Genomic DNA, 144,179 nt, shown 5'->3' with positions numbered 1-144,179 from the left:
CAGGTCAGACAGCATCCAGGGAACAGGAGAATCGACATTTCGGGCACAAGCCCTTCTTCAGGAATGGGGAAAGTTTGTCCAGCAGGCTAAGATAAAAGGTAGGGAGGAGGGACTTGGGGGAGGGGCGTCAGAAATGTGATAGGTGGAAAGAGGTCAAGGTGAGGGTGATAGGTCAGACTGGGGTGGGGGCGGAGAGGTCGGGAAGAAGATCTCAGGTTAGGAAGGCGGTGCTGAATTTGATGGATTTGACTGAGACAGGGTGGGGGGAGGGGAAATGAGGAAACTGGTGAAATCCGAGTTCATCCCTTGTGGTTGGAGGGTTCCTAGCCGGAAGATGAGGCGTTCTTCCTCCAACCGTCGTTTTGTTGTGGTCTGACGATGGAGGAGTCCAAAGACCTGCATATCCTTGGTGGAGTGGGAGGGGGAATTGAAATGTTGAGCTACAGGGTGGTTGGGTTGGTTGGTCCGGGTGTCCCAGAGGTGTTCTCTGAAACGCTCCGCAAGTAGCCGGCCTGTCTCCCCAATATAGAGGAGGCCACATCGGGTGCAGGTGCAGGTGAATCTGTGGCGGATATGGAAGTTTCCTTTGGGGCCTTGGAGGGAGGTGAGGGGGGAGGTGTGGGCGCAAGTCTTGCACCTCCTGCGGTTGCAGGGGAAGGTGCCGGGAGTGGAGGTTGGGTTGGTGGGGGGTGTGGATCTGACGAGGAAGTCACGGAGGGAGTGGTCTTTACGGAATGCTGATAGGGGAGGGGAGGGAAATATATCCTTGGTGGTGGGGTCCGTTTGGAGGTAGCGGAAATGACGGCGGATGATGCGCTGTACATGGAGATTGGTGGGGTGGTAGGTGAGGACCAGTGGGGTTCTGTCCTGGTGGCGGTTGGAGGGGCGGGGTTCAAGGGCGGAGGAGCGGGAAGTGGAAGAGATGCGGTGGAGGGCATCGTCGACCACGTCGGGGGGGAAACTGCGGTCCTTGAAGAAGGAGGCCATCTGGGTTGTGCGTTTTTGGAACTGGTCCTCCTGGGAGCAGATGCGGCGGAGTCGAAGGAATTGGGAGAATGGGATGGTGTTTTTACAGGGGGCAGGGTGGGAGGAGGTGTAGTCCAGGTAGCTGTGGGAGTCGGTCGGTTTGTAGTAGATGTCCGTGTTGATTCGGTCGCCTGAGATAGAAATAGAAAGGTCGAGGAAGGAGAGGGAGGAATCTGAGACTGTCCAGGTGAATTTGAGGTCGGGGTGGAAGGTGTTGGTGAAGTGGATGAACTGTTCAACTTCCTCATACTTGCAAATGTCCACCTGTGTCTATCAGCTCATTTGTCTTCTTCATTAGACTTCATTGCATTGAAAAATATATCACTAATCACTTGTTGACATCTTCACTGCCTATTTTCTTTTCATAATTAATTCTCTGCCTTTCATTTACTGCTTTGTCTCTCTGCAGCTTGAAGCTAAGCTCAGGCTGCCAATCCTCTGCTCAGCTAGTTTCACACCACCATCACCCTTAGCAAATTTATATGTTACTTCCCCACTGACCAGCTAAAATGTCAATCCACTTACAGATGCCTCTGACCAGCACAGGTCTCAATTCTGCCAAAACATATCAAAATACCTCAAGAATCTAAATATTTTTACAAGTTTCTGCCTTTTGATGATGTTCATATCAAACAATAAGCAATGATAACACCATACATGCAGTATTATTTTAAAACAATTTCTGGAAAAGAAAATACATATTGACAGACATCTAGACAGAGACAAGTTCTATCTAGTATAGAAAACATTTTTCCTGTGCTCATTTTCTATACTTTGTTACAGGATCATTTTCTGAGATTGAAACTCTCCTTCAGCACGTTTTAACTTTAAAAATAAAAGATGTCTTTGCTCTTTTGTAAATTGTCTGTTTTAAAAGAGAGTGTGAGGTTGAAGATTCATTATGCTTCGGCATACATTTGCAGTCTTTACTTTTGTATGTTTGATTTTTCCCTTGTTTGTAGTTGTAATATCAGCTCTGAACTCAAACAGTTTATTGAATGACGGTTAGGAAAAAGACTTCAAAATTGCTATGCTGTTGCAAATATTTATCGTTTCAGCCTTCAGAGTCTACTTTCACTAAATAGCTGCCATGATTAGCTTTTCATTTCTACGTACTGCCACCATAATGAAGTTTGTGTTACTCCGCATCACATATATCACAGAGAGTCATATTTTTGTTTAGACAGGCTTTCATTTATAATGCTAACCATTTAACAAAGCTAAAATATTACAGATTTACATGCATAGTCTGGGTTCTATACTTAGTGATGTCATTGCACATTACAGACAAGCAACTGAAGATGAGGCAAATATATAGTACATACATCAGAGCATCATGCAATGTGATATCATTTAACTGTCTTAAAGGTCTGGTCTGTATTCAGAATCGAAGAGTGTGGTGCTGGAAAAGCATAGCCAGTCAGACAGCATTCAAGGAGCAGGAGAGTTAATGTTTCGAGCATAAGCTCTTCATCAAGAATGAGGGGATGGCCCAAGGGAGCTGAGAGATAAATGGGAAGGGGGGTGGGGCTGGGAAGAAGGTAGTTGGGAATGCAGTAGGTAGATGAAGATGAGGGTGAATCTGATAGGTCAGAGAGGAGGGTGGAGCAGAAAGGTGGGAAGGAAAATGGACAGGTATGATAGTTCAAGAGGGCAGTGCCAAGTTGGAAAGTTGGGTCTGATATAAGTTTGGGGGAGGGGAGATAAGGAAACTGGTGAAATCCACATTGAACCCATGTGGTTGAAAGATCCCAAGGCGAAACCCGTGTGGTTGGAGGGCCCCACCTTCACACTCTTTGATTCTGATCTCCAGCATCTGCAGTCCTCACTTTCTCCTAGTCTGGAGTCAGTCTAGAATGCAGATCAAGGGTATTCTTTGGATGGAGTGGACAGTCTGACCAGCTGAATATAAGATTCTAATCTCATGGGAGCAGATAAACTTGGCTATCCCAAGGGCAAGAATTCCTGTTACCAACTCCTAAGTATTGCCATTTGTGAAGTTTTTTTAATCCAATGTTGTCCCCAAATTGATTGAGCTATCAGCATTGCTGAGGCTGGGAAATCTGGCCAGTTAAGTTATAATATTTAGATGTTATGGTTTTCTCCTGGGTTTGGACTGTGACATCCCATCAGGTCCCAACCCACCCATTTTTGAGGAATTTAGAATTCAAACCTATTACTGATATTGACCTTCAAAATCTGGAGAATCCAGGAGTATAGGAAGAAGCAGATTAAGCTTCAGATTCTTTTGTACATTGTCTCCCAATTGCCTTTGTAGTTGTGCTGCTCATTTTGTCGTTCTTCTACTTTTTCTCAGCTGCAGCCATGGCAACAGATGAGTGAGCTCTAACCAGCTAAGAAATGAATGTAAGCTGCCTGACAATAATTTTATGTCCAATTTTCTCTTCAGTGCAGTGAAGCAGTTGCTTGCAGCTTTCTCAAAACAACACAGATGGGGTCAAGAACTTAGCAATGTGGAAAATCAACCGAGGGCAACGTTACTATGTCATTTCTTGTTAGTGCTCCAGAACGGTGTACTCTGTCATCCAAAATAATTATGACAAATACACACAGGTGATAATATATTAAAGATGGCAATATCCAAGCATTCTGTCTATACTCCCTGCTTGTGAAGAATCACCTACATAAGTGCCATTTTATTTATCACTCATACCTTTCACCAACTGCGAGCAGAGTTTTAACATTAAATCAATCGACTAAAAATTCAAGAATTAAAATAAATTGGAAATTACTAACTTGATTGTTAACCCATTTTTTAACTAAAACCAGCTGAGGCTGACTGTCTCATTCCAGTTCAGATCAAATCTAGACTGCAATTAATAGAGCTCAGAAGGAGAGGGCAATGGTATAACTGTGCAAGCTCAGAAAAGTGGAACATTGGCCAATTTTAGTGATTATCCCTATGGATTCACAGTTTAACTCGGCCAGATTATGGATGACTGATGACTAGTGGGAATGAATCCCAGATTGCCAGATGGAAGAGTTGGGGAGAATGTTCTAACCATAATTCTAGACGATACCAATCACAGTCAGGGGCTGATGGGGTTTCTGGTTATGAGGGGAGGTGGTTGATTGTAGAAGATGCAGCCCATGGGCAAGGGAGAGCCCCGTTTCCAGGTAGAGTACTACATGTGTTCCTCTTGGTTTCCCATAAAAAATGAAATCAACTTTCTAGTTCACAGACTGCTTCCAACAAGTGCTGGCCTGATGGAAAGTTGGCACTGCAGCCCTTTCAGACTGACAGTTTATACAACTGTTGAGCTTTGAAGGTGTCCTTCGAATCAAATCCACTTGCCCCACTTTATTCCTGCAGGTCCCAACAACATGATTAGATCAAAGGGGTTAAAACTCAGCTAATTTGTGTTTTTAATTGACTTTTGGAAAGTTTAGAAATGTTCTATCTGCCTTTTGCAACTAATAAAGAAGTGCTCTGGCAATTTCTCCAGCATAAAGCTGAAGCCATGTTTCTTATTAAAGTGGGATACTTCAATGTAACTATTCACAAGAGAGGGAACAAGAAAAGCATGTGCCTCTTGGTGGAGTATAACATTGCTTGAAGTTCAATTTATGTATAAATGTAGCATTTAAAACAGTAAATGGACTCAAATGGATTTGTTTTACTGATGGTGATGACAAATATCAGAGATAAATTTCTTGTAGAATTGATGCATAAAAGTAGCCTAGAAATATCTGAAATCAAAAAGACTCAAGTCAATAAAAATAAATACAATATGGAAATTCTTTGAAAATGTGAATTACTGTTAAATCTGAATTACACCAAACACTTAAAAATCAGCAGGCACATTGAAATTGCATTTATTTCCATTTCATTAATGCAATATCAATTATTTCTGAAAGGCACAAATGGCAAATCAAATGTCAAGTCCTTTACTGTCCTTTCATTTAGCGAAGAAGTATAGTTGATCATAGTTTTCACTTTGATTTAATTCAAGATGCTTTGGACGGTCTCACATTGAGCATTTTGCACTGGCATCCACATGTCAGAGAAGTTATTTTCAGAAACTTTGGTGATGTGTCACCTCATTCTGCTTTCCTTTATTATATTTATTCACTGCTTTAGTTGGCACAGGAAAGAATCCATTATCTTTTTAAAGAGATACCGGAAATTTGAAGTCTGCTGCCTCAGTTAACTCTGCAATTGGTCAGTAGATAGTTTTCTTTTTAAATCTGTCAGTTGCAAGAATGTGATTGTGAATTGCAAAATGGGGTAATGACAAATTGACTAACTCAAATAGTGCCATCTCACATACTGGGATTGTTCTACTCCTTTCTTATCACATTAACCTGACACTCACTTGCAGCACTTTCCCAGTCAATGCAGCAACACTAAAAACAAACATTTGATGTAACTTGACTAGTTCTGTTCAATTTCCCTAAGATTGGCAAAATACTACTCCGGCCATAGCAGTTCTTAAAACCAGCAAACCAGTCATTACTAGCACCAAAGGCAGGCACATCAGCAGGAGTTTCAGCTTTTCTCTTTAGATCTTCATAAATTGGTAAGACTTTCTCTTTTATGGTGAGAAAGCTGGTCCTGGAACACTTTTTTGTTTGATCTTCTATCCACATATGTAGAAGCCATTCCATCTCCTCAAGTTCCTTGGGCCACACTCAGGCTTGTTCCAGCAGAAAAGCTTGCTTTAATTTTTTCTGCATTACCTCTAATGGTGCATAACCTAGATTCCTTTATTCTCGCTGCACGAACAATATCACATGTTCTTTCATTACATTCAAAATGTTTTATAAATTACTTCTCTTCAAATGTTATAGTCTTCCTTTTATGCTTGCCACCCACAATTTTGTGACTAGGATGTTTCTTGCAAACATTCTTACTAATTTGTCTTCCCATACTTATAAGTAAACTGCAACATTTACAAAAAAAAAAGAAAAATTACAGGGTGCTCTCAAAAAGCACTTCACAAAAAACCATGCTAGTGAACTGCACATATGATGTCGACGTGGAAACTCTTTTGGTATAAATATTATATTCCTCCGCACACCATGACACTTAAAGTGTTGGGGATGGAATCATGTAATAGCCAACATATACATGTGGAAGTTTTTGTTTACAAACAATGTTCACTCATTTATCAATCACATTATAGCAATTCGCATTAACGAAACATGCATAATGATTAGATTAGATTAGATTCCCGACAGTCTGGAAACAGGTCCTTTGGCCCAACAAGTTCACACCAACCCTCTAAAGAGCACCCCACCCCCCTCTGACTAATGCACCTAACACTATGGACAATTTAACATGGCCAATTCATCTGATCTGCACATCTTTAGATTGTGGGAGGAAACCGGAGCACTCAGAGGAAATCCACGCAGACACGAGGAGAACGTGCAAACTCCACACAAACAGTTGCCCAATGCTGGATTCGAACCTGGGTCCCTGGTGCTGTGAAGAATAATAGCAGAAAGAACTATATAAACTCACATGTGAGCATTTTGCCTGTGTGGCATTTCTACAGCAGTTATACTTAAACATGATTGTGTGCTACTTTTATTCTGCAATATTCCACTGTATACAAATTATGTTGCACATAACTACACAGCTACATTGAATATTGCTTACAAGCCTTTCTCAGTACTTGATGTTTGAACAGTATGACTAATTATTGCGTTTTCTCCAGATGAAGCAAAATACATTATCTGAAATGAAAACAGAAGGTACTGGAAAATTTACTCAGCCGGTCTAGCAGAATGTTAGGAGAAAGAAACAGAGTTAATGGGGCAGGTTTTCAGCTAATAAGGTAGAATGCACGAGTCAGGCGATTTCTTTAGTGCTTCATTTAGTAATGAAGTGTTGTGATCTTTACTTCCATTGATCTTCTGTGTTAGGCCTCCACTGAAAAGATTGGTTCAGAGATTGACAATGGAAACTTTTAAGACCATTAAGTGTTGTTTAAGAAATATCATACATTTTTGACTTGCATCTTAGCTTAAGCATCCAGTTATTTGGATGACCTGTTTTTGGGTCTGTAAGTTGTAAATTATTTCTTCCAAAGGAAATAAGCACATTGGATATGTTGCGTACATTTGGACTGTTTATTGATAATACCCAGCTAAATTTGAATACACATGGCTGTGGAATTAGTTAAAGGGATAAATCTAGAAAAATTGATAGTACATCAGGACGACAGCTCTAACCTGCTGAAATCCAGGTTTTGTTGAGTGTATTGCACTGCATATCACTCTTTTGGAAAGGTAAGTTGACAATTAACATATGCTATTTACTTAAACAGATGATATTAATACTCATCAATGCATTTCCTGAAACTTGTTATTTGTGTGGGTTCCTTCAAGTCCAAGATGATCTAGTATCAATTAAAATATCTATGTTTCTGATCTAACTAGAAGAATTTTGTTGAGCAAATAATTTGAAGTTTACTACATTACGGCACCTATTTATGATTACATGAATATGACCTGTATTATCACAGAGTGTGTTTGCAGCAGATTAGCTGCAACTACATGACCAACAAATTACTTCTTTTCTCTAACCAAGTCCTCACAACATTATCACAGTGAGTATACAGCACTCAATCAAGTATTAATCCTTTCAGAGGAGAAAGTGAGGACTGCAGATGCTGGAGATCAGAACTGAAAAGGTGTTGCTGGAAAAGTGCAGCAGGTCAGGCATCCAAGGAATCCTGAAGAAGGGTTCATGCCCAAAACGTCTATTCTCCTGCTCCTTGGATGCTGCCTGACCTGCTGCGCTTTTCCAGCAACACATTTTCAGCTCTTATCTGTTTCAGACCCATGTCCAACATCTTCATTCAAGTTTTTTTCCCCTCAAGGGCTATACTGTTAGACACTTAATTATATATTTACATTTGCCTATACCCATCTTCCACACCAATTCAGATGATATAGATATTTCACTATTCTCCTGAATGTGCTGTCTTTAGACTTAGAAGAATGATAGTTATTGGCTTGAAGGTATCTGATTCCTGATAATCTGCAGTTTTTGGTTCTGTATTGAATTAGAGGTTTTTTACCTCTTGTATTTCTTTTGAGGAGGACTTTGGTGATGTCTCTTTATTGCTGGAACAGCACAGCAGGTCAGGCAGCATCCAGGGAACAGGAGATTCGACGTTTCGGGCACAGGCCCTTCTTCAGGAATGAGCAGAGAGTGTTCAGCAGGAGAAGATAAAAGGTAGGGAGGAGGGACTTGGAGGAGGGGAGTTGGAAATGTGATAAGTGGAAAGAGGTCAAGGTGAGGGTGATAGGTCGGAGTAGGGTGGAGGCGGAGAGGTCAAGAAGAAGACTGCAGGTCAGGAAGGCGGTGCCGGGCTGGAAGGATCCGGCTGAGACAAGGTGGGGGGAGGGGGGATGAAGAAACTGGTGAAGTCCAAGTTCATCCCCTGCGGTTGGAGGGTTCCCAGTCGGAAGATAAGACGCTCCTCCTCCGACCGTCGGGTTGTTGTGGTTTGGCGGTGGATGAGTCCAATGACCTGCATATCCTCGGTGGAGTGGGAGGGGGAGTTGAAATGCTGTGCCACAGGTTGATTGGGTTGGTTCGTCCGGGTGGCCCAGAGGTGCTCTCTGAATCGCTCCGCAAGTAGGCGGCCTGTCTCCCCAATATAGAGGAGGCCACACCGGCTGCAGCGGATGCAGTAGATGATGTGGGTGGAGGTGCAGGTGAATCTGTGGCGGATATGGAAGTTTCCCTTGGGGCCTTGGAGAGAAGTGAGGGGGGAGGTGTGGGCGCAAGTGTTGCACCTCCTGCGGTTGCAAGGGAAGGTGCCGGGAGTGGTGGTTGGGTCGGTGGGGGGTGTGGATCTGACAAGGGAGTCGCGGAGGGAGTGGTCTCTACGGAAAGCTGATAGGGGAGGGGAGGGAAATATATCCTTGGTGCTGGGGTCTGTTTGGAGGTGGCGGAAGTGACGGCGGATGATGCGCTGTACATGGAGATTGGTGGGGTGGTAGGTGAGGACCAGTGGGGTTCTGTCCTGGTGGCGGTTGGAGGGGCGGGGCTCAAGGCCGGAGGAGCGGGAAGTGGAGGAGATGCGGTGGAGGGCACCGTCGACCACGTCGGGGGGGAAATTGCGGTCCTTGAAGAAGGAGGCCATCTGTGTTGTACGTATTTTGAACTGGTCCTCCTGGGAGCAGATGCGGCGGAGACGAAGGAATTGGGAGAATGGGATGGCGTTTTTACAGGGGGCAGGATGGGAGGAGGTGTAGTCCAGGTAGCTGTGGGAGTCGGTAGGTTTGTAGTAGATGTCCGTGTTGATTCGGTCGCCTGAGATAGAAACAGAAAGGTCTAGGAAGGGGAGGGAGGAGTCCGAGACTGTCCAGGTGAATTTGAGGTCGGGGTGGAAGGTGTTGGTGTAGTGGATGAACTGTTCAACCTCCTCGTGGGAGCACGAGGTAGCGCCGATACAGTCATCAATGTAGCGAAGGAAAAGATGGGGGGTGGGGCCAGTGTAGTTGCGGAAGATGGATTGTTCCACATACCCTACGAAGAGGCAGGCATAGCTGGGGCCCATGCGGGTGCCCATGGCTACTCCTTTTGTTTGGAGAAAGTGGGAGGATTGGAAAGAAAAGTTGTTCAGGGTGAGGACCAGTTCGGTCAGTCGAAGGAGGGTGTCGGTGGAAGGGTACTGGGTGGTACGGCGGGAAAGGAAGAAGCGGAGTGCTTTGAGTCCTTCGTGATGAGGGATGGAGGTGTACAGGGACTGGATGTCCATGGTGAAGATGAGGCGTTGGGGACCGGGGAAGCGGAAATCCTGGAGGAGGTGGAGGGCGTGGGTGGTGTCACGAACGTAGGTGGGGAGTTCTTGGACTAATGGGGACAGGACCGTGTCGAGGTATGCCGAGATGAGTTCGGTTGGGCAGGAGCAGGCTGAGACGATGGGTCGTCTGGGGCAGTCAGGTTTGTGGATTTTGGGCAGGAGGTAGAAACGGGCGGTTCGGGGTTGTGGGACTATGAGGTTGGAGGCGGTGGATGGGAGGTCCCCTGAGGTGATGAGGTTATGGATGGTCTGGGAGATGATGGTTTGGTGGTGGGGGGGTGGGGTCATGGTTAAGGGGACGGTAGGAGGAGGTATCTGCGAGCTGGCGTTTGGCCTCAGCGGTGTAAAGGTCAGTGCGCCAAACTACTACTGCGCCTCCCTTGTCAGCTGGTTTGATGGTGAGGTTGGGGTTGGAACGGAGGGAGTGGAGGGCTGCGCGTTCCGAGGGTGAGAGGTTGGAGTGGGTGGGGGGAGTGTGGGAGTTCAGGTAGCGGTTAATATCGCGGCGGCAGTTTGCTATGAAGAGGTCGAGGGCAGGTAGGAGGCCAGCACAGGGTGTCCAGGTGGACGGGGTGTGTTGGAGGTGGGAGAAGGGGTCGTCAGAGGGTGGGCGAGAGTCTTGATTGAAGAAGAAGGCACGGAGGCGAAGGCGGCGGAAGAATTGTTCGGTGTCACTCCGTGTATTGAATTCATTGACCCGAGAACGTGTGGGAACGAAGGTGAGACCTCTGCTGAGGACTGATCTTTCATCCTCAGAGAGGGGCAAGTCTGGAGGGATGGTGAACACACGGCAGGGCGGGGAGCTAGGACCTGGTGTGGGGCTGGAGCTGGATGTGGGGGCGGGGTTAGGCCTGGGGGCGGGGACAGAGGTCAGCTTGGGGGCGGAGTTGGACATGGTGATAGAGACCGGCGGGGGGGCGGGGTTAGTCGCGGTGACGGAACTCGGCCGGGGGGCGGAGTTAGGCGCGGTGACGGAACGCGGCGTGGGGGCGGGGTTAGGCGCGGTGACGGAACTCGGCCGGGGGGCGGAGTTAGGCGTGGTGGCGGAACGCGGCTTGGGGGCGGGGCTAGGCGCGGTGACGGAACTCGGCCGGGGGGCGGAGTTAGGCGTGGTGGCGGAACGCGGCGGGGGGGCGGGGTTAGGCGTGGTGACGGAACGCGGCGGGGGGGCGGAGACACCGAACAATTCTTCCGCCGCCTTCGCCTCCGTGCCTTCTTCTTCAATCAAGACTCTCGCCCACCCTCTGACGACCCCTTCTCCCACCTCCAACACACCCCATCCACCTGGACACCCCGTGCTGGCCTCCTACCTGCCCTCGACCTCTTCATAGCAAACTGCCGCCGCGATATTAACCGCTACCTGAACTCCCACACTCCCCCCACCCACTCCAACCTCTCACCCTCGGAACGCGCAGCCCTCCACTCCCTCCATTCCAACCCCAACCTCACCATCAAACCAGCTGACAAGGGAGGCGCAGTAGTAGTTTGGCGCACTGACCTTTACACCGCTGAGGCCAAACGCCAGCTCGCAGATACCTCCTCCTACCGTCCCCTTGACCATGACCCCACCCCCCACCACCAAACCATCATCTCCCAGACCATCCATAACCTCATCACCTCAGGGGACCTCCCATCCACCGCCTCCAACCTCATAGTCCCACAACCCCGAACCGCCCGTTTCTACCTCCTGCCCAAAATCCACAAACCTGACTGCCCCAGACGACCCATCGTCTCAGCCTGCTCCTGCCCAACCGAACTCATCTCGGCATACCTCGACACGGTCCTGTCCCCATTAGTCCAAGAACTCCCCACCTACGTTCGTGACACCACCCACGCCCTCCACCTCCTCCAGGATTTCCGCTTCCCCGGTCCCCAATGCCTCATCTTCACCATGGACATCCAGTCCCTGTACACCTCCATCCCCCATCACGAAGGACTCAAAGCACTCCGCTTCTTCCTTTCCCGCCGTACCACCCAGTACCCTTCCACTGACACCCTCCTTCGACTGACCGAACTGGTCCTCACCCTGAACAACTTTTCTTTCCAATCCTCCCACTTTCTCCAAACAAAAGGAGTAGCCATGGGCACCCGCATGGGCCCCAGCTATGCCTGCCTCTTCGTAGGGTATGTGGAACAATCCATCTTCCGCAACTACACTGGCCCCACCCCCCATCTTTTTCTTCGCTACATTGATGACTGTATCGGCGCTACCTCGTGCTCCCACGAGGAGGTTGAACAGTTCATCCACTACACCAACACCTTCCACCCCGACCTCAAATTCACCTGGACAGTCTCGGACTCCTCCCTCCCCTTCCTAGACCTTTCTGTTTCTATCTCAGGCGACCGAATCAACACGGACATCTACTACAAACCTACTGACTCCCACAGCTACCTGGACTACACCTCCTCCCATCCTGCCCCCTGTAAAAACGCCATCCCATTCTCCCAATTCCTTCGTCTCCGCCGCATCTGCTCCCAGGAGGACCAGTTCAAAATACGTACAACACAGATGGCCTCCTTCTTCAAGGACCGCAATTTCCCCCCCGACGTGGTCGACGGTGCCCTCCACCGCATCTCCTCCACTTCCCGCTCCTCCGCCCTTGAGCCCCGCCCCTCCAACCGCCACCAGGACAGAACCCCACTGGTCCTCACCTACCACCCCACCAATCTCCATGTACAGCGCATCATCCGCCGTCACTTCCGCCACCTCCAAACAGACCCCAGCACCAAGGATATATTTCCCTCCCCTCCCCTATCAGCTTTCCGTAGAGACCACTCCCTCCGCGACTCCCTTGTCAGATCCACACCCCCCACCGACCCAACCACCACTCCCGGCACCTTCCCTTGCAACCGCAGGAGGTGCAACACTTGCGCCCACACCTCCCCCCTCACTTCTCTCCAAGGCCCCAAGGGAAACTTCCATATCCGCCACAGATTCACCTGCACCTCCACCCACATCATCTACTGCATCCGCTGCAGCCGGTGTGGCCTCCTCTATATTGGGGAGACAGGCCGCCTACTTGCGGAGCGATTCAGAGAGCACCTCTGGGCCACCCGGACGAACCAACCCAACCAACCTGTGGCACAGCATTTCAACTCCCCCTCCCACTCCACCGAGGATATGCAGGTCATTGGACTCATCCACCGCCAAACCACAACAACCCGACGGTCGGAGGAGGAGCGTCTTATCTTCCGACTGGGAACCCTCCAACCGCAGGGGATGAACTTGGACTTCACCAGTTTCTTCATCCCCCCTCCCCCCACCTTGTCTCAGCCGGATCCTTCCAGCCCGGCACCGCCTTCCTGACCTGCAGTCTTCTTCTTGACCTCTCCGCCTCCACCCTACTCCGACCTATCACCCTCACCTTGACCTCTTTCCACCTATCACATTTCCAACTCCCCTCCTCCAAGTCCCTCCTCCCTACCTTTTATCTTCTCCTGCTGAACACTCTCTGCTCATTCCTGAAGAAGGGCCTGTGCCCGAAACGTCGAATCTCCTGTTCCCTGGATGCTGCCTGACCTGCTGTGCTGTTCCAGCAATAAAGTTTCAACTTTGATCTCCAGCATCTGCAGACCTCACTTTCTCCTTTGGTGATGTCTCTCTATTCTTTATAAATGTCAGTATGATCCCTGTTCTAGTCAGCGTTATTTTTCTTTCTGAAGTATATTCGATCTTTGCACGTTGTTTGTCACTTCTTAGTGATGTCCTTTGTGGAGTCAGATGCATTACGTCTTCAATTTGTATCAGTGGAATTTGCTTGTCACCTTCCATCTTTTGAATGTGATTGCAATGAGTTCAGGCCCTTGCACTCAGGAGGGAAAATTTTCTATTGTGAAGTACACATAGGTTTTCTAGTAATTTGGTGTTACATATGTTGAATATTCAATTGTAGCCTACCTTTAACATTAAGCATTTAGACTATGTAATTAAACTTCTTTCCGATGTATAAAATGTTTAGTCAACCAAGGTTCACTGTTTGACAACGTTGTATCGCTTGCCCCCCTGTCCAACTTGAAATTCATGAGATGTCCATTGACATAATAGTGGATAATCAAAATTGTTTAGTCTAGGTTATTGAATTCCCTTAGGAAAGCTTTGGATTTATTATCTGCTGTAAGAGGTTCCTTTCTTTGGTGTGTTCTTGTTTTGGTATATTTTCTGAAAGTGAACTACCTTTTCTGCAATGAAACTATACGCTCACACGTTTCATGCCTATGAGGTTCCTTTGGTCCACAGTGTCAAATAGGACTTCTGGTTTGGTGCCGATCTGGCCCAAAGCATTTCATGATTATTTTGTGTTTTATATCTTAAAGAATGAATAAGTTCTGCAATGTATTCTGTCAAGTTTGACCTTCTCCCCTTTGGACTGAGCTGTGTTACACCTAAACCTTTGCATCCCTCACTATCTGAATATTCTAGAATTAGAGACTTTCTTTAGAGTTAGGACTGGATATACATCTGACAAAGAGGCCTCGGAAATGCCTTCACTATCTGGTCTGTTATGAAATCTGACCTAAAGTTACCATTGTTGGATCTCTCTCCTATCCCTTAACAATCATTAATGGATGATTGCTATCTCTATGTTTCAAAAATTATTTTGGCCAAAAAAAATGCAGATGTTGGAATCTAAAGTAGAGGCAGGAGGCTGGAAGAACACAGCAACCAGGCAGTATCAGGAGGTAGAGAAGTCAATGTTTTGGGTGGGTAACCCTTCTTCAGGTCAGGAGGTGGGCTTAGGAGGAGCTGCAGATAAAGGGGATAGCAAGGGCAGGGTGGTGAAGTGGGGGTAGATGAAGACAGGTAAAGGGTATGACCTGGTTGGTCAATGGGAGGAATGAATCCTGTTGGTGGCAGGGAGCATTAGGCTCTCCCGGTGTGGTCTTCTCTATATCGGGGACACCAACTGTAAACTTAGGGAACAGTTTGCCGAGCATATCAGCGAGGGCACAGGTGCCGACCATACCACCCAGTCACCGCCCATTTTAATTCCCCAACCAGATTTATCCCTCCCATTGACCAACCAGGGGTACTGGCAGGTGGGACTAGTTTGGGGTGGAACATCTGTACATCTCTATAACTCCATGACTATGACTAAGAAGTAGAGATATTCGCAAGTAGAGATTGTGCAATGTTCAGCACAGATTCAAAACAGTCCATGTTCAAATGTAACAAGATCTGGACAATATCCAGGCTTGTGCACTAGTCGCTGAATGTAAGCATGCAAGTGTAACAGGCGATAAAGAACGCAAATATATGTGGCTTTCATTGCTAGAGGTTTTGAGTAAAGGAGCAGGGCTGTATTGTTACAGTTATACAGGACCTTGGTGAGGCCACACCTAGAATATTGTGTGCAGTTTTGGTCTCCTTTTCTGAGGAAGGATGCTTTTGCTCTTGAGGGAGTGCAGCAAAGGTTTACCAGGCTAATTCTAGGGATGACCAGACTGATGTATGAGGAGAGATTGACTAGGTTAGGATTGTTTTCGCGAGATGTCAGATGAAGGAGGGGGGAATCTCATAGAGACTTATAAAATTCTAACAGGACGAGACAGGGTAGATGCAGGGAGGATATTCCCAATGGTGGGTGCATCCAGAACCAGGGGTCACATACTGAGGATTTGATGTGGACCGGTTAGGATGGAGATGAGAGGACATTTCTTCACCCAAAGAGTTTTGAGCCTATAGAATTCACAACCTCAGGAAGTAGTTGATGCCAAAACATTGAATGTATTCAGGAAGTAGCTAGATGTAGTATTTGAGGTGAATGGAATCAAAGGTATGGGGAGAAAGCAGGATTAAGCTATTAATGATCAGATTCCCTACAGTGTGGAAACATGCCCTTTGGCCCAACCAGTCCACACTGACCCTCCAAAGAGTAACCCACCCAGACCCATTTCCCTCTGACTAATGCACTTAACTCTACAGGCAAATTAGCATGGCCAATTCACCTGACCTGCACATCTTTGGACTGGGAGGAAACTGGAGCACCCAAAGGAAACCCACACAGACATAGGGAGAATGTAAAAAATCCACACAGATAGTTAGGAACTGAACCCAGGACCCTGGTGCTGTGAGGCAGCAGTGCTAACCACTGAGCCACTGTGCCAGCCTATCATGAAGAATGGTGGAGCAGGCTTGAATGGCCGAATGGCCGAATGGCCTCCTACTCCTATCTTCTTTGTTTCGATGTTTAAAGTGGCCACAGCAGTAGATAGGATGGTAAAGAAGGTATGTAGAATGTTTGCTTTTATTGGTCAGAGCATTGAGTAAAGAGTCAGGAAGTGATGTTGCAACTCTATCAAAGTTTGGTTAGGCAGCACTTAGAGCATTACGTTCAATTCTGGTTGATACACTACAGGAAAGATGTGGAGGCTTTAGAGAAGGTACAGAAGAACTTAGGTAAAAACAATGACTGCAGATGCTGGAAACCAGATTCTGGATTAGTGGTGCTGGAAGAGCACAGCAGTTCAGGCAGCATCCGAGGAGCAGTACCAGATTCTGCCTGGATTAAAGTGTATGAGCTAGAAGGAGAGGCTGGACACACAAAGATTGTTTTCTATGGAGTGGAGGACGCTGAAGGGAGACCTGATAGAAGTTTATAAAATTACGAGAAACATAGACAGTGTTGACAGTCACAATCTTTTTACCAGTGTTAAAATGTCTAATCCTGGAGGGCATGCCTGTAAGGTAAGAGGGGGAATGTTCAAAGGAGATGGAGCAAGGTTTTTATACAGAGAATGCTGGGAGGCTGGAACATATTGTCAGGGTTGTGATTGACGTAGATATGATAGGGGTGTTTAAGCGGCTTTTAGGTCAGCACATGAATAAGCAAGAAATGGGGGGATGTGGACCATGGGCAGGCAGAAGGGATTAGTTTAACTTAGCGTCATGTTCCATATAACATTATGGGTTGAAGGGCCTGTTCCTGTGCTGTACTGTTCTATATTCTATGCCAATATGAAATATACCACATGTAACTACTCCTATCTCCTCAATAAAAGCAGACAAGCTGGGGATTCACTGCAGCAAGCATTGTACTTCAAACAATATTTGTTTTGAAAATTGTTGTCTAGACATTCACCTAAAACAAGTTTTGCATTGCCTCAAGATTGAAATTATCAAAACCATCTCAAAATCAGTGCATAGCCCTTAAGCTTTTTAACTATATGTTGCTTGACTGATATTGTAGGATTTTTTTTCATGAATGACTGGGATTATTTTCTTTATGAATTAATGGGGTGTCTACAACTTAACGTTGAAAGTATGATGCTCAGAGTTCCAGCTGTTTACAGGACTCACACAGTTTTATCCCTGCTCCCTTTTGTCTGGTCTTGTACTTCTTAAAGCTCATATTTCTAGCATCTCACACCTGGAAAGGACATTGTATTTCCTGCAATTTAGAAGGTTAAAGCTAAAACTGAGGTTGACAAAGTTTGTTCACAAAAGTGTTAAGTTATGACAGGTAGTTCTGAAGAAATCAAACTAGTTTTCAAAGCGCTTCTCCTTCATCAGACACCTGATGAAGGAGCAGCATTCCAAACACTAGTGCTTCCATAAGCCTGTTGGACTATAACTTGGTGTTGTGTGACTTTTAACATCGTCCACCCCAGTGCAACGCTGGCACTTCCAAATCATACTGGAATCAAAATGCTAACTCTATTTTTCTCTCCAGAGATGCTGCCAGACTTGATAAGTTTCGTCAGCATTCTGTGTGCAGGTATTTGTTTCAGATTTCCAGCATTGGTAGTATTTTGCTTTTATTAGGAAAGGTTGAGTGCGTGGAATTAAATCCTCGGTCAGATGTGATCTCGTTGGATTGTGGAAAAGGCTCAAGGGGATAATGCCTACTCCGGCTCCTATTTTTTAAAGAAGTTTTGAATTTGAAACCCAACCATAATATTCTATTACCCACATTTGGCGTAAACTCAAGTGGGTTGTGGGGGCAAACGATGAACTTAATCCCAAGGGGCAGGCCGGTTACTTGAATACCTTAATAATGTTGTAAGGTTCATATTTTAATCAAAGTTTATAGTTTAGGATGGATAGCCAGGTTTTTCAGCTATCAGGATACCCAGCACTGCTTGTGGGTAAGGAAAAGTGGCAATGTTGTTGTATGCTGTTTGGGAGATCAGGACTCATCACTACAGTACAGACTGATGACAGGTTCCTCAGTTTCATATTATATGATGCTGCAAACACATTTTCAGAGCTTGATCGCGGCAGCATTGTGAGGGCCCAGCAGCACAGACTCATGGTGGTGGCAGCAGCGAAGGCAAGTTTGAGTTCCCAGCGGCATCTGCATCACTGAGGCAGTCCTAATGCCAAATAATGGCAGCTGTTGCAGAGGCAAGTTTGGATTCCCATCAGTGTCTGCTTTCAGTGCAGATTCATGGAGGCAGAAGCGATTCTGGGTAGCATCAGCAGGAGCTGCATCAGTGAGATAGGCCCAATGTAAACTCATGGCTGCGGCAGAGCCGAGATGGGCCGCTTTAGTACCTTGCAGCTTCTGTGGCTTCTGCATTGGTGAGGTCCAGTGAAGAATCAAAATGGTGAAGGCATCAGTGAAGGTGAAATGGCAAAGTAGAGGGGTGGCACGGTGGCTCAGTGGCTATCACTGCTGCCTCACAGTGCCAGGGATCCAGGATGGACTCCACCTTCAGGTGAATCTCTGTTGTGGAGCATGTACATTCTCCCCATGTCTGCATTGGTTGCCTCCAGATGCTTTGGTTTCCTCCCTCAGTCCAAAGATGTGCAGATTAGGAAGTTTGGTCATGCTAAATTGCCTACAGTGTCCATGGATGTATAGCGATGGAAATGTGTTGCTGGAAAAGCGCAGCAGGTCAGGCAGCATCTAGGGAACAGGAGAATCGACGTTTCGGGCATTAGCCCTTCTTCAGGAATGAGGAAAGTTGGTCCAGCAGGCTAAGATAAAAGATAGGGAGGAGGGACTTGGGGGAGGGGCGTCGGAAATGTGATAGGTGGAAAGAGGTCAAGGTGAGGGTGATAGGTCAGACTGGGGTGGGGGCGGAGAGGTCGGGAAGAAGATTGCAGGTTAGGAAGGCGGTGCTGAATTTGATGGATTTGACTGAGACAGGCTGGGGGGAGGGGAAATGAGGAAACTGGTGAAATCCGAGTTCATCCCTTGTGGTTGGAGGGTTCCTAGCCGGAAGATGAGGCGTTCTTCCTCCAACCGTCGTTTCGCTGTGGTCTGACGATGGAGGAGTCCAAAGACCTGCATATCCTTGGTGGAGTGGGAGGGGGATTTGAAATGTTGAGCTACAGGGTGGTTGGGTTGGTTGGTCCGGGTGTCCCAGAGGTGTTCCCTGAAACGCTCCGCAAGTGGGCGGCCCGTCTCCCCAATATAGAGGAGGCCACATCGGGTGCAAAGGATGCAATAGATGATATGTGTGGAGGTACAGGTGAATCTGTGGCGGATATGGAAGTTTCCTTTGGGGCCTTGGAGGGAGGTGAGGGGGGAGGTGTGGGCGCAAGTCTTGCACCTCCTGCGGTTGAAGGGGAAGGTGCTGGGAGTGGAGGTTGGGTTGGTGGGGGGTGTGGATCTGACGAGGGAGTCACGGAGGGAGTGGTCTTTACGGAATGCTGATAGGGGAGGGGAGGGAAATATATCCTTGGTGGTGGGGTCCTGTACCTCCACACATATCATCCACCTGTACCTCCACACATATCATCTATTGCATCCTTTGCACCCGATGTGGCCTCCTAATGCCCGAAACGTCGATTCTCCTGTTCCCTAGATGCTGCCTGACCTGCTGCGCTTTTCCAGCAACACATTTCCATCTCTGATCTCCAGCATCTGCAGACCTCACTTTCTCCCCATGGATGTATATGCTAAGTGGGTTAGCCATGTGAAATGCAGGGTTCCAGGGAAAAGGTAGAAGATTGGATCTAGGTCGGATGGTCTTCAGAAGGTTGGTGTGGACTCAATGTGCCGAATGGCCTGCTTCCACACTGTCAGGATCCTTTAAAGAGTGGCACATTTTGTTCCAGTGGTGGTGGTGCAGAGAATTTCACAGGAAGGATTGTAAAATTAGACAATCTCATTATTTCTGCATTTGTTTGCCTTTATAATCCCGTGTTTTGATTTATTTTTCTGTGTTTTAAGATGGTGCCAAGAGTGGCGACACTATACAACACTTTTCGCTGTTTTTTTAATGAGATACATGTGACAATAAATAAATCAAATAAATCTATGGTGTCTACTTAAACTAGCTGGGTAATTGAAGGTTTCCTATGCAGTGTGGAGCATGATAGACCGTTTCATTCCCAATGTGTTTTTTAAGCAAAGGCTATGTCCAAAAAGCTCCTGCGGCTATCAGGATATGGTGTCTATGTGACTATTTTCTTTTGCCTCGCTATACAGAAGATCCTGATGTTTGATGGTTTTGCACCTTCCTATTTGTCTCCAACCTTTCTTTCTTTGTTCTTTAAGCTTCACCTAAGTCTCTATTTGCTTTGTCCTGTTAAATGTTTCAAATAGGATCTGAGTGACTGGACTCAGCTCAAGTTGAAAATAATATTACACTTAAATCTTCAGATATGAACTTTTCATCAGATTTTATAACTGTCATGTAATATATAGTTTGAGGTAATGCTTTGCTTCAACATTTACATGTAGATTTTCCAATTAGTTATACCAGATTTTTAGTGTGAAATTGGCATGTTCAGTTCTGAAATTTCACACCAGTAAGTAAGATGAAGGGCTGAGAATTGTCTTGTGGATAGTGTAAAGTGAACATGAGGGAATTGCTATTCCAATTGAAAAGGAACATGGATGGATTGAGAGACAGGTTGCAAATACAGACATTATAAAGTGGCAAAATGAAATTTCACCTCTTGTATAATTTTGTCTCCGCATGATTTGGCTCTCAAATGTTGTAATGATTTGAAAAGAATTGATACATACATAATAGCACCATGATGACCTTTACTCAATTTTGCGTCAGTCCCATCTGTAGTATAAGATAATCAGAGGGTTAGATCGGGTGGACAGTGAGACCTTTTTCCACAGATGGTGAAGGCTAACATGAGGGGACGTACTTTAAATTGAGGGGTGATAGATTTAGGACAGATATCGGGGTAGTTTATTTACTCAGAGAGTAGAAGGGCATAGAACAGCCTGCCTGCAGCAGTAGTAGACTCACCGATGTGAAGGGCATTTAAATGGGCATTGGACATACATATGGATAATAATGGAACGGTGTAGGTTAGATGAGCCTCAGATTAATTTCACAGGTCGGCGCAACATCGAGGGCCGAAGGGCCTGTGCTGCGCTGTAACATTCTATGTTCTATGTTCTATCTTTTAATGTTATCTCCTTCACTCCCTCTAAAAGCCAGCTCCTAAAATGTGTGAGTGTTCTTGAGGGGGAGTTAAGCAACACACTACCAGAAGCAAAATAGATGGCTGAAGATAATCAGTACACTGAGACAGGAATGCAATTTTAACTGCGTCTCCGCTTCAGAACGTATCAGGTGCATATAGTGCTTAATGCTTCTTTCTTGCCTGATTTTATACTCTTATTTTGGAGACATTGGTTGATGTATACAAATTGGCCAGGAGAATTAATAAGAGAAAGTGAAGACTGCAGTTGCTGGAGATCAGAGCTGAAAATGTGTTGCTGGAAAAGCGCAGCAGGTCAGGCAGCATCCAAGGAGCAGGAGAATCGACGTTTCGGGCATGAGCCCTTCTTCAGGAATGAGGAAAGTGTACCAAGCAGGCTAAGATAAAAGGTAGGGAGGAGGGACTTGGGGGAGGTGCATTGGAAATGCGATAGGTGGAAGGAGGTTAAAGTGAGGGTGATAGGCCGGAGTGGGGGTGGGGGCGGAGAGGTCAGGAAGAAGATTGCAGGTTAGGAAGGTGGTGCTGAGTTCGAGGGTTGGGACTGAGACAAGGTGGGGGGAGGGGAAATGAGGAAACTGGAGAAATCTGAGTTCATCCCTTGTGGTTGGAGGTTTCCTAGGCGGAAGATGAGGCGCTCTTCCTCCAGCCGTCGTGTTGCTATGGTTTGGCGATGGAGGAGTCCAAGGATCTGCATGTCCTTGGTGGAGTGGGAGGGGGAGTTGAAATGTTGAGCCACGGGGTGGTTGGCTTGGTTGGTGCGGGTGTCCCAGAGGTGTTCTCTGAAATGTTCCGCAAGTAGGTGGCCTGTCTCCCCAAAATAGAGGAGGCCACATCGGGTGCAGCGGATGCAGTAAATGATGTGTGTGGAGGTGCAGGTGAATTTGTGGCGGATATGGAAGTGTCCCTTGGGGCCTTGGAGGGAAGTAAGGGGGGAGGTGTGGGCGCAAGTTTTACATTTCTTGCGGTTGCAGGGGAAGGTGCCGGGAGTGGAGGTTGGGTTGGTGGGGGGTGTGGACCTGACGAGGGAGTAACGGAGGGAGTGGTCTTTTCAGAACACTGATAGGGGAGGGGAGGGAAATATATCCCTGGTGGTGGGGTCCGTTTGGAGGTGGCGGAAATGACGACGGATGATACGATGTATATGGAGGTTGGTGGGATGGTAGGTGAGGACCAGTGGGGTTCTGTCCTGGTGGCGATTGGAGGGGCGGGGCTCAAGAGAACACCTCTGGGACACCCAGACCAACCAACCCAACCACCCCGAGGCTCAACACTTCAACTCCCCCTCCCATTCCACCAAGGACATGCAGGTCCTTGGACTCCTCCATCACCAGACCATAGCAACATGACGGCTGGAGGAAGAGCGCCTCATCTTTCGCCTAGGAATCCTCCAACCACAAGGGATGAACTCAGATTTCTCCAGTTTCTTCATTTTTCCTCCCCCCACCTTGTCTCAGTCCCAACCCTCAAACTCAGCACCACCTTCCTAACCTGCAATCTTCTTCCTGACCTCTCCGCCCCCACCCCCACTCCGGCCGATCACCCTCACCTGATCACCCTCACCTTAACCTCCTTCCGCCTATCGCATTTCCAACGCCCCTCCCCCCAGTCCCTTCTCCCTACCTTTTATCTTAGCCTGCTTGGCACACTTTCCTCATTCCTGAAGAAGGGCTCATGCCCGAAACGTCGATTCTCCTGCTCCTTGGATGCTGCCTGATCTGCTGCGCTTTTCCAGCAATACATTTTCAGCAGGAGAAATAATACCTTGGAATTTTATCTGAGTGGGCACAGCTCTGATTTAATGTATCGTTTGACAGCAGCTTCTCTGGCAGTACAGCACTTCCTCAATACTGCACCATTGTCAGTTTTCATTTTATACTCAGGACACTAAAATAAGTTGGACCAGAATTTACAACCTACTGAAACGGTAGGAAGAATGATACCATTGATCCATACCAGCCTTTGGGAAGCTGTATTCTCTAATTTGGCTACTGCGTTTCCTTTCAACAACAGTTACCACAGTAACCAACCTTCAAGAGGGGCTCAATGTCCATAGAGCGATTTGCCTGGCTCAGTGGTTGTAATACGTGTCACCTAAGTGCAGGTCTTTTTCATTCTTAATGGTTGAACAGGCATTTTATGGTGAACACACAAGATCAGGAGCAGAAAGTGTACGTTCTAGGAACTATTCCAACCTCATTAAATAAAGAATGATTGTGCAGATGTGAAGATTTTCCACAACATTTTCAATCTGTATTCTTCACTTAACAATGGATAGACTTAACTGAGCATTAGCACAATTCTTAATTGTTGGCTGAAAGTGCAAAAACTACCAAATCAGGTCAAGACGTGTCTGAAACAGACAACTTCCCAGGCTAAACAAAACCAGAAATTGCTGGAAAAACTTAACAGGTATGGGAACATCTATGGAGAGAAATCAGAGTTAGCATTGACCCTTCATCAATACCAGCAGTCGCATGGAAAAGGTGGCATACATGCTGAAGACAGGAGTAGGAGTAGAAAATGAGATGCTGCTCTTCTAGCTTGTGCTGAACAGAACTGGAAGACTACAGCAGACCTGAAACAGAGATGTTGCCCATGGAACAAATTGATACAGGCAACTAGAATCTTGGATCCTTTTTGCAGACAAGATGTAGGTGTGCCACGAAGTAGTCACCCAGCCTATGTTTCACATCCCCAAAGGTAAGGAGACTGCATTATGAAAAGCGAATTCAGTAGTCTAGGTTGTGCGAAGTGAGATAAAACACTGCTTCAAATGGAAGGCGTGTCTGGTGCCTTGGATAGTGAGATTGCATGGGAAGGTGCTGTGGGGATGTGGGAATGAGGAGAGGTTTTGGGACTAGAGGAAGAGTGGTCCAGGGAGTCTAAGTCTGAACAGTTCATGCAAATGATTGACAAGGGGTGGGAGGGAAATATGTGAGTGGTGATCGTATTCTGCTGAAGGCAGCAGAAATGGGAGCTAATGATTCTCTGGATGTGGATGCTGGTGAGTGGAAACTGAGGACCAGAGTCCCTATCATTTTTGAAGGTGGGAAGAGAAGGGGTTTAGGCAGAAGTGTGGATAATGAGATGTACATAGCTAAAGGCCCTGACTACTATGGTGTGGTGCGGTCTTGGTGGATATTTCTGAGTACTGTTTCCTTCCACTCCACACTACGGAATGTAACATTTTTACAATAGATGCAGTGGACTTCAGTAAGGCATTTGACATGGTTCTGCATGGTAGATCGGTTGACAAGGTTAGATCACATGGAAACCAAGGATAGCTAGCCAACTGGAAAAACCTTAGGAGGAATGTAGGAGACAGAAGGTGGTAGTACAGGGTTGTTTTTTGGACTGGAGACCTGTGACCATCAGTGTGCTACAAGGATTTGAGCTGGGCCCACTGCTTTTCATCATTATATAAGTGATTTGGATGTGCATATAGAAGGAATAGTGAGAAAGTTTGCAGATAACATTAAACTTGGTGGTGTAATGGACAGTGAAGGAGGATACCTGATAATATAACGGGACTTGATCAGATGGGCCAAGGGACAGAGGAGAGGCAGATGAAGTTTAGTTTTCATAAATGTGAGATGTTGCATATACAAGACTTATTCATTTAATGGTAGGGACCTGGGGTGTATTGCCAAACAAAAAAACTTGAGGTGCAGGTGCATAGTTCCTTGAAACTGAAGTCGTAGGTAGACAGGATGGTGAAGAAGGCTTGTGGCATGCCTGCCTTCATTGGTCAGTGAGATAAGTATATGAGTTGGGATGTCGTGTTGTGGCTGTTCAGGACATTATTGTGGTGATTTTTAGAATACTGTACTCAATTCTCATCTCCCTGCTTTAGGAAAGATGTTGTTAAACTTTAAAGGGTTCAGAAAAGATTTACAAGGATTTTTAAAAAATGTATTCACTTTGTGGGATGTGGGTATCACTGGCATGCTGCCAGGAATGGAGGGTTTGAGCTGTAGGGGGAGGCTGAAAAGGCTGGGGTTATTTTGCCTGAAGCAAGAGCGGCTGAGGGGTTACGTTATAGAAGGTTATAAAATCATGAAGGGCATGGTGAGACTGAATAGCCAAGGTCTTTTCCCAGGGTAGAGGTGTCCATAACTAGAGGACATTGGTTTAAGATGAGAGAGGAAAGATTTAAAAGGGACCTAAGGGGCAACGTTTTCACACAGATGGTGGTGTATGTATGGAACAAGCTGCCAGGAAATGTGGTATAGACAGGTATAGTTACAACATCTAAATGATATTTGAATGGGTATATAGAACATAGAACAACATAGCACAGAACAGGCCCTTTGGCCCTTGATGTTGCGCCGACCTGTGAACTATTCTCAGCTCGTCCCCCTACACTCACACAAAATCATCCATGTGTTTATCTAAGGATTGTTTAAATTTCCATAATGTGGCTGAGTTGACTATATTAGCAGGTAGGGGATTCCATGCCCTTACCACTCTGCATAAAGAACTTTCCTCTGACATCTGTCTTAAATCCATCACCCCTCAATTTGTAGTTATGCCCTCTTGTACAAGCTGATGTCATCATCCTAGGTAAAAGTATTTCACTGTCTACCCTATCTAATCCTCTGATCATCTTGTATGTCTCTATCAAATCCCCCCTTAGCCTTCTTTTTTCCAATGAGAACTGACCCAAGTCTCTCAGCCTTTCCTCATAAGACCTTCCCTCCAGACCAGGCAACATCCTGCACCTCCTCTGCACCTTTTCCAATGCTTCCATATCCTTCCTGCAATGGGGCGACCAGAACTGTACACAATATTCCAAGTGTGGCAGCACCAGAGTTTTGTATAGTTGCAGCATGATATTGCGGTTCCAGAACTCAATCTGTCTACCAATGAAACCTAACACACCGTATGCCTTCTTCACAACACTATCCACCTGGGTGGCAACTTTCAGGGATCTATGTACATGGACTCCAAGATCCCTCTGCACATCCACACTACCAAGAATTTTCCATTGACCCAGTACTCTGCCTTCCTGTTATTCTTCCCAAAGTGCATCACCTCACATTTAGCTGCATTGAACTCCATTTGCCACCTCTCAGCCCAATTCTGAGTTTATCCAAGTCCCCCTGCAACCTGTAACATTCTTCCAAACTGTCCACTACTCCACCGACTTTAGTGTCATCTGCAAATTTACTAATCCATCCACCTATGCTTGCGTCTAAGTCATTTATAAAAATGACAAACAGCAGTAGTCCCAAATAGATCAAAGGCTTTACTGAAGTCTATGTATACCACGTCAACTGCCCTACCCTCATCTACATGCTTGGACACCTTCTCCAAAAACTTAATGAGGCTTGTAAGACACAACATGCCCTTGACGAAACCATGTTGACTATCTGAAATCAAATTGTTGCTTGCTAGATGATTATACATCTTATCTCTTATAATCATTTCCAAAACCTTTCCTACAACAGAAGTAAGGCTCACTGGTCCATAATTACCTGAGTCATCTCGACTGCCTTTCTTGATCAATGGCACAACAATTGCAATCCTCCAGTCCTCAGGTACTAAACCTGTAGATAATGATAGCTCAAATATCAAAGCCAAAGGCTCTGCTATCTCCTCCCTAGCATCCCAGAGAATCCTCGGATAAATCCCATCCACCCCAGGGGACTTGTCTATTTTCACTCCTTCTAGAATTGATAACACCTGTGCGTAACTAACCTCGATCCTTTATAGTCTAATACCTCATGCCTCTTTCTCCTCCTCAACAATATTCTCTTTTTCCTGAATAAACACTGATGAGAAATGTTCATTTAGCATCTCTCCGATCTCTACAAGGTCGACACTTAACTTACCACTTCTGTCTTTGACTGGCTCTATTCCTACCCTAATCATCCTTTTATTCTTCACATGCCTATAGAAAGCTTTAGGGTTCTCCTTTATTCTATTTGCTAAGACTGCTAGTGTCCACTCTTTGCACTTCTTAACTCTCTCTTCAAATCCTTCCTAGCTGAACTGTAACTCTCCATCGCATCATCTGAACCATCTTGCCTCATCAACACATAAGCCTCCTTCTTCTGCTTAACAAGAGATGCAATTTCTGTAGTAAACCACGGTTCCCTTACCTTATCACCTCCTCTCTGCCTGACAGGGACATATCTATCAAGGACACGCAATATCTGTTCCCTAAACCAGCTCCACATTTCGATTGTCTGCATCGCCTGCATTTTGCGACCCCATTCTATGCATCCTAATTCTTGCCTAATCACATTATAATTGCCCTTGCCCCATCAATAACTCTTGATCTGTGGCATATACCTATTCCTTTCCATCGCTAAACGAAACGTAACTAAATTATGGTCACTCTCTCCAAAGTGCTCACCTACAACTAAATCAAACACCTGGCCTGGTTCATTACCAAACACCAGATCTGGTGTGGTCTCCCCTCTTGTCGGCCCTGTGTCAGGAAATCCTCTTGTACACATTGGACAAAAACTGTTCAATCTTATGTATGAGAGCTATAACATTTCCAGTCAATATTGGGGAAGTTAAAGTCCCCCATAATGACCACCCTGTTCCTTTCACTCCTAGGGGAAAGTGAGGTCTGCAGATGCTGGAGATCAGAGCTGAAAATGTGTTGCTGGAACAGCGCAGCCGGTCAGGCAGCATCCAGGGAACAGGAGAATCGAGGTTTCGGGCATAAGCCCAAAACGTTGATTCTCCTGTTCCCTGGATGCTGCCTGACCTGCTGCGCTGTTCCAGCAACACATTTTCAGCTCCTTTCACTCCTACTCAGAATAATTTTTCTAATCCTCTCTTCCCTGGAACTGTGTGGAGGCCTATAAAAAACTCCAAGCAGTGTGATCTCTCCTCTCCTGTTTCTAACCTCAGCCCACACTACTTCAGTAGACGAGTCCTCATCAAAGATTCTCTCAGCCACCGTTATACTATCTTTGACTAATGAAAAATCAAAACCCTGGAACCTGCAACATCCATTCCTCACCCTGCTCTATCCATGTCTCCGAAATGGCCACAACATCGAAATCCCAGATACCTATCTCTGCCGCAAGCTCACCTCCCTTATTTTGGATACTTCTGGCGTTGAAGTAGACACACTTCAAACCAGTTTGCTGTCTGCCAGCACACTCCTGTGACCCTGAAATTTTGTCCCTGTCCTTCCTACTCTCATCCTCCTGTGCACTGCAACTCTGATTCCATCCCCCTGCTGAGCTAGTTTAAACCCATCCAAATAGCACCAGCAAATTTCCCACCCAGGATATTAGTACCCCTCTGGTTCAAGTGAAGACCATCCTGTTTGTACAAGTCCCACCTTTCCCAGAATGAGCCCCAATTATCCAAAAACCTGAAACCCTTCCTCCTGCACCATCCTTGCAGCCACGTGTTCAGCTGATATCTCTCCCTATTTCTTGCCTCGCTATCACGGGGCACGGGTAACAATCCAGAGATAATAACTCTGTTTGTTCTAGATCGCAGCTTCCACCCTAGCTCCCTGAAATCCTGCCTTACATCCCTATCCCTCTTTCTACCTATGTTGTTGGCACCTACATGGACAATGACTTGAAGCTGGTCACCCTCTCCCTTCAGGGCCCCAAAGATACGAGCCGAGACATCACGGACCCTGCCACCTAGGAGGCAGCACATCAACTGCGAGTCTCGTTTGTTCCCAACAAACCTTCTATCTGAGCCTCTAACTATTGGGTCCCCAAAGACTAACACTTTCCTCCTTTCTCTCCTTCCCTTCTATGCAACAGGGAAAGGCTCTGTGCCAGAGACCTGGGACCCACTGCTTGCCCCTGGTAAGTCGTCCCCCTCAACAGTATCCAAAACGGTATACATGTTTTTCAGGGGAACGACCACAGGGGATCCCTCCACTGACTGTTTTTCCCCTTTTGAACAGTCACCCAGCTTTCTTCTTGCTTAGGAGTAACTATTTCCCTGTAACTCCTATCTATCACAACCTCTGCCTCCCGAATGATCTGAAGTTCATCCAGCTCCCTAACACGGTCTTGAAGGAGTGAGAATTGGGCGTACTTCCTGCAGGTGTACTTGGATGGGACACTAATGGCGTCCCTGACCTCAAACATCATGCAGGAGGAACATTGCTCTCCCTGCACTGCCATCCCTGCTAGTCCCCTAGTCACAAAGTAAAAAAGAGACACTTACCTGATATGCCCCTTGTCTTCAAGGTTAGAGGAGGTGGTTGGGTGGAAGGCCCTACAAAGGTAAGGTCTCAGGTTCAGCAAACACTGACTTATATAGCTTGACAGAAATAAAAATAAGAAGTCCCTCCTTTCCCAGAAATCTCTGCTCTCTGAGTTCAAATTTAAAAGCACAAATCAGTGACTCACCCCTCCCGGCAGGCCCCTGGTGCAAGCTCCCCCCTTCGAGTTGCTGCTGCTGCTGAAAAACAGAAATGAATAGGAATGATTTAGAAGGATATGGGCCAAATTCTGGCAAGTGGAACTAGATGTTATTAGGATATCTGGTTGGGAGGAGTGTTGGACTGAAGGGTCTGTTTCTTTGCTGTATAATTCTATGACTCTAAGAAGAAGCAGCTGCAACTCACAAACTGTAAGTACCTAGAGTGCATAGACTGCAATGGTTCAAAAAGCAGCTCACCACTACTTTCACAAGGGCAACCAGGACTGGCAATAATGGGCTCAGTCAGCAATGGCTAGGTTCCACAGATGAACATAGAATATAGAACATAGAACAGTACAGCACAGAACAGGCCCTTCAGCCCACGATGTTGTGCCGACCATTGATCTTCATGTAAGGCAAACCTAATGTACAAACCCTCAAATTTCTGTGACCATATGCATGTCCATCAGTCTCTTAAATATCCCCAATGACCTCGCTTCCACAACTGCTGCAGGCAACGCATTCCATGCTCCCATAACTCTCTGCGTAAAGAACCCGCCTCTGACATCCCCTCTATACTTTCCGCCAAACAGCCTAAAACTATGACCCCTCGTTTTAACAATTTCTGCCCTGGGAAAAAGTCTCTGGCTATCAACTCTATCTATGCCTCTCATTATCTTGTACGCCTCAATTAGGTCCCCTCTCTTCCTTCTTTTTTCCAATGAAAAAGGCTTGAGCTCAGTCAACCTCTCTTCATAAGATAAGCCTCCTATTCCAGGCAGCATCCTGGTAAACCTCCTCTGAACCCTCTCCAAAGCATCCACATCTTTCCTATAATAGGGCGACCAGAACTGGACACAGTATTCCAAGTGCAGTCTAACCAAAGTTTTATGGAGCTGCAACAAGATCTCATGGCTCTTAAACTCAATCCCCCTGTTAATGAAAGCCAAAACACCATATGTTTCTTAACAACCCTGTCCACCTGGGTGGTCATTTTAAGGGATCTATTTACCTGCACACCAAGATCCCTCTGTTCCTCCACACTTCCAAGAATCCTGCCTTTAATCCTGTACTCAACTTTCAAGTTCGACCTTCCTAAATGCATCACTTTGCATTTATCCAGGTTGAACTCCATCTGCCACCTCTCAGCCCATCTCTGCATCCTGTCAATGTCATGCTGCAGCCTACAACAGTCCTCTACACTGTCAACGACACCTCCAACTTTGTGTCGTCTGCAAACTTGCTAACCCATCCTTCAATCTCCTCATCCAAGTCATTAATAAAAATTACAATGAGTAGAGGCCCAGGAACAGAGCCCTGTGGAACACCACTCACCACTGACTTCCAGGCGGAATACTTTCCTTCCACTACCACTCGCTGTCTTCTGTCGACCATCCAATTCTGTATCCAGACAGATAAATTTCCCTGTATCCCATTCCTCCTGACCTTCTGAACGAACCTACCATGGGGAACCTTATCCAATGCCTTGCTGAAGTCCATATACACCACATCCACCACTCGACCCTCATCGACTTGTCTAATAACATCCTCAAAGAACTCAATAAGATTTGTGAGGCATGACCTGCCCCTCACAAAGCCGTGCTGACTGCCTTTAATCAAGCCATGCTCTTCCAGATGGTCAAAAATCCTATCCCTCAGAATTCTTTCTAACACCTTGCAGACGACAGACATGAGACTGATTGGTCTGTAATTGCCGGAGATTTCCCTATTTCCTTTCTTGAAAAGAGGAATTATAGTTGCCTCCCTCCAGTCCTCAGGTATGACTCCGGTGGAGAGCGAGGATGCAAAGATCTTCACAAGCGGCGAAGCAATCACATTTCTTGCTTCCCAAAGCAGCCAACGACAAATCTGTTCTGGCCCTGATGACTTGTCTATCTTAACATTTGTCAACATTTTCAGCACATCAGCTTCCTCAATCTCTATCCGTTCCAGCATGCTTACCTGCTCCTCAATGGTGAATTAAAAAAAGGGCATTGGCCCCTTTGCAGATGCAAATAATATCCTAACATCTGTCTCAGATGCATACTACAGGATTGGTTTATCCTGAGGCAAACAAAGTTACTACCCCTTCATTGTTAATTATTGCCAGACATGAAATCTCACAGTTTGCTATCAGTAATTCTAAAAGAATATAATTCACCTTTTATACTACTGAAAACTTATAACGCCAACAGCAGCAGCCTTTTTTATCTCTATTTTTCTGATTTGAAATATTTGGAAAGAATCTTTAATGTTTTAAATTAATTTTTTCTACATGTAGAAGACTGAGTATTTTTCAAAGGAGAAGAGGACTGCTTGTAATCGATTGACAACAATTGGCACAAGGTGTTTTAGTTTGTAAGTGGTTGTAAGTTTTATCATGTAGTAAATTATTGAACAATACCATTTTCCAAGGATGAAGCAGTTTGTTAACTCTGCCACTGGAGATAGCACTATTGCCCTTGTCAATTTTTGTCTCGAAACAGTATATCTTATAAACTAACAGATGGATATAAAAGAAATTGGCATTTGATAAAGGAGGAGCTGATTTGATAAGTTACAGATTCTGATTGTGGATTCTTTTAAAAGGTATTCAGTAAAATTTGATGAGTGGATGATAAACGTTTTTTAGAATGTTCTTGAATGTTCTTGTTTTTGAATGCAATTGATTGTCTCAAAATCAGTCACAACTATCCGTGCAGAGCTTTCAGGGCAGGTTGTTGAAAATGGATTGCCTAAAACCTCCTCTTGAAAAAAGATGTTTGTTAATATATTCAAGCATGGCCCTCTGATATAATGTTAATAATACAGGTGAAGTTGCAAATATTTCCAAATATATCCATATTGATTAGAGCATCAAGCTTGTACCTGTGAATAAAGTTTTCAACCTAATTATTTTCATCAATTATTTCACGTCATGTCTGCATCATTGGCAAGATCAGCATTCATCTCCATGCTTAATTGGTTCAACTGTTTATAAGGCTTACAAAAGGGCATTACAAAGGTGTTACGAAGATGTGGCTATGCCTTGAAGAGAGTTAAAAGCAGCAGAACTATCGGAAGCAGCATCAGTGTTCTCAAAAATGTAAAATCTAGCATGTAAACAGACTGCCTGAAAAATAGCTCTTTTAAAAAGGTACCTTTTTGATCAGTAACCTGTGATGAAGAAATTCCTAAGAAAAAGAAAAGAAGACACAGGAAGATCAGAATAGAAAAACGAAAGCTGCCTGGTTTTGAGATAAGAAGTGTTGTTTTGTAAATCTTAATTGGGAGTTTTATCGGACTAGTATTATAGAAGGTAAGGTAAAAGGTGAGAGAAAGAAATTGTAATAGTGGTTAGTTAATTATTGTATGCTTTAAGAAATAAAGTTATTCACTTTTACTTTAAATAGTCCTTAGTCTCTCGAATTTTTACAGTTTACTGCATGGAGTAAATTCTTTTCTGTGTTGCTGGTTTTAAATTAAGCAGGAGAGTTTACCCTATGTCGTAACAAAGGGCAGTTAAGAACAAAGCCCATTGCTAATTGATCTGGAATCACATGCAGGCCAGACTTGAAAGGAGTGCAGAATTTTTTCCCTCAAGGACGTTAGTGAACTAGATTGATTTTTACAGCATTTGATGATGGTTGTCACGTCACAATTAGTAAAGCTAGTTCATGAAAATTCCAGATATTTGCTTTACAAGTTAAATATAAATTAAATCAGCTGCTGTGATGGAATTTGAACCCATATCTTCAGAACATTGGCCAGACCTTTGGACTAACTCAGCTGGAGGTGTTCACTCACATTACTGTCTCACTATAAAATTGAACTGAAACTTCAAATTCATAATCTCAATTAAAAAATACCCATTTAACAGTTAACAGTTTGGGATACATTTGTAATTTTTTGACCAAATGGAGTTTTTTTTAAATCATGCAACGGGTGTTGTGAAACAGAGACAGATAACTGTACCAAATTAGTCTTTCTATCTGTGCGTAAAATTTTCAACCTAATTATTTCTATTGATTATTTTGTGGGATGTCTGCATCATTGGCAAGACCAGAGTTCATCTCCATGCTTAATTGGTTCAACTGTTTATAAGGCTGACAAGGGCATTACAAAGGGCAGTTCAGAACAAACCACATTGGGTGGCACAATGTTAGAAATGAATTATACATGTACTACAGATTGTATTACTATCTCAATGTCGTATAATAAAGCTTGTTTATTCAAAACTGTGGAATATTGTGGCTTTACTCTCTTAATAAATCCCCAGATCACAGTTATCAGTCTCTAGTCATGTTGCATTATAAATTTGGTGGTCTGAAACAGGATTGCAACATAATCCTGGGTGGCATGGTGGCCCAGTAGTTAGCAATGTTGCCTCACACGCCAGACCTGGGTTCCATTCCACCCTTGGATGATTGCCTGTGTGGAGTTCGCACATGTCTGCATGGGTTTCCTCCCATAATCCAAAGATGTGCAGGTTAGGTGAATTGGCCATGCTAAATTGTCCATGGTATTAGGTGCATTAGTCAGGGTTAAATATAAGGGAGGGCAATGGGTCTGGGTGAGTTACTCTTCGGAGGGCCGTGGTGGACTTGTTGGGCTGAAGAGCCTGTTTGCACACTGTAGGGATTCTAATTTTATCTCTGCATTTGCATCACAGGAAAATTCAAACCTTTAAAGACCCTCAAAATTGAACCACTATGCATTTATGAATCACCAATCCCAGACTCTGCAAATTATAAATCCTTGACACCATCTGTTGCTTAAAAAATAGTATTTTAGTAATAGTACAGAGCAATATAAGAGCAAGATTAAACAAAAAAAAATCTGATTGATGTTTATGTTTCAATCCAGTGTCATTTATTTTCAGCCCCAGTCACAGAAAAGACAGACAAACAAACAAACAGAAAATAAAGTCTAAAATGGAATTCAAAATTCAGGCCTGATTATCTCCCCAGAAGATTCCAGACATACTGGAACAAATTCTAAGGTATTGGCCTCATTTATGGCCAAACATCTGCTATATGTTTAGGTATATTGATCTCCCCCAGAGTCAAAGTGCCTGTAGGACATTTTAATCAAGAACCAATGTGCAATTAACTTCAAGGCCTGACCTCACAAATAAAACAGCTTGCCAGAACTGAGGAAGGGTCACTGAAACATTGATTCTGATTTCTATCTGTGATGCTTCCAGAGCTGCTGAGCTTTTCCAGCAATTTCTGCTTTTGTTTCTGATTTACAGCATCGACAGTTCTTTTAGTTTCTAACAGCTTGCCTGCTCTCTTTTCTTTTTGTTTTAACACAAGTAGCTGCCCACAGACCAAAGACCATTTTCAGCTCACAGTTCTTAGTTGCAGCTCCAAACCAAAATTGATAACAGAACAAAATAAGAATGATGAAAATTCAGTGAAGATTCTACCCAAGGCACTATGTCTAATTTTGCCTGCACATCTGAAAAAGAAAGCATAATTTGATAAACAAAGCCTCCTGAATTAGAAACATTTCACAATTTTGATTTGGTGATGTGGCCATATTTGCCTTGATTATACCAACATTCAACATTGTGGGTAGGATTCGCATGAAGCAGCTTTGCTATCAGTCAGTTGTAATCTTTCCGAATTTGTTACACGAGCTCAACTGATCCTCTCCAAATTATGCTAATAAAGGGAAATAAACAGAAACTCTGCCTTCTTTTCTATTTAAATGCTATAGTTTCATTAGATTTTTCCATGCACTTTTATCAAATTCAGGTAAATCTTACATCTTAAAAATATTGATAAGAATATTGACAGTGACAACACATTACTTTTACTTAGCATCCTGAACATGATTAAATGTTCCATGAGGCTTTATGGGTGTGCTATCAAATATAATTTGATATTGAATCCCATAGGAGGACATAAGGACAGAGTTTGGTCAAATAGCAAATAATAAGGATAGATCTTTGGGGACCGCACAGCTATTACTAGAACATTAAGAACAATCCTAGACAGCTGGATGACCATGGAAAGGCTTTACAGAAAGATGGTACTGTCAACTGCATAAAAGGGCAGCATGGTAGCTCAGTCGTTAGCACTGCTGCCTCACAGCACCAGGATCTCAAGTTCGATTCCAGCCTTGGGTAACTGTCTGTGTGGAGTTTGCACATTCTCCCCATGTCTGCGTGGGTTTCCCCCGGGTGCTCCGGTTTCCTCCCACAGTCCAAAGATGTGCAGGTCAGGTGAATTGGCCATGTTAAATTAACAATAGTGTTAGGTGCATTAGTTAGAGGGAAATGGGTCTGAGTGGGTTACTCTTCAGAGGGTCAGTGTGGACTTGTTGGGCCGAAGGGCCTGTTCCCACACTGTAGGGAATCTAATCTAAAAGCTGTCAGGAGGTTGAGAAAGATAAGCCTTCATTAAGGTCATATAGGAAGTCATCCACATGTTTTATGTGACCTTGATGATCATATGTCTTATATAGTTGAAAATCACCCATGATTATTTCAGCACCTTTCTGATAAGTACCTATTATTTCTGATTATATACTGTATGCTCTATCCCATAGTGTGGCTACTGTTTTGTGACTCTAGTAACTACTGAACAACTGAGTTACTAACTGAGCTATTTCTCAACTTTGCCTAAATTTCCTCTGATTTTCTGGACTAAGTTCATCTCGTCTTTTGTTGGACATCATCCTTAATTAACAGAGCTACTTTCATCAAAGTAATGAAGAATAGCACTTGTGAATCAGAAAAAAAAAATGTCTTTCAGGACTGTGTGAGGGATAGAAACTGATTAATGTAATTCAAACATGGAGTTTAATGCAATGTTTGACACAGATTTTGTCAGCGAAAGCATGCTTAAGGATTGTGGAAGGGAAAGGGAAGTTTCAGGTGAAACTGAAACACAAATGCTGGAGATCACAGCCAGTCAGGCAGCATCCATGGAGAGAAGGCAAGCTAATGTTTCAAGATGAGATGACTCTTCATCAGCGAGTCATCTAGACTTGAAATGTTAGCTTGCTCTATGGATGCTGTCTGAACCATTGGGATCTCCAACATTTGTGGTTTTCTGAACAGATTCCAGCATCTGCAGTAATTTGTTCCTATACTGTAGGTGAAGCAATAGCTTGAAAGGACATTGGGATTGAGGATGGGTTTTAAATTTCTCCAAAAGTTTAAACTCTTCATTAGTGACGGTTCTGATAATAAAAGGTTAGTTCTCCTTTTATACTTCATTTTATACAGAAAAGGATATATATTTCCATCTTTACTATTCCCAGTGCAAAAATTCAAACTAAGAGTACCAAAGGTAAAAACATATTACTCCCTTCTGTGTCAACTTAATGATTTTTATAACCAGTGTCATTATAATCAAATATCAGTTTAGCACTTTTTCATTTTATTCATTGAGAAAAATGAATATTCCTCACTTAGAGATAAACTGCTGCTTCATTGCAAAATGCTAAGAATTAGCAGTTGATATTCAGGTTCTAATCAAAATATTATTTGTGGCGGATCCTGCTAAGAATTCATTGTTCAAGGAACTTCTCATTTGATTCTTCAATCAATGACATTATAAATACTGCATTGATTAAAGTCACATTTTATTGTAATGTTGATGTAAGTAGGAAGCTCCAATTAACAAATAATTTTTCATCCCTTGAGAAATGCATGCATATCATCGATGAGGTATTTCTATTCAGTATTTTTTTTAGATTACTTAGTGTGGAAACAGGCCCTTCGGCCCAACACCGACCCGCCCAGACCCATTCCCTTACATTTACCCCTTCACCTAACACTACGGGCAATTTAGCATGGCCAATTCACCGAAACTGCACATTTTTGTGACTGTGGGAGGAAACCGGAGCACCCGGAGGAAACCCACGCAGACACGGGGAGAATGTACAAACTCCACACAGAGAGTCGCCTGAGGCGAGAATTGAACCCGGGTCTCTGGCGCTATGAGGCAGCAGTGCTAACCACTGTGCCACCGTGCCGCCCAATTGATGCATTAAATATGAATCAGATCACTTGTATACATCCATTATTCAATTAATATGCCACAATGTGTTACAAAAGCTCAAGAGAAAGACACCACTTATCAATAGATGCCCAGAAAACTATATACTTCTTGACAGCCTTACATAACTTAAAGCCATTCCAAAAACAATAGGCAACTGCAAATGACAAACTACAAATAATTTATTTCCTTGTTGAATTTAACACTCTTAAGCAGAAGTCTGGTTTCACAGATTAACATTGCATTTGTCTGTAATATTCAAAGTACTATACGTGAGTCAGATGACCACCCAAGGCTGCTAACTGCTCCTGGAATTTGCATGTGCAGGTCAACTGCCTTTTTGCACTTCCTCCATGCAGTTAAAAATCACAAAACACCAGATTATAGTCAACAGGTTTAATTGGAAGCACTAGCTTTCGGAGTGATGCTCTTTCGTCAGGTGGTTGTGGAGGACACAATTGTAAGGCACAGAATTTATAGCAAAAGTTTACAGTCTGATGTAACTGAAATTATACATTGAAAAATACCTTGATTGTTTGTTAAGTCTCTCAGCTGTTAGAATGGCCATGTTAGTTTCACTTCTTTCATATGTAAATGACAAAACTTTTTCTTAAAAGTTACATTCTCACATTGTTAACTTTAACAATTGGTGTCAGCCCAGATAATGTGTTGAAGGTGTTCACCCCCTGTGTGCTGTTGTCTGTGCCATAATGTTTAGACTGATTCTAATCTAAAAAAATGAGTTAACAGAGTCTTACATGGATTCATGCAGTTTTTGAGCAAAATACAATGTAACTCTGCAAGTACAAATTCACCCCACAAACGTATATGTTTATGTGTTAATGTGGGTTTGTGTGTGTATATGTCTGTCTGCGATGGGAGGTTGTGAGTGCCTGTGAAAGAGAGTGTATATGTGTGTTTGCATGTGAGTGTAAAGAGGTCTAAGTCTGTGAGAGGGTGCATGTGTGAGTGTGGGAGTGTGTGTGTCTATAGGAGTGTGTGTTTGTGTCTGGGGTGGAGGGGTTGTGAGTGTCAGTGAGAGAGAGAGTATATGTGTGTGTCTGAGTGTAAAGGGGTCTAAGTCTGTGAGAGGGTGCATGTGTGAGTGTGGGAGTGTGTGTGTCTATAGGAGTGTGTGTTTGTGTCTGGGGTGGAGGGGTTGTGAGTGTCAGTGAGAGAGAGAGTATATGTGTGTGTCTGAGTGTAAAAGGGTCTAAGTCTGTGAGAGGGTGCATGTGTGAGTGTGGGAGTGTGTGCGTCTGTAGGAGTGTGTGTGAGTGACTGTCGACGGCCAGTTCCGATGTGCCACAGCAAGGAACCGCAATGACCTTCTCAGGAGACAGACACATGCGGCAACCAACAGGGTACCCTTCGTTGTCCAGGAGCCGGAAAACTACATCATGTTCTTTGCAACCTGCAACACATTATCAATGAGGATGAGCACCTCGCCAAGACCTTCTCCAGACCTCCATTGCTCGCCTTTAAACAACCGCCAAATCTCAAACCTCATAGCAAACTGCCTGGCAATCAGGATAACTCCATACAATCTTGTCACGGTAGGCGCTGCAAGATGTGTCAGTGTGTGGTCATGGATACCACCATTACGCGTGGGGAAACCTGCCACCATTGACAGGTACTCATATGACTCAGCCAACGTTGTCTATCTCATACACAGCAGGCAAGGATGTCCTGAGGCATGGTACATTGGTGAAACTGAGCAGAGGCTACGGCAACAGATAAATGAGCACCGCACAACAATCAACAGTCAAGAGTGTTCCCTCCCAGTTGGGGAACACTTCAGTGGTCCAGGACATTCGACCTCCGACCTTCGGGTGACCATCCTCCAAGGCGGACTTCGGGACAGGCAGCAGCGAAAAGTGGCCAAGCAGAAGCTGATAGCTAAGTTCGGTACCCACAGGGAGGGCCTCAACACACACAGACACTCACACATTCCTGCAGACACACACATTCCCACACTCACACATGCACCCTCTCACAGACTTAGATGCCTTTACACTCACACACACATATACACTCTCTCTCACAGACATTTACAACCCCCCACCCCAGACACACACACATATATACGTTTGTGGGGTGAATTTGTACTTCAAAGTTACTGCATGAATCCATGTAATGCTCTGTTAACTTATTTTTTAGATTAGAATCAGTCTAAACATTATGGCACAGACAACAGCACACAGGGGTGAACACCTTCAACACATTATCTGGGTTGACACCAATTGTTAAAGTTAACAATGTGAGAATGTAACTTTTAAAAAAAGTTTTGCGATTTACATATGAAAGAAGTGAAACTAACATGGCCATTCTAACAGACGAGAGACTTAACAAACAATCAAGGTCTGTCCAAAACGTGCTCCTCCAGAGCAAAGAGTTGATCCTGGCTGAGTGTTGCAGACCTAACATTCCAAGGTCCAGGACCACACGCTGAGGGATGAACTAAAGCTTGGGGCAGCTGCCTAAAAGGCACAGTGGGGAAAGGCCATTGTCTGAGGTCTTCTAGTTGAAGGTAAGTTGGGGTCCGTTCAGTTATTGGACCCTCTGAATGCTTCAAATATACATAAATAGTAGTATTGCATTTGCAAGCGATGTCTTCGTTTTTTTTGGGATAGAGTCAAAGTCCAATGTTTTGTTTATTTACTTGATATGCAACTGTACAGAACTGAACTACTTTTGTGACAATGTATAAATACAAAGAGAATATTTATGAATCAAGTATATTTTTGAAACAAAAGAATTTCTGGGGGCAGATTTCGCAGTCAGCACCAATGTGAAGGGCACCATACAAGAAGCTGGTGTCCAGGAATGGTCAGCCCCAAACATTACATTACTGTACGGTTTCCATCTCTCCTTCCGCCTCTAGCCAAAAAAAAGGGAATAACAAGGTTCAGAGGAGAGGAGACAGAACATCATGAGAGGACGCTTGGCAGCAAGAGTTCCAATGGGCAAAAGAGCACAAGCCTAAACACCTTCTGGAAACTGTTGTTGGTAAGTAGCAGATAAATTTTGAGAATTGTTATTGGAGCAGAGAGCTTCCGCAGCTTCAATTTAGTATTAAAAGTATGTGAAATTGTAAGGATTAATTAGGTTAAAGAGGTAAGACATGGCACGAGAGCTCCAAACTGTAGTCTGTTCCTCTTGCTCAGTGTGGGAAGCTGGGCCCATTTCCACTGCACAGGACCTGCATGTGTGCAAGAACTGTCTCCAGCTGCAGCTCCTGCAAGCCTGAGTTTCAGAGTTGGAGCTGTGTCTGGGACTCTGTGGAGCATTTGTGAGGTGGAGAGTGTCATGGATAGCACATACAGAGAGATGGTCACACTGCAGACTCAGACTCCACAAGCAGGAAGGGAACGGGTGGCTATCAGGCAGTGCAGGAGGGCTACGCAGGCAGTGGAAAAACTTCCTGTGGTTACTCCCTTGCAAAACAGATATACCGTTTTGGATACTGTTGTGGGGAATGGCCTCTCATGGATAATGTCAGCATCCAAATTAATGGCAACATGGGTGGCTGTGCTACAGAAGGAGGGAGAAATAGGCATATAAATGCTATAATTGTAAGGGATTCAACTGTAAGGGGAATAGATAGGCGTTTCTGTGGCTGCAAACAAAACCGCAGGATAATGTGTTACCTCCCTGGTGCTTGGGTCCTTGATGTCTCGGAGCATTTGCAGGATATTCCGGAGGAGGCTGTCAAACCACCAGTGGTCATGGTATATTTTGGTACTAACAACATACAGATTGTTCTGCTATAACACGTGTTTTGTTAATGCTAATTCGCTATAATGCATTTGATGAATTGGGGACACTTTCTAAAGCATGAACATTTAACGCGTGAGTTGGCTGTAATGTGACTACATCACCAAGGCTTTAAAAGCTGTTTCTAAAGCACGTTTATATATTTTGCAGGGTTCCACGAGAACACAACCATCATGATACAGAAGAACTACCTGAAAGTAAAAAAGGGATGAGATCTTAAAAGAGGAATATCGAGAACTAGAAAGAAAGTTGAAATGTCGGACCTCAAAGGTAGTTATCTCAGGATTACTAACAGTGCAATGAGTTAGTGAGAGTATGAACAGCAGGATATGTAGGATGAAAATATGGTTGAAAAAATGGTGTGAAGGGAGGGTTTCAGATTAGTGGGCATTGGGACTGGTTCTGGGAGTGGTGGGACCTAAACAAACTGGATGGGTTACTTCTGGATAGGACGGAGACTGATGTCCTTGGTGGGGTGGGAGTGGTGTGGGTCCTTGGTAGAATGGTTGGGGGGGGTTTAAACTAGGAGAAAGTGAGGCCTGCAGATGCTGGAGATCAGAACTGAAAATGTGTTGCTGGAAAAGCGCAGCAGGTCAGGCAGCATCCAAGGAGCAGGAGAATCGACGTTTCGGGCATGAGCCCTTCTTCAGGGCAACACATTTTCAGCGAGGGTTTAAACTAGTGTAGTAGGGAATCAGAGGAGTAAAGCAGAAATTGAGGCAGAGGTAAAAACCAAGGCAAACGACCAAGAACAAGTACAGGTAGGGAAAAGCTGGTGAAAAAAGCAGAGGAGATGACCTGAAATGCATGTGTTTCAATGTGACATGTATAATAGGTAAGATAGATGAACTTAGAGCTTTGATTAGTACTTGAAACTATGAATGATTGCAATTACAGACACTTGGCTGAAAGAGGGACAGGACTGGCAGTTGAATGTCCCAGGATTTAGATGTTTCAGGTGTGTCAGAAGGAATGTAAAAGGGGTGAGAGAGTTGCATTACTGGAGAAGGAGTACCTTACAGCTGTATTGAGGGAGGATACATCAGAGGATTCGCATAGTCAGGCAATATGGGTAGAACTCAGTAATAGGAAAGGTGAAATCACAATGCTGGGGTATACTACAGACCTCCCAACAGTCAGTGGGGGATAGAGGATCAAATATGTAGCCCTCAGACCCCACCCCTCCAACCGTAACAAGGACAGAACGCCCCTGGTGCTCACCTTCCACCCTACCAACCTTCGCATAATCCAAATCATCCGCCGACATTTCCATCACCTCCAAAAAGACCCCACCACCACGGATATATTTCCCTCCCCACCCCTTTCCGCCTTCCGCAAAGACCGTTCCCTCCGTGACTACCTGGTCAGGTCCACAACCCCCTACAACCCACCATCCCATCCTGGCACCTTCCCCTGCCACCGCAGAAACTGCAAAACCTGCGCCCACACGTCCTCCCTCACCTCCATCCAAGGCCCTAAAGGAGCCTTCCACATCCATCAAAGTTTTACCTGCACATCCACTAATATCATTTATTGCATCCGTTGCTTCTGATGTGGTCTCCTGTACATTGGGGAGACTGGACGTCTCCTAGCAGAGCGCTTTAGGGAACATCTCCGGGACACCCACACCAATCAACCACACCGCCCTGTGGCCCAACATTTCAACTCCCCCTCTCACTCTGCCGAGGACATGGAGGTCCTGGGCCTCTTTCACCGCCGTTCCCTCACCACCAGACGCCTGGAGAAAGAATGCCTCATCTTCCGCCTCGGAACATTTCAACCCCAAGGCATCAATGTGGACTTCAACAGTTTCCTCATTTCCCCTTCCTCCACCTCACCCTAGTTCCAAACTTCCAGCTCAGCACTGTCCCCATGACTTGTCCTCCCTGCCTATCTTCTTTTCCACCTATCCACTCCACCCTCCTCCCTGACCTATCACCTTCATCCCCTCCCCCACTCACCTAATGTACTCCATGCTACTTTCTCCCCACCCCCACACTCCTCTAGCTTATCTCTCCACGCTTCAGGCTCACTGCCTTTATTCCTGATGAAGGGCTTTTGCCCGAAACATCGATTTTGCTGCTCCTCAGATGATGCCTGAACTGCTGTGCTCTTCCAGCACCACTAATCCAAGATCAAATATGTAGGCAGAGTGTGGAAACATGTAAAAACAATAGAGTTGTTGTGGGGGATGATTTTAACTTCCCCTATATTGACTGGGATTCAATTCGTACTAGTGGCTTGGATGGCACAGAATCTTTTAAGGACCAGTCAGCAGGATTTCTTGACACAGCATATAAACATTCCAACTAGGGAAGGGGTTATACTGGACCCGATTTTGGGAAATGAGTCTGGTCAGGTGAGTGAAGTTTCAGTGGGGGAGCATTTCAGCAATAGTAACCACAATGCTGTGAGTATTAATATACTCATAGGGACAGCAGAAGTCCTCGGGTGAAGGAGTTAAATTGGGGGAAGGTGAACCACAACAATATTCAGCAGGAGCTGGAGAACTTTCATTGGAGGCAGCTATTTGAAGGGAAATTCACATCACACATCTGCAAATATTTCAAACGATAGTTGATAAGAATTCAGGAGCGGCATGTTCCTGCAAAACTGAAGGAATGGGTATGGCAAATTGTGTGAACCTTGGATGAGCAGGGATGTTATGACTTTGGTCAAAAAGAAAAAGGAAGCATACGCAAGGTCAAGGAGGTTGGGAACTGACAAAATCTTTGAAGTACATAAGGAAAGTAGGAAAGAACATAAACAAGGAATTAAAAGGGCTAAAAGGAGTCATGTAAAGTTGTTAGCAAACAAAACTAAAAATAATCCCAAAGCTTTTTAGAGTGAAATAGGTTTGGTTAATGGCAGTCATAGTGAAAATGTGAGAGTGGTTATTAAGAACTAACAGCACTTCGATAATCATAGAATGACTGGTCAAAGTCAATCTGAGTTGACATCAGGGGATTTATGTTTGGTAACACTTTTTTTGAGGATTTACCTGGCATTTGAATATAAGACATACAGTGTATTTCATTAACTATATATTTTTTAAAGAAGCAATTTGGTAAGTATTCACATAAAAAATCATTGCACATAATTAAGCTCAGGGCATTTGGGACAATATATAAGAATGGAATGAGATTTGGTTAATAGACAGAACAGAGAAAATATTTCTAGAATATATTTGATAAAATCCTAGTGAAGGGTTAATGCAAAACGAAGAACTTATGATGTCAATGATAGCATTTCAGCATGGCTAGATAACAGGAGACAGAGAGTAAGCATAAATTGGCCTTTTTCAGGTTGGCAGGATGTAAAGAGGGATTAGTGTTGTGGCCTCAACATTTCAAAAATTCTCAAAATAACCTGGATGAAGAAATAAAAGGCATGATTACCACATTGGCTGATGACACAAAGATAGGTACAAATGCACGTTGTGAAGAGATCAAAGGAAGCTATAAAAGGATTTTTGGAAATCCCCCACTGAAACCTTACTCACCTGACTGGACTCATTTCCCAAAACCAGGTGCATTATAACCCCTTCCATGGTTGGAATGTTTATATACTGTGTCAAGAAATCCTGCTGACTGGTCCTTACAAATTCTGTGCCATCCAAGCCCTCAGAATGAAGTGAATCCCAGTCAACATAGGGGAAGTTAAAAATCACCCACCACAACCCTGTTGTTTTTGCATATTTCGAAAGTTATTTTTTACAGAGCGGCAGGAGCTGGGTGGAAGTGAGGTCACGTCTGTAAGTGAGGCAGGTAGGGGGATTCTGAGTTGAGAAGTACAGGAGCCTCAGCCCTTGACCTTGTCCAACAGGGCTGAGATTTTTGTTTCCTGTATGGATGAGGAAAACGGCTGTAGACAGGATGAGCCAGCTCACCATGGCACCATGGTGCAGGAGGCCATTCAAGAGAGGGGAGTAAAAAGACAAGGAGTTGTTATAGGGGATTCAATAATTAGAGGGACAGATAGTATCCTGTGGAAGCCGGATCAGCAGTCACATGTGATGTATTGCCTACCCGGTGCAAGGCTGCAGGACATCTCTGACCGGCTTGAAGTGATATTGGAGCGGGAGGGGGAGGATCCAGTTGTTCAGGTCCACATTGCGAGTAACAACATAGGCAAAGCGAGGGTGGAGGACCTGTTTGGGGATTGTCAAGCACAAGGAAGGAAAATGAAGTACAGGTCCTCAAGGGTCATCATCTCCAGGTTACTACCCGAGCCACGTGCTAATTGGCTTAGGGATCAGAAAGTTATGGAAGTAAAGACATGGTTCAGGGATTGGTGTGGGAAAGAGGGATTCCACTTCACAGGGCATTGACATCAGTTTTGGAATGGGGGGGGGATCTGGACCGTGGGGACAGTCTCCACCTGATCTGATCTGGAAACAGTGTTCTAGCGAAAAGGATAAATAGGATGGTCAGTAGGACTTTAAACTTCTGAATCGGGGAGGGGGGGGGGGGGGGGGGGGGGGTGAAGGAAAAGCAAAAGTGTCAGGGTGTATGAATTAAATGGAAAGATAAGCAGCCAGATAGCATGTGTGCAGATGGGTTTAAGCTTGAGGCAGACGAGGAAATCAGCAAAAAGAAAGGATAACTTAGGACATCTTATCATTTCCAAACTCTAACAAAGATAAGAAAGTTAGCATTAAGGCACTTTACCTGAACGTTCATAGTGTTCATAACAAAGTAGATGAATTAATGGCACAAGTCATTGCGAACAATTATGATGTAGTAGGTGTCACAGAGACATAGTTGCAGGGGGTTCAGGACTGGCAGTTAGATATCCAAGGATTGACAACTTATCGAAAAGACAGGGAGGTGGGCAGAGGGGGTGGGGTTGCCTTGTTAGTTAAGAACAAACTTAAATCTATGGCACTATGACGTAGGGTCAGATGACGTGGAGTCTGTGTGGGTGGAGTTGAGGAACCACAAAGGCAAAAAAAAAACATAATGGGAGTTATGTACAGACCTCCTAATAGTGGTCAGGACCAGGGGTGCAAGATGTACCAGGAAATAGATAGAGCATGTCAGAAAGGCAAGGCATGCAATGGGGTCTGCAATATGCAGGTGGACTGGGTGAATAATGTTGCTGGTGGATCCAAAGAAAGGGAATTAATGGAATGCTTATAGGATGGCTTTTTGGAACGCCTTGTGATGGAGCCCTTAAGAGAGCAGACTATTCTGGACTTGGTTTGATGTATTGATCCAGACTTTATAATAGATCTTAAAATAAAGGAACACTGAGGAGGCAGCGATCATAATATGATCGAGTTCAGTCTGCAGTTTGAAAGAGAGAATGTAATGTGTTACAGTTAAATAAAGGTAATTACAGGGGCATGAGACAGGAATTGATGAAAATCACTGGAAACAGAGCCTAATGGGGAAGACAGTAAAGCAACAATGGCAGGAGTTTCTGGATGTAATTGAGGATACAGTACAGAGGTTCATCCCAAAGAAAAGAACGATTATCCAGGGGGGGCACAGGATTAGACAGCCATGGCTGACAAAGGAAGTCAGGAAATGTATCAAAGAAAAAGAGAGAGCCGATAAAGTGGCCAAGAGCACTGGGAAATCAGAAGATTGGAAAGACTGCAAAAACAAACGGAGGATAACCAAAAGAGAAATAAGGAAGGAGAAGATCAAATATGAAGGTAAGCTAGCCAGTAATATTATAAATGATAGTAAAAGTTTATTTCATTACAAAAGAAACAAACGAGAGGCAAAAGTAGACATTGGGCCACTCCAAATTGATGCTGGAAGTCTAGTGGTGGGAGATAAGGAAATAGCTGAAGAACTTAATAAGTACTTTGCGCCATTTTGCACAGTGGAAGACATGAATAATATCCTAACAATTAAGGAGAGTCAGGGGGCAGAGTTGAGTAAAATAGCCATTACAAATGAGAAAGTACTAGAAAAGCTAAACAGTCTAAGAATTGATAAATCTCCTGGCCCCAATGGGCTACATCCTTGAGTTCTGAAGGAGGTGGCTGAGGAAATAGTGGAGGCATTGGTTGTGAACTTTGAAGAGACACTGGAGTCAGGGAAAGTCCCAGATGATTGGAATATTGCTGTTGTAACCCCCTTGTTCAAGAAAGGATCAAGAAAAAAGATGGAAAATTATAGGCCAATTAGCCTAACCTCGGTTGTTGGTAAAATTAAAGAATCCATTCTTAAGAATGTGATTTCTAAATTCTAGGAAATGCAGGGTCGGATTAGAACAGGTCAGCATGGATTTAGTAAGGGGAGGTTGTACTCAACAAACCTGTTAGAATTCTTTGATGAGGTACCAAATTCGTTAGACCAGGAAAACTCAGTGGATGTTATCTATCTAGAATTCCAAAAGGCCTTTAATACGGTACCACAGAGGAGGCTATGGAGTAAGGTGAGGGCCCATGGTGTTCAAAGTGAGCTACTGGCATGGATTGAGGATTGGCTATCTGACAGAAGGCAGAGAGTTGAGATAAAAGGTTCTTTTTTGGAATGGCAGCCAGTGACAAGTGGTGTCCTGCAGGGTTCAGTGTTGGGGCTGCAGCTGTTCACTTTATATATTAATGATCTAGATGAAAGAACCGAGGGCATTCTGGTGAAGTTTGCCAATGATACGAAGTTAGGTGGACAGGCAAGTAGTACTGATGAGGTAGGGAGGCTGCAGAAAGATTTAGACAGTTCAGTAGAGTGGCCCAGGAAATGGCTCTTGAAATTCAATGTGAACAAATGCGAGGTCTTGTACTTTGGAAAAAAGAATATTCCGGGTAATCCAAGATGGAGGACAGAAAAAATTTCTGGCTGTAACAGCTGCTCCTTTTTTGAGGTATTTTAGGTGCTGGAGGGGATTTCCTCAAATTCCAGGAGCAGCAATTACTGTTTTATATGATGTTGCATTGTTTTGGAACTTTGGAAAAAGAAAGTCAAAACAACAGCAGTTTTAAAAGGGAGAAGTACAGCCAAAGGAAGCACATGGTAAGGACAGTGCAGGAGAGAGAGAGAGAAAGAAACTGACAGGACAGTGTACCTGCACAGTTACTGCCTTTGTGTTTGAATTCATGTATCAGAGTGCGTCTGGGAAAATTAATAAACAGAGAAATTTGCAACAATCTTGGAGGAACAGTTTGGATGAAGTTCACAGCACAGAATCAGATAAGTGAATTGTTTTAAGTGTGGCCTACAGAATGTCTGAAGTAGTGAGTAGAGTGGGTTCTTTCTTGATTATATATTTTTTGAGATGTGTCTCTTGATTAAACTTATAATATAATCATAATTATTAATTTAACCCGGGGCACTGTTTTGTAGAGGAATAAGACGGTGTTATTTTGTGAAGGAGCAAAAATGGCCTTTAGTAGAGTGATATGTGCTTCTTGTCAGATGTGGGAGTTTAAAGAGAGTTTATGGGTTACTGTGGATTATACCTGTAATAAATGCTGTTGGCCGCGAATCCTATCAGATCGAAGGGATCGGTTGGAGAGACAGTTAGAAGCAATGAGGAATTTGCAACAGCAACAGTATGTGATGGATGGCAGTTATAAGAAGGGGCAATTCTCAGATACAGTAATATAGATGGGTTAACTCCAGGAAAGGTAAGAGAGGTAGGCAGCTAGTGTAGTAATCTTTTGCGGCTATCCCCATTTCACATAAATATGCTGTTTTGGAAAGTTTAAGGGGTGATGGATTCTCAGGGGAACGTAGCATGAACAGCCACGTTTCTGGAATTGAGACTGGTTCTAATGCAAGGAGTGGTTCATCGGGTTTGAAGAGATCAATTGTGTTAGGGGATTCTCTAGTTCGAGGTACAAACTGATGTTACTGTGGCCAGCAGCGAAAAATCAGAATGGTGTGTTGTTTACCTGGTGCCAGGATCAAGGATGTCTCAGAGAGGGTGCAGAATGTTCTCAAGGGGGAGAGGGGCCAGCAAGAGGTCATTGTCCACATTGGAACCAATGACATAGGAAGGAAAAAAGGTTGATGTTCTGAAGGGAGATTACAGACAGTTAGGCAGGAATTTAAAAAGGAGGTCCTCGAGAGTAGTAATATCTGGATTACTCCAGGTGCTACGAGCTAGTGAGTTCAGGAATAGGAGGATAGAGCAGATGAATGCATGACTGAGGAGCTGGTGTATGGAAGAAGGATTTACATTTTTGGATCATTGAAATCTCTTTTGAGGTAGAAGTGACCTGTACAAGAAGGACGGATTGCACCTAAATTGGAAGTGGGCTAATATACTAGCAGGGAGATTTGCTAGAGCTGCTCAGGACGATTTAAACTAATAAGGTGGAGGGTGGTGAGACCCAGGGAGATAGTGAGCAAAGAGATCAATCTGAGACTGGTACAGTTGAGAAGAGAAGTGACTCAAACAATCAGGGCAGGCAGGGATATGGTAAGACGAATGAATTAAACTGCATTTATTTCAATGCAAGGGGCTTAACAGGGATGGCAGATGAACTCAGGGCATGGTTAAGGACATGGGACTGGGATATCATAGCAATTACAGAAACATGGCTCAGGGACGGGCAGGACCGGCAGCTTAATGTTCCAGGATACAAATGCTACAGGAAGGATAGAAAGGGAGGCAAGAGAGGAGGGGGAGTGGCATTTTTGATAAGGGACAGCATTATAGATGTACTGAGGGAGGATATTCCCAGAAATAGATCCAGGGAAGTTATTTGGGTGGAACTGAGAAATAAGAAAGGAATGATCACCTTATTGGGATTGTATTATAGACCCCCTAATGGTCAGAGGGAAATTTAGAATCAAATTTGTAAGGAAATCTCAGCTATCTGTAAGAATAATAGGGTGGTTATATAGGGGATTATAACGTTCCAAACATAGGCTGGGACTGCCATAGTGTTCAGGGTTTAGATGGAGAGGAATTTGTTAAGTGTGTACAAGAGCATTTTCTGATTCAGTATGTGGATGTACCTATTAGAGAAAGTGCAAAACTTGACCTGCTTTGGGGAAATAAGGCAGGGCAGGTGACTGAGGTGTCAGTGGAGGAGCACTTTGGTGCCAGCGACCATAATTCTATTAGAGTTAAAATAGTGATGGAAAAGGACAGGCCAGATCTAAAAGTTGAAGTTCTAAATTGGAGAAAGGCCAATTTTGATAGTATTAGGCAAGAACTTTCAAAAGCTGACTGGGAGCAGATGTTCACAGGTAAAGGGACGGCTGGAAAATAGGAAGCCTTTAGAAATGAGATAACAAGAATCCAGAGAAAGTATATTCCTGTAAGGGTGAAAGGAAAGGCTGGTAGGTATAGGGAATGCTGGATGACTAAAGAAATTGGGGGTTTAGTTAAGAAAAAGAAGGAAGCATATATCAGGTATAGACAGGATAGATCGGGTGAAGCCTTTTATTCCTGATGAAGGGCTTTTGCCCGAAACGTCGATTTTACTGCTCCTCGGATGCTGCCTGGACTGCTGTGCTCTTCCAGCACACTAATCCCCTCAAAGATCAGCAAGGCGGCCTTTGTGTGGAGCCTCAGAAAATGGGGGAGATACTAAATGAATATTTTGCATCAGTATTTACTGTGGAAGAGGACATGGAAGATGTGGAAGAGGACATGGAAGATGGGAAATAGATGGTGCCCCCTTGCAAAATGTACATATTACAGAGGAGGCAGTGCTGGATGTCTTGAAACACCTAAAGGTAGATAATTCCCCAAGACCTGATCAGATGTACTCTAGAATTCTGCGGGAAGCTAGAGAAGTGATTGCTGGGCCTCTTGCTGAGATATTTGTATCATTGATAGTCACAGGTGAGGAGCCGAAGAATTGAAGGTTGGTTAATGTGATGCCACTATTTAAGAAGGATGATAAGGACAAGCCAGGGAATTATAAACCAGTGAACCTGACATCGGTGGTGGGCAAGTTGTTGGAGGGAATCCTGAGTGACAGGATTACATGTATTTGGAAAGGCGAGGACTGATTAGGGATAGTCAGCATGGCTTTGTGCGTGGGAAATCATGTCTCTCAAACTTGATTGAGTTTTGTGAAGAAGTAACAAAGAGGATTAATGAGGGCAGAGCGGTAGATTTGATTTATATGGACTTCATTAAGGTGTTCAACAAGGTTCCCCATGGGACACTGCTTAGCAAGGTTAGATCTCAAGGAATACAGGGAGAACTAGCCATTGGATACAGAACTGGCTTAAAGGTAGAAGACAGAGGGCGGTGGTGGAGGGTTGTTTTTCAGACTGGAGGCCTGTGACCAGTGGAATGCCACAAGGCCGGTGTTGGGTCCTCTACTTTTTGTCATTTACATAAATGATTTGGATGCAAGCATAAGAGGTACAGTTAATAAGTTTGCAGATGACACCAAAATTGGAGGTGTAGTGGACAGCAAAGACGGTTACCTCAGATTACAACAGGATCTGGACCAGATGGGCCAATGTGCTGAGAAGTGGCAGATGGAGTTTAATTCAGATAAATGCGAGGTGTTGCATTTTTGGAAAGCAAATCTTAGCAGGACTTATATACTTAATGGTAAGGTCCTCGGGACAGATACTAAACAAAGAGGTGTTGGAGTGCAGGTTCATAGCTCCTTGAAAGACAAATCTCAGGAAGATAGGATAGTGAAGAGGGCATTTGGTATGCTTTCTTTTATTGGTCAGAGTATTGAGTACAGGAGTTGGGAGGTCATGTTGCGGCTGTACAGGTTAGGCCACTGTTGGAATATTGCATGCAATTCTGGTCTCCTTCCTATCGGAAAGTTGTTGTGAAACTTGAAAGGGTTCAGAAAAGATTTACAAGGATGTTGCCAGGGTTGGAGGATTTCAGCTATAGGGAGACGCTGAACAGGCTGGGGCTGTTTTCTCTGGAGCGTCGGAGGCTGAGAGGTGACCTTGTAGAGGTTTACAAAATAATGAGGGGCATGGATAGGATAAATAAACAAAGTATTTTCCTTGGTGTCAGGGAGTCCAGAACTAGAGGGTTAGGGTTTAGGGTGAGAGGGGAAAGATATAAAAGAGACTTAAGGGGCAACCTTTTCACGCAGAAGGTGCTACGTGTATGGAATGAGTTGCCAGAGGAAGTGGTGGAGGCTGGTACAATTGCAACATTTAAGAGGCATTTGGATGGGTATATGAATAAGGAAGGGATTGGAGGGATATGGGCTGGGTGCTGGCAGGTGGGACTAGATTGTGTTGGGATATCTGGTCAGCATGGACCGAAGGGTCTGTTTCCATGCTGTACATCTCTATGACTCTATGACTATTTTCTAAACAGTGAGAAAATTCATCATGCCAAAGCACAAAGGGATCTGGCAGTGCTAATCCAGGATTCTCTAAAGTTTAACTTGCAGGTTGAGTCCATGATTACGAAAGCAAATGTAATGTTGTCATTTCTCTCAAGAGTATTGGAATATAAAAGCAGTGACATGCTTGTGAGACTTTATAAAGCCCTAGTTAGGCCCCATTTAGAATACTGTGTCCAATGTTGGACCCCACACCTCAGGAAGGACATGCTGGCACTCAAGCATGTCCAGTGGAGATTCACACGGATGATCTCTGGAATGGTAGGCCTAACGTACGATGAACGACTGAGGATCCTGGGATTGTATTCATTTGAGTTTAGAAGGTTGATTGGGGAATCTAATATAAACTTACAAGATAATACATGGCTTAGAAAAGGTGGCGCTGGGAAGTTGTTTCCTTGTGGGGGGAGACTTGGACCTATGGGCACAGCCTTAGAATTAAAGGGGGTCAGTTTAGAGCAGAAATGAGAAGACATTTCTTTGGCCAGAGAGTGATAGGCCTGTGGAATTCTTTGCCACGGAGTGCAGTGTAGGCCAGGACGTTAAATGTCTTCAAGACAGAGATTGATAAATTCTTGATCTCACAAGGAATTAAGGGCTGCGGGAAGAGTGAGGATAAGTGGAGTTGGAATACCCATCAGCCATGATTAAATGGCATAGTGGACTCCATGGGCTGTATGGCCTTACTTCCACTCCTATGTATTATGGTCTTATGGATATAAAAACAGAAAGTGCTAAAGAAACTTAGTAGATCTGGTAGCATCTGTGAGAATGTAACAGAGTCAACATTTTGAGTCTGGTATGACTCTTCAGAAGAGGGATTCTGAGGGGTCTTGACGGGGTAAATCTGGAGAGGATGTTCCCTCTTATGGGAGAATTTAGAACTGGGTCAGCTGTTTAAAAGTAAGGGACTGTCTGTTTAAAACAGAGATGAGGCAAAAATAAATTTCACAGTGACATAAGTATTTGGAACTGCCTGTCTGTAAAGGCATTGGAAGTAGAATCTTTGGATATTTTTATGATTAAAAGCATGTTTTATTTTTAAGTGGTGAATGGGTTCTTGTAAACAAGGGGGTGAAAGATTATCACAGGTCGGCAACAATGTGGATTTGATGTTACAATAAGATCAGCCATGATGTCATTCAGTGATGGAGCAGGCTCAAGGTGCTAAATACCCTACTCCTGCCCCCTGTTCATATGTTAGTAATCAGAATAAATGGATCATCTTGATCTAACATGCTGTAACTATTGGTTTTAAATAAGGAACAGCATGCATGTATTTTCTCACATTGACTACCATGAAGGGCTATCCTTCTCAACCTCTCCCCTCATCTGAGGCATAATATCCTTAGGTTAAATTACCAACAGTCATCTCTCTCTAATGAGAGAGCAGTCCTATGATCTGTTGGCACTGCACTGACTCTGTCCCTAGCAGTTGAGAGCCTGTTACCTTCTCTGGACTTTCCCAACATTTTTACCATTGCAGTTTGAAGAAAGCTGTGAAACTGATCTCTGAGGTTTGCATCCCTTACAAACACAAATGTGACAATTCACCTAATTCATACTGTGCTTTATGACAGTTGATTATCATTTTTCTGTCCTATATAAATACAAAAAGCAGCAAAATGTTCTTTGGAGCAGAATAAACCTTTTATTTAATTGACCTATCAGTTGTTTAACAAACAGACCAAGAACAATTTGTTCTATCTGTTGCAATTGTTGGAATGTCACCATTATACACAATTCTTAAAACTCATTAAACATTAAAGTCTTTGCAATGTTGAGCTGCTCCCAAGCAGTTCAATCAACAAAGGCTTGGCATTCAAAGCTGCTCATTCTCCTTGGGCAGTGCAGTATTCAATGTCTTCAGAAAAGGTGGTGCTCAATAATTTGGCAATATTAAAAAATACTCCCTGTGGGCTTTCAGTCTGGGGTCTAGCATTATGGTTATGAGAAAGAAAAAAGTTATCAATAACATTCTTAGTACAAGTGTTTGGATAACCAGAAATGGCAAAAGGTGTTGCAGTGAATAGTTCCAGCAATTATATACTATGCAGAACAGAAATATTTAGAGAGAGGGGTATTATCCCAGCCAATCCCAGTTTGAAAAAAAAACCCTGACTATGTTTTCTGCTTGGCCCTGAGCCCCCTCATCCACTGATCTCCAAGATTTCTATTTTCCCACATCTGCTGTCTCTACCCAGCGACAGGGAGGGGTGATGGGGTCACTGATTTGAGGAGTATTTGAATGAAGGTGTACCTCCATTTCACCTCCATGTACCCTGCCTAAAACTACCTTCATGCAAGGAACAGTTTGAAGATGCGGATATTACTACAAAATAAAGGTCATTAATAGCAGTCTATTAAGTGATGGTAATTTATAGATTTTGGTCTCTCAACAGTTTGCTAAATTTGCCGTAGTTTAATTAATTGTTATTCTTCTTGCAAACCCTTCCCAATCCTTCAGAGGTTGACTCTTGAGCTATTTCTGTACCCTATCCCTTTGGCAAATTATTTCTATTTAGGTTCATACTAAACCCTTCAGATCTACATCTTCGAACCAAGTTGTTTCGAATGAAAACCGATACTAGCATGTTTTGTGCTGCTTAATTGCATCCATGGACAGTGTTACTTACATAGACTGAAGTTTCTATTAGTGTCTCTTGATGGATTCAGCTTACCATGGATTCTCTGAGTATTGGGTGTTTACACTGTAGTCCTGTGCCTGCTTTATGTAGCTTGAATGCACTTACTCTAAATCTGTTACATCTCCATCTTTACCTTATCTTAAAGCTACTCTCCATTATGTTCAGTAAGGTTTATAAAGTCTTTATACACATTTAATATACAGAATACTGATTTCTCGTACAATGCTTCCATTCCTCTGTCTCCCAGTGCTTCTCGCAGAATAGCATTGTTATGTACATCGTCACCATTATCCATTCATTTCTCACCATATCAAAGAAGGGGGACAATTGCCAAATATTTTTGTAAATGACAATAACTTTCAAAACGAGGTTATGGGCATTAATCATAAAAACATAACTAGTTGATGAAAACACTTACACCACATGCTGACTTTCACTTTTAAAAAGGTCGCAATGTCAGTGTGGTCCATTCGGTGTACGATAAATTTATTTAGCTATAGAGTTAGCTATATATATATGATTGATCAAGAGCAACAAAATGGCAATTTGGACTATCAAAACTCATTTTTCCGGTATTACTATTGTTCCTATTAGGTCTTCAGATACTTTTTCAATGGTTTCAAACACTTCCATTATGCAACCCTCTCTAAAATCATTCTGAAACTTTACTGACAATTTTAACAGCTCTTAAATTTTCTTCTCACAAATTTACATTGGATCTTTTGATCTTATAAACACAAGCTACTATGAAGTAATGCTTTGCATTCACTTTCTCTATGCTGTTTAATATTTCATGTAAACCAACAAGATTCCCTTAACCTTTATACCTCTATAATATGTTGTCGGTGCTCATCTTGTTTAATCTTTTTGCTCTGCTCCATTGCATGCCCTGTTTAAAGTGTATAAACTGAAATGGATCATATTGGTGAGGTTTTTTTAATCAGGGTCTATCACGTCTGCTGGTGTATATTTGCACTGGAAATGAGTTTGAGGTTCATGACATTTGATTAACATCCACTTGTTAAAGATATTTTCCTACCTTCAGAGAATGCCAGCATTGGGTATGCCTGACTCAAGCAGTCAGGAGTTGTACTTAAATATTATTTCGGAGACCAGTGATTTTTCTTTTCCCTTGCATTGTAGTCATTAATAAGTATACAATTCCTTGGGTGGCTTGTAATGTTGGAATCTGAACTGAATTCCTGCTGCCTCTAGTTTTGGACAAATTCAAATGCAGTTTGTATTTAATGATCAATTTGTATTGAAGCTTTGGTGCCAGCTCCACACCTTGCTTGCCATAATTGAGCCTTGATTTAAAATTATGCCTTTTGGTTCTCAGAGGACTTTGTGATAATTGCAGGCTAAATTTTCTGAGGAATGGAATTTTTAAGCAGATTGCAATTCTGGCCCTATGTATTTGATGAACTGAGGAAGATCTGTGTTTTCCAGAAATGAGGAAATGTGCTTCCATTATGACAGTTCTGCAGTCAAATACTCTACCATTGGGCTATTCCCCCTGAATATTTCTTTTGGAGCACTGACATTCAACAGCGTTACCATCTCTGAATCTCCTATTATCCACATCTTGGGGTTATCATTGATCAGAACACTCAAGAAGCTTGACACCATCCAGGACAAAGCAGCCCACTTGATTGACATTACATCCGCAAGCATCCACTCCCTCCACCTCCAATGCTCAGTAGCAGCAGTGTGTACTATCTACAGGTTGCACTGCAGAAATTTACCAAAGATCCTCAGACAGCACCTTCTAAACCAGCAATCACTTCCATCTAGAGGACAAGTGCAGCAGATATATGAGAACAACACAAACTTCAATTGCCCCTCAAAGTCACTCACCATCCTCACTTGGAAATATATCGCCGTTCCTTAACGTTGCTGAGTCCAAATGCTGGAATTACCTTTTGAAAGGTTTTGTTGGTCATCTCTCAGCAGGTGGACTGCAGTTTGCCACCAACTTCTCAAGGGCAACTTGGGACGGGCAATAAATGCTGACCAGCCAGCGGTGCCCACATTCCACAAAATGAATAAATTTTTTTTTAAAATGTTAAGTGCTTGTCAATAGATCCCTGAGGTGCCTGGATTTGATAATCAGGTTGTTAAGAAGGCATATGAAATGCTTACCTTTATCAATCATAGCATAGATTATAACAGCAGAAAGTCATGTTGGAGCTGTACCCAACTTTGTTTATTCTACAGTTGGAGTATTATGCACTGTCTGGTTGAAGAATATGATTGTGCAGGAGAGGGTCTAAAAGGACATGCACCAGAATGCAGCACAGACTGCAAGGTTCCAGTTATGAAGAGAGGTTAGATCAGCTTGAGTTGTTTTCTTTGAAGCAGATAAGTTTGAGGGAGGACCCAATAGAAGTGTACAAGATTTTGAGGTGCATGGACAGGGTGAACAAAAAAACTGTTGCTCCCCTTTGTTGAAGGGTCAATAATAAGGGGGCATAATTTCAAAGTGAAAGACAAGAAGGTTAGAGTAGATTGGATGAAAACTTCTGCTACCCAGAGAGTGGTAGGGTTCTGGAATACATTGCCTCAGAGGTTAGTTGATGCAGGAAACCTCAAACCTGTAAAAAGTACTTCTATGAACATTTGAAATTTCATAACATTTAAAGATATAGGCCTAGTGTGGGAAAGTGGGGCTAGTGAAGAGTCTGTACCACCATTTCTGGTGGTACAGACTCTGTGCTCCATGATTCTATGTATCTATGAACTATTTGAAATATTCAATTTTTATGGAGACTTTCAGAAGGTTCCAGGCATAGGAGAGTTGCCCAGCAGAATCTCCAATATCCTAAGCATCTCCTTTGGAGTCTGCTATGATAGCAATTCCACAGGGTCTTCATGCACAACTTCTATCTAAGCTATAATAATAACAATCTGGCCAGCAGAAAATCTTGGCTCATATATTTGTTCCCACAAAGATTGCTGCCACAGATGTCTAAATGATTTGGAATTCCATACCTGATAGAAATGGAAGAAGAACCAAGGAAGTGTGTTAGTTCAATCATGCTTCTTGAGCAATGTCTTGAGACAATTATCCAGGTGTCAACCTATGTAGTCAAAAGGATACCTCCTTTTCTTTGGGAGACAATGATTGCACAAGGAATTTTACTTCCCAGACCAAGACCAGTAGACTCCAGGCCTCATTACTTTACAAGAGCTGATCACAGACTTGGAATCCTCGCATGTCTCCAGTGTACAAAGCAAGAGGATCTTAGTGTACAAGATTATGAGGGATACCCACAGGACGAATAGAATACAGCTGTTCCCCTTAGCTGAAGGGTCAATAACAAGGGGCATAATTTTAAAGGGAAAGACAGCAGGTTTGGAGCAGTTGTGAGGAACAGCTCCATCACCCAGAGGGTGGTAGGGGTGTGGAATGCACTGCTTGGGAGGTTAGTGGATTTGGGGAAACCTCAGAACATTTAAAAAGCACCTAGACAAATGAGCCATTGCCACAATGGGAGGAAATAGCCTCGTGGTACTATTGCTGGTCTATTAATCCAGAGGCTTAGATAATGTTCTGGGGTATCTCTGTTCAAATACTGCTATAGCAGATGGTGGAAGTTAAATTCAATAAAAATCTGGAATTAAGAGCTCAATGATGACCATGAAACCATTGTCAGTAAGCTTGACACCATCTAGCGCCTCACACACAAACACTCAGTAGGAGCAGTGTGTACTATCTATAAGGTGAACTTCTGCATCTCCCAAGGCTCCTTTGACAGCAACTTCCAAACTATGACAAGGTCAATTGATGCATGGAAACATCGGGAAGCAAAAATACCTCTTCAAATTATGCATTATGCTGACTTATATTGCTGTACCTTTGCTGTCATTGGATTAAAAAATACCTTCATAACAACATAATGGATGTACCTAAACTCAAGAACTGCAGCAGTTCATGAAGACAGTTCAGTACCATCTTCTCCAGGGCAATTAGTGATGGGTATTAAATGTATAGTTTACCTATGACACAAACATCCAATGAAAGCTGGAACAGCAAACTGAATAACATCAGTAAAATGTATGAATGCTGATAATTAATAATATGAAATAATAAGATTTGATTGTTCCTAATGAACACCTCAATCATGACTATGGAAGATCCCATTATATCACAGTGAACATTTTGGCTACACTGTAAACATACCTGCTAGTTTTAATAATCTAGCTTGGACATGACCATAGAGAACTGCCTTCACAGGACAATAGAAAATAAATAATTCCAGAGGTGTCCTATTTAAAGTTCACATATATGCAGCTGCCACGCAAAACAGATGTAATACCCAGAGGGCAAGAAGAAAGAGAAGATCTACTTTTTAAAAATTGCATTATCATGTTTTCTTTGTTTTTTATTTTAAATGTGCTCTTGACGGATTTAACAAAAACAGAAGTTGCTAGAAAAGCTCAGCAGTTCTGGCAGCATCTGTGAAGAGAAATCAAAGTTAATGTTTTCGGTCCAGTGGCCCTTCCTCAGAACTGATGGTAGCTAGAAAATGGCAGTTTATATATCTTGATGGATTTAAACTGGCTACCAACAAACGTAGAATGAGCAATTTGACTGTTTCTAAAATGTCCAAGCAAACTCGACATCTATCTGGAGTGTCATACCTCCCATTTATGTGAACATTTCAGTCAAAGCAATATAAAGGAAAAACAGACAATGCACCTCGTCAGCTGGTTTGCTTTGAAAGGAAGAAATTGAAATATGATTGAGTTGGTATGAACAGCTCCTCAGTTATTGTCAATGGCATACAATGGGTTCAGATAAGGGATCATCAGAGCAATCCTGTTTACTAATGTACCTCAATGTAAAATGCCATTCACATGTTGATTTTGAATAGTTTTAGTTATATAGGCTTGAGTTTTTTTTTTGACAATCTGCTTGTAGCACCAGAAGAGAACCGTGCACATGCATCTCCAGGCTTAGACCTGCACCTGATCTAATCTCACTCATTATGTTGATTTCTGGAAAGGATCCTGTAATTATGTGTGCAGAGTGAACCAACTCCCATTTTACCATGTACCTTGAATTGAAATTGAACTGAATTTGAACATCTGCAGAATGGACTTCTATGCATAGCCAACTGAAAAGACTTTGACTTCCTGAAATCTATAATTCATGTGAACTAGTGACAATATCTTTACTTTGTGTGGTTTGTAATTTGCAGATTATCTCCCTCTCTTTCTCTGTATTTCCTACTTTGTATATGTTAATGAATATATTTATATATTTGGGTGTGTGCTTTTTTCTGTGTATGTATGACTGTATGTGAATGCATGTCTGTGTGTGTGTATGTGTGAGTATTTGTGTGTGTGCATGTGTACATTTGCGTGGATGTTTAGGAAAATGTCATCCCTGTTTTCAAAAGAGAAGAGGATTATTAGGAAATAATGAAAACTCCTGTTTCAGACAGAAGAGGGGAACAGTGGGAATAATACAGCTAACACTTCCTTCTTATATATGACAATGTGTTTGTTACATCCAGTGCATTAGGGTGCTATACTCTCCAATCTGTCTCCACTTTCTTCTCATAGTTTTGCATAATAATTAGATAAAAGATACTTGGTGCATTTTCTTGAAATCAACTGCTGTTCTAATGTTAATGGATCAAATGTTAGATCGCAAGGTTACTGGTTGATACAAATGCCTAGGTTTGCTTTCCGTTGTGGTTTTCTTCATATTTATCTGTAACGTAATTATATATCTTATTTAAACACAAAAGGCACAGATCAAAATTGCAAAAGAAAAGCCAAGACAATACTTTCATTACACTGAATAAACCAAAGTACTCTGTCGCCAATCTTCTAAAGTTTGTCACTTTTGTCATGTGGGAACAGAGCAATCAATCGGTCCACAGCAATTTCCAATAAACAGCAATACGATAATGATCCGATAATCTGTCCTTCTGAAATTGATTGCGACAGAAGACATAGGAGCAGAAGTAAGCTACTCAGCCCATCCAATTAGTTCTGCTGTTCAGTGAGATCATGGCCGATCTGATAATCCTCAGCTCCATTTTCCTGTCTTTTCCACATCAGGCTCGATCCCTCATTGATTAAAAATTTATCTCAGCCTTGAATACACTTACTGCGCCATTTCCAAAGGCCCTCTGTGGTGAAGAATTCCACAGATTCATGACTTTCTGAGAGAAGACATTTTTCCTAATCTCTGTTCTAACTAGGTGATTCCTTACTCTGGGATTATGCGCTCAGGCCTGAGACTCTCCCACAAAGGGAAACAATCTCTCCACATCTACACAATCAAGCACCCTAAATATCTTGTGGGTGTTCAATAAGGTCACCTCCAATGCTTCTAAACTCCAATGAGTACAGGCCCACCTTACTCAACCTCTCCATGGACAGTATGTTCCTGTTAGGGTGAAGGGCAAGGCTGGCAGTTGTGGGGAATGCTGGGTGACTAGAGAAACTGAGGTTTTGGTCAAGATAAAGAAGGAAGCTTATATAAGGTAAAGCCAGCAGAGATCGAGTGAATCCCCAGAATAGTATAAAGAATATATTATGTGGGAAATCGGGACAGCAGAAAGGAGACATGGGATAGCTTTGGCAAATAGGGTTAAGGAGAATTCAAGGAGATTCTACAAATGCATTAAGGTCAAAAGGTAACTAGGGAGAGAATAAAAATCAGCGTGGATGTGTGGAACCATGGGAGATGGAGCAGATACTAAAAAAAATCACAGAAGTGTTTGCCATGGACAATGATATGGAAGACAGAGAACATGGGGAAATAAATAACGACATCTTGAAAAATGTCCATATGATGGAGGCAGAAGTGCTGGAAGGCTTAAAATGTATTTAGGTGGATAAATCCCCAGGACCTGATCAGGTGTACCTGAGAACTCTGTGGGAAGCTAGGGAAGTGATGATTACTGAGCTCCTTGCTGAAACATTTGCATCACTGGTAGCCACAGGTGGAGTGCCGGAAGACTAGAAATTGGCTAATGTTGGCCACTATTTAAGAGAAGTGGTAAAGAAAAGGCAGGAAACTATAGATTAGTGAGCTTGACATCAGCAGTGGGCATGTTGTCCTGAGGTACAGGCTTTACATGTATTTGGAAAGGCAAGGACTGATTATGGAGAGTCAATATAGCTTTGTGCATGGGATATTGTATCTCACTAACTTCCTTGAGTTTTTTGAAGAAGTAATGAAGAGGATTGATGAAAGCAAAGCGGTGGACGTGATTGATAGGTTCCTCATGGCAGACTGTTTAGCAAGGTAAAATCACATGGAATTGAGGGAGAACTAGCCATTTGGGTAATGAACTGGCTCGAAGGTAGAAGACAGAGAGTAGTGGTCAATTCTTGAGAAAGGTGGCACACTTTGTTTTGAATCCAGGAAAGGTGAAGGAACCACAAGATCCTGTAACATATTGCAAACTATTGTGTGGAAGTGAAACTGTAACAGAGATGTTGAAATTTCAAGTAAAACATGTGTTTACAAAACATAGTGCTCATTTAATGGAATTTACTTTATTTAATGTATGCACAATTAAAATATAAATCATTGTGGCACAATTCTTTCAAACTGGAACATTAGTTTTCATTTGAAAAGATATTGGGGTCCCTTAACATGCCACACTAAATTATTGAAGGAAAAAGGTCTATTCTTGAATGAAAACTGGGATATTTGAAGCAATGGAAGATGCAAGATTATAAAGTGAGAAAATAATAGTATTTATTTAGTTCATTCTATTTACAAACTGCTATGTATGTTGCAATCTTCCCTGGTGTTTTACATTTCCAAGGTCTGAAATGCAGAAATGGTCCTTCTTCCTTTTATGGAACTTCACTTTATCTGTGTTGGTCAGGCAGAGTAGTACAGCTGCATTTTGTTGAGAACTGGAATTGTACAGAAAGTATACCCACTTGAGATGATCACAAAAGAATGAAGCGAGATATTGTACATTTTAATGGCATAGAGGGTAGTTCAAATGCAAAATTATCTAAAAGAAATGATTGTTGAAATAGAGACATGACGCAGCATTCTGAGACCCTGGTGGGGCCAGAAGCAAAAGTAGTACAGAACTAAAGGTAGCTCATCAGTTGGGGAGCCAGCTGTCCAGCCTATCCCGCATCACAGCTATTTTCCCAGAGGTCTGTTGGGTGTTTGAGCAGTAGTCATTTAAGTCAATTAAATGAAGCTGTGTGGGAATATTCTGTCAGTCCCAAGGACTCTTTGGATAAAAGGACTAGTGTAAGTGCCTGGAAGCTGCCTCTTGGTAGCACATCAGAGGAACAGATCTTCAGGTAGGCTAAGAGTTTTAACTCCATTGCCTCCACCATGGTGGAGACCTAGTTGCAGAAACTATTTGTAATTCCATTTAAAAATGCTGGAGAGAAGGGTCCCTCCATCTTGAAGAACCTTTTGCTGACCAGAATGTGGCTCCATTCAAACTGGAGACTCACTCTTTCACTTTGAGAGGCCACTCACCAACCCGGTTTGGACAGCGAGCCCAGCCTCTGGCCAAGGAAAATTGTGAAGAGTACTGTTTTCTAGATTGTGCAGACTTCAAACACACACTTCATTTGTATAATGGGATTCCACAGCTCAGGGAAGAAATCTGCTGTGGATTTATTCAGAAGAAAATCATATAATTGCTATAAAGAGAAGAACATAAAGGTGTCATGAAAGGAAGTGTGGACTGGAATTAGAGTAGGAGCCTTATTGAATAAAAATAGTTGTCAGGATATTTTCACTTCCAATGAGACAATATAAAAGTACATATCTTTTCCACAGGTCCAACCACAGTCAGAAATTTCTGCTTGATTGTTATTCTCAGTTAATTGTTATAACATGCTTGCAGCAGAATAGCTGTGACTCATTATGAAAAAATAAATTAAACTGTCTGTTGGCAGAACACATGCCAGTCGCAAGAGGGTCTTGTAAACTAATGGGTAATTTCAGGAATTGCTCTTCACCAAATGTGAAGCAATTAAAGTTAATTACATGCTTTAGATTTAATTCATCAGATAATAAAGTTAATAATGATCTATGTTAGCACCCTTCCCCCAGAAAGATTAAATTTAAAATCTTTGGCTTCAGTTTTAAAATTAATACTTGATTCTATATCTGAAATTGATGCATCATCCTCCCTCTCCCCACTCACAAAACACACACACACATGTCCACCCTCCATTGATAGCAGAACTTTACATAAGTTGAGACCCAATCTTTGATATTCACTTGCTAAAATTGCCCAGTGGCAACTTTGCCATCCTGAACTGCAGCCAAATGGAGTTGGGCTCAGGTAGGGTAAAGCATTACTTGCCATCACTTCATTCCATCATATTGGAAAGTTAGGGACTGGAGGTGGGGAATGGGGGAAGGGGACCATGATTTGGAAGCTGTAGTGGCTGGAACCAGGTGGATTGTATTGACTATGAGATCCTTGGTTGAGGTTGTTAACTTCGGCCAATCATGGAACCCTAGCTGACAGATATAAATAGGATTCATACCGCAGTTAGGCAGTAGTGTGTGGGTTTAAGAAAAAAAAAAGAAAAGAAAAAAATAAATAAATAAATAGGATTCAGAATCCCCTGAGTTCAGGGACTGACTCCAAGCTGGCTGGCCACAGCTTGTGTGCTGTGCACATAAAAACTAAATGCGACTTGGTGACGGGATTTAGTTATCTAGCAGTTATTTAGATGCTTTGTAAATTACTGGTTGATTGGAGGGGCAAATCATGATTGTAAGCAGAAAGGTTATAAAGGTTGAGGAAAAATAATGTCGACTTTTTTCAGATGCAGGAACCTGAGCTGTACCTATATTCATTAAAGAAAGTAATGCTGAAAATACTAAAAATGGAATTTTAAAAGAATGTATTTTAAAAGGTGATCTAAATTTCCAGCACATGATGTGATTCTCTGGATGTTACTGTTGATAGTTGATGGGTTGTCAGCTAGATAAACAGCATTCTAAATGCAGAAATGTCTTCAGATATATTAATGTAGACTATTTGGATAAGTTATCGTTCTTAATTGTGCCAGTCTGGATGAAACACTATTCTGTATTGTACAAAATTGAAAGATTAACACAATTGCCCCTCAATTGCTTTTATTCATTCTTTGGAGTTTGCACATTCTCCCTGTGTCGGGTTTCCTTCTACAATCCAAAGATGTGCAGGTTAGATGAATTAGCCATGTTAATTGCCCATAGTATTCAGGAATGTGTACGTTAGATGCATTAATCAGGGGTAAATGTAGCGTAATAGGGTAAGGGAATGGGTCTGGCTGGGTTGTTTTTCAGAGGGTCGGTATGGCCCGTTTGGGCTGAATGGTCTATTTCCACACTGTAGGGATTCAATGTTTTCTATGATGATAATTCATAGTTCAACAAAGCGGTGTATTTGGACATTTTATAATTTACCAGATACATAAATTGTTGACCAACTTCAGCAGCACAAATGGATTCTTAAGTGCAAAGTTTATTTACTCCATTGTATTACAGAATTGGCTTGATGGTTTGGTTGCCTTTCAAATCACTAAGGGGGTTCTGAAATACTGAGTACATTTATTCTGCATTCCAGAGAAATGTAAGTTGAAGATTTTGACAGATTTATGAGCTGATGACAAGGCTATTTTTTGTCAAGCGGCTATTCAGATAACACTTATTTATTTTGATAGAGTTAAGATTTTCTAAATATTCTTATGGCGAATCAAATGCTTAGCAAAGTGTTTTTTTATTTTAACAGAAGAACATTTTTCAGTGTTTCTAAATATTATTACTGGGCTTGAAAGTTCTGCTTCCAATGTATATACATGATCAATGGTTTGGGCAAGAAGATGGACTGTGGGAAATGGTAATTGAGATGTTGAAGAGAGTGAAGATACATTGGGATTATAAGATAATGTCCAGGCAAGGTTTTGTAGTTACAACTTTGCAAGACACTGTTTTACTTAGGTGAGCTGATGATGATAATGAGGACCTCATTCAATTCTAATGGTGAAGGAAAAGATTGTTTGGTCCATGACTTCCTTCGAAATTCACCTCCAGGCCTGACCTACTGAATATCTCACCTGTCACTATAGTAGGGACAGAGATGGGATCACAACATTGGAATTTTGACTTCCAAACCGCACCTTCAATGAGGAAAATCTGTCCTCCACCTCTGAAGTTTTGTTTTCTCCCTTAAAATCCTTCTTAAAACTTAACCCATCAACTAGACTTTAGTCACAGCTCTTAAGCACTCCTTTTCCTGTATCCAGTTTAACATATCCAACCGCAATTTGGAATACATGCCAATGCCATTATATCAGTTCTGTTTGTTGTTTTTGAATTTAGAACTGCCAACTATCTCCACTTCCCTCACAAGCCCTCAACATTCAAAATTACACATAGAGTCATAGAGTCATAGAGATGTATAGCATGAAAACAGACCCTTTGGTCCAACCCGACCATGTCAACCAGATATCCCAACCCAATCTAGTGCCACCTGCCAGCAACCAGCCCATATCCCTCCAAACCCTTCCTATTCATATACCCATCCAAATGCCTTTCAAATGTGGCAATCGTACCAGCCTCCACCACTTCTACTGGCAGCTCATTCCATACACGTGCGACCCTCTGCGTGAAAAGGTTGCCTCTTGGGTCTCTTTTATATCTTTCCCCTCTCACCCTAAACCTATGCCCTCTAGTTCTGGACTCCCCGACTCCAGGGAAAAGACTTTGTCTATTTATCCTATCCATGCCCCTCATGATTTTGTAAACCTCTATAAGGTCACCTCTCAGCCTCCGACGCTCCAGGGAAAACAGCAGCAGCCTGTTCAGCCTCTCCCAATAGCTCAAATCCTCCACCCTGGCAACATCTTTGTAAATCTTTTCTGAACCCTTTCAAGTTTCACAACATCTTTCCACATAAGCCATATTTTTTCCTGGGAATATCTGAAACAGCTCAGGTTTTAAAAGTGTACTGTTCAAATTCTGGAATTTCTTACAGCAGATTGGAAATGCATAAATATTACATGTGAATTAGATTTCAGTGAGATTGAGAGAGGTGTGTGAAACATTGAAAGTAATAAGATTTAATCCAAGCATGAAATGTTGCAAGTTACTGAGTTAAACACAACCCTTGGATTAAAAATTAGTGCCTAGAGGGATTGCAGCATTTAAACTTCTATAGAAAACCTTTAAATTGCAAAGTGTTTGAAAAATAAAAACATTTGTACTTTTAATCACTGGCATAAATCATGATAGCACCTGATATACGTTCAACAGTAGAATAAGTCAGACGTGCTTATTTCATTCCAGGCAACAACTCCATTGTGCGCCAAAGCTTGGAGCAATCAATCTGAGTATCTGTATCACCGCTAGGTGCAACCTCGAGCTGTAACCTTCATCTTGTGGACTGCGTGTCAAGCCAATATCTAAACCCACAGACTGGAACTAAGAATTATCTAAAGCACCTGGAAGGTGTAGTGTGTAGCCAGTACAGGATTCATGTATGGGAGCTTTGATATTCAATATTAATATGGAAAATCTGGTGTTCCAGAATTGCAATGCAGGCCATCTGAAATCAGCACACTCACCCTGTTTCTTAGAACTCTGGAAATAGTGCGTCTTTGCATAAATGTTCTCATTGTTAGGAACAAAATAATTGACATAGTTTCTTTCTATTAAATCAAATAGCTGAACAGCTTACTGAAAATGTACAGCTCATCTCATTTGTACACAGTACATGTAATAAAGCCAACATTTTGGATAACTGATTTTATGTTATACTTTAATCTTTGTACTGTCTGACTGCATCAGCATCCCACAATTCAAATGTACACAACTGTTTCAAGTATTAATTAAATTCATATTTCAGACTCAATATAAATGATTAACCAATCACTTTATGTTTGCATTCCTGGATAACTTTTACAATTCAACAAATAATATCAGGTATCCATTTGTGATAACCTAATGCTGTGAATGTGTTGGTATATCATGCAGGAGAGAGATGCATCCTCAAAAGGTACTTTGATTTTGGTATGTTTCTCTGTCCTGCAGATACTAACACAACCTGCAGAGACTCAGTCTTGTAGCTACGTCTTTTACGACTTGGCTCAGTTGGTCAGTGGTGATGCATTTAATCCCCAACCAAAGCACATTCTGCACCCTCTCTAAGTAATGTTTAATATGGATCAGTACTGGTTAATCAGATGAGGGAGATGGTAGGTAAAACTCAGAAAGAGGTTTTCTTGCCCATATTTGACTTGATGCCATAGGATTATGGGGCCTACATGAATGTTAGATTAGATTAGATTCCCTACAGTGTGGAAACAGGCCTTTCGGCTCAACCAGTCCACACCTACCCTCCGAAGAGAAACCCAGCCATTTCCCTCTGACTAATGCACCTAACACTATGGGCAATTTAGCATGGCCAATTCACCTGACCTACACATCTTTGGACTGTGGGAGGAAACCGGAGCACCCGGAGGAAACCCACACAGACACAGGGAGAATGTGCAAACTCCACACAGGCAGTCACCCAAGGCTGGAATCAAACCTGGGTCCCTGGTGCTGTGAGGCAGCAGTGCTAACCACTGAGCCACCGTGCTGTGTCCACAGGGCAACTCACTGCTGACTGTGCTGCCTCTTATTTATACCATAACATGGGGTGCAGACAGTGGTGTTTGGGGTGCTGATGTTGGTGTTCAAGAAGTCGCATGTATGAAATGAAACTGAGCCAAAGTTGCTGGATCATTTGTTTCATGACATTACCACTACACTATCATGATGCAAGATAAATGGACTGTTGATTATCTTTATTCAGGTATTGTCTGGAAAAGAGTATTGGTTACATTTCTGCCTACTTATCAGGCAAATCTAAATTAATATATCTTCAAAGAGTTGTTAACATGATAATGTGCAGCTGTTGGCTATAGTGCAGTTCAGTTTGCAATGCACGCCAAACTTTCTAATAATAAAATTATTGAATGGGTTGAATTTTTCCCTTTATTGGCTATGTCTGAATTGCGCTGAGTTTTTCAAAGGATTCTGAGTGCAAAGGGAGATTTTTCACCATATTTTCCACAATTATCTCATAAACTACCTTCGCCACCACATAGCATCCCTCACATCTGATTCTATCCCTTTTACTTGTGCTCCTACCTCCTACCCATCCCAGTCTCGCATTAACTATTCAACATTTCATTGCACTCAGAACAGTCCACTGTCACATTTACGTAACATATGATGAAGTAATGCTCCCCTCCTCACACGGACACCCTGGAAATTTCACATGTGTTGTGAAGCTTTTAAACAGCATTGGCTCTTTTTAAGTCATTGCCACTAACTTCTACCTCATTGAGATGACAATGTTACATTTTTAAGCACCAATGGCATGATGCAAATGGCCTTTAATCGCTATTTGAAGCTGAAGCATGTTTACTCTGCAGACATTGCAAGTGGATTAAGACACGACTATGAATGAAATAAATGCATGTTTACACATGAATGCTTCATGCTTTTTATCATGTCCTCGCACCCATCATTTTCCAAAAGCATTTCCCATTTACACAATGGCAGAGAAAGAGCACAGCTCACAGTGGCCACTGCCAGCATCGGGCTCTGCCTTCCCAGAGGCTTCTTGCCTCCTTTTACCTTGCACCTCCTCAACAGCCTATTTCCATCCACCCCCCCCATGTGGAGACCCATCATGTTGAATTGTACTTCAACTGTCTTCCCAGCCCCTGACCCCTGGCATTAAACCTTAGTCTTCTATGCTTCCTATATGGAGGTCATGGTGGTGTATATTACTAATAATGACCCTCCACAGCCTACTATACACTCCAATGCTGTTCTGCATACCCCCATACATCTTGAGTTTCCCTGTCACCATCCTTGACCTCATCTGTACAAATGCCTCTGCTTTTCTCCAGCAGTCTGAACTCAACCACATGCATTTGACAGTGATACTCCACCTGCCCCAACAGGCACAAGCTGGATATTAATGAAGCAAGTGCTTAATTAATGAAGTGCTTAAGATGCTTTAATCCCCATTAATTGGAACTCTCTACCACTGAATGAGAAACTAACCTCACCACTCAGTGAATGCATAAAAGATGCACTGAGCTGCACCTGATGCTTGGATCAAGTTAAAAGAAACAGCCAAAAGTGTGGGAAGAAAATTAATGACCATCTCCATTCTACAAGGATATATGCCATTATTTATCTCTGTTTCTTCACCCTCACAAGGCCATGAGTCGCTCTAACCTTTCTACTGTACACACCTCTCACCAGTGGTCATAGACTTCAGGTCTTACTGATGCTTTTATCATGACCACTCAATGGCTCTCACTCACCTCATCCTCCCAAACTATGAACTCTTCCTATCCTCTGTACTTCCTAGTCACTCACTGTAAACACCGTTCCTGCTTCTGCATCATCATTAACACTTGCCCCACCCACTTCCAGTTTACGTATTCTCTCATTTGGTCTCCTTGCTGGAACACAGTTGGGCTGAGGGGTCCAAGACTGTTGGTGGGGTGGTGGACATTAGATCCTTCACCCCTATATGAGAAGAAAATGCTGGAGTGGGTTGGAGATGAGGCGACCACTCATGTGAGGACATCATAAACAATGAACCAAATGAGCTTCTTTGTTCTCTGCTGCATTGACCTCTCATTAACAACAGCACTTGCTCCTTATCTTGAAGGAGCTATTCACAACAAATTCCCTCTTTTCTCTAAAGTAGGCACAAGTGAGACCTAGGTAACTGTAACAAGAAAAAGGTCAGCTCCGGAGAACCTCAGCTCCGGAGAACCTCAGCTCCACCTCCATTGCTGGGAATGAAACAACCCAATGCTCAGTGCATGCACTCTTATCTTCAACAGAGGCACACACCACATCATTGGAGACATTCACCTCAGTGAGCTCACTTTCTACATTTGAATTGGGAACGCAAGTTGGTGAGCACATCACTGACACATATTCCCAGCTGTCTGAGAAAGAAATTCCCAAAGGCTTTGATATTTCAAGAACTGCAAGAAACCAGGAGCCTTCTCAGCCCCAGGCAGACCGTGAATGCATTGTCTCAGCCATTAATCACCTCGTCAAAATACAAAGGCGGGTGAAGAGCAGGAAGGATAGTCAGAGACAGTCAATAAACTGGATCAAATACTGGTAAAGTTCACCAACGTTATTGGTGCCTTGCTGGTCTGACATGCATATGTCTGGGTGTCTCCAGAGGTTGGTCACCATCATGAAGACCCAGGCGCAGAACACCCCGTGTTTTGTGGATATCGGCAGGAACCTGCACTGCATCATTATAGCCAAACATGCCAAGAATCAATGGCAAGATAAAAATGGGACAATGTCCCCTGACTCACACTGGGTACTCTTTCCTCTCAGGGGTCAGATTGGTTCAACTAAGCAATCATTGAGAGGAGGAGTTATGTACAAAACCTCCAGAAGTTTCCTCTCAGAACATTCAACAGGGCTCTGGTCCCTCTATCTCCCTAAGTCTATTTACCAGTCCACATAAACTCTGAAACATTGAAGGCTAAACTAAGAGAGAACACTAACAGAGGTAGCTCACAATCCTAACCAGCTGTCCTTCATAAGGAATTGCATTGATGGCAAAATCTGTAGACGTCCAAGCTAAAGAGGATGAGCCTACATCTGGGCAGTGCGCCTTCAGTGAATTGAGGCTGTCTAGATTCAAACACTCTTGAGAATAACCAGTCACATTCTCCAAGCTAACAGGGCCAACTACAAAGCAAGCTCTCTGTACCCACAGACATCAGAATCATACTTAGACATAGTGGGAGGAAATGGCAGGAAAAAACTTACTGAGGATTCATAGGTAGCAGAGGTGGCACATTATTGTAAATAATCCTGCAGTTTTGTTAACTTACAAAATGCAAATGTCTCCTCTAGTCTCTGTCACTGTTACACCTGGTGATTTGGCAAAAGAACAGCTGCTTCATACAGCCTAAGGATGAATGACATTGCTATTGGCAAGTGTTGCTTACCTCTCACAAACATCTGAATCCTTGACTACAGATAGCATCAGATGTCAGGGACCCTTGAACTGTGACATTGAGGACAGTGGCCATTTCAGTATGGACAACACTGAGCTTACAAGCGATGTGCAGGGATAGTAGTAGTGTCTGCTTGTCACAAATTATTCACAATTACTCACACCTTGTCAATGAGAGATGGAACAAGTGATGATTCTACAATTCACTACAGGAAATATACAATTATCACCATGATTTGGAGATGCTGGTGTTGGACTGGGGTGTACAAAGTTAGAAATCACACAACACCAGGTTATAGTCCAACAGGTTTAATTGGAAGCACACTAGTATTTGGAGCGCTGTTCCTTCATCTACCTGATGAAGGAGCAGCGCTCTGAAAGCTAGTGTGCTTCCAATTAAACCTGTTGGACTATACCCTGGTATTGTGTGATTTTTAACTTTGTACAATTATAACAATAGTGTTATGACAACAGGGTGATAACAACAGCACTTCATGTAGGCTCACTGATGCCTAGTATAGTGATGAAACGCCTTAAAATGAACCTTCCAGTTCAGTGAGCAAACATACATCCGGAACCTCAACCCAAGCTACAAATCTTCCCAAAATGCACTAATAATGATTTCTTTCAGCTTGACAAAAAAGTGAATTGATCCTTAAGACTGGGAACTGTACAGTTCTTATCTCTGCTTTAAATCAAAGGCATTAAGTGCTACCTAAAACTGTTCTATAGGATGCGGAAGGATTTCAGGGAAATTTACTGGTCTATGTAAATGGTGAAAGCCAACCAATGATGGAAGAGTGTTAAGGAGATAACTCAAGCTCCAAACGAGATGTCCTTCATGAGATGTTGCACAGCACACTTTTCAGATTCCATATTCAGGCTGAAGTCTTAAAAGTCACCTAATCTCAGGGCCATGTCATGTTACTAACCTATCTGACCATCTGCTGCTGCCTCCTGAAAGGTGAGGAGGGCCTTTAAATTGCAAATTCTTTAAGATGAAAACAGCTAAACATATCACACGTGCAATCAAATCGACAACAAAACATCTACTTAGCAATAGGGAGAGACAATGGCCTAGCAGGATTATTACTGGAGTAATAATCCAGAGACCTCAATATCCAGAGCCTCCAACTCAGCACTGACCTCTTAACCTGTCCATCTTCTTTCCCATCTATTCACTCCACCTTCTGCTCCAACCTATTACTTTTTCCCTCACCTTTATCTAACTATCGCATTTTCAGCTACATTACCCCCCAACCCTACTTCCCTCCGATTCATGTCTCAGCTCCCCAGCCCCCAAGCCTCATTCCTGATGAAGGGTTTATGCCCGAAATGTTAATTCTCCTGCTCCTCGGTTGCTGCTTGACGTGCTATGCTTTTCCAGCACTACACTCTCGACCTCAATACTGATCTAAGGATTTGAATCCTCTTATGGCAGATGATGGAATTTGTTTTCAAATAAAAAAGGCTGGGAGTAAGAATCTAGTCATGACCATGAAACAAATATTGATTATCTGGAAAAGCCCATCTAGTTCCTTAATGTGCTTGAGGGAATGAATCGAGCATACTTATCCAGTCAGGCATACATGTGATTCTGGACCCACATCTATATGGTTGACTCTTAACTACCCTGTGGGTAATTAGTGATAGGCAATAAATTCTAGCCTAGCCAGCAATACTCATATCCTGTGAATGAATGGAAAAAAAAGCCAGTGGAGTTCAAAGCGATTAGAAATAATTAGGTTTAAGGGACTTTGGGCTGACCAGGGCTACTTGCCTTATAACAGACAGAAAGTAGCACATTAAAAGGAAGTCCATACCCAATTCATTCACACTGGAATTAAGTTTCAATGAGAATATGTTTGTTCTTTTGAACTTGATGGTGCAATGTTCGAGCCTGAATACCTTTTGGACACCAATCCGAGCTAAGGTCCTGACCACCATCTTTATTTTTAGAAGATTGCTCTTGTTTCCTCTGTGTCCAGCTCAACCCATAGTTATAGGGTTCAGTTGTGAAAGGTCTTCTAGGAGAAAGTGAGGACTGCAGATGCTGGAGATCAGAGCTGAAAATGTGTTGCTGGAAATGCGCAGCAGGTCAGGCAGCATCCAAGGAACAGGAGAATCGATGTTTTGGGCATGAGCCCTTCTTCAGGAATGAGGAAAGTGTGCCAAGCAGGCTAAAATAAAAGGTAGGGAGGAGGGACTTGGGGGAGGGGCGTTGGAAATGTGATAGGTGGAAGGAGATTAAGGTGAGGGTGGAGTGGGGGTGGGGGCGGAGAGGTCAGGAAAAAGATTGCAGGTTAGGAAGGTGGTGCTGAGTTTGAGGGTTGGGACTGAGACAAGGTGTGGGGAGGGGAAATGAGGAAACTGGAGTGTCAAGCAGGCTAAGATAAAAGGTAGGGAGGAGGGACTTGGGGAGGGGCGTTGGAAATGCGATAGGTGGAAAGAGGTTAAGGTGAGGGTGATAGGCCAGAGTGGGGGTGGGGGCGGAGAGGTCAGGAAGAAGATTGCAGATTAGGAAGGTGGTGCTCATTTCCTCGTTTCCTCATTTCCCCTCCCCCCACCTTATCTCAGTCCCAACCCTCGAACTCAGCACCACCTTCCTAACCTGCAATCTTCTTCCTGACCTCTTCGCCCCCACTCCCTCTCCGGCCTATCACCCTCACCTTAACCTCCTTCTATCTATCGCATTTCCAATTCCCCTCCCCCAAGTCCTTCCTCCCTACCTTTTATCTTAGCCTGCTTGGCACACTCTCCTCATTCCTGAAGAAGGGCTCATGCCCGAAACGTCGATTCTCCTGCTCCTTGGATGCGATTTTCCAGAAATACATTTTCAGCTCAGGTTGTGAAAGACACAACATGTCATTGTAATGTAGCACATGCTTCCTAGACCATTTAAGGAGAACTGTAATCTGCTCAACAATGGTCTTGGTGGAAGCATAGACAATATTATATTTCCATTGAGCATGGCTGTGTTTTCAAATGGGTCATGAACAGAGCTTGTCAGGATGTCACTCAATTTGTAACAATCAGTTAGAAATTCTGTGGACAGTTTAAATTTTAATTTCCAAAACAGTTTTTAAAAGAAGGCTGAATCTGCCAAAACAATAGCTATGGATTTAAACAAAGTGGCTGCCTGGGGAAAGTGGCTCAGGGAAATTCATACCTGCCAATGCAAAAGGAACTGCTTGAAGCACTGGTCAAGCTTGAATGTTAGCACTGCTGCCTCGCAGCGCCAGAGACCCGGGTTCAATGCCCGCCTCAGTCAACTCTCTGTGTGGAGTTTGCACATTCTCCCCGTGTCTGCGTGGGTTTCCTCCAGGAGCTCCGGTTTCCTCCCACAACCAAAAAAAAATGTGCAGGTTAGGTGAATTGGCCATGCTAAATTGCCCGTAGTGTTAGGTGAAGGGGTTAAATGTCAGAGAATGGATCTGGATGGGTTATGCTTCGGCGGGTCGGTGTAGACTTGTTGGGCCGAATGGCCTGTTTCCACACTGTAAGTAATCTAATCTAAGCAAAAGATTTTCAAATGGGGTGAGTGGCAATCAAAACTTTACTGTGATCTCTTGTGACCACAAAGATAATGAAAGCTGACAACCCACTGTGGATTATGTTTCATATTGTATAAACATTTTTTTAAATTTTGATCTTTGAGGAAGACAGAAGGACAAGGGTTAGAAATCCAAGTCCTACTCTACTGGAGTATGCTAGTGGGACTGAGCATTCTCATATATATGTCAGGGTTCAAGCAGTACTGCGCTGTGAAGGTTGCAGTTGAAAAATTGCTCCCCAATTACATCCCTGTTGCAAATAAAAATGTTCTACAGCTCCAATCAAACTAAAGGACAGGAAAAGGACTTTCTCTCAGCTTGAAAATTAAAATTCAATGACAATCACATGAATCACGACTGCAGGATCTCAACCAAAATACCAATGTCAATGCTATCGGTAACCTTCTCTGTGATGCCACACTTTTCAACAATCTGGTCTTCATGAACAATGCTGAGATTGATCCACATATCTTTTGTATAACTTAACTTTTAATTGCTTAACTTTTATCTTTTTGGACACACTCCTTATTTCTAATCTGTGTGCATATGTTTTATGATGTTTCTTCTTATGTGTAGTAATTAATAAATTTACTTTTTTGTTAATTCTACAAAAACTGGTGAAACTGGCTCCTTCTAAAAAAATAAATTCATCTGGGTCTGTGTCTGAGTCTGGCAAGTTAATCTTCTTAAACTAACCTTCTTGCAACAGATGGAGGGAGTGGGTAAATAAAGTTGAGGAGGCAGTTCATCACTTAAAACTGTAAGAGCATAAGGCAATAAGACATAGGAGCAGAAATTAGGCCATTCAGTCCATTGAGTTTGCTCAGCCATTTAATCATGACTGATAAATTTCTCAACACCATTCTCCCACATTCTCCCTTTAATCTTTGATCCCCTTGATACTCAAAGAACCGATCTATCTCAGTCTTAAATATAGTCAATGACTTGAACTACACAGCCTTCTATGGCAATAAATTCCATAGATTCACCACTCTCTGAATGAAGAAGTTTCTCCTTTTCTCTGTTCTAAATGCTCTTCTTTTATGCTAAAGCTGTGCTCTCGGGTCCTAGTCTTTCTGACTGGTAGAAACAACTTCCCAACATCTACACTATCCAGGCCATTCAGGAATCTGTACATTTAAATTAAATCCCCACTCATGCTTCTAAACTCTATCAAATAATGACCCAGAGTTCTCAAACATTTCTCATATGTTAAGCTTTTCATTCCTGGGACCATAGACACTCCAGGGCTAGTATATCTTTCCTGAGATTTGTGCACAATAGTCTAAATGTGGTCTGACCAGAGCGTTATAGAGCTTTAGAATTACATTCCTACTTTATTCATCAACACCTCTCAAAATAAATGCCATCATAGCATTGGCCTTCCGAACTACTGACTCAACCTGCAAGTTTACCTTGAGAGAATTATAGAGTCATAGAGTCACAGAAATGTACAGTACAGAAACAGACCCTTCAGTCCAACTTGTCCATGCCGACACATATCCCAACCCAATCTAGTCCCACCTGCCAGCACCTGACCCATATCCCTCCAAACGGGGCGGCACGGTGGCCCAGTGGTTAGCACTGCTGCCTCACAGCACCAGAGTCTGGGGTTCAATTCCCGCCTCAGGCGACTGACTGTGTGGAGTTTGCACGTTCTCCCCATGTCTGCGTGGGTTTCCTCCGGGTGCTCCGGTTTCCTCCCACAGTCCAAAGATGTGCAGGTCAGGTGAATTGGCCATACTAAATTGCCCATAGTGTTAGGTTAGGGGTATGGGTGGGTTGCGCTTCGGCGGGTCGGTGTGGACTTGTTGGGCCGAAGGGCCTGTTTCCACACTGTAATGTAATCTAATCTAATCTAATCAAACCCTTCCTATTCATATACCTATTCAGATGCCTTTCAAATGTTGCAATTGTACCAGCTTCCACCACTTCCTCTGGCAGTTCATTCCATCACATACCATCCTCTGAGTGAAAGAGTTGCCTCTTAGGTCTCTTTTATATCTTGCCCCTCTCACCCTAAACCTATGCCCTCTAGTTCTGGACTCCCTCCACCCCATGGAAAAGACTTTGTCTGTTTATCCAATCCATCCCCCTCATGGTTTCATAAACCTCTATACAGTCACCCCTCAGCCTCCAACGCTCCAGGGTAAACAGCCCCAGCCTGTTCAACCTCTCCCTATAGCTCAAATCTTCCAACCCTGGAAACATCCTTGTAAATCTTTTTTGAACCCTTTCAAATTTCACACATCTTTCCGATAGGAAAGAGAACAGAATTGCATGAAATATTCCAACAGTGGCCTAACCAATGTCCCGTACAGCCGCAGCATGACTTTCTAACTCCTGTACTCAATACTCTGACCAAGAAAGGAAAGCATACCAAACGCCTTCTTCACTAGAAGAAAGTGAGGACTGCAGATTCTGGAGATCAGAGCTGAAAAATGTGTTGCTGGAAAAGCGCAGCAGGTCAGGCAGCATCCAAGGAGCAGGAGAATCGACGTTTCGGGGGCTTATGCCCGAAATGTCGATTCTCCTGCTCCTTGGATGCTGCCTGACCTGCTGCGTTTTACCAGCAACACATTTTTCAGCCTTCTTCACTATACTGTCTACTTGTGACTCCACTTTCAAGGAGCTGTGAACAAGCATTCCAAGGTCTTTTTGTTCAGCAACACTCCCTAGGACCTTACAATTAAGTGTATAAGTCCTGCTAAAATTTGCTTTCCCAAAATGCAGCAACTCACATTTATCTAAATTTAACTCCATCTGCCACATCTCAGCCCATTGGCCCATCTGATCAAGATCCTGTTGTAATCTGAGGTAACCTTATTTGCTGTCCATTACACCTCCAATTTTGGTGTCATCAGCAAACTTACTAACTGGGAGAAAGTGAGGACTGCAGATGCTGGAGACCAGAGTTGAAAAATGTGGTGCTGGAAAAATACAGCAGGCCAGGCAGCATCTGAGGAGCAGGAGAATCGACATTTCGGACATAAGCCCTTCTTCAGGAATGAGGCTGGTGTGCCAAGCGGGCTGAGATAAAAGGTAGGGGGGTGGGAATTTGAGGGAGGGGTGCTGGGAATGCGATAGGTGGAAGGAGGTGAGGGTGAGGGTGATCGGCCGGAGAGGGGGTGGGGCAGAGAGGTCGGGAAGACCTCACCACTCTCTGTCTTCTACCTGTGAGCCAGTTCTGCATCCAAATGGCTGGTTCTCCCTGTATTCCATGTGATCCAGCCTTGCTCACCAGTCTCCCATGGAGAACCTTGTCAAAAGCCTTACTGAAATCCATATAGATCACATCTACTAGTCTGCCCTCATCAATCCTCTTTGTTACTTCTTCAAAAATCTTAATCAAGTTTGGGAGACATGATTTCCCATGCATAAAGCCATGTTGACTATCCCTAATCAGTCCTTGCCTTTCCAAACACATGTACATCCTGCCCTAGAACTCCCAAGTCTCTTTGCACTTCAGACTTCTGGATTTTCTCCCCATTTAGAAAATTGTCCATGCTTCTATTCTTCCTACTAAAGTGCATGACCTAACACTTTCCCATGTTGTACTCCATTTGCCTCTTCTTTGCCTATTCTCCTAACCTATCCAAATCCTTCTGCAGCCTCCTCGCCTCCTCAATGTTACCTGTCCCTCTACCTATCTTTGTATTGTCTGCAAATGTAGCCAGAATGCCCTCAGTTCCTTTATCTAGATTGTTATTGTATAAAAGTGAAAAGTTTTATACGTTAAGGCCCAATACTGAGCCTTGTGGAACACCGCTTGTCACTGGCTGCCATCCTAAGAAGGACACTTTTATCCCCACCCTCTGCTTCCTGACAGACAGCCAAGCTTATATCCATGCTAACAACTTGCTTCTGACACCATGGGCCCTTATCTTACTCAGTAGCCTCCTGTGCAGCACCTTGTCAAAGGCCTTCTTGAAGTTCAGGTAGATAACATGCATTGGCTCTAACCTGCTCACTACCTCCTCAAAGTATTCCGCCAGATTTGTCAGGCATGACCTCCTCTTGATGAATCCATGCTGACTTTGCCCTATTTTACCATATACTTCCAAGCATTCAGAAATCTCACCCTTCACAATAGATTCAAGGATCTGACTCATGACAGAAGTTGGACTAATCACTCTGTAATTTTCTGTCTTTTGCCTTGATCCCTTTTTAAACAGGGATGTCATGTTCATGATTTTCTATTTCTCTGGCACCCTTCCCGATTCTAGCGATTCCTGAAAGATCACAACTAATGCCTCCACTATCTCTTCAGCTGTTTCCCATTTTCCACATGGGAGGTTAACAGCTTTGAGTGAAACCATAATCAGTTGGGGAAATTTGTCCAGTTTCTGGTCAGAACTAATTACAGGCTTTTTCCATGTTTTGAACCTACAGGCAAAAACAAATCGACAGAGTAAGTTGTCACTTTGAAAGCAATGTTAAAGAAAAAAAATGGAGTTTAGAATTTGATTTGAGTTTCTTGAGTTTGCATTATTATTGAATCAAAATACTTACATTTAATACCAATGCATTCTGAGCAGAACTATAGCAAGTTACTTTTCAGAATTTAAATATATCCCTCACACAGGTCCTCCCTTTTACGAAGCCATACTGACTCAGCCCTACTTAACTATGCACTTCCAAGTACTTGACAGTTTCATCCTTCATAATGGACTGGTAAACCTCACCCAAGTAGAATTCCTCATGGATCAGGTTCATTGAAAAGTAAACATCATGAAAGATATGAAGATTCCTCACAGATATAGCATCATGCAAGTAGGTGTGAGAGATGCCGATTAGTGAATTGATGATCTATGAATTCTAAGGTAAGAAAATATGGAAGCTTTGGAAAGGGTGCAGAGGAAATTTACTAGGATGTTGCCTGGTATGGAGGGAAGGTCTGATGACGAAAGCCTGAGGGACTTGAAACTGATTTCGTTCGAGAGAAGAAAGTTAAGAGGTGATTTAATTGAGACATACAAGATAATCAGAGGGTTAGATAGGGTGCGCAGTGAGAGCCTTTTTTCCTCACATGATGATGGCTAGCACGAGGGGACATTGCTTTAAATTAAACGGTGATCAATATAGGACAGATGTCAGAGGTAGTTTCTTTACTCAAAACACACTGCCTGCAATAATAGTAGACTCGCCAATTCTAAGGGCATTTAAATGATCATTGGATAGACATATGGACGAGAATGGAATAGTGTAGGTTAGATGGGTTTCAGATAGGTTCCACAGGTTGATGTAACATCGCAGGCCAAAGGGCAGGTATTGCACTGTAATGTTCAATGTTCTATGTTCTAATTCCAACAGATTAAAGGTTAAAATGTACTACCAAGCTAAAATTCATTTGATTACAGTTATATCTCAAAGGTCGGCAAGATGGATTTTTTCTCAAAGTTATTTGTGCAGATTTTTTATATCCCAGCACCTCTTCTTATATTGAATGTGTCCATATTTTGTTCTGGAATTGTCGAGAGTGATTGGAGCCTTTAATTTAAAATGCATTCTGTAAAACTCAGCTTGAATGATTTTTTTTTTGCTTTGTTCTTGCACTGTGCCATGAAAACCAATCAGGAGAGCAATAATACTTTGCAAGAAATTGACTGCTAACAGTTATCAAAACTCACATGGAGGCAGACAACAGCAGAGCTGATGACCCTGCACAGGACTGCTGAGAGTAAAGAGGGCATTGGAGAATACCAATGCAGCCAAGGGAGATACCCTACAGATGCCTTCTTCCTCAAATTTTAGAGTTCTAAATGAAAGCCTCTAATGACTGTAACAACCTGTTTTAAAATGCCTGCATCTTTTTTTCTGAAAGAAAAAGGAAGCAGCCCAAAACAGTCAACTCAGATCATCCTGAATGGAGGGGATGGTGAAATGGCATGCTGAGGACTATTTCATTCAAAAAGACAACACCGAAGGAAAGCTTTTGAAACCTGATGATTACTTCTAATGTCCAGTGATCTGATGATGACAACCAAATCTTTTGATAATTACTTCTGAGTGTGGAAGGCAGCATGTGAACAAAAATGATCACCTCAAATTTACCAAGCTGTGATGGTTTTTGAATGCTTCTGACAACTTTGATGACTCCTGAAGTAATTGGCAGCAAACAAGCCAAACTATAATATGAAAAATACAGCAATTAAGCATTTTTGATATAGCAAATAATACCTGAAGCATTCATTCTAAGTTACACCTTTTGATGTCAAATAATGTTACTTGGTGTTCTGAGTGCATTTGAATGCAACATAGGTTTAAGGTGAAGGAGAAAGATATAAAAGGAACCTAAGTGTCAATGTTTTCACACAGAGAGTGGTGTGTGTATGGAATGAACTGCCAGAGAAAATGGTGGAGGCTGTTACAATTACAACACTTAAAAGGCATCTGAATGGGTGTATGAATAGGAACGGTTTAGAGGGATATGGGCCAAATGCTGACAAATGGGATTAGATTAATTTAGGATATCTGGTCGGCATTGACAAGTTGGACTGAAGTGTCTATTTCTCTGCTATTTCTATGAATCTATAACATGATATCAATCTGGCCGAATGATCTCTTATTTTAGTTGTTCTACTTCTTCTCACCAAGCTTTCCATTCCTAGGCTCTGAGTGCTGGAATTGCCCCTCTGCTTTATTATAGCTTAAACATCCTCCTGAGAAAAAAAAACTCTTTAACAAAGCGTTTGGCAATCTGACCTAAAACTCCTCATGTGGGTCAGTGTCAAACTTATTTTATAATTTTTTTTGGAACATTTTGTGATGTTTTGTTCTATTGAAACTGTTATGTAAGTATCTTTTTTTCCTCAATAATTATTTATAATACAAGCAATCCTTTTATATACCACAGGACATGTAAAACCAGAGAAAAATTTAAAATATTCAGGCATATGCAAAAATGCAGCAGACTGTCACCAATGTACTTTAATCTCAAAGAGAGCAGGAATACATAAATCTTAAATAATAGAAACTGAAAACAATCCCAGCTGGTTGTCAAAAGCAATGTAGAAAACTTCTGACAAAGCATGAAAATGTCACAGCGTTTTTCAACAGGCTGGAGAGTATTGAGAACACAACCATCTCTTTTGAGACAAGTTGCTTACATTATGAAAATCACTGAACTTGCAAAGCTTTGTTACATTGGTGATAAGCTGAAATGCCATCGTGAAATTGAGTAATTCATGAAGTAACTTTGATACTCTACATAAAGAAATGCACTCCATATTAAAGCAGATCAGGCAATCTGTGTGTTACTTGGTGAAACAATATTATGTTTGTCTCTGAGGAAATAGCTGTGTTTTCATAATACTTAAATTTATTAAGAATAACTGCGGTTTTCATCTTCATCAGAGGTTTCCATTAATATACACTGATTTTCTAACTGCAATTTGTAAATTTGAGATTCTGGTAATTGAACTCAGTGTAAATCAGAAACTCCACTGGATCTGCCCTGTAGCTACCAAAAGCAGATCAGAGATTAAGTGTTCTTGAATCAATAATTCAGCCCCTGACTTCCCAAAGCCACTCCACTCGCTAGGGACAAGTGTGTAATGTGTTTGAATACTCATCTTGCCTAGACAATTGCAACCGCAAAGGAATTTGAGAAGTTTGAGGTCATCGAGTTAAGCAGGAGTTTGGTGGATCAGCACTTCATTCACTATAATAAACACATACACCAACCCCTGCTACTGTTCCCACCTCTACCCAACTACAACACCGTCCTTCCATCACACACAACATAGATAGCTAGCTCTGGTGCACAAAATTTGCAAAATGCACTCGCCAACTCACAATAATGTCAGCAGCTAACATTTCTCTCTCTTTTACTCTGTATTGAATATTAATCACTCTACTTCCTCCTTCTGCTGAGGAATTGAACAAAATAAATATTTCTTGAAGCAAAAATACACATGACAACATTCTGTAGTTAACTACAGCAATAGCAATATCAGACACACCTCTGGAGCATGTGGACTTGAACTCATGCCTGTTGGTTCAGAGGCAGTGATAACAATACTAACAATACACGATAAAAGTTCTTGAACACATTCATAAACTGCAGGGAATATGTATGTGTTTTATATTTTCTTTTATTTCCTGCAATACAAACTTAATCTCCAGTTCTTTCTTTATCACCTCAATGATTGTAAAGGTTATCTCTCCTCAAAGCAAGGTACATCTCAGCAACTATACCAAATCAGTGTACATCCACAAGTCTGAAATATGACCAGTATAGTGTCTCACACCCAATCCCAGTTGTGACTACCTGAACCATCCATCCCAAAATTTATCATTCATTTCTCATGTTACAAATGAGAAAATAGTTTTCAGTTGGAGGTCTGAAGTAAAAACGGAAAGCACTGGAGAAATTCAACAGATCTGGCCATATCTGTGGAGATAGAAAAACAGAATCAATGTTTGAGTTCCATTATTTGAAGAGTCATACCAAACTTGCAATGCTAACTCTGTTTCTGTTTTGACACGTGCTGTCAGACCTGTTGATCTTCTCCAGCTCTTTCTGTTCTTATTTCAAATACTTGCAAGTACTTGATATTGATTGACATCAGAAAGTGAAGCAAGGTCAGGGTTGCCTGAAGCCTGTCGAGCAATAAGAAAGGAGCCTGCCATTCTGCAAAGACTTACAGAATTACATTGTATTTTGCTCAAAAACTGCATGAATCGATGCAAAATTCTGTAAATCCCTTTTTTTAGAAATAGAATCAGTCTGAACATTGTAGGACACAGAATTTATAGCAAACGTTTACAGTGTGATGCAACTGAAATTATACATTGAAAAAGACCTCAATTGTTTGTTAAGTCTTAGCGAGTTTTGAGAAGATTTGTAGCTCAGGTTAAGGTTTTGGATGTAGATTTGCTTGCTGAGCTGGAAGGTTCATTTCCAGACGTTTCATTACCCTGCTAGGTAACATTTTCAGTGGGCCTCAGATGAACCAGCCTCACATAGGGCACCTCACATCTTCAATGCATTGTCTGAGCTGACATGGCACCTACTCTTAGAGTTCACTTGAGACTGTAACTTTAAAAAAAAGTTCTGGGATTTACATATGAATGAACTGAAATCAACATGGTCATTCTGAAAGATGAGAGATTTAACAAAGCTGGAAGGTTCATTTCCAGACATTTCATTACCCTGCTAGGAAACATCTTCAGTGGGCCTCAGATGAAGCAATGCTGACAATTCTTGCTTTCTATTTATATGGTTGGGTTTCTTTGGGTTGGTGACGTCATTTCCTGTGGTGATGTTATTTCCTGTGGTGTTATTTCCACAGGAAATAACACCACAGGAAATAACATCACCACAGGAAATGACATCACCAACCCAAAGAAACCCAAACATATAAATAGAAAGCAGGAATTTTCAGCATTGCTTCATCTGAGGCCCACTGAAAACGTTACCTAGCAGGGTAATGAAACATCTGGAATGAACCTTCCAGCTCAGCGAGCAAATCTACATTCAAAACCTTAACCTGAGCTACAAATCTTTTCAAAACTCGCTAAGACTTAACAAACAATCGAGGTCTTTTTCAATGTATAATTTCAGTTGCATCACACTGTAAACGTTTGCTATAAATTCTGTGTCCTACAATCTTATACACCACGTCCACCTGATGAAGGAGCAGTGCTTCCAAGTAAACCTGTTGGACCACAACCTGGAGTTATGTAATTGTTTAACTTTGTATACCAGAGTCCAAACCGGCAACTCCAAATCATGTTTTCATGCTATACCGTAAAATTTGGCTTTCACTCTAATATTTTGATAAATGATTGTTTCCACTTGTAGGTTCAGGGGATCCCCGATTTACGAATATCCTACTTACAAAAGCTTATACCTACAAATATATTTCCAAAGGTGTAATTTTAAAGACCTGACATTCAAACACATCCTGCATGTACAAACGGCTACTTTATATTGTCCTACATTTTGTTTCAATTTGGATATAAATTAACTGATAAATGGACTCAGGAAAGGAATCCATTGACAACCAAGAAACTGCTTGTACTCTGCATAGGGGGAAAGTAGCGAGTATAATGCAAATCTAACAATGTAGCAAACATTTGCTAAACCTTTTCATCCTAGAAACTGCAAAAACGTGATACAGCCTGGTTCTGTAAATTGAAACAAATGGACGATAAGAAGCCTGCAATGGAAATTCTATGTACCACAGTTAGAATGGATAAAAGGAATCAAAATAATCATGATAAATTGATTCCTCTATTAACTTCAATTCTATCAAACAGCTGATACTTGGATTAGAGGCATTTGTAAAGTTATTTTGTAGCTTTCCCACTGTGAATTCTAATCCCTACCCATTCTGGCAGGCAATTAGAGGCATGAAGGGATTAAAGGAATTACACTGTTCCTCAGTGGTGTCTCGATTTAATTGTCCCTTTGTTGTTTTTCAATCATGAGAAATCTTCTCGCAGTAGAAACTAATTTCTTTTGAGTTTTATATCCCAGATCATTCATTCCTTCTGCCAAAAATTCAGAAGTTCTACTCAAGGCCACTGCTTACAAAGATTTCAGGTGGTGAATTTACTATTGATAGGTGCTGAGATCCATTGATAAGGGCTGAGACTTGAGCTGTGGCCTAGATTTCACAGACAAAATTGAAGCAATGGTTCTTACCACTGACCTCAAAGAAAGCTATTCATAAATAGAGCAAAAGAATGATTGCAGTACCAAAGGAGGCCATTTCCAAATCACATAATTGTTACGGTACTGAAGAAGGTAAATCTGCCTATTTGCCTGCATCAGTTCTATTAACTGGTGAAAATCTCCTGCCTTTTAAATTGTCCAATATAAGTTAACAATATAATTTTCTGATATGGCAACACTAAAGCTATCCATCATAACATAAGAAACTAGGACATAGGTAATGTTGTATTGAAAGATACAAATGACATTATATAGAAATATTGCATTTGCAGACCTTCAGTGTCTGGGCTATCATTAATATACGCAGTTGCAAAGAGTGGCATGCTTCTAACAATGTGTCACGCTTGAAGGGCCCCGAGATAAGATGGAGTATGAGACATTTATGCTCTCTGGTGACATGTAATGATACAAGAATGTATAGCTAAAAGGTATATGGCTTATTGACAGTGAGACAGTCTGACACAACACGTCTGTATAAGCTCCCTAAACGACCAACTCAGTTAATACCCTTATCCATCTTTGCTCCTTATTTCAGAGAAATCTATTTCCTCAGACAGTTCTCTCTGAAAGCTGCAATTGACCCTGCCTCTACAACTTTGAGCCAATAGATTCCAGACCCTAATCACTTGCTGTACCAAGAGGTTTATCCCCATGTTGGCATTGTTTTTTTCACCAATCACTTTAGATCAGTTTACTTTAAATCTGGTTCTCCAACCAGCTGCCCACAGGAACAATTTCTCCCTATCTAGTGTGTTAGACATATTGTGATTTTGAAAACTTGAATGTATTCTACTCTGTGCCTTCTCTTTTTTAAAGACAGAAGTATGTCATTCGTGGAATTATTCTTGTAAGTCTGTTCAGCATCTGTTTGATGCTTTCATATTCTTCTTGAAGTGAGGTGTTTACAGTTGGACTCAATGCTGTGGTTGAGGCAAACATTTTTAAAGGTACACCATAATCTTCTTGTTTTTATACTCAATGCTCACATTTAAAAAAAAAGCATCCTATATATTCTATCATCTACTTTCTGCACCTTCCCAGTCACCTTCAACAATTTGTTCATCTTCATTCCCAGGTCCCTCTGCTGCTGAGCTCACTTTAAAATTGTACTCTTTATTTTATGATGACTCTCCTTATTGTTCTGGGCAAAATGTAAAACTTCCACATTACTCTGCATCAAATTTCATTAAATTGAAAGTTAAACGGTCTAGTAACGTCAGAGGTATGCATTTCTCCTTTCCTGATTTAAAAAAACACACATCACCAGGTTATAGTCCAACAGGTTTAATTGGAAGCACTAGCTTTCGGAGTGGTGCTCCTTTATCAGGCGGCTGTGGAGTACACAATTGTAAGATGCAGAATTTATAGCAAAAGTTTACAGTGTGGTGTAACTGAAATTATACATTGAAAAATACCCTGATTGTTTGTTAAGTCTCTCATCTGTTAGAATGACCACGTTAGTTTCACTTCTTTCATATGTAAATCGCAACATTTTTTCACAAAGTTACATTCTCAGGTGAACTTTAACTTTGTACACCCCAGTCCAACATCAACATCTCCAAATCAATATATCCTTTCCTAATGTCAGTCTGAATCTGAAATCAAGTGAAACGGATCACCAGACACTTGGCAACAATCATATAATCAAACGGAGCCAGGCAGCCATTGATAGGATCATAGAAGTATTCCACCATCAGCAAATTAGGTAATTAAATGTGCTCAATGTCTTGTTTTTACTTTAAAAAGTTGAGTGTAGTATATTGTGGCATACGGATGTGATATAAACAAACCCACAAACACATAAACAACATCCTTACTGGTATAAAGTTCATCAAAGAGGAAGAGAACAACAACTGACTCCCCTTCCCAGATGTCACAGCAGAAACTGGCAGGGAGTCCATTCCACCCTCCTCTCTGACCTATCACCTTCATCCCACCCCCATCCACCCATTGTACTCTTTGCTACTTTCTTCCCACCCCAACCTCCTCTCATTTATCTCTCCACCCTTCAGGCACTCTGCCTGTATTCCTGATGAAGGGTTTTTGCACGAAACATCGATTTTCCTGCTCCTTGGATGCTGCCTGAACTGCTGTGCTTTTCCAGCACCACTCTAATCCAGAATCTGCTTTCCAGCATCTGCAGTCATTGTTTTTACCTTGTCACAGCAGAAAGAAAAGCCAATGGATAGCTGCAGACCAGCATTTACAGGAAAGCCACACACACTGACCAGATACTCAACTACACGGGTAACCATCCCCACACTCACTAATGGAGCTGCATCAGGACATTATTTAAATGAGCCACAACATACTGCAGCTCCCAGGAACTATAAGAAGCCAAGGAAAAACACCTCCACAACTATTCAGGAACAACGGGTACCCGATAAGAACAGTTCGCCAATTTCGACACAACAGGCCTAATCAAAAAGGTACAACACACCCAGAGAACCTAGCCACTCTACCATACATTAAAGACATCTTGGAGATGATGACCAGACTGCTCCAGCCCCCAGGCATCATGGTAGCCCATAAATCTACCACCACACTGAAAGAGCTTCTGATGAATTTGAAGGACCCTGTACCAACAAATAGCAGAATAAATATCATATACAAAATACCCTGCAAGGACTGCAACAAACATATCTGACAGACTGGAAGGAAACTAGTCACCAGAATACAAGAGCATCAACTAGCCACCAAAAGACGTGGCCAACTATCACGAGTATCCATACACACAACTGAAGAGCGACACCAGCTTGACTGGGACAATATATCCATCCTGGGACAGGCTAAACAAAGCCACACACAGAAAATCCGAGAGGCCTCGCATTCAAACTGGAACTTCATTAACCAATATATCAATTTGGACCCCATTTACCAACCTCTCAGAAAAAGAACCGGAAATGATATCACCCACTAAAACAGACCAAGACAGATAAACAGCAAGCGGCACAGACCACCAGTGCTTCACCAGAGGCTCACTGATGATGTTACCCAGCATGGTGACAAAATGTCTGGGAACAAATCTACCTACTCAGTGAGCAATCTTACAACCTGATCCATAACCTGTCCTTCAAATCTCCTCCAAAATCACAGAAACTGAAGCATTGTATATGGGCTTTAAAGATAGAATTTAGAAAAATGCATGAAGTTTCTAAAGTCATAGTTGAGAGAATCAACATCCACAAATTAGTTATTTTTTCAAGATCAGTGAGATGTTGTGGTCTTTGACCTGAAAGCAGTATCCATTCCTAAACACTGACAAAGATGGACACCAAAGGAAACCTACAAGTAGAGGAGCTGAGGCGTGAAGGCACTTAGAGATATGGACACAGAGAAAGCAGATAAAGACAAGGAAAGAAAGACTGAGGATTCTACTGAGGAGAAAATGCAAATTATTCTCAAGAAGATGTCAATGTTTCTGTGTGGCAGATACAGAGGCAGGATCTTTTCAAGCTACTCAGTGAACTATCTGAAAAGTCTTAAACTCGGAAAACTGTGTAAATAGTTCACAGATATTTAAGAGCTGGGAGTTTCCCTGAAGTGGCCAAAACATGGACTGGATTGTTATTGATTGATCATTTGAAAAGATCTCTGGAAAGCTACACGATTAGGATGGTTGCGACCCAAGCAAGAGAGGGTTCATAAAATCTATCTTTGCTGATGATAACAGCATCCCTGAAACTCAAAAATAAAAGCTGTAGTCAGATAGAACCCTGACCTATCCTGTGTGAATAAAGAACAGCACCTCGTGTCATCTATGTGACTGGAGTGATCGGAATGCTGGTAGCTATGTAAGACAAACCCTTGTTGTACTAGCAATTTAAAGTGAAATTTACCATTTCATTTCAACTATCACTTACCCAATACTTCACGTATTATTTGCATTGGTTTTGATTCATATTTGCATAATGGTACAAAGAGTGGAATCTTTTTGTTAATCCATTCATTTTGTCAACATGCAACAAACTTGGTTATTTTAGATTATGCATTTCCTATTAATAACATGACACAATACAGCAGAAGTCTCTAAATGTCTCACTACTATTTCTAAAGAAATCAAGCGAAAACTTGTTCAAACACATTTCCCTTATTAAAATGCTTGGTCTAAGTTGCTTCCTGTTTTTGAGACCTGCTTGGAATTTACCTGTCAATTGTTGATTGCTCCACTTTGTAAATCTCAAAGTTAAGTGCAGTGGTACTGAAGTCCTGAATTTCCTAGAGTTTGCATTGCTCACTCTCTCCATTAACATAAACAGAGATTTGTAAGCAGGAGCTGCCAGTATCTGCTGAACAAGATACAAATGGTACATTCCAGGCACAGAAGAGTTAGGATCTTTTGGAATGTAGATATATGCAACTGGGAGATGTGTTAGTCCTGTTCTCAAGGACCTGGTTTACTGTGAGAAGCCGGGTAATAATCGATGACCCTGACAATTCTGGGGCTGTCCCAAATACATTTAAAGAAATCTGGGCAGACTTTCACCTGGCAACCAGCTAGGCTGACCTCCCAGCATAAGAGGAGAGAGGAGATCAGGGCGTATTGTAAATCAGGTTACAGTAAATCTAAACTGACACTTTTATCGCTAATAGGATATTAGACACCCAGGGCTGAAAATGTGTTGCTGGAAAAGCGCAGCAGGTCAGGCAGCATCCAAGGAGCATGAGATTCGACGCCTCGTGCATGAGCCCTTCTTCAGGAACTCAGACACTCAGGGCCAACATTTGAAGCAGGGGAAAGTGTGTTGGAGCAAAGGGAAAAAAGATGGTTGATGCTATAACCAGAAGAAAATGGAAAACTCTTTCAAAGTTCAAAAAGGCTCGAAGCTTCTGTGAAAGGCTTGCAGAAGTGTGTTAGTTTCTCCCAGCTCACTAGAAATCTCAAATCGCATTTTCTATGCTTTTTTTGACCCAGGACTTGGATCCTGACTGATCCTATACTGCCTCTTTCAGCCCCCTACACACATTACCTCTCCCCTTAATAGCTCTCGGCCTCAGGATAAAATTTCAGTATGTGCCCTGATGGCATAACCAGAACTAATCTGCTCATTTAAAGGTCAGCCAACTTCCACACTACTGACCTCTTTAAAATAACGTGTTAATGTTAAAAAGCAGGAAAGCAGTAGGATCAAAGTGGGTGAGTTTTGAAATTGCTTAAACTAGAGAATATATTGCGGAGTTGGGGGAGGGGGGGAAGTGTTGTCAATGATCTTGTGGTGTGGAGAGGGTTCAGGTGAGAAACTTTGGTAATTTTGAGGAGTACTTTAGCTCTTAGCATAGCGTTACCTCATCTATGCAGGAACCCTGAACTCCCTTCATCTGCCAGGTTTCTTCAGGCCAGGCTGAAAGCTGGAACAGTGTTGAAATACGAGCTATGTTGCTTTTTTATATTAATAACTGATGAACACTGCTCTGTGGAATGAATTAGTCACTGTTTACCTATTTTAGCTTACTAATAGCAGGAAATTAACACGCAGAAGATTGTTTTGACTTGTGCTTGAGTTTTAACATCAAATTCACATTCCTAATGACCAAACGTCCTGCATTAATGCTGCAAATAGTTTCATATTCTTCCAACCTGATCTTTCAAATTCACTTAATTTCTTCATGCACCCAGATTTTCTCTTTGGGGAATATTGAGGAAGTGTTGGAAGGATTAGCAGGCTTGACTTCAAACATATTGAACCCTCCTTCCATGGACCAAGATGACTTGAAGTGAGTGAAAATGGAATCTTATGGCTTTCCACTAAGACCTCCCTGTCACTGTTGGAATTAAATGTGCTGATCATTTCCATGCTGTGTGACTCTATTCAATGCTCTATGAAATGCTCTATGAGATACTCTCTCTTACTATCCATTTATGACAGCTACATCGTGCAACCTAAATTGATTAGATTCACCTAATTCCACTGATAATTAGCTCAACTTGTGTATTCATTTATCTTTTTCAGGCAGTCTTTCATGCCAAATTAAACATGGTAATACAATTAGGATTAAGAACTTGCAGGTACATTTTAAATCCAGTTTTCTGTGCTGGAGCTAATGCAATCAGTATAAAAATTGTTGACACTCCTAGAGTAAGTTCTTTTATATCATGAACATGTACAGTCAGACTCTCTCATCACAAAATGGATAATCAATTGTTGCCATTATAATAATCTATCTGGATATACTGTAGAGCAACCACCTGTAAATATCTGCCCACTAAGTATTATAATTACATTTTTTTGAAGTGAATTTTCTTCTAATCTCATGGGATTGCATTGCTGTTTAAGAAAAATGAAATGAAAATGTTTGCAGTGTTTTCTAGCAACAATGCTGAATAGCCTTGCGAAATAATATTTTAAATCTAGTATAGCTTATTAGCTCATATTTGAAACTGGTTCACCAGTGAAGTAAGCAAACCTGTTCATGCATTTTGAATGCAATTGGGAAAATTATCTGTACTGATATCCATGAAGTAAAGCTATTGTTTTGGTAATATATGACTAAGAACTCTATAAATCTATTTATTTTAGAGATAACTATCAGATTGAGTTTGTTTTCTGTACCTGTTAATCACTCCTACTTACATCAATTTTAGCTTTGAAACTATTGTTTGTTTAACGCATTTGTATGCTATCCTTCTATCCACTGTGGCAATTTAAATAGATCAAAAGATATTAAAATATGGAACTCAATATTGTCATTCCAATCCAATAAGCAATGATGTTTCCAATTTATAGCTTTGACTTTTATTTAAAATTCTTTGTATAAACTTTTAAATAATTCTGTCTTATAATTTGATGATGACCTTCAAGAAACAATAAAGATCACTGCTTGTTTTTTCACCTGTTACAATTACCACATGCCATTTTCACAATTTTTAACCGTAGATACCCACGTAATTTGTTGACTGCTCTTGATCAAGTGATTTTCCTACTTTTAGTATCTGTACTTTAGTAAGGCTGTTTAAACATTTCGGAGAAAGTGAGGACTACAGATGCTGGAGAGTCAGAGTTGAAAAGTATGGGGGCTGGAAAAGCACAGCAGATCTGGTAGCATCTGCAGAGCAGGAGAGTCGATGTTTGAGCATTAGCCCTTATCAGGAATGCAAAGTATTTTGTTATTGCTAACATTGCCAATTTCAGTGAAAATATTGCAATCCACACACCCCAAATTCATCCAGGATTATTCATGGATTGCAAGGGTATTTAACATTCCATAAAGTGGACATGATACTTTGCCTTTCAATAGGTCCTCCCTCCTTGATAGTGTGGTGCATGCAATCCATCAGAAATTCAAATCAATGAAAGCTATCTAGGTACCTGACTAAACAACGTTGAAGATATATTTCAGGTGGGAAGGCAAGACTTGAACTGTACTATGCAGACTGTGTGGTATGGTCACAGAATATTGTCCTCCCCACGAGACTGTGCACCACCGAGGTTTGAACTTGCAAGGCAATAGAAGTAATGAACAATTCAATGGGGATGAAGCTGAAAAGGTAGAAAGGAGAAGGTGATGTGGAAGAAGCTGATAGGCCAACACACCAACACCTCACATTTCTACTCAAGGTGACAGTGGTGCTCTTCCTAAAAGCTGGTAGGCTAGGTCTACAGGAAATGGTGAGAAAACTAACAAGAGGGATAAACTTACTTGATTAACCTCATCCTCACTAGTGAGTCTGTGGCAGCTGCAACTGATAACAATCTTCATAGATTTGATTTGATTTGATTTATTACTGCCACATGTACCAAGATACAGTGAAAAGTATTGCACAGTGCTTGTTGAGGCACAGTCTTATGTTCACATTGAGGATACCCTACATCATGTTATGTGGCAATACCACCATGCTAAGTTGGATAGATTCTGAGCAGATTTAGCAGCTCAAACTTGGGCATCCCTAATGCATTATTAACCATCACCATCAGCAAAATTGTAGACAGCCCACAATCTGTAACCTCATGGTCTGACAAATTCTTCACTCTACCATCACCAATAAGTCAAGAGTTCAACCCTGGTTGAAGGAAGAATGCGGAAGGACATGCAGCAGCAGGCATTCTCAAGTCATTTGTAATGAAATTGTGATGTTAAATATAGGTAGCTCTTCTGTAATGAAGAAAGACAGGTAGCAAGAAAAAATATTTAAGAAGGAAGTCCAGGCCTTAAGGTCAAAGCAGCTGAAGCATCTGCCATCAATTGTTGAGCAAAGAATATCAGAAGTTTGTAATGCACAAGAAATGGAGACTTGCAGAGATCTTGAGGAGTTTATGGTGATAGGAACGGATCCTGGGATTGGAGTAGATTATAGAGATAGGCAGGGTTGTAGTACTGAAGGAGGTTTCAAACAACAGGAGGGTTGGAGGAGATTACGGATATAAAGTGGGTTATTGGTTGGACAAAGTGACAGAGATGGGATGATTCTCGAGATTGGATTAGATTACAGTGACAAGGAGGCTTGTAAAAATGGAGGAAGTTACTGAGATATGTGTATTTTAGAGGTTGGAGAAGGTTACAGAGATAGAGTGAACTTCAGGGGCTGCAGTGGATTAAAAAACCAGCAAGGGTTGAAATGCAGGAGGAAATTAAAGATATTGGGAGGATTTTAAGGTGTGAGGATATTATAGCAGAGTTATGGATGAGTTCTAGTTCTGTCGGACGTTCAGAAACAGAAATGGTTGCAGGGCTAGGAAAACAGCAAACTTTTTATTAACTGGCACCTAACGGATCAGGATTGTGCTGAGTAATCAAATATTCTGCCTGATCAAGCGGTCCACATAATCAATGTTAAAAACACACACTGATAGAAACGTAATGCAAGGGATATGCACATCATCATTATACTTTATTTACATCATAAATCTCTAAATTATCGTGTAACTTTGCCTTAAATAAAACCTAACAGCAGAGAAATTCCTTACTCGCACCCTCAACTGACTATTCAGATATTGCGGAAATCGCAGTAAGACAGGAAACTTCTATTATTTAAAGTGAATAATTTTTACTAATTTATCAAAAGTGCCAGTTCATAACGTGCTGGTTAAAACAAAGTTTGCGGCAATAATAACAGAGATACAGAGGGTTGTAAGTATGGAGGTGATTACAGTGATAGAGATTCAGAGTAGATTTTGGGTACTAGAAGAAATTATGGAGATACAGTGTGTGATAGGCTCAAAGAGGCTAAAGCGAGAGGGAGTGTTTTATGGGATGGAGCAAATCACAGAGTTAAGGATAGTCAAAGCGCTGGACAACATTCAGGGGTAGGGAGGTTACAGAGATAGTAAGGAAAGTAGAGCTAGAAGAAATTACAGGGAAAAAGTGAGGACTGCAGATGCTGGAGATCAAAGTTGAAAGTGTGGTGCTGGAAAAGCACAGCAGGTCAGGCAGCATCCAAGGAACAGGAGAATCAATGTTTCACGTATAAGCCCTTCATCAGGAATGAGGCTTGTGGGTCGGATGAGAGATAAATGGGAGGGGTGTGGGGTGAGCAGCTGAGAAAGTGATAGGTGGATGAAGGTTTGGGAGAAGGTGACAGGTCAGAGGGGGGAGAGGTGGACAGGTCCAGAAGTTGGAAGCTTGGGTCTGAGATAATGTGGGGGGAGGGGAAATGAGGAAGCTGTTGAAATCCACATTCATCCCATGTGGTTGCAGGCTCCCAAGAAGGAATATGAGGCATTCCTCCTCCAGGTGTTGGGTGATAACGGTTTGGTGGTGGACGAAGCCCAGGACCTACATGACCTTGACAGAGTTGAAGTGTTCAGCCACAGGGCAGTGGGGTTGGTGGGTACAGGTGTCTAAGAGATGTTCTCTGAAACGATCTGCAAAAAGGCGTTTGCCCAGTGTAGGGGAGACCACACCAGGTGCAACGGATGCAGTGGAAGGTCTCATCTAAGGAACACCATTGGATTGCCTGTACATGATTTGCATTGTGGCAGCTCAGTATTGACAATGGAAGGAATGGATGCTATGGATGTGGTGCCAAATAAGCTGGTTTCTTTGTGCCGGGATATGTCAAGCTTCTTGAGTGCTGTTGGAGCTACACTCATTTAGGCAATTGGGGAGTATTCCATCACATTCCTGACTTGTAAATGGTGGACAAGGCTTTGGTGAGGCACTTACTGCAGGATTCCTAGCCTCTAACTCGCACTCGTAGCCATCAGATTTATATGGCGAGTCCAGTTCAGTTTCTGGTTAATGGTAGCCCCCAGGAGGTTGAGTATAGCAGATTACTGACGATAACACCATTGAATGTCAAGGGATGATGGCTAAATTCTTCCTTGTTGAAGATGGTCATTGCCTGGCATTTGTGTGGTTAGTTGCTAATTTTCAGCCCAAGCCTGAATATTGTCAGTCTCTCTGCTTCAGTATCTGAGGAGTCATAAATGGTGCTGAACATTGTGCAATCATCAATGAACATCTCCATTTCTGACTTTATGATGAAGAGAAGGTCATTGATGAAACAACTGAAGATGGTTGGGCCTAGGACAGTACCCTGAGGAACTCAAGTTGAGCTGTGTTAGATGACTGATTTTCCCATTGACTCCAATTTTGCTTCCAGTTAAATATAGTCTTGATTCCAAGGGTAATCATCTCACCTCTGGAATTCATCCCTTTCGTCCATGTTTAAACTAAGGCTGTAATGAGGTCAGGAGCTGAATGTCCCTGTTGGGACATAAAAAGGGCATCATTGTGCAAGGTATTGCTAAGCAAGGGCACTGTTAATGACACCTTCCATCACTTCACTGATGATGAAGAGTAAACTGATTGGGCAGTGATTGACAATGTTAGATTTATCCTGTTTTTTTATGTACAGTTCATACCTGGGTAATTTTCCACATTGTCAGGGAGATGCAAGTGTTGAAACTGTACTCGAACAGCATGGCTAGAGGCAAAACAACTTATGCAGTGCAAGTCTTTATTACTATTACTGGAAAGTTCTCAGGGCTCACAGCCTTTGCAGTGTCTAGTTCCTCCAACCAGTAATACAAAGTGGAGTGAATGGAATTGGATGAAACTGGTAATCTGTGATACTATACACCTCTGGAGGAGGGTAAGATTAATCATCCACTCAGTATTTTTGGCTGAAATTTATTACAAATGCTTTTGTCTTATCTTTTGAACTGATATACTGTACACCCCCCACCTTCAAGATCGGATATTAGTAGAGCCTCCACCTCCACTGAGTTGTTACCATTCACCAGTGGTGTGTCAGGACTGCTGAGTTTAGATTTGATCGGTTAGTTGTGGAATCGCTTTGTCATATCCACCATTTACTGTTTACATTTTTGACAGGCAATCACCAGGTCGGCACCTCATTTTTAGGTATGAATGATACTGCTCCTGACATGTCCTCCTCCTCTTCATTGAAGCAGGGTTGATCCCCTGGCTTAATGGTTTAAAAACAGTAGGGGATATGTTAGGCCACGAGGTTGCATATTTCAAGTTACACGTTCCACCAAGTCTAATGCTCCATCACTCTCACTGTAGCATGCAATACCATTCCTCATTCGCTCTTACCCACAACCAACATGCAACACTACTAATTCTTTATGTCCTTTGCACTGCCTACTCACTTGTTGGAGATAACCCACCACTTTTCCCCCACCTGCAGCAATAGTAATGGCTGTGTCAGCCACTTTTATCTAGCCAATTCCACCCCCTCTCTCATCCACTTCACTCATTTCAGTATACAAAAAGACAGAAAGAGCCAACACTTGATCCTGACCTTCCCAAATGACTGACTGTCCATGTCCAAGCCTGGACTGGCATTAAAGGCTGCCCTTGACTAATGTGCGAGTACTCCCTAAGAGAAGGCTATCTCCCTTGACGTAAGTGAGGTCTGCCGACAGCCACGACAAAGCTTCTTGGTTTTGTTTCTGCATTTTACAGCATCAAAAACAAAAACATTAAGAGTCTGATGGCTTTGGCTAAGGGGCAACATGTAACATATGTGAGGTGAGGCAAAGCAAAGGGTGCCAAGGGGTGCAATGTGTGTCCAAGTATGCTCAGAGAGAATGAGTGCTAAGAGACCAAGCAAACAGTCCTGAGATGCAGAGTGGTCCAGTCCATGGGCAGAATGTTTGCCCGTACATGCAAAATGTTTTTACAGAAGAATTTCAATTCCAATTACAGGTGCACCATAAGGTGTAGCTTTGAAATATAGAAGCATCCTGCAGGTGCATTGGAGAGGTGTCATGAGGGTTGACAAATGTCAGGTGACAAATGCCAGCAGCCATGGAGGAGGGGCAAATGTGACCAGGCCCCAGAATGTGCACTGAAACATTGTTCCTGGGTGTCCAAAATGGTGCCCAAGTAGTAATCTGAAGTTGTCAGGAGCTCACTAAGAGGTTCATGCCATTAATTATCAATGTCTACTTTCTTTGCACTGGATGCTAGGAGAGGAAGCTGAATCTTAATCAGGTAAGATTTGTGTTAATAAGGCCATAAAACCAAACAAAAATAAGAGCAGGTGTACGCCACTTCGCCCCTTGAGTCTGTTTTGCCATTCAATAGGATCATGGCAGATCCAACATTCCTTATGTCCACGTTCCTCCCTGTTTCCTATAACCTTTGATTCTCCTACTGATCAAGAATCTATCTCAGCCTTAAATATACAGAAGGACAATACCCCACAGTTCTCTGTGGCAGAGTTCCAAAGACTCATAATGATATGAGAGAAGCCATTCCTCGTCATCTCAATCTTAAAATGGCACCCCTTTATTCTGAGACTGTGCTCTCTGATTCTAGACTTTCCCATGAGGAGAAACATCCTCTCAGCATCTACCCTATCTAGCTCCTTACCTATTTTATATATCTCTATGTGTTCACCTCTCGTTCTTCTAAACTCCAGTGAGTAGAATCTCCACCTGTTAAACCTTTGTTATCCCCATATACCTGGGATCATCTTGGTGAACCTTTTCTGAATTGCCTCCAATTAAACACAATTTTTCCTTAAACAATAAAACTGCTCATCATACTCCAGATGTGGTCTCACAATCACCTTAGATGGTTACAGCAAGACTTCCTTAATCCGAAACTCCAAACACCTGGAAATATTATCAACATTCTATTGCCTTCCCGATTATCTGTTGCACCTGTGTGCTAGCTTTTTGTGATTCGTGCACAAGAAACCCCGAATCTCTTTGTGTTACAGCTTTTCTCCTAAGGAGGCTGTGAACAAGCAATGATCCCCCTCAACAGATATGTCACAGTTTCTAAGCAAGATTTTCATCTGGGTGTCTTGAAATCCATTGGAAAATGCAACCAGTCACTCACAACATTGAAATAGATCTTGCTGGACTTCTCACATGATTCTCAGGACTCCCAGCATAGCTCACATCATGCAGGTTCCTATAAGGTTAAGTCCTACATTTCTGATATAAGTAACACAGTGTGGTATTTGTATGTGGCCACCAGTCTCTTTCCTTGACTGTGTCTAAAAACCTATTTGATTTACAGTGGTCACACTAAATGAGTCTTAAGAGGCTCATGTCTTATTTAACAGTTGATGTCTATTGCATGATAACAGTTAGTTACAAGCTAGATTAATAAGCTAGACATTTTTACTATGATCATTGAGAGTGCTATATTATTGCACAGATTTCAGTCCAGACAGGTCTCTACCTTTAAGAGAAGTATGTAATGTGGTAGTATGTGACATTCCATGATAAAGGTACCTATCTTTTTGTCAGTTACTTTCTCTGTGTAACGGGGTCAGTGTAGTCAGTAAGTTGTATATATTATGTACAGCAACACCAGTGAAAACAGAACCAAGCCTATACATGCAAGTCTGTGATATTGTAGTTCCATAAATAGTGTGAAAATAAAATGGATATGTATGGCACCAGATACCATGTGTGATCTATGTTATGTGGTAAACATATAGCAAATCACTAGCTATTGTAGGAGACATAAATGATACACCTGTCCCCTATGAGAACCAGAGTTATTTTCCCAATTTCCCTGTCTAAGACTGTATGGCACCATTAGATTAGTTGGAACTTAATGCAATTTCTACAATAACCCTTTCAGAGCCATTACCAAACAGTGCTCCCCATTCAAATTACATCTGCAACAAGGAAGACAGTTAGGGATTCTGACTGAAGAAATAGGAAATTAAATAAACATGTTTGCATGTATGTAACAACTTTCAGGACTGAGGATATTATAAACTACAGGACAGCTAACAATGTGTTATTGAATTATAGTCACTGATGTAATGTAAAGTATGCGGCAGACAAGCCATGTAGAGCAAGCTTTCATAATTCTTAATGAGGTAATTAACAGATAACCTGTTGGAAAATCATATTGGTGAAGGATAATTTTTGGACAGGACAACAGAGAATATCTTCTGATTTTTCACCTAACTAATGCAACAGGAGCTTTCTTTGTCCACTTGAGAGGGTAAACCATTTTAACATCTCATCAACATGTCAAACTAGTTATGTGTTGAAATTATCAGCATTGGCTGCAAATTTATTTAAATTGCTCTCATTGGACTTTTTCTTCAAAGTGAGCACAGTATCTAATCATTACCTGAACTGATTTAATCAGATGTGAGATGTAACACCATAATCTATGCTTCAAAGATTGAATGCACTTGCATTTGAACCACATTGCTAGAGAGAAGGAAAAATGCAGTGGTAAAAGTGGTTAAATTCAGTGTATTGGGTAGAATGCACTGCTCCGGGTAAAAATATGCATAGTAGTGGACAGGCAAGCCACGAGAACCACCTCACAAGTTTTAGGATGATGTTGGAGAATTACTAGAGTCAATGCTGAGTAAGAAAAATAAAATCAGTGTTGAAGAATTGACTTCAGTGCTGATAGAAGTAAGATTATTGGAAATGGGGATGGGATTTCTGCATCCATCTACCACCAATCATTCTTAAGGCTATGCTTGCCGACACCAAATAGCAGATGTATTATCAGAGAAACTTTTAATACAAATATCTACAAGTACCAATTGATAATAATAAAAAGAATACTTTAATGAATCCGTGTATTGGCATTACAGAAATAAACTTTTAAGTGAAGTACAACTTTTCTTATAATTTTCAAACATATTGTATGAATATGTGTGACATGATTAGTTGGCAATAATTAGAGGTGATTATTTTTACAAGCACCGATTAATGATACAATTCTAATAAACAGATATATTGTAATAATACTCTTTGAAAATGGTCGCATAAATATAATGTTAGACAAAGAAGAACCTTTCTTTAGATTTCCAAAGAGGGAAGACAAAGACCTGTGGTGTTATTAGTAAACTGAAACCCAAGAAATGTTTTGGATTCTGTGTTTAGGTCACAGGTTCTAATCCTGCCATGGCAGATGTGGAATTTGAATTCAACTGAAAAAAAATCTCAAATTAAGATTCCAATGAGGTTTATGAAGCCATTGATGATCATTGGAAAAATCCAACTGGCTCACTAAGGTCCTTTAGGGAAGGAAATTGCTGTCCTTGCCTGGTCTGGTATACATGTGACTCCAGATCCAAAGCAATATGGTTAACTCTTAACTGCCCTCTCGGAAATAAATACTGGCCTCGTCAGCAATGTATCATCCCACGAATGAACTTTTAAAAATTGAATTGACATTGTGTGCCTGCATGCATAACAATGCAATTAGCAATAATCAGTGTGTAGGTGTCAGAGAACAAATTAAAGTTTTAAATGTCTTCAAAGTCTCACTCCCCTGTACTCCAGAGAAATACAACATCATGTCTTTGGTATTCTCAAATTCAGTTGGATGACATTTCAGTCCAATAATATTGCTTGCAAGCAAGCCGTCTGACAGTTTAGCTGCATCGGAACTATTGTGAGAAGTGTTAGTGAGGTAGAACTAAATAAATTTAATCAAATGTTTAGCAAATCAAGTGTTCACATTGTTCTGTCATCGTCTTGGCTGTCTCCAAATTCTCTCACCAGAGAATTACATTATCTTGTCAATCCAAGTAGAAGGATAGAATCCATGAGGTGTATGAAATTTGGAATTTGTTACAAGTGACAGAGTGAAGGTGAATAGCGTTGTTACACCGAAGGAAAAATTAAATATATGCTCAAGAAAATAAAAGATTGGAATATATAATGAATTAAAATGGATTGAGACTCATGTGCCAAAAATCTCTTCCTGAAAGCCTCAGGTAGGTTATAAAGCCTGTGGGTTGCTTACCTACATTGTAACAAAACACCAAAATCATTTTTTTGGAAGTGGGATTGTATTAAAAATATAAGTAGCTGAACTTTGGTCATTCTGCGAATGGAGTTTTTGAACAAGTTAGAAAGTAATTTCAAAGGTGAAGTGAGTGCATCATTTCTATGAAAACATGTGACTTCAGCTGAGTGATTGAGAGGAAACCCCTATTATATAAACAGATAAAATGATATATTGTTGGGTTTATAATATGCACAGCAAGCACCTTAAGGAATTTAATTTTGTTTTGCCTTCAGACAAGTAAAATCTGTTATCCAGCTTAGAAGTAGAATTTTTTTGCCCTCGTAGGGAAGTCAAGGCTTTTTTTCTCTGGCTCAGTTCAGGGCAAACAGTCAAATCAGAATGACTAGATACAGTCTGTGGAATTTCTAGACAAGCAAAGTTTGGAAAATTGAGAAGACTCAATATGGAAACCAGAATGAGAACCTGATGGATTCAGCTTGCCGTTTGCTCTGAATAAATTTAGTGTTGAAAATCAAGCACCAGTATCTCAGGGTACATACACATTGTGCATATCAACCACATGCACCTCACATCCATGCATATTGGCATCTGACATGTCCCAGCCTCTAGCAAGCCACAAATATGCCACTGACGTGACACTTCTACTCTTCAATGTTGGTTCTGTGCCACATCAGCAACTATTATTTTAATGGTGCAGCAAAGACATTGTCCACTTAGGGACACATACGCAGATCATGAACTGGACAGGCAGCATTTCTGGGCTCTTCAATTGTTGTTAAAGCACTCACTCACTCTGGGCCTACTTGGATACTCATAGCATCCTTATCTTGCATTGCTTTGCTTTTTTAAACATTGTCCTCTCAGCCAAAGATACCAGTCTTTCTTTATAAATATATTATTCATTCAGAGGATGTGACATCACAGGCGAGGCCAGAATTTTTTGCCCATCCCGAATTTCCTAAAGGGCAGTTAAAAGTCAACTACATTGTTGTGGGTCTGAACATAAGGCCAGACCAGGTGAGGATAGCAATTTCCTTCCCGAAAGGACACTAAATGAGATTTTCAGATACTACTTTCATTAGTTTATTAATTACAGACTTTTTTAAAATTGAATTCAAATTCCACCATCTGCCATGGTGGGATTAAAACCCAAGGTCTCAGAACATTAGTCTAGTGATAATGCCATGGATCTTTGCCCTCTTTTTACTGTTGTACCATTGTCCTGCCATGCTGTTTAGTAGTGGACACAAAGTCAGGAAGTTTGTCATGGTTGTCAGCAGGCCACAGTCATGTCAAATACACTAATCTTCATTCAGGGGTTCCCAGCACAGTAATTTGAAGGCAGCCTCCAATTCTGTTCAGGGCCTGTTTACAATGTTCATAGTCAGGATCTCCTGCTGATAAGGGGAGAGGAACTGAATATTGGGCAGCTCACTGCTTGTCTTGACTCATTGTGCCCTGTTCTGGGCTTTTTTTTCCCCTGATAACAGTGCTTGTCTAGGTGCATAATTAAACTTTTAAAGATGGTGCTTATACCAGGGATTCTGGCTAATTCCAGGATATCCACTGAGTGGTAAGTTATTCTGGGAACAGACAGATGGGGTAGAAATCAGGCATGAGACACACCACAGAGTAGGGTTGCTAATTAATGTGTTATATTTGTATAGATATGTGGCAACAAACTCTCCAAACATTTCAATGCAACTCGAACTTCGCCAAACAAATATATGATTCAGCCTTTATAATCTATCAAGTTATGTTCCATTCTGGGATTTGATTTATCCATTAACGTCATGAGCTGGGCTTATAACAAAATGTTATGACACATTAATTTTAAACTGTTCAATATTGAATTAGACTCAAACAATTCCTTTTACTTTTAAAATCCATGGTAAGAAAAAACTGATTCAAAACCTAATGAAGGCCATTTATGAGAAGAACAATGGAGGAAGAAAGGAAAACCAAGAAGGAGCTGAAAGGATTAAATCTGAAATGATCTGTAGGTAGGCTGGAGGAGGCTTGAACCAAAACTGGAATGAGGGAATCCTTGCAAACACTTGCAAGTACCTGTAAATGCTTAAGTGCGGATCGCTGGAACATTGCTGGACCTTTGGCAGTGTGTCTTCCTCCAATAATCTATGCGGAGACACATCCTTGCTAAATCTGTTCCTCACCACCAGCCCTCCCAATTTTCCTCTTGGAAAGCATTGTGGTGTAATTGGTACAGATGTTCCTGGCATTTTCAACATAAAATGTTGGCACACATTCAATACTTTCACAATGGATAGGAAAATCCAGATCAATGAATCAAGATTTTCTTCCTTCATTTATCAGAGCAACCTGTCTGTATTCTATTCCATTGAAGTCATCTGCCACAGAACTTCTATAGACTCTAAAAATTAGGTGTCAGCCTCTAAACTTGTAGCTACCAATGTGAAATCAAGTGATGTTCCTATGATTTCATATTTGTTGCCTTTTATGTCTCAGAAATGTGCATAGATTTTGTACTCCAGGTTATATCCCTGAGCAGGACTATTATTTAATATAGTTTAATATGGTTGTTTTCATGCTTCCAGCTACTCAGCTAAATTTTAGTTGCTCTTTTTCAGTTACCACACTCAGGCTTAATTAATAACACATAGAGAACAAGCAATGTGCACCAAACACATATAATCAAATTCTGAACAATTGAATACTGCATTTATTGACTTTGGTAAACTTTAAATGTATTTCAATTAAACTATTTCAAAATAATGAGCATATATATGTCATTTGTCAGAGTTCAAATTATCTGTGTTTTATTCTAAATACCAATATAGTTTCTGAGAAATTAAAGTCTCTAAAGATATTGCTGAGATTAACAAATTTGATGTTCTGGTTCTGTGTGATATTGAACATTTAAATTAAACTAATGATGGTTATCTAACCACTTGTAGATGCTTTGAGGTCAATGATCAGATCTGGATGAGGCTCACAACGCAGTCAGTGTTTCGTGATTGATGCTATGTGAAGTTTAGATCATAGAGATGCACGTCAATTTTCACAAGTGTAGATGCAAGATAGTTCTTCCTCCACTCTAGTCAAGTCTTTATGATCAATTTCTAACAATGGGAATGATGCTTAAATAATAGGCTGCTCTCTAGCCTTTTTATGTGCGATTGACAATTCACATCGTAAAACTTTGCACAATGGCTTCTGAAGAGGCTCCATGAACTCTGCATAACTAGAAACAAATTGACAAAAAAAGCAGCAGCAGTACTGAGGAATGATGCTAACTTTTTCATGTCAGATGGTTTTGAAAGCGGATGAATGGTTTTGATATTGACGACTGTCATCATCAATGTCGCCAGTAGGTTGCTTGTGCCCTCAATGTCCACCAAGACTGAAGGAACAATCTTCCAGAAATGTACTACATGATAAATTAAGTCCATCCTGTGGCATTGAAGCATGCCATGATGAATAAAAAAAGCTGTACGATAGCTTATTTGCTGTGCTGACTATGTCTGGTTCCATTGCCTGTTGAGTACTGCAAAGGTTCTGGAGTCATAAGATAACATCTGTAGTTTTTGGATCATTATTCATGAATGCATGTCTAGAACAATAGAATTGTTGACAACTTTAAGGTCAAAACAGGTGTAAATTGGTCATTTTGTGTTGCACAAAGATAAGATTTACTGTCCATGATGATAAGTTAAAGTCTATTTGTCCAATGATACTGTTTGCTCCTGTTAACACTTTGACATAGATTGCAAATGGCAACAACTTTACATTTTGTGCTACTAGCAGAATATTTGTGGGCATGGTCTCAGGAGTTGGTGAGAGGATGCCACCTTCTTCATGCAGAACTTTGACTTTTAGGTTTTAGTTTTCCATACCATTCCTTTCTCCGTATGTTCTGGTCCAATCTCACCATGGCCTGAATCTATGTGAATGAAAAAATGTAGGATTCGGCCTCATATTTCTACAATGATCTGGTTCAGATCTGGCATAATTTCTAGTCTTTGCGTCTGAGAATGTTGAGATGCTAAACTAGTTCATATATCAATCGTGGTAAGGTTTGGAAGACACAATGGAGATCCCATACTGATTTTTAAACCTCTCTGTTTTTCAGTAATCATTAGATAAACAGCAGTGATGAAAGGGTGGTTAATGAATTGACAAAATGTACTTTTAATACACAAGTATAAAGTGTATGTAAGATTAAGCAAAAATTCCCTATAATATAATAGATGGACAAAGCCTGGATTTCCAAAACGTTTAAAAGGAAAGGGACAGTTGGACTGAGTTCTGCAGGAAATAGACAACAGAACCTGGGAATGGGAGATTGCCGTCTGGGTCTATTGCTCAGCTTGGAATCCCAATTTACACCTCCTTTCTAAAGAACAATCAACCAAAACCAACAGACCATGAGCTGAGATAGCTTTAAAACCTCATTCTACACAGCATCGAAAGTATGGGGCCTACAGAGATGCTGGACATTCAACCTCGATCAAAACCTTCTCGCACATTTTCTAACTATCAGAAAGCCAATTAATTACAGAACAGTGAGAGCACAATGAAAGCTAGTGAGGCCTATAACAGACCTCACTTTCTCCTATAACAGCCAGCCCAACCTCACCTGAGGGGAGCCTTTTTCAACAATAAGCCTCTGCACGAACAGCTGCCCCATGGGCTTCCCGAACTCAAACAGCTTCAGAACCACGGAACTGCACTGAGAACCAAGAACAGGGTAGTCAAACAAAAGGCCTCATTGGAACAAAAGACTTCTGAGAAGGGGGAAAGGCGGCTCCAAACAGGAGCTTCCAAACACTGGTATTCTCTGAACTGAGAACACCAATGGCAAGAGCTGACCATGAGAGGTGACCTTATAGAAGTTTATAAAATAATGAGTGATATAGATAGAGTTAATGGTAGTTGTCTTTGCCTTCGGATGGAGGATTTTAAGACTGGGGGCACATGTTTAAAGTGAGAGAAGACAGATTTAAAAAGAAACTAGGAGCAAATTTCTTATACAGGGGTGGTTCGTGTTTGGAATGAACTTCCAGAAGACATGGTGGATGCGGGTACAATTATAACATTTAAAAGCCATTTGGTAAGAACATAATTAGGAAATGTTTCGAGGGATATGGGTCAGGAGCAGGTGGGTAGGACTTATTTAGTTTAGGATTATGATTGGCATGGACTATCAGTCTCTGCGTGAAAAACTTCCCTCGCACATCTACCTTAAACTTTCCCCTTTCACCTTGAACCTGTGTCCCTCTGTAATTGAAACTTCAACCATGGGAAAATATCACTAACTGTCCAGTAAAACTATGCCTCTCAATTGTGTAGACCTTTATCAGAACTCTTCTCAGCTGTCATCTTTCCAGTGAAAACAATCCTAGTTTTTTAACATTTCCTCATAGCTAATACCCTTGAGACCAGGCAACATCGAGGTGAACATTCTCTGCACTCTCTCCAAAGCTTCCACATCCTTATGATAGTGTGGTGACCAAAACTGCACATGGTACTCCAAATGTAGCCTAACTATTGTTTTATATAGCTGCATTATGGTTTGCCAACTCTTGTACCCGGATGATGAAGACAAGCATACCATATGCCTTCTTAATCAGTTTGGCCACCCGTGTTGATACTTTTAGGGAATTGTGGACCTGCACACCCTAATCCTTCTATATGTTAATGTTCCTAAGGCCTCTGCCATTTACAGTATAATTCACACCTAACTTTGATCCTCTAAAATTTATCTCCTTGCATTTGTCTGGATTGAACTCCATCTGCCATTTCAGTGCCCAAGTCACCAATCTATCTATATCCTGTTGTATTTTTTCACAATCATCAGCACTATCAGCAACTCCACCAATCTTCGTGTCATCTGCAAACTTCCTCATCAGACCACCCACATTTTCCTCCAGATCATTTATGTATACTGCAAACAACAGAGGACCTAAGACTGAACATCACTAGTTATCAGTTTCCATTTTGAAAACACCCTTCCACTGCTGCCTTCTGTCTTCTATGACCAAGCCAGTTTTATAGTCTACCCCGAATTCTACGTGATTTTAGTTTATTGTAACAAAGTGCTATGTGGGACTTTATCAAATGCCTTACTAAATCCATCCAAACTACACCCATAGCCCTTCCTCATCAGTAATTCTTATCACCTCTTCAAAAGATTCAATTTGGTTGGTGAGACATGACCTTTCCTGTACAAAAATGCAGAGATTCTTTTGCCCTGGAGTATCTGACTATTGCCTTTTCCTCTTCATTTCCCATTTCATAATTAAGTCCAGTGTCCAGAACTACTCAAAGATCAGGAAAATAACTGATTGCAAACCAGAACCCTACAAGGTAATTTTAAAAATTTATGTTCTGTCTTGGTTTATAGAAACAGGCATGCGTTTGCCCTTATGAAAAGTGACATTAAGTAAAAGGAAAGGTGTATACCTAAGAAAAAAAATCAGCAAATACTGGATGGTGTGAAGATGGTCACGGCCTTGGAGGGATTATTCTGATTGACACCTGTGATGATATAAGTGAGCCTTCAAATCCTTTTTGTCATGGAAGATTATGAAAACAGGGGCTGAATTTTATTTGCCCTCTGGCAAGTATAGGCTAGGAGGCAGGAAGGCTGGCCAAATGGCATAGTAAAGCATCAGCTGGCTGCCACTGCCTTCCTGTCACAAAGCCATTTAGCCAGAGGCAAGATGGATGCCAATGGTCTGCTCACCCAGTGTCCAGTTGAGCCATTTAAATAGCCAATTGAGATCTCTTCCTGCTTTTGCAGCAAGTGAGGGCCAGGTGCCAGATGGTGAGACAGTCCAGCAGAGGTTGGTGACCTTTTTTTAGATTAGATTACTTTACAGTGTGGAAACAGGCCCTTCGGCCCAACAAGTCCACACCGACCCGCCGAAGCGCAAACCACCCATACCCCTACATTTACCCCTTACCTAACACTACGGACAATTTAGCATGGCCAATTCACCTGACCTGCACATCTTTGGAACTGTGGGAGGAAACCGGAGCACCCGGAGGAAACCCACGCAGACACGGGGAGAATGTGCAAACTCCACACAGTCAGTCGCCTGAGGCGGGAACTGAACCCGGGTCTCTGGCGCTGTGAGGCAGCAGTGCTAACCACTGTGCCACCGTGCCGCCCACCTTCTGGCTGACTCCAATGTATTGGCCCTCCTTTGAGTCACTCTTGGATGTGTGGAGGAGCATTGTGATGGCATGGGTTATTCTTGCAGCAACAGTGCTGGTTCCACACATAAAACTGCACTCTCTCTACCATCGGGAGCCTGCCTGCTAGCTAGCATTCTGCTACCTAAACCCCACTTAACCCTGTGCCTGGATGCCAGGTGATAACGCACACTCCTCCTCCTGGGATTGCCCCAGCAACAGTCACCACCAGCTGTGGCACCACTGAGGTTGTTGAGCCACCAGCCTTCTGAGTTTGGAGGCAGTTCTTGGCGGAGATCCTCCATCTTTAATAGCAACAGCCATTCTTATCAGCCACTGCTGGCAAAATGTAACACAAGTGTGCAGGAGAGTTTCCTGACACAATATGTAGACAGGCCAACAAGAGTTGAGGCCATACTGGATTTGGTTCTGGGTAACGAACCAGGCCAGGTGTTAGAATTAGAGGTAGGTGAGCACTTTGGGGATAGTGACCATAATTCGGTGATTTTTACTCTCGTGGTGGAGAGGGATAAGTGTGTACTACAGGGCAAGAGTTATAGCTGGGGTCAGGGAAATTATGATGCGGTGAGGCATGACTTAGGATGTGTGGCTTGGAAAAGTAGACTCCAAGGCAAGAGTGTAAATGATATGTGGAGCTTGTTCAAGGAGCAACTATTGAATGTCCTTGATAATTATGTACCTGTCAGGCAGGGAGGAAAGGGTCGTGCGAGGGAGCCGTGGTTTAATAAGGAATTGGAATCCCTTGTTAAATGGAAGAGGGCGGCCTATCTCAAGATGAGACGTGAAGGTTCAATTGGGGCGATTGAGAGTTATAGGGTAGCCAGGAAGGACCTGAAGAGAGAGCTAAGAGCAGCAAGGAGGGGACATGAAAGGTCCTTAGTCGGTAGGATTAGGGAAAACCCTAAGGCTTTCTATAGGTATGTTAGGAATAAAAGAATGACTAGGGTAGGAATAGGTCCAGTCAAGGATAGTAGTGGGAAGTTGCGTGTGGAGGCGGAAGAGATTGGGGAGACACTGAATGAATACTTTTCTTCAGTATTTACTCAGGAACAGGGCATTGTCGTCGATGTGAATACTGAGTCACAAATAAGTAGAATGGATGGCTTTGAGGTATGTAGAGAAGAGGTGTTGGAAATCCTGGAAAAGGTGAAAATAGATAAGTCCCCTGGGCCTGATGGCATTTATCCTAGGATTCTCTGGGAAGCAAGGGAGGAGATTGCAGAGCCATTTGCCTTGATTTTTATGTCCTCTTTGTCTACAGGAGTAGTGCCAGAAGACTGGAGGATAGCAAATGTGGTTCCCTTGTTCAAAAAGGGGAGTAGGGATAACCCTAGTAACTATAGGCCGGTGAGTCTCACTTCTGTTGTGGGCAAAGTCTTAGAGAGAATTGTAAGGGATAGGATTTATGCACATCTGGATAGGAATAATGTGATCAAGGATAGTCAGCATGGTTTTGTGAAGGGCAGGTCGTGCCTCACAAACCTTATTGAATTCTTTGAAAAGGTGACGAAGGAGGTTGATGAGGGGAAAGCGGTAGATGTGGTATATATGGATTTTAGTAAGGCGTTTGATAAGGTTCCCCATGGTAGGCTACTGCAGAAAATACGGAGATATGGCATTGAGGGTGAGTTGGAGGTTTGGATTAGGAATTGGCTGGATGGAAGAAGACAGAGGGTAGTAGTTGATGGCAAAGTTTCTTCATGGAGTGCCGTCACTAGCGGTGTTCCGCAAGGATCTGTTTTGGGACCATTGCTGTTTGTCATTTTTATAAATGACCTGGAAGAGGGGTTAGAAGGTTGGGTGAGCAAGTTTGCGGATGATACGAAAGTCGGAGGAGTTGTTGACAGTGAGGAAGGATGTGGCAGGTTACAGCAGGATATAGAGAAGCTGCAGAGCTGGGCAGAAAGGTGGCAAATGGAATTCAATGTAGCTAAATGTGAGGTGATTCACTTTGGGAAGAATAACAAAAAGATGGGGTACTGGGCTAATGGTCGGATACTTGGTAGTGTGGACGAGCAGAGGGATCTTGGTGTCCATGTACACAGATCTCTGAAAGTTGCCACCCAGGTAAATAGTGCGGTGAGGAAGGCATATGGCGTACTGGCTTTTATTGGTAGAGGAATTGAGTTCCGGAGTCCTGAGGTCATGATGCAGTTGTATAAAACTCTGGTGCGGCCGCATCTGGAATATTGTGTGCAGTTTTGGTCGCCATACTATAGGAAGTATATGTGGAGGAACTGGAACGGGTGCAGAGGAGGTTTACCAGGATGTTGCCTGGTATGGAAGGAAGATCGTATGAGGATAGACTGAGACACTTGGGGCTGTTTTCATTAGAGAAAAGAAGGTTTAGGGGTGACTTAATTGAGGTGTACAAGATGATTAGGGGGTTAGATAGGGTTGACAGTGTGAACCTTTTCCCGCGTATGGAGTCGGGTATTACAAGGGGGCATAGCTTTAAATTAAGGGGGGGTAGATATAGGACTGAAGTTAGGGGTAGGTTCTTCACTCAGCGAGTTGTAAGTTCATGGAATGCTCTGCCAGCAGCAGTGGTGGACTCTCCCTCTTTATGGGCATTTAAGCGGGCATTGGATAGGTATATGGAGGATAGTGGGTTAGTATAGGTTAGGTGGGCTTGGATCGGCGCAACATCGAGGGCCAAAGGGCCTGTACTGCGCTGTATTCTTCTATGTTCTATGTAAGTCACATCGGCCACTTCCCATCAAAGCAGGCTCATTGCCAAAACCACCTGCCACCCAAATCCCATTTTCAGCCTGAGTAATGGGCCTTCAGCTACTGATGCAAAATCCAGTCCATGCAAATAATGTGAATTAAGATTAATATCTTTGAATCTTTAGTCAATGAACATTAATGTGAAATGTTATCAACTTTAGCTCATGTATTTCAACAAGTTAAGACTCCTATTACAATAAAGGAGGAAAGAAACTTTACACATAAACATTAAATGATTGGGTGTAACCATCACATAGATCAAAGGTATTTAAGCTTTCTTTTACAAAATTCAAACAGAATGTCCTTTTGACTTAAAAAAAATGTAGGACAAGGACTGAGCTGAAGAGATGAAATAAGGGGAGTGGAGGTACTGGAGTTTGGGGTGTTCAGTGACCGCAGGAAGTGTTAGAGCAGTTAGAACCCTGTCCAGTAAATCAGAAGGGATGCTAAGGAACAGAAGACAATTAAATTGGAGTAGAGGCCAGTAGAGCGCAGTGTGGAGCTGCAGGAGTACAGGAGGGAAGAATCTCAGATTCTCTCCTGGATTCTGTGCGTTGCAGTCAGTTTACTCAGTAATTAATGTCTTTCAGCTTCAAAGCGTAACTGCATTTCCTGCTTATAGCCTGTGTTTAAGAGGGAGAGCTGTGATGGTATCCGGGATGAGTTTTGGTGTGATTCCGGACATGTGCTGCTTTGTGACATCATTACAAGTTTGGCTTCAGGTCCTAATCTTCTTACACAATAGATAAATCTATTACTGAACCACCACCAATCACTCAGACCCTCTGACATACCAAATTCCTCTGACCCAATTTGATCCAACCTCACCCCTTTCCCCACCCAGCCACTCTACCCAGCTTACATCCTACACCTGGCCAACCTACAATCCTGACATCCATTCCCTTTGCCAGCTTACCCCCTTACACATTTACCTTATCTACCCAAACCAATTGTACACTAACATAATTATATGTTCACCTATTTGCTCATGTGCACACACTGACAAAAAATAATTGTTTTGTCATTTTAAACTCTACTTACTTGTAGTTTATACAATGAGCTTGAAGTCTGCACATATTTTCTGCGTTGTTTCCTTTGGGAATTCCTACACTGACACAGCCCTGGTTCAGACACATCCTCTTGCATGCTTGTCTGCTGCCCTTCATTCTGTGCAATTGATTCTGAATGTATGCCACATCCTTCTAAAGTGGTGGTATCTGTCTTGGCAGAGTGTGAGCTCATCAGATGTGACAATAGGCCTCTAGCACCAAGAGAACGAAGAAAATCTCAAATCTCTCTTCCTCATCAGCCTGATCCCTCAGGAATGACCATTTCTGGGTAAGGATAAACGAATGATAATTGGTTATGTGCGAGACACAGCTGGGCATAATTAAGTGTGAGCTACTCATCTCGGTCATCCTAATTTATCCTTGCATTTACCAGGACGACCACATGTTGTGAAGGTGGAAACAGTAAAGGTTGCATTTGCTGCTTCTAGAACTTGCATATAATGCACTGCATTAAACTGTGCATGTGAATGCAAGCAGATTTTGGGGGGCATTTCCTGGGGTTTGGGAAGATCAGGGCTTGGAATTGGGGTGAAATCAGGACATGGGAACAGGATTTGGGGGACAATCTGTGGGGAGATTGGGACTAAAAAGTGGCAATTGGGAGTAAGAATTGGGACCTGGTGTAGACATCGAGACCCGGGAAGAGCAGTGCTTAGAGGTGGGGGTGGGGAGTGGGGGATTGAGAGCTGGAGGGCAGAGCTGTGGACGCTAGGAACCTGGGAAGATGGGGAAGGGGTGGGAACAAGGACTGGGAGTGCAAGAGAGCCGGGGAGGAAAACAGATCGGGGTGGAAAATTTGAAAATGTAACACCCCTTTCCACTTTCTGGTCAGATTCCATATGTGTCCCCTCAGGCCAATCTTTTCTCACTACCTCATTTAATTCCTCATTCAATCAGAACCATTCCCCTCCCTTCACCACCTCCCCCCCCCCACCCCCCGCCCCCGACTCCCAGAACTGACTGATCCTGGACATCTTTCATGCTGCTGGTTTAAACATTATGTTCGTTCTGAGGAGGAGTCACTCAACCCAAACTCAACCCATTAACTCTGATTTCTCTCCACAGAAATTGCCAGACCTGCTGAGATTTTCCAGCAATTTCTGTTTCAGTTATGCCTATACTGTGCACATGTGCAATACACACTTTGCATGTGTCACAGCGATGTAGAGGATCTGGAACCATGCGCATGCACGTCTCCGAGTGAGCATGAGGGCACTGTTGCCCCTCAGTGATGGTGTCAGCAGACACCGATAGCAGTAATTTGTAAGCAATGTCATCTTAGTTGAGTTAGCATTATTACATAATGGCTGACTGGAGAAAATGAATGCAAAATGTGGTATCATCAGCTTACAAAAGAAAACCAGATTATTTTGCCCTTCTGGTTGTTTATCTTGAACTCTTTGTCTCTATGGGGATGTGCAATGTCAACAAAAATAAGCATTCCTTTCTGATCAGAAGCCAGCAATCTCTGAGTGTTAACATTCAGAGCACACTCAGTTCACAAGAATTATGAGATAGCACTGTTTAATTCTCCATTGCAAAAATTAGGGAATGTTCTTAGTAGTGAATTTTCTTTGATAGGTCACTCAGGACAGTCTAAGAATAATTGAAGACAGGTGTGAGTAAAAGTGTGAGTAAAAGTGTGTGAGACAGTGAGAAGTAAAGATCATTTGTTGCTTTAACCAAATACTGCTGAAAAAAATAACTGAGCTACATGAAATTTCTATAGTCAGGGTCCAAGGAGGTCCTAGAGGAGCTGAATAGGTCTTTGGAATTAGGGAGAGGTGAGGGAAGTCCTTAGAGCTAAGTTGGATTTGTAAGAAGCTGTGTGCAACTAATAGATCAGTACAGCTGAAAGTGGGGTTGAAAAGTCCACATGCAGTATTTGCCAGCTGCCACTCAGCAGGATTGGAGCTGAGGGAAAAACATGTACAAAGTGTTAGCTTGATGTCAGTGAGGAGCCAGTGGCATGCTTGTCACAGGCTACTGGGACACAAGGTCTGAATTCCAGACTAGCGCAGACAAAGAAAAGTAGTGACTGAAAATCCATTAGATCTGTCCTATTTGCAGTTGTTATTGAATGTTCCTTCCAGTCTATTATTCAAATATGCTAGATCTGGGTGTTAGAAATGAGCTATACATGCACAACAGATTGTAATACTATCCCAAGTTGTATAATAAAACTTGTTTGTTCAAAAATGTGGCACCTTGTGGCTCTAATCTAATCTAATCTAATCTACTCTCTTAATAAATCCCCAGATCTCACGTGTTCTCAATTTTAAAAATAAAGTTATCAGTCTTCAGTCATGTTGCAGTATAAATTTGGTGATCTGGACCAGGATTGTAACATAACCCTGGGTGGAATGGTGGCTCAGTGGTTAGCACTGCTGCCTCCCAGCACCAGGGATTTGGGTTTCATTCCAGCCTCGGGCAACTGTTGGTGTGGAGCTTGCACATTCTCCTCGTTTCTGTGTGGGCTTCCTCTGGGTATTCTGGTTTCTTCCCACAGTCCAAAGGTGTGCAGGTTAGGTGAATTGGCCATGCCAAATTGTCTGTAGTGTTCAGAGATGTTTTAGTTAGGGGTAAAATGTACAATAATAGGTTAGGGGAATGGGTTTGGGTGGGACTTGTCGTAGGGTTGGTGTGGATTTGTTGGACTGAAGAGCCTGTTTCCACACTGCAGGGATTCTATAATGGGCTACATTTTCTCCTCCTATGTTTGGTAAATGTGTTTGGTTAACTCACTTGGCTGGAGAGCTGTAGGGAGAGGCTGAATAGGCTTGAGCTATTTTCCCTGGAGCGCCGGAGGCTGAGGGGTGATGGAAATTTATAGAATCGTGAAGGGCATGGATAAGGTGAATAGTCAGGATAGGAGAGTCTAAAACTAGAGGGCATACATTTAGGATGAAGAAAGGGGAAAGATTTAAAAGGGACCTAAGGGACTACTTTTTCATGCAGAGAGTGGTACGTGTATGGAATGAGCTGCCAGAGGAAATGGTGGAGGCTGGTACAATTACAACATTTAAAAGGCATCTGAATAGATATATAAATAGGAAAGGTTTAGAAAAATATGTGCCAAATGCTGGAAAATGGGACTGGATTAGGTTAGGATATCTAGTTGGCATGGATGAGTTGGACCGAAGGGTCTGTTTTCACGCTGTACATCTCTATGACTCTATGACCAGTAACTGACATGCTTGTAGCTAATTGAGTACTTACATGCATGACTATTTCTCCTGAATCAAGAGAAATAAACTAAAACTTAACATCTTAACCAACCTTCAGTAACACCATTGACTGGTAGGATGCAGAGTGCACAAGGAGGTGCTCAGGCTGCCTTAAGAATAAAACCAGTGAATACTGCATCTGTCATATCAATATGAGTTTGCAGTCAATACAATGATAGGTAGACGGACAGGGAGCATTGAGGAGGCAGGGAGGCTGCAGAAGGATTTGGACAGGTTAGGAGACTGGGCAAAGAAGTGGCAGATGGAGTACAATGTAGTAAAGTGTGGGGTCATGCACTTTGGTAGGAAGAATAGAGGTGTGGACTATTTTCTAAATGGGGAGAAAATTCAGAAGTCTGAAGTACAAAGACACTTGCAAGTTCTAGTCCAGGTTTCTCTCAAGGTAGACTTTGAAGGTTGAGTGGGTAGTTAGGAAGGCAAATGCAATGATGGCATTTCTTTTGAGAGGACTTGAATGTAAAAGTAGGGATGTACTTCTGAGGCTCTATAAGGCTCTGATCAGACCATACTTGGAGTATTGTGCGCAGTTTTCGGCCCAATACCTCAGGAAAGATGGACTGGCCCTGGAGTGTGTTCAGATGAGGTTCATGAGAATGGTTCTAGGAATGAAAAGTTTAATATATTAGGAATGTTTGAGGACTCTGGGTCTATACTCGATGGAGTTTAAAAGTTGAGCAGTGATCTAATTGAAATATACAAAATATTGAATGGCCTGGGCAGTGTAGACATTGGAAAGACGTTTCCATTGATAGGAGACACTAGGACCCGAGGGTATAGACACAGAGTAAAGGAAAGACCTTTTAGAATAGAAATAAGGAGAAGCTTCTTCGGCCAGAGAGTGGTGAATCGATGGAATTTATTGCCACAGAAGGTTGTGGAGGCCAGGTTATTGAGTATATTTAATACTATGATAGATATGTTCTTGAGTATCAAGAGTATGGGGAGAAAGCAGGAGAATATGGTTGAGAAACATATCGGCCATTATTAAATGATGGAGCTGACCCGATGGGCTGAATGGCCTAATTTCTGCTCCTATTTCTTCTGGTCTTATGGTGTGAATGGGAAGCCACATCCTGCCATTATCAAGTATTGAAGTCCAGTTTCTGCTGGGTGCTAGCCCCACATATCTGAACAATTCTGGCTTTATTTTACTTTTGCATATCTTGGGACTATTCCCAAACTCTGATGCCTCCCTCTGAACTCACACTAAGCTTATTTACTCATTGCACCATTCATCAAAATTGGCTTCCTGTCAAACAATGGCTCAATTTTTAACATTCTCATTCTTGCTTTCAAATCCAACAAGGACCTCATTACTCTGTTGCTCTGAAATCTCCACTAACGCCACAATTCTCTGAAATATCTGAATTCCTCCAATTCTGATCTCTTGAGCATCCTGTTGATATTATGAAACATTTCTCTCATGCCGATATCGGTAAGATCATTAGATTTGTTTCTTCGTTTGAATTCTGTGTTAAGTCTAGGAAGCCTCATAAATTTGCTCCTTGACCAATTGGTTGACAATTGTTTATTTTTAGTCCAGTCGTTCTCAGAGAACAAGTCAAGTTTCTTTTGCTATTTTAAACAGGTTGATGTCAAAACCTGACTGCAAGTTCAAAGTGAGAAGTGTTGGTTAAGAATTATGTAAATGTTTTCATCTATCCTAGATTGTTTGTGTTGCTGTGTTAGTTATTAGATATTCGACCCATGCTGTTGTGAGATATTCCACCTGAGCCATGCAATCCATCTGTGTCGGCTTTAACTTTTGATTTTTTCGCCATGGTATTGGTCTGACAGAACATAAGATCGAAGGACATAAAAGCAGAAGTGGGCCATTCAGCCATCAAGTCCAGTTTGCCATTCAATGAGATTATGCTGTACTCTTAACCCTCAATTGCTTTTTTTCTTGCCTTATCCCAAATCCCTTGATTTTCTTACAGATTAAAAATTTGTCAAACTCAGCCTTTTGTGCACTTAACAACCCAGACTCAGTAGCAGACTTGATTAGGAAACTTAAGGTAACGGAACTTCTAGGGGGTCAGTGACCTCAATGATAGAATTTATTCTACAAGTTTAAGAGGGGAAAGCTTGAATCAGATATAATGGTATTACAATTTAATCAAGGTAGATAAAAGATATGAGGGAGGAGCTGGCCACAGTTGACAGGAAAGATAGTGGGGCAGCAATGGCTGAAGTTTCTGGGGGTACTTCAGAAGTTACAACAGAAATTCATCCCTAGGAAGAAGAAACTTACTAGGGGAGGATAAGGCAAAGAAGACTGACAAGGGAAGTCAGGGACAATATAAAACCAAAAGAAAAATCACACACTATGGTGAAGATTAGTGGGAAGCCACAGGATTGGGAAGCAGAGAATGATTTAAAAAACAATGAAGTGGGGAAATATGAAATATGAAGGGAAGTTAGCTCGCAGTATTAAAGATGATTACAAGAGTTCTTTTAGATATCTAAAAGCTAAGACAGAAGCAAGAGTGGACATTGGCCAGCTGAATGATGAGGCTGGGGATGTAGTAATGGGGAACAAAGAAATGGCAGAGGAACTGAAGAGGTACTTTGCATCAATCTTTATGATGGAAGACACCATAGCATACCAGAACTTCAAGAGAGTCAGCAGGGAAGCACGAGTGTAATTATCATGAAGAAGAAGGCACTGGGGAAGTTGAAAGGTCTGAAGTGGGTGAATGACCTGGACAAGATGAACTGCACCCCAGAATTCTGAAGGAGATAGTTGCAGAGATTGTAGAGGGACTTGTCGTGATCTTTCAGGAAGCACTAGCGTAAAGGAGGGTCACACAGCACTAGAAAATGACTAATGTAACATAGCATTTAAGAAGGGAGGGGGGCAGTAGACAGTTAGCCAGATCTCCATCATTTTATAAATCACACAACACCAGGTTATAGTCCAACAGGTTTATTTGGAGACACTAGCTTTTGGAGTGTTGCTTCTTCATCAGGTGATAGTCCAATCACCTTATGTGATTTTTAACTTTGTACACCCCAGTCCAATATCGGCGTTTCCAAATCATGTCCATCATTTTAGAATCCATTAAGGATGAAATTGTAGAATGCTTAGAAGTGCATGGTAAAATACAGCTGAGGTAGTATAGCTTTGTCCAGGGAGGTCATGCCTGACAAATCTGTGACAATTCCTAAAGGAAATAATGAGCAAGTTAGACAAAGGAGAGACAGTGGACGTGACCTTATAGAATCATAGTCACAGAGATGTACAGCATGGAAACAGACACTTCGGTCCAACTCGTCTATGCCAATCAGATATCCCAACTTAATCTAGTCCCACTTGCCAGCATTTGGCCCATAATCCCTTAAACCCTTCCTATTCGTATACCCATCCAGATGCCTTTTAAATGTTGCAATTGTACAAGCCTATACCACTTCCTCTGGCAGCTCTATCCACACACGCACCACCCGTTGCGTGAAAACGTTGCTCCTTAGGTCTCTTTTATATCTTTCCCCTCTCACCCTAAACCTATGCCCTCTAGTTTTGGACTCCCCTACCCTGACTATTCACCTGATTCATGCCCCTCATGAATCTAAAAATTTCCATATGGTCACTCCTCAGCCTCCGATGCTCCAGGGAAAATAACCCCAGCCTATTCAACCTGTCGCTACAGCTCAAATCCTCTAACCCTGGCAACATCCTTATAATTCTTTTTCTGAACTCTGTCAAGTTTCATAACATCCTTCTTATAGGAAGGAGACCAGAATTACACACAATATTCAAGAAGTGGCCAAACCAATGTCTATTTATATTATCTTTGGCAAGGTGCCACACAGAAGGCTACTAAATAAGTCAAGAGCCCATGATGATCGGGGCAAGGTACTAGCATGGATAGAGGATTGGCTGACTATGACAGAAGGCAGAGAGTGGGGATAAAGGGGTTTTTTTCAGCATGGTAGCCAGTGACTAGTGGAGTCCACAGGGGTCCATTTTGGGACTACAGTTGTTCACATTATATGTTAAAGATCTTGATGAAGGAACTGTGGGCTTTGTGCCAAGTTTGCAAATAACACAAATAAAAGATGGGGGAAAGACAAGTGGTATTGAAGAGGAAGTGAGGAGGCTGCAGAGGAACCTGGACATTGTTAGAGTATGTAAAGAAATGGCAGATGGAATAGAATGTGAGAAATTGTGAGATTATGCATTTTGGTAAAAAGAGTTGAGGTGTAGATTATTTTCTAAATGGGGAAAAGCTTCAGAAATCTGAAGCACTAAGGGACGTAGGAGTCTTAGTTCAGGATTCTTTTAAGGTTAACATGTTTTTGGTTGGCAGTTAACAGTTCAGTTGGCAGTTAGGAAGGCAAATGGAATGTTAACATTCATTTCAAAAGGACTAGACTTTCAAGACCAGAGATTTATTGCTGAGGCTGTATAAGGCTCTGATCAGACTGCATTTGGAACATTGTGAGCACTTTTGGGCCCTGTATCAAAGAAAGGAAGTATATGTAGGCATTGAAATGGTCCAGAGGAGGTTTACAAGAATGATCCTGGGAATGAAAGGCTAGTCATATTAGAAACAGTTGAGGACCCTGGGTCCATGCTCGATGGAATTTAGAAGGATGAAGTGGGCTCTGATTTAAACTTATAAAATAATGAGGCCTGGATAGAGTAGACATAGAGAAAATGTTTCCACTATTAGAAGGCACTAGGACTGATGGGCACAGCCTCAGAATGAAGGGACGACCCTTTAGAACTGATATTAGGATGAATTTCTTCAAACAACAAATAGGTAATCTGTAGAACTCATTGCTGCAGGAAACTGTGGAGGCCAAGTCATTGAGTGTTTTAAAAAGACTGAGCTGGATAGGTTCTTATTTAGCAAGGGGATTCAAGGTTATAGAGAGAATGCAGGAGAATAGGCTTGAGAAACATATCAGCCATGAGTGAATGGGGGAGCAGACTCAATGGGCTGAATGGCCTAAATCTGTTCCAATATCTTGAGGTTTTATGGTCCTCTGTCATAAGGAAGTCCACAGTTGCATTATGTAAATTGTTAAGGTGCAAAGGTGGCCTTTAGTAGAGCGAGGTGGTGTTCCTGTCAGATGTGGGAAATTAGGGAGTTTTCTTGTACACACTTAACGGTGTTACTGATAATTGTATCTGCAGGAAGTGTGCTTGGTTACAAACCTACTGGATTGCAAGAACAGGTTGGAGCGGTAGTTAGGCAAAATTAGGAATTTACAGAAACCAAGAGATGTGATGGATAGCAGTTTCATGAAGGTAGAAAAAAACGTAAATGCAATTGGGTAGATGGGTTACCTCGAGAAAATGTAAGAGAGATAGGCAGATAGTGCAACAGTCTCTTGTGGCAATCCCCATCTCAAACAAGTATGTTGTTTTGGAAAACATTGGAGATAACAGACTCTCAGAATCTAGTACTGATAGCCATGTTTCTGGTACCGAGATTGGCTCTACTGTGATGAGGGAATACATCAGGTTCCAAGCAATTAATTGTGATAGGGGACTTTCTAGTCAGGTGCACAGATAGGATGTTTCTGTGGCCAGCAATAAGATATCAGAATGGCAGGGAAGGAAAGAAAGAGGGCAAGAAAGGAGGAGGAGAGGCACTTTTGACTGGGGAAATTTTACGGCTGTACTTAGGGAGGGTATTTCAAGGAGTAAATTCAATGAAGTTATTTGGGTGCAACTGAGAAATAAGAAAGGGATGACCACCTAAAGGGGATTATGCTGTAGATCTCCCCAATAGTCAGTGGGAAATTGAGAAACAAGTTTGTAAGGAGGTCTCAGTTATCTGTAAGAATAATAGTGTGGTAATGGTAGGGGATTTTAACATTTCAAACATAGACTGGACTGCCATAGTGTTAAGGGCTTGGATGAAGAGGAATTCATTAAGTGTGTACAAGAAAACGTTCTTATTCAGCATGTGGATGTACCTAATAGAAGAAGAAAACCTTGACCTTCTCTTGGGAAATAAGGCAGGGCAAGTGACTGATGTACCAGTGATTGTAATTCTATTAGCTTTAAAATAGTTATGGAAAAGGATTGACATGATCTAAAAGTTAAAGTTCTAAATTGGAGGAAGGTCAATTTTGATGGTATTAGGCAAAAACTTTCAGTTGTTGTTGTGGGGTGGATATTCACAGGTAAAGAGACAGTTGGAAAGTGGAAAGTCTTCAAAAGTGAGATAGCAAGAGTCCAGAGACAATATGTTCCTATTAGGATGAAAGTCAAGACTGGTAGGTATAGGGAATGGTGGATGACTAGAGAGATTGAGGTTCTGGTCAAAACAAAGGAGATGTCAGGTCTAGACAACAGGGATTGAGTGAATTCTTAGAGCTCTATAAGGGCAGTATGTGTATCCTTAAGAGGGAAATCAGGAGGGTGAAAAGGGGACATGACATAACTTTGGTAAATAAGGTTAAGGAAAATCCAAAGGGATTCTACAAATACATTAAAGACAAAAGAGTATCTAGGGAAAGAACAGGGCCCCTTACAAATCAGCAACGTCACCTATGTGTGGAACTGCAGGACATTGGTGAGATACCTAATGAGTATTTTACAACAGTATTGTGGATGTGGGTATGTTTGCTGAGCTGGGAAGTTGATTTGCAGACATTTCGTCCCCTGTCTAAGTGCCATCTTCAGTGTTTTGGAGCATCCTGTGAAACGCTACTGTATTGTGTCTTGGTTCCATTTCTGCTACTCTGGTTGCTCATTGTAGCGGCCAATATGTTGGGTTTAGGTCAATGTGCTTGTTGATAGAGTCCATGGCTGAGTGCCATGCTTCTAGGAATTTTTTGGCTCTCTTACATTTAACTTGTCCTATGATTGTTGTGTTATCCCAGTCGAATTTCTGGATCTTGTTGTCTGTGTGTATGGCTAGTAGGGACAGCTGGCCTTGGAGTTTAGTGGCTAGTTGATGTTTGTGGATGCAGATTGCTGGTTGTCTGCCTGCTTACCTGATAGTGTTTTGTGCAGTCTTTGCATGTAATCGTGTAAATTATGTTAGTCTTGCACATGATGGGCATAGGGTCTTTTGTCCTGGCATGTTGTTGTCTGATCGTGACTATCAGTTTATAGGTTGTCAACACATCAGTGCTGAAAATGTTTTGCTGGAAAAGCACAGCAGGTCAGGCAGCATCCAAGAAGCAGGAGAATCGTCATTTCGGGCATGAGCCCTTCTTCAGGAATGAAGAAGGGCTCATGCCCGAAACATCGATTCTCCTGCTCCTTGGATGCTGCCTGACCTGCTGCGCTTTTCCAGCAACACATTTTCAGCTCTGATCTCCAGCATCTGCAGTCCTCACTTTCTCCTGTCAACACATCAGTGTTTACTGTGGAGAAGGACATAGAAGTTAGAGAACTTCGGTAAATAAATAGCGATAACTTGAAAAATATTCATATTATAGATGAGGCGGTGCTGGACATTTTGAAATGCAGAAAGGTGGGTATATCCTCAGGACAGGTTCAAGTGTTCCCTGGAACTTATTGGGAAGCAAGGGAAGTGATTGCTGGGCCCCACGCTGAGATATTTGCATCATCGATAGCCAAGGGTGAAGTGCCAGAAGACTGGAGGTCGGCTAACGTGGTGCCATTATTTAAGAAGGATGGTCAGGAAAAAACAGGGAACATTAGACCAGTATGGACAGATATCAGTGGTGGGCAAGCTGCTGGAAAGGATTTTGAGGGATAGAATTTACATGTATTTGGAAAGGTAAAAACTGATTAGAGATAGTCAACATGGCTTTGTGTGTGGGAAATCATGTCTCAATTGCTTGATTGATTATTTTGAAGAAGTGAGGAAGAGGATTGATGAAGGCAGAGCAGTGAAGGTAGTCCATATGAACTTCAGTAAGGTATTCGACAGGGTTCCACATGATAACTGTTTAACAAAGCTAGATCAGATAGTTTGTGTTTATGAGACTTTGTTGTCCCACAGTGAGATTGTTGATACTTCGTCTCACAGTTAGGCTTGCTTTCAGTGTTGGCTCATTCATGTACCCACTGAGAGTATTTTTATTTTTTAAGTCATTAAAGCCTGACAGTAGTATCTGATAGTGTGTTTTCCTGGGTGTATGGTATTAGACGTGACAGGAAGAATCCAAATCTGTGTATCAAACTTTTTTAAAATCATGCCCAGTGGACATCAATATGATCTTGACCAGTTTAGAGCAAAATACTTTGTGGTCAAAAAACTACAGGCCGAAAAATTGGACTTTCTAAATTGACCCACAACCAGAGAATGGATTAGTGGTGCTGGAAGAGCACAGCAGTTCAGGCAGTATCCAAGGAGCAGCGAAATCGACGTTTCGGGCAAAAGCCCTTCATCAGGAAATCAAGCCTGGCAAAAACATGGCGATACTAAATTAAACATCAGCCAGCAGCTACTAGCTGCAGAGAATTTGTAGAAACCAACATCAAAGAGGTCATAAAAATTCAAGAAAACCAGTTACAGCCAGCCCGAGAATTGTGCATTGGAGAAGTGACAATCAAGCTTTCTAGCATCTTGACTACCTGAGTATGTGCACCTCCTGGCATGTCCACAATAAGGGGTGGTGGTTTGAGACCATTGGATTTTTTTAATCCAAGTCATGACTCCAAAGGCCATAGAACACTCAGAAAGGTCTGGTGCAAGGGATATAAAAACACACAAACCTGGAAGCCAGCCCCTCAGTGAAGACTCGGTGAAGACTCAGTGAAGACTCAGTGAAGACAAAAGTCTCACCAAGAAGAAATACAGCAATCTCATAAGCTAATAAAAAGCTATATAGGGACAAACATGATTGTTAAGCTCAGTGTGAGTATCTTTAATATCTGACATACAGAAATTATTGATCTACATAGATGTCAGCTGGAGGCTGTGAGAAAAAACCCAATAATGCATGAGAGAGCCTTTTCTAATGCATAACCAATGATCATCAGAAGCTAAAAACAGAAATTGCTGGAAAAACTCAGCAGGTTTGGCAAAATCTGTGGAGATAAATCAGAGTTAACATTTTGGGTCCAGTAACCTTTCCTCAATAGACAATAGATAATAGACAATAGGTGCAGGAGTAGGCCATTTAGCCCTTCGAGCCTGCACCGCCATTCAATATAATCATGGCTGATCATTCCTAATCAGTATCCTGTTCCTGCCTTATCTCAATAACCCTTGATTCCACTATCTTTAAGAGCTCTATCCAACTCCTTCTTAAATGAATCCAGAGAGTGGGCCTCCACTGCCCTCTGGGGCAGAGCATTCCACACAGCCACCACTCTCTGGGTGAAGAAGTTTCTCCTGAGCTTTGTCCTAAATGGTCTACCCCATATTTTTAAGCTGTGTCCTCTGGTTCGGCACCCACCCATCAGTGGAAATGTGTTTCCTACTGCCAGAGTGTCCAATCCTATCATAATCTTATACGTCTCAATCAGATCCCCTCTCAATCTTCGAAGCTCAAGGGTATACAAGTCCAGTCCTTCAGTCTTTCAGTGTAAGGTAATCCTGCCATTCCAGGAATTAACCTCGTGAACCTACGCTGCACTCCCTCAATAGCCAGAATGTCTTTTCTCAAATTTGGAGACCAGAACTGCACACATTACTCCAGGTGTGGTCTCACCAGGGCCCTGTACAGCTGCAGAAGCACCTCTTTGCTTCTATACTCAATTCCTCTTGTTATGAAGGCCAGCATGCTATTAGCCTTCTTCACTACCTGCTGTACCTGCATGCTTGCCTTCATGGACTGGTGTACAAGAACACCCAGATCTCTCTGTACTGCCCCTTTACATAAATTGATTCCATTGAGGTAGTAGTCTGCCCTCCTGGTCTTGCTACCAAAGTGGATAACCATACATTTATCCACATTAAACTGCATCTGCCATGCATCTGCCCACTCACCTAACTTACAGGTCACCCTGTAATCTCCTAACATCCTCATCACTTTTCACCCTGCCACCCAGCTTTGTATCATCAGCAAATTTGCTAATGTTATTGCTGATACCATCTTCTATATCATTAACATATATTGTAAAAAGCTGTGGTCCCAGCATGGATCCCTGCGGTACCCCACTGGTCACTGCCTGCCATTCTGAAATGGAGCCGTTTATCACTACCCTTTGTTTCCTATTAGCCAACCAATTTTCAATCCAATCTAGTACTTTGCCCCCAATACCATGCACCCTAATTTTACTCACTAACCTCCTGTGTGGAACTTTATCAAAAGCTTTCTGAAAGTCCAGGTACACTACATCTACTGGATTTCCCTCGTCCAACTTCATAGGTACATCCTCAAAAAATTCAAGAAGATTAGTCAAGCATGATTTCCCCTTCCTAAATCCATGCTGACTCTGTCCTATCCTGTTAATACTATCCAGATGTGCAGTAATTTCATCCTTTATAATAGACTCCAGCATCTTTCCCACCACTGAGGTCAGACTAACTGGTCTATAATTTCCTGCTTTCTCTCGCCCACCTTTCTTAAAAAGTGGTATAACATTAGCCACCCTCCAATCCTCAGGAACCGACCCCGAATCTATTGAACTCTGGAAAATAATCACCAACGCATCCACGATTTCCCAAGCCACCTCCTTCAGTACCCTGGGATGCAGACCATCAGGCCCCGGAGACTTATCAACCTTCAGACCTAACAGTCTCTCCAACACCAAATCCTGGCAAATATAAATTCCCTTAAGTTCAGGTCCTTCAGCCACTGTTACCTCAGGGAGATTGCTTGTGTCTTCCCAAGTGAACACAGATCTGAAGTACCCATTTAATTCCTCTGCCATTTCTTTGTTCCTAGTAATATATTCCCCTGTTTCTGTCTTCAAGGGCCCAATTTTTGTCCTAACCATTTTTTTGCCTTGCACATACCTAAAAAAGCTTTTACTATCCTCCTTAATATTCTTGGCCAGTTTACCTTCGTACCTCATTTTTCCTCTGCGTATTTCCTTCTTAGTAATCCTCTGTTGCTCTTTAAAAGCTTCCCAGTCCTCAGTTTTCCCACTTATCTTAGCTATGTTATACTTTTTCTCTTTTAACTTTATATGTTTCTTTACTTCCCTCGTCAGCCACGGCCGCCCATGCCTCCTCTTGGGATCTTTCTTCCTTTTAGGAATGAACTGATCCTGCAACTTCTGCATTATACACAGAAATATCCGCCATTGTTCCTCCACGGTCATCCTTGCTAAGGTATTGCACCATTGAACTTTGGCCAGCTCCTCCCTCATAGCTCCATAATTCCCTTTATTCAACAGAAGTACTGTCACTTCCGACTGTACCCTCTCCCTCTCAAATTGCAGATTGAAGCTTATTGCATTATGGTCACTACTTCCCAATGGCTCCTTCACTTCGAGGTCTCTGACCAATTCTGGTTCGTTACACAATACCAGATCCAGAATTGCCTTCTCCCTGGTCGGCTCCAGCACCAGCTGCTCTAAGAATCTCTGAGGCACGCCATAAAGTCTCAGATTGATGGTAACTATCATCAGAAGCTGTCATGCCACTCCACCAAGCTGTGAGCCCTCTAAGGAAATGACAAGAAGCCAAACATTTTCCAGACATGCTCTAACAGAATCAAGACTGCTGTTGGAGATTTGTCCCTCAAGAAGAACAGACTTGTTGTGGGGGATGGAAAAACAGGAAAAGCATTCTGTGTTCATGGTTAAATGATAATGATGAAAGAAAGGCCTGCTAAACAGCAGTAAAACTTGGAAATGTTAGTTTTGGTCTAAACTCATGTCCCATGTTAAGTCAAACAAGATGATTTCTGACCAGTTCCTTAATTTCTGAGTTCTACTTCTTTTTCTTTTTGTAAAGGATACCATAAACTAACTTGAAGGATATGGAAGAGAAAGGAATTTGTACCTTTAATTAAAGTATACTAACAGACAGGTTCCAAAGAAGCTCAGTCATTGTCAGACCACAAGAACCTGGAGTCTGTTTCTGAATAAAATTGTTCTTTTTTTATTATCATCTATATATAGTTATGTACAATAAATTCTGTTGCTTTTCATTTTAAAACAATAATTGAATCTTTAATCCGGTGAACTGTGGAGGCAGGCCATTCAACCCATTGAGCTCACACCAACTCTCTGGAGAGCATCCTACCCAGACCCATCCCCTTACCCTATCACTGCAACCTGCATTTCCCATGGCTAATCCACTTAACCTGCACATCTTTGGACTGTGGGAGGAAACCTACACAGACATGGGGAAAAAAAAGCAAACTCCACACAGAGTTGCCTGAGACTGGAATCAAACCCAGGTCCCTGGTGCTGTAAGGCAGCAATGCTAACCAGTGTGCCACCCCTTATATTATCATACATTAGTTTAGGAAATGTACAAGAATTGAAGTTAGAAGCTAAAATGTCATGCACTTTTTAAAAAGGTGATTAGTTATTTTAAGAATCCAGTTGAAATGTCCAGTAATTCATCATAATAGAGGCTTGTAACATTGCTCCAAAAACATAGGGTCAGAATGTTATTAAACCATAGTTATTACCCAGGTAACTGCTGGGGATTAAGTCATACTTCATTGAACAAGGTTTCATGTCTATGGTGTTCTAACAATGAAATGAGAGTGGCAGAAGGGGCATTTCAAGCAATAAGTTGATTTTTTTTGATTGGTGGCACTGAGGAAGGGGCTGATGTAGGGACCAGAGGTAACGTGGTTCCATATTGCAGCCTGTGATGAAGCAGTGAATGTCACTGCACATTCAGGATTTCTACATTCATCTTTACTTGTGTTGAATCTAACAGCTGCAGTCACATTCAGAGGGATAATGATAGTGCACACTGTAGCTTAATGCCCAACCCTGAAATTCTGAGCCATTGTTCTGCTCCTTCATCAGCAAAAAACATGTCTTATAATTCTGAACCAAACATCACTACATAGTGAATGCATATCCATGGGCTACAGGCATCAAACAATTATTGCCTCTTGATTTTCTAGTCTCAATTTAAAAAAAAATTAAAACTAAATTGAAGCAGATCACACATTCACAGTATTCAGGCTGTTTACTGTTCAGAATATGGTACAAGTAAAAATGCTAGGTCTTTTTAAAAAAGGTTGATTGAGTCTCTGATTTTCTTTCTTCAATATTTATCCAATATTCCATATTTTGTGTCTGATGTTAATCAGTGCTTCTATTTTAATGAAGAGAACTTTCTTTGCTAAATAACATGAAATTACTTGAATAACTTGCATCCAAGGTCAATAACGTGGCCGCTTCAAAACAATTTTTGTTGTAATTATTTCCAAGAAGCCTACAATCAATGCTGACTGATTTCAGACTTTGTTTACTGTAAATTGCTTCAATTGGCAGGAATTAAAATTTATGTTCTTGATGTGCTTTCTCTACCATCAATCACAGCATAACAAAGGCATTATTTTTAAAGTATTTGTTATATCAGGGCTTCAGGAAAAAAGTGACTCCGTTTATATAAACATATCCCCGCTATTTCTTCAGTAAGGTTTACATTTCAATGTCAATGTGGGACTGTAGTGGTCTTTCTTCCATCACAAACAGATCTAAAATAGAAGCATTGTTTCTTTAGCTTTTCATCCTTTACCAGATTACTTTTATTGTTCATGTTTTCTGTTCATTGTTAGCTCAAAATCAGAGTGATGAAGATTTAACATAATAAATTTGAAACCCAGTTGAATAATTTTCAAAAAAAAAGCCAAGGGTTGTACTTCTGATATAATCAAATATCAGAATTGCAATGCTACGTTCCAGTCCTGTGATAGGGTAGTGACAGGCCTGCTGATTTATATTATCACTAGGTCTGGCAAAATCCTGACATTAACATTCTTTTACTCGCTTGCAAATTCCTTATTCCTTCCCTATTTCTTTAATGCCCTCCAGGCTTGAAAATCTCCAGTAAGCTCTGTGCTCCTCCAATTATGGTTCTTATGCAACTCTCATTTTCATTACTCTGTTATTGATGTCTGTTCATTGCTGGGCTACCTTGGATCCAAGTTCTGAAATTCTCTCCCAAAACTTTTCCCCATATCTTCCGCTCCAGTTCAAAGCCTACCTCTTCTATTCATCCATCTAATGTCTCTTAAGGATATTTTATTATGAAATTATGTGTAGAAGTTTCATGAAAAGTGACATTTATTTCTAAGTTAAGTGATGGTTCAGCTATTAAATCCTCCTACCTCTTTTACTAGTCACGTGCCTTGCATTTTAAATATATAATTGCTATATTTAAAAAATATATTGTTTCATTGCTATTGGTAGTTTCATCTTAACTGTGGGCCAAAATTGGGCCTGCTAGAGAAGGTAATTTCCAGTGTCTACTGATTACAGAGACTTTCCTTTGCCCAAAGGAATTTTTCCCATAAAATTGCACAGAGCGTCAGTGAGGGAAAGAGGGTGCCTGGGTTGTGACTGAACAGACCGAGCAAATTCATAAAAATGAGTATTAATGAGGATGAAATATAAGAACAAGAAGGGAAGTGGTTCAGTTAAAAAAGATGCAAACAACAAAACAAAGGAAAAGAAAGATTAGGCTGTTAGAGACTGACACTTGATTGAAAGCAATTAAACTACAAGCTACTCTAAAAAGCCAAAACATGTATTTAAAAGTAAACTTGCTGAAAAAATAATACCTCGCTCACGTATCCCAACAGCCTTACATATCCCCTTGCCCTCTACCCACTCTCTCAACTTCCAACTATACTCGCATCTCTCCATCTACCTTGTTAACCTTCAGCCCATTTTCCTCACTCTCCAGTACCCTCTTACTCAAACCCCCAACCAGTCCTCACCTCACCATCCATAACTCACCTACCACCCAGTCTCCCACCAACACTCAGCTCTCACCCTCAGGCAAATCCCAATTTTATCCCACCCTCCACACCAGTCTAGCTTCCATTCTGTCCTTCATTCTTCACTCAGCTCTCAACTGTCATCTAGATCCTCCTTCCTTGCATCCTTACCATCGATACACCCTTCTAATTTCACTCACCTCAATCCGTTCCAAATAATCCTGAAATTCCAAACATTCTCTATCTCCATCTCCAAACCACAACAATGTCATTGTTGAAAACCAATTGTTGAAAATTCCTCTTACAATAAAAAAAGAGCAGAGATGTTTTAGAACAAATGTTCCCATTTTAAAACCATTAAGTAGAAAACGATTTGAATGAGAAAGTTTGTGACACAATAGTAAACCTCAGGACTAGGAGAAATTTAAATTTCAGCAGAGGAGGATAAAGGGTTTAATTTGGAAGTGGAAAGTAGAATCTGAAGGTACGATTGTAGAAAACATAAAAACTGGTTGCAAAAGCTTCGACAGATATGTGAAGAAAAAAGACTGATGAAGACAAAAGTTGCAGTTAGAATTAGTTGAATTCATAATGGACAACACAGAGACGGCAGACCAATTGAACAAATATTTTAGATCTGTCTTCACTAAGGAGGGCAGAAATAACTTTCAAGAAATACAAATAGACAGAGGATCAAGCATGAAGGAGGAACTGAATGAAATCCTTATTAGTCAGGAAATGGTATTGGGGAAATTGATGAGATTAAAACCTGATAAGACTCCAGGGCCTGATGCTCTGCATCACAGAGTACTTAAAGAGGTGTCCCTTTAAGTACACCTTAACGCATTGGTGATCATTTCCAGCATTCTGTAGACTCTGGAAGAATTCCAGTGGACTAGAGGGTAGTTAATGTGACTTTACTCTTCAAAAGCACGGAAGAGAGAATGTGGGGAATTATAGGCCAGTCAGTCTGACATCATGGTGGGGAAAATGCTGGAGTCAAATATTAAGGATGAAATAACTGAGCAAAAAAATGAAAGAACTGCAGATGCTGGAAATCTGAAGCAAAAATAGAAATTGCTGGAAAAGCTCAGCAAGTTTGGCAGCATCTGTGGAGAGAAATTAGAGTTAAGGTTTCTGATTGAGTGACCCTTCCTCAAAACTGTTGGTACCTAGGAAAATGTCAACCCTATCTTCTGCACACAAACTGACATCATCTTCTGCATACACACCAATGAAGCAGTCACTGAAGGTTGGCATGCAGGTGCAGCAGACATTGAGGAAAGCTAGTGGCATTTCGACCTTCATAGCGAGAGGATCTGAGTATCAGAATAAGGATGTCTTGCTGCAGTTATGCAGAACTTTGGTGAGGCTAAACCTTGAGTATGGTGTGCTGTTTTAGTCCTCAAATCTGAGAAAGGACATTCTTGACATTGAGGGAGTCCAGCAAAGGTTCACAAGACTGATTCCCAGGATGGCAGGACTGACATTTGAGGAAAGTCTGGATTGACTGGGTTTATACTTACCATATAAAATCCTAATTTCCTGTACAGGCTAGATGCAGGATGAATATTCCTGATGTTAGGGAAGTCCAAAACTAGGAGTCACAGTCTAACAATAAGGGGTAAGCTACTCAGGACTTCGATGAGGAAGAATGTCTTCACTTGGAGAATTGTGAACCTGTGGAATTCTCTCCCACATGAAGCAGTTGGGGCCAGTTCATTAGATATTCAAGAGGGAGTTGAATGTGGCCTTTGTAGCTAAAGGGATCAAGGGGTACAGAGACAAAGTGGGAATGTGATATTGAAATTGCATGATCAGCCATGGTCATATTGAATGGTCTATTTCTGCACCTATTTTCTATGTTTCTAAGTGTCCCTATCTCTGAATGAGAAGACCTGAATTCAAGTCCCATTTGCTCAAAAATATGTCATAGCATCTGAAACAGGTTGGTTGACAGAAACTATACTGAGACAATGGTTTCAGGACACAATGGTAATGTTCCTGTTTCTAGGAGCTTATCTGCAGCAAATTGGCTGCCATAGCTCTATACAATAACAGTAAATACTTTCTAGCTTCTTTAATGCAATATATAATTGTTAGAAATGATGAAATAATTAAACTATATCTATCTTCACATCCTTTGGTTCAGAATTCCAATCTTTTGCTGGATGTGGGAGGCAAGCAAGGGGAGTAAATAGAGTTTACCCATTTCTTCCCACTCCAATAAAATTTTGACAGAGCAATGAAAACAGCTGGATGGCTGGTCAATTCAACTGCTGGAATGCTTAGCAAAATTTCATAAAAATCTACAACAATCATCTAAATCTCTGCAATATTGTCAAGGCATATTACAGTCAGAGAGTTATAGAGATGTACTGCATGGAAACAGACCCTTCAGTCCAACTCAATCATGCCAATCAGATATCCTAACTTAATATAGTCCCATTTTCCAGCAGTTCATCCACATCCCTCTAAACCCTTCCTATTCATATACCCATCCAGATGCCTTTTAAATGATGTAATTGTACCGGCCCGTACCATTTCCTCTGTCAGCTCATTCCACACATGCACCACCCTTTGTGTGAAAAGATTGCCCCTTCAGTCCCTTATAAATTTTTCCCCTCTCACCCTAAACCTATGTCCTTTAGTTCTGTGCTTCCTTACACCAGGGAAAAAGACTTTGTCTATTTACCCTATCCATGGCTCTCATGATTTTAAAAACCTCTATAAGGTCACCCCCTCAGCCTCTGACGCTCCAGGGAAAACAGCCCCAGCCTATGCAGTTTTTCCCAACAACTCAAACCCTCCAACCCTGGCAACACCCTTGTAAATCTTTTCTGAGCCTTTTCAAGTTTCACAACATCCTTCTGATAAGAGGGAGACCAGAATTGCATGCAATATTACAAAAGTAGCCTAACCAATATCTTGTACAGCTGCAACATGACCTTCCAACTCTGACATTCTATGTTCTGACCAATAAAGGAAAGCATACCAAGCGCCCTCTTCTTTGTCTATCAGAGAGAGAGAGCAGGGAACAGATTGTGCAAAAATATCTCTGACAGAGGGAGGATTCCTTCAGTACTGCAGTGGAGTATTAGCCCATAGTTTTATGTTCTTTCACTAGACTTTCATTATCAAGGAGCCAGCTTGAGCCGGAAAATTTCCTGTTCTGATAAAACCCATCTTGTTGTACTCAATTTTCATTCAGAGGCATTTGGGACAGGTTCTGGCCAGACAGGCTGACCCTGACCTAACTGGATATCAGCAAGTGATGGGATGAGTGTCAAATTTGAGATGTCCATTCAGAAGTCTAATTACAGCAAGGAAGAGTCTGTTCCTTCCCTTTCTTCTTCTGTCTTTTCTTCATTCTCCCTTTCCCCACTGAAGTTTTTTAAACAGCTTTCCTGCTTTTTGAGAAAATAATATTCAACAAATCTACAAGACCATCTTCAAGACTTTACTGCTCTAAGCATTTACTTCCAGTCTGATAGTCATAAGTATATCACTTGACTTTAACTCAAAGCTGATTTATTTCTTCATTGATTTTTTAGCTCAGCGAAACTCCCTTCAAAGAAAGATGATGATATCCATTCTGATAAAGAGAGGTATTTTCAAAAAGCAAGAGATTGAAAATTCAAAACTTTGTGACCTGTGACATGTCAAGTACTCGTTTGAGTCTCTGTTTAGGATATAAATTCAAATTATTATACAAAGGTTTTACCCGGTATTATTCTCTAGATCAGTCTATTTTTGGTATTTCTGACAAATTGAAGAAGTAAAGCTTGTTTTCTGAGCAAATATTTAATTATTTTAAAAATATTGTGGCTAATTTTGTTGTTTGTTGCAAAATGAACCGCTGAAGACTTGTTTTCACAGTAAGTGTAGCCGAGAAATGCCTACACTTATGGTTCCCGCCCTGATGTCAAAGCAATTTCAAATTCAAGGCATCACTTATAAAGGATTTGGTGAACTATGTATATCAAATTAGCATTTATATCAGGTCAGTAAGGGGCACACAATCAGGACACTATGCCTGAGTGAGATGTAGTCAGAATGATTAGCAAATTAGTTTCACATGAGAATTTGATGTAAAGGAAGAGGTGCTTTATACAAGGTTTATCACACCTTGTTAATTGTGTTTATTGGTCAAATGTATCAGCATATGTAAGGTTTATAAATAAGTTTAAGGCTTATTAAGTTAAGGACAAGTGAAATTATGTTGATATGAGGAAACCAAAGGAAATGACACAAGGGGGGTGGGGAGGGGATGTGGTTCGGTTACATGGAAAATTACAAAATTAAAGGTAAAAGAGAAGGTAGGATTAAAAGCTAGTAATGGGAATGATTTTTAGTAAAAAAAAAATAAAGACAGAATCTGTGAATGTCATACTGCACCAAGGAACCAAAAGAATTTTGGGAAAATTCAATAATAGAACATAGTTAATGGCTTTGAATCTTACTGTACGAAGCATTCAGAATAAAGTATGCAAACTGATGGCACAAATTGAGGTAAATGATTATGATCTCATCGCCGTTACAGAAACATGGTTACAAAGAGATCAAAATGGTGAACTTAACATTCAAGGATATTTGGTCTTTCAAAGAGACAGGAGGAATGGAAAAGGTGGTGGCATTGCACTATTAATAAGAGAATAAATGAAGACAGTGGTGAGAAATAATCCAAGCTCAGATGATGTAGAGTCCATTTCTGTGGAGGTAAAATTTAACAAGGGAAAGAAGACATTGACAGAAGTAATTTATAGACACAAACAATAGCCATTCTGTTGGAAAGGCAATAAATCAATAAACAATAGGAGCATGTAGAAGCAATTGAACAATAATTATGGGTGATATAATGCTTAATCTTCATATTGATTGGCTTAATCAAATTGGAAATGGTTGCTATGACAATGAATTCATTGAGTGTGTTAGGGCTTGTGTCCTTAACCAAAATGTCATTGAGCCAATCAAGGAGCAGCCTACCTTGGATTTGGTACAAAAAGAGAAATTGCTGGAAGATCTCTACAGCATCCTTGTACCTAGTAATGCGTAATGAGGCAGGTTAATTTAATACTCATTTTGAGAGTGAAAAACCTAAGTCAGAATCAACTACGGAATAAGGGAATTACAATGAAATGATGATGGAGTCAGCTAAAATGAATTGGTAGAGAAATTAGCAGGAATAACAGTAAGAAAGCAGTGGCAGACATTTAAAGAGGTAATTCATGACTTTCGGCAAAAATACATTTCAGTACGGAGGAAAGATCTTAAGAGAGGCTGTGGCTAACCAAGGAAGTTTAGGAGAGCATAAAGTTTAAAGAAAACACATATAAATTGGCAAAGGTCAGTGCTGGCTCAGAAGACTGTGATAATTCTGATCATGGCAGAGAAGAACCGTAAAGAAAACAAAGATAAAGAAAATAAATTAATAGGCAAACTAGTAAGTATATAAAAACTGACAGTCAGAGCTTCTTCAAATACATAATATCCCATTAATGCGACAGAATATGGGAGAGCAATTAGGTACCATCACTATCATTACAATTATGATTTGGAGTTGCTGATGTTGGACTGGGGTCTACAAAGTTAAAAATTACATAATACCAAGTTATAGTCCAACAGGTTTATTTGGAAATACCAGCTTTTGAAGTGCTGCTGCTTCTTCAGCTGGTTGTGGAGATTAAGATAATAAGATACAGAATTTATAGCCAAATGAATATAGTGTCATGGCGATGTGATGATACATTAAACAACTTTAGGTCTATTCTTTAATCTTTTAGAATAGGATATATTGGTTTCTGTTCTTTGATATGTAAATCTCAGAACAGAAGTAGCATCAGACAAACTAATGGGGCTATAGGCAGATATGTCCTCTGGCACTGGTGGCTTGCATCCTAGGATCCTGAGAGGTAGCTAAGGGGATATTAGGTAAGCAAATGTATTCTAGCCAATTTTGCAGACAACACAAAGGTAGGTAGAAAGGCAAGTTGCAAGAGAGGTACAAAAGGTTAAAAAAAGATATTGATAGATTAAGTAAATGGGAAAAATGTTCACAAATGGAGAATAATGTGGAAAATGTTAAGTTTTTCATTTTAGAAGGAAGAACAAAAACAGAATAATATTTAAGTAGGAAAAAACTGCAGAAAACTGCAACACAAAGTTGTGTGTGGGGTGTGGTATTTGAGCATGAAAGCTAGCACACAAGCATACCAGAAAATCATAGAACATAGAACATAAAAAAGTACAGCACGGAACAGGCCCACAGAACAGTTGTGCTGAGATTAATCCTAATGTAAGATGAAATTACTTAACCTACGCACTCCACAATTCACTGCTATCCATGTGCATGTCCAGTAGTCGCTTAAATGTCCCTAATGATCTGCTTCCGCCACCACTGCGTGCATTCCATGCATTCACAACTCTCGGCGTAAAGAACTTTCCTCTGATGTCTCCTCTATACCTTTCTCCTATTATCTTAAAATTGAATGTTGCCCCTTATTTCAAAGGGGTCTGACTATGAGAGTACAGAAGTCTTATTGCAACTGTATAAGGTGCAGGTGAAACCACATTTGCAGCACAGTGATGAGCACTTCTTGCTCCCCTTATTTAAGAAACTATATCATTTCATTGGAAGAAGCTCAGAGAAAGTTCAGTCGTATAATCCCTTGTCTTATGAACAAAGGCTGAACAAGTTGGCATTTTAAGCACTAAAGTTTAGAGAAATGAGCTGTGATCTCATTGAACCATATAGAAATTTCAAGGGGCTTGACAGGGTAAATGCTGAGATGATATTTCCTCTCATGGAAAAGTTCTAGAGTTAGAGGGCACAGTCTCAGAATAAAGGGGCACTGACTTAAAACTGAAATAAGGAGGAATTGTTAGAGAGCTGTTATTCTTTACATTTCCTTGCTACAGAGAGCTTGGGGCAAAAGTTCTTGTGTACGTTTAAGGCTGAGCTAGATATTCTTTTAATCAATAATGGCATCAAGTATTATGAGAAAGACACAAGTGGATATGAGGAATGCCGGATCAATCGTGATCCTATTGAATGGCAGAGCAAGCTTAAGGGGCCAAATGGTCTATTTCTGTTCTTATTTCTCATGATCTTATAAAATAGAGTTAATTAAGTGAAGTATAGTTAAAGTCTGGCAAGCCAGCTCAGTCAGATAGGTTGAGTGGCCAATTCCTCTTCCGATGAAGTATGCTGCTCAGATAGAGTGAGAAATTGTCTATTTCCACAAAGTTCTGTTTTATGACAAATAATTGGTCTTGACTACAGGAACAGGGATGTCTTGCTACAATTGTACAGAGCCTTGGTGAAACCACACCTGGAGTATTTTGTGCAAATTTATTTCTTTATTTGAGCAAAGATGTTCTGGTTATGGAGAAAGTGCAACAAAGATTTACTAAACCGATTCCTGGGAGAGCAGTTCTGTTGTATGAAGACAGACTGGACCAGTTAACACAAAGTTCACTGGAATTTAGAAGAATAATTGGGGATCGCATAAAAACATTATAAAATTTAACAGACAAGATAAATGCAGGTAGGATGTTCTTGATGACCAAAGAGTCCAGAACTAGGGGTCACAGTTTAAGAATGGTGCATAGGTTATTTAGGTCTGAGCTGAGGAAAAAATTCTTCACTCAGAGAATAATGTCCTGTGGAATTTTATGCCACAAGAAATATTTAATGTTTTTAAGAAGGAGTTAGATATTGTTCTTGGGCTAAAGGGATCAAAGGGTATGAAGTGAAAGTGAGAGCAAGGTACCGAGTTGGATGATCAGCAATGATCATTTTGAATGGTGGAGCAGGCCAAATAGCCTACTCTTGCTCCTATTTTCTATGTTTCTACTCCAGCCCTTACAGATTGTTCCAGATACATTACATCCAACTTGATGTTAAATTGGAGCACCGTTAATATTTTCCCTCATTAAATAATTCCAAAGGAGATTGAATTTTTATTTTCGATTTTGATCATGTTGAAAACACAAAGTAAGGACAGCAAAAGAAGCGTGGTTTAGAAAGCCACATCACTAATGTTATACTGTGGAAATCGCATTGATTCATGAAGTAAATAATCCCAGTGAGTTTTAAAAATAATCAATTTATATCTAAGGGTTAGTCATGCAACCAATAGTTTATCATGAGGTAGTTTAAACAGCTTGAGGGCAATTTCTGCTTCAATCTATAATTGGATTTGAGATGGTGCTGGTGATTTCAAGCTGGAGACAAAAAAGAATCTTACTTTAAGAAAATGACTAGAATACAATAATACACTGTTAAAATCTGATATTATTTTAAGTAAATTATTTGTTGATGTAGTAAGCAAAGTTTTACAAGGTGTTCGTATGTGCCAAAGTTTACAAGGATACATAATTTAAGGAGTGTATCACTCAACAATAGTTAATATTTTACATCAGTAAGATTTTAGCTATTGCACCTTTTACTAGGACATTTTATTGGTAGTAAGCTATGGAATTTTGAAATAGATATTTAACATAAATTGGTATCTAAATCAATTAACAGAGTTGAAGTGGTTGCTGGGATAATAATGCTAATGTTCATCTATTTTAATTTGCATTAACTGCAGAAATGATGATTTTTGTTCACAAAAGGTCTTTTAGATAATGCTTCAAGTATTTCAAATTTCTCAGAATTTGATTTGTTTGATTGTACAGTTACAAATAATGAAATATAACAAATTGTCTGACTGCTTTAAGCATTTTTTATTTTCTTTATTTGGTCACTGAATGATGGCTGAGGTGATTCACTCTATCTTTTGAAATGCAGCCAAGCATTTGTAATAGCCCTTACAATTTCCACCGACACTCTCATTCGTTTGGCTGAACTGGTCCTTACCCTTAACAATTTTTCCTTCAAATCCTCCCACTTCCTCCAGACCAAAGGGGTAGCCATGGGCACACGTATGGGCCCCAGCTATGCCTGTCTCTTTGTTGGCTACGTAGAACAGTCCATCTTCCGTAATTACACTGGCACCACTCCCCACCTCTTCCTCCGCTACATTGATGACTGCATTGGCGTCACCTCGTGCTCCCGCGAGGAGGTTGAGCAATTCATCAACTTCACCAACACATTCCACCCTGACCTTAAATTTACCTGGACCATCTCTGACACCTCCCTTCACTTCCTGGACTTCTCCATCTCCGTTAATGATGACCGACTTGACAACGACATTTTTTGCAAACCCACCGACTCCCACAGCTACCTGGATTACACCTCTTCCCACCTTACCTCCTGCAAAAATGCCATCCCGTATTCCCAATTCCTCTGCCTCCATCGTATCTGCTCCCAGAAGGACCAGTTCCACCACAGAACACACCAGATAGCCTCCTTCTTTAGAGACCGCAATTTCCCTTCCCACGTGGTTAAAGATGCCCTCCAACGCATCTTGTCCACAGCCCGCACCTCTGCCCTCAGACCCCACCTCTCCAACCGTAACAAGGACAGAACGCCTCTGGTGCTCACCTTCCACCCTACCAACTTTTGCATAAACCAAATCATCCACTGACATTTCCGTCACCTCCAAACAGATTCCACCACCAGGGATATATTTCCCTTCCCACCACTTTCCGCCTTCCGCAAAGACCATTTCCTCTGTGACTACCTAGTCAGGTCCACGCCACCCCTATAACCCACCCTCCCATCCTGGCACCTTCCTCTGCCACCGCAGGAATTGCAAAACCTGTGCCCACACCTCCTCCCTCACCTCCATCCAAGGCCCTAAAGGAGCCTTCCACATCCATCAAAGTTTTACCTGCACATCTACCAATATAATTTATTGTATCCATTGCTCCCAATGCGGTCTCCTCTACATTGGGGAGACTGGACGCCTCCTAGCAGAGCGCTTTAGGGAACATCTCCAGGACACCCGCACCAAACAACCTCAGTGCCCTGTGGCCCAACATTTCAACTCCCCCTCCCACTCTGTCGAGGATATGGAGGTCCTGGGCCTCCTTCACTGCCGCTCCCTCACCACTAGATGCCTGGAGGAAGAAAGCCTCATCTTCCGCCTTGGAACACTTCAACCCCAAGGCATCAATGTGGACTTCAACATTTCCCCTTCTCCCACCTCACCCCAGTTCCAAACTTCAAGCTCAGCATTGTCCCCATGACTTGTCCTACCTGCCTATCTTCTTTTCTACCTATTCACTCCACCCTCCCCCGACCTATCACCTTCATCCCCTCCCCCACTCACCTATTATATTCTATGCTACTTTCTCCCCACCCCCACCCTCCTCTCACTTATCTCTCCACCCTTCAGGCTCTCTGCCTGTATCCCTGATGAAGGGCTTTTGCCCGAAACGTCAATTTTACTGCTGCCTGAACTGCTGTGCTCTTCCAGCACCACTAATCCAGAATCTGGTTTCCAGCATCTGCAGTCATTGCTTTTACGTTACATTTTCAATGCCATTTTTTCTTTTGTAGGTCCTTGACTGCATTATTGTTTTAATTAAAGTAGTTTTGATACTTATGAAATGTAGATGCAAGTGTGTCTGGTGCAGTAGAGTTCACTGTATGCATGCAGGCTAACAAGAGCAGGATGATTGTATGTTTGTTTTCAGATCTGTCAGCTGTTACATTGCCTGTGAAGGTCACAACATTCCACACATCAATGATGACTTGTATCATTTTTATGTTTTATTTGGATTCACTTACAACCACATTAACCCAGCTGTGGGGTGCAGGTAATGTTTGAGTGTCTTTATACCTACTTCCTGACAGTAAGTTAGGTGAACAGTGTGATCCTGAGTAGGGTAGCTCAATCACTGAGGGGTCCCTGATACAGTTTGACCCATTTTTCAAAGCAGCTTACTAGGGTGTAGAGAAATTGAATTCAAGTTCCACCATCTGTCATCGCAGGATTCGAAGCCAGGTTCTCAGAACATTACCTGGGTCTCTAGATTAACAAACTAACGACAATACCACTAAGCCATCCCTGCCAGGTCAGCAGGCAGTTACCAGGGTGTAGCTACAACCACACATTAACACCTCATAAGAGCCAGTGATATGAGCTGAGTGAAGGTCAGGACTTATACAGGATGAGCTACTCCAAACAGTTGTGGTGAGCCCTGCCTGCGTGAAATGCTAGCCCTCTCCTACAACTCTTATACACCTGGTCCCACCCTTCGGGCTGAGAGTCACTCTAGAGGAACAAAACTTTCCTTTCACAGCAATTGTAATTCAGTGAGGCCAGATCACAGTCCCCTAAGCCAGATGCTTCAGTTTGGCACACGTTCAATTCGGGACTGAGCTGCACCTTCTTAGGCTCTGTCAATGAATATCTATGGCCTTTCACCAGTTAGGCTGGAGCCACTGATGTAGCACTGGATAGATGAATTAACCAGGGTGAAAGTACTCATCAGGCAGAAATGGGAAATTGTACAAGAGTGATTCATGATGCTTCTGATATAAGGCAGATGCCCAAAACGTCAACTTTCTGCTCCTCGGATGCTACCTGACCTGCTGTGCTTTTTCCAGTGCCACACGTTTAGATTCCGACTCTCCAGCATCTGCAGTCTTCACTTAGTCTATAACTTAGCTGGAAAAGCTGGTTGCGTATTTGGAGGTAGCGTTATGGTCAAAAGGATGATGTGTTAATTGGTAATTAATTAGTGAGGAGCAGTGATGAGAGAGGCATACAGATGAGAGAGCGTTATGGTCAAAAGGATGATGTGTTAATTGGTAATTAATTAGTGAGGAGCAGTGATGAGAGAGGCACACAGGCTAGCTGGAGCAGTGGATGAGGGAAGTGCAGTTTAGTGTTGGGAGCAGTGAGGATCGAGTCAGAGCCAGATAGTTAAATCACCAAGGTAGGGGAAGCAGGGAGGTCCAGAATTTGAGATGTGAGATCAGGAATTAAAAGCCTCATGGACACATGGGAGATGTTTTGGAACACTTCTGAAGCATTCATTTCGCTGTTGTGGCGGCAATGAGTTTTTGATGATCTTAGAGGGATTGGCCACAATAAAGTGTCCTCTCTACTCTGATGCAGACCAACAAGCAAGCTGTGAGCTCCTAGGGTAGTTGGATAGTGGTTCAGAGTAATGACACGTCTGAGTGTTAATCCCAGTCTATGCAACGGAGCCTGGTCACTAATCATCTCAGCTATCTTTGCCAATGGACAAAGTCCTTGCTTTACCAAGTCTGTGTGGTAGTTAATACGCAAAAATGAACCCACATTAAAAAGGTCCCATACAAAGGGAATTTCCACCCCTCAAAATTAAGGTTTGCGACCTGGAACATCAAGATGCTCATGACAACCCTAGCAATGACAGATCTGATTGTCATACTGTTCTTTTCACCTTACATAGAACATAGAACATAGAACAATACAGCACAGAACAGGCTCTTCGGCCCACGATGTTGTGCCGAACATTTGTCCTAGCTTAAGCACCCATCCATGTACCTATCCAATTGCCGCTTAAAGGTCACCAATGATTCTGACTCTGCCACTCCCACAGGCAGCGCATTCTATGCCCCCACCACTCTCTGGGTAATGAACCTACCCCTGATATCCCTTCTATACCTTC

This window comes from Chiloscyllium plagiosum, unplaced genomic scaffold, assembly GCF_037043375.1.
Source record: "Chiloscyllium plagiosum isolate Xiang-an unplaced genomic scaffold, Cpla_swu_hap1 HiC_scaffold_6, whole genome shotgun sequence".
NCBI lineage: Eukaryota > Metazoa > Chordata > Chondrichthyes > Orectolobiformes > Hemiscylliidae > Chiloscyllium > Chiloscyllium plagiosum.
This window is presented reverse-complemented; position numbering follows the sequence as displayed.